The sequence below is a fragment of the Camelus bactrianus genome, chromosome 25 (genome assembly GCF_048773025.1).
Source record: "Camelus bactrianus isolate YW-2024 breed Bactrian camel chromosome 25, ASM4877302v1, whole genome shotgun sequence".
In the NCBI taxonomy this organism is placed as follows: Eukaryota; Metazoa; Chordata; class Mammalia; order Artiodactyla; family Camelidae; genus Camelus; species Camelus bactrianus.
In genome coordinates, this window is record NC_133563.1 from 5,872,178 (window position 1) to 5,994,073 (window position 121,896).

General features: G+C 42.0%; 1 protein-coding gene across 1 annotated transcript; it reads left to right on the forward strand.

Moving 5' to 3' along the window:
* The first annotated feature begins 18,504 nt into the window (after positions 1-18,504).
* SDC2 (syndecan 2) lies at positions 18,505-121,267 on the forward strand. Its single transcript, XM_010968017.3, has 5 exons — positions 18,505-19,092; positions 107,233-107,344; positions 114,934-115,070; positions 118,920-119,055; positions 119,998-121,267. The coding sequence occupies exons 1-5, from the start codon at positions 19,033-19,035 to the stop codon at positions 120,159-120,161; spliced, it is 609 nt and encodes a 202-aa protein (XP_010966319.3). The 5' UTR covers positions 18,505-19,032; the 3' UTR covers positions 120,162-121,267.
* The last annotated feature ends 629 nt before the right edge of the window (positions 121,268-121,896 follow it).

Here is a 121,896-nt window from a genome sequence, read left to right on the forward strand (position 1 = left end):
TAATCATACTGAAGCGTTTTTATTTCTAACAAAAGCCTTGTAAAATGTGTTGGTCATTTCCATCTAATAGAGTAACCAAAACAGCCAAAAAATAGAGAGATTTGTTCAAAATGCATCCCATTAGGGCAGAGGCAAAGCAAGAAACCAAGAGCTCTTTGATCTGAACCCAAAAAGGCTTGTATAGCTTCTAATTTAATGGCAGGGGGTGGCGGGGGGCTGTTGTGAGTTCATGTCTTTGAACACAAAATGAAAACAGAAATATAATTTCTAGCCCATTTACTAATCCTCAGAGAATGCAGCCTTCAGTTTTCGAGTTTTAAAGTCTGCTTCAGCGTTTGAATGGTTTAAGCACCAGCCTCAATCAAGGCTTCATATAGACTGCTATTAACAGCATGACTCTATGAGATTTTTCTAACCAAAAAGATATTAAATGTTTATATATCTTCCCCCTTTCCCCACCCTAAATGTGCATTACTGTTTCCTATTGGCCATAAAAGCAATAAAGCCATCATCAACATTTTCCGTCTAAAACTGATACGTGCCTTTATGACTCACTTCTTGGGTACCTATCTGGAGAGCACTAAAGATGTATAGGAGAACCATAACTCAAACCCTGCCCTTAAAAAAAGTATCCTCCAGCCTATGACAAAGGATCCGCAGTGGGAATGTTAAAGGCAAGCAAACTGAGAGGCACCAAGAAGAAAATTTCACCAGGGAGGAAGAGCATCAGGATATAGTAGAAAGAAATGAAATAATGTATGGCCTTTCTCAGAATGATCAGGTTAGGGTAGGTTTCCGGGCTTACTTTCATCTTAATTCTTCACAAATATGAAGCCACTCATCACTTTTATTACTAGATAAGGTATCTATCCAAGAGTGTGATCTTCTGTTTGAATTGTAAGAAGGGCTTTCTTACTGTTCTCTTTTAAGCATGTAATTGGCGGAAATGGAACCACAGCCTATTTAATTATTTCCACTCCTTGTTTCCGTTATTTAAAGAAGTTCAAAAACCTGAGAATTAGATTTAAGTTCATTTTGCAATTCATTTTCTGGTTTTTGTTGCTGTTGTTACTGTTTAAAACAATTACAGTTTCTAACTCCATTCATACATTTACTCCCTCCCCTAGGAGGGCAAAAATAGAGTTTGACTTAAATAAAATCAAATGAATGCGCACATACACATAGAAAACAAACCATGGTTACCAGGGGTGGAAGGGGGTGGGAAGGGATAAATTGGGAGTTTGAGACATGCAGATACCAACTACTATATATAAAATAGATACACAACAAGTTTATACTGTATAGCACCAAGAATTATATTCAGTATCTTGTAGTCACCTATAATGAAAAAGAATATGAAAAGGAATATATGTATGTATATGGATGACTGAAACATTATGCTGTACACCAGAAATTGACATAAGATTGTGAACTGACTATACTTCAATAAAAAAAAATCAAACGAATGCAATATTTTTCAATTAAAAGAAAGAACCACCAATATCTTCTATGCTATTAATGACCCCTGCCATCACCACATCAATGCTCTGATATGGTCCAAGAGAGAGGCAAATGTTTTATATAGGCCAGTAAAAGTTTTTATGGACAAGAATTCAAAACCTTTATCTGCAATGCTAATTTAAACTAATTTGAATTTATGATCTTTGGAGACATTTGTGATCTGTACAAATTATCATTACAATAAGTTATTTTCCGGTAGGGGTCAATATAAAGAAAATGAACATGATTCTATGATGAAGCAGAGGAGAAACTTTCTAACAAAACCAGTCAAGGGCTGGAGTGAGAAATCTTTTCCCAGAGATGTCTTAAAATGAGTCAGATACTAATTTGTCCTGAGTGATTTAGTTGAAGCGTCTCTGGAGGCTGAGTGATGAATTATATAACTCTGAAGGCTTTTCCCATTCCTGCAATCTGATGAGAAATCTGGGCACTACATTAGATTTGTGTTCTTTCAAATGGGTGACATGGCCCTCTCCCCTTTGTCTCCAGTGAGAAGGATATCCATTGAGAGATTTTCTTCTTAGGCTTTCTGTCACTTTTCCCAATGAAGACCGATAAAATGATCTTTTAAAGGGAAAAAAAAAAAACAGTGAAATTGGATCCCTACTTCATACCAAGCTTAAAAATCAATTCTATATGGATTAAAGATTTACATGTCAAATACAAGACATTGAAAACTTTCAGAGTTCTACAGGTGATTATCTTTCTGACCACAGATCTTTTAAATACATCCGAATGTGCTGGCCTGAATATAAAAGTTTGAGAAATTCAACTACCTGAAAACAAAGAACTGTTCAACAGAAGAGATCTTTCAAAAGTGAAAAGATAAGCCTCAGACAAGGAGAAGGTGTCTGGAACACATATAATAGACAATATTGTTACTCAGGTATAGACAGGACTTTTGCAAGTTAATAAGAAAAAGACAAATAATTCAATAGAAAAACAGGCAAAAGAAATGAAGAGGCATTTCACAGAAGAGGTAACATACACAGCCAGTGCAAATCAAGACTATAAGATACCATTTTATACCCATCCAATTGGCAAAACTTAAGAAATCTGACAATACCAAATATTGAAAAGGGTATGAATCAACAGGATCACTTGTACGTTGTAAACAGGCATGTAGATTGCTACATCCATTTTGGAAAACAGTTTGGCATTATCTTGTAAAGTCATGTCTCATGACTCAGCAATTCTGCTACTAGGCTTAAACTTGTATATTACCCAAACACTCATATTTTGGGGAATAGAAAAAAAAGGGGTGTTTACACTAGAGAATAGGTCAATGATTCGTGGCACATTCACTCAATAGAATGAGTGAACTCTTAACTACCCACAACAGCATGGATGAATTTTAGTGACATAATATTGAGTGAGAAAAGCAAGTCTGAGATGTAAAATAAGCAAAATTAAACATCATTATTATTTAACCGTATATTTAAAAATGATAACATTTAGGATAATAGTTGTTTTTGGAGTTGAGGAAGATAGTACATGGGTAAGTTTAATTTAGGGATAGTTGTAGATCTTAGCTTGGACGGCAGGTTCTTAGGTTTTCATTAAATAATTAAATAAATAACTGAAAAGAAAAGATTGGTATGCCCAGACCAAAGACAGCAGTGTTTGTGAATCAAGGAATATGATTAACCAGATTTTGTATATATAAGGTCTCCATAAGCTTCCAAAAGACAGAAAAATAAAACTAGTGTTTGTGCTTTTATATTTCAACTATTATGAAGACTCTTACAAAGCTCAATTCATAGATTCTGTACTATGTAACAGTATTTTTACCCATCTCTCCTGACTAGCTCTTCTTGGTGTTTCCTTTCTGAGTTACAGATGAAGAAATGGGCAAAATAGAAAATGCTTAAATATTTTTCTCAAAAATCAGCAGGGAGCTTAGAAAAATAACTTCCTAGGCTTTGATCTCTATACCCAACAACATACCAGTTCAGTTCCCCTAACTAGCAGCAATGACTTCACAGTTCTTTGAGTTTTTCAGTTTTGCCTATGGGGTTACTTTTTCTTCTTAATCAATCTTGTAAGGGGTTAATACTTTCATTAATCTTTTCAAAGAACTGATTTTTTTCCTTGTTAGTTTTCTTTATGGTTTGTCTATTTTCTATATTGTTAATCCTGACTTTGCTATTTTTCTTTTTTCTACCCATTTGAATTTATTTTTCTTTTTAATTTCTCATTTTAAGAAATTCAGGGAGTTGATTTGACATTGTTCCTTGTTTCTAATTTAAGTATTTAAAGTTACACATTTCTCTTGAAACATGGCTTTAGTTATATTTTACAGACTTTAATATAATATTTTCTTTCAGTTAAAGACATGTTTCTAATAAACCTTATGATTTCTTCCTTGATCCATTGGTTATTTAAAATTATGTGGTTTAATTTCCAAATATTTGAGCCCTTTCTGAGTATCTTATTGTTATTACTTTTTAATTTGTTATCAGCTTCTACTGTAGCCAGAGAACATATTCTGCCTGATTTAAATTACTTCTGAACTTTATGGAAGACTTATTTTGTGTTATAGGTTATGGTGCACCTTGGTGAATGTTCCATGTGTACTTGAAAAGAATGTGTATTCTGCAGTTGGATACAGTGTTCTGTAAAAGTCGATAAGGTTAAGTTGACTGGTAGTTTTGTTCATATCTTCTACATTCTTACTGATTGTTTAAAATCTATTTATTTTATCCATTACTGATTAAAGAGTGTTAAAACACAAAGCTACGTTGTCTCCCTTTACTTCTGTCAGTTTCCCTTCCCATCTTTTGAAGCCCTGGTACTACCGCATACATATTCAGGATTAGATTATTATATTTTCCTGATGAATTGACAGTTTAACATTATGAAAAGTCTCTCTTTTTTTTTTAACCTTTTCTAGTATTTTTTGTCTTGAAGTCCACTTTGTCTGATATTAATTTGGTTTCTTAGGTTTACTGTCTACCGGGTATATTTTTTTCTATTCTCTTCATTACAACCTATTCAAGTCTTTATATATAAAAGTGCATTTCTTATAAACTGCCTAGAGTTCAGTCTTACTTTTTTATCCAGGCTGATTTCAGCTTTTAATGATATGTGTAGTCCATTTGAATTTAATAAATAAGTATTGCTATAATTGGTTTAAGTCTACCATCTTGCCGATTTTATTTTATCGGCCTTATGTGAAATAAAATGACCAAACATCCTGGTAAATACCTTAGCCCCAGGTACACCATCAAAGGTGGCTACCCTCAGATCACAATGTGGACCTTCACCTTACCAATATCTAATTCTAATTAATATTCTACCACTTTATATAAAAAGTAAGAACCTTACTATAATTCTAGTTACTACTCCCCTCCACTCTTTTTTGCTGTTTCTCTCATGGATTTTCCTAACACTAACACATTATAAACTCTAAACTAAAACTGTAATTACTTTTACTCTAAACAATCGAGTATCTTTTAAATAAATTAAAAGAAAAAAGATTTTTAAAATGTGTACAATTGACCCTTGAAAAACATGGATTTGAACAGTGTGGGTCCACTTCTACATGTATTTTTTTCAGTAAATGCTGTACATGATCCATGGTTAGTTGAATCCCTGGATGCAGAACCACAGCTAAAGAGGTCTGAGTATGGACTTGAGCATCCAGATTTTGGTATATTTTCCTGGGTCCTGAAACCAATGCCCCAGGGATACTGAGGGATGACTGTCCATATCTTTACCATCCCTGGTGTTCTTTCATTCCTGCCTGTAGATTTAGTTTCTGTTTGCTATCATTCCTTTCAACATGAAGAATTTCCCTTAATATTTCTTATAGTGCATATCTGCTGGCAATAAATCCCATCAGCTTTTGCTTATCCGATAATGTCTATTTCATCTTCATTTTTCAAAGATATTTTTACTAGATAAGGAATTCTGGGTTGACAGTTATTTTTTTCCCCTTCTAGCACTTTAAAGATAATTTTTTACTGTCTTCTAGTCACCAAAGTTGCAGAGCTCAGTCAAAATTCCTATTGTTATTCCCCTGTGCCTACTGTGTCTTTTATTTTTGACTTTTCAAAGACTTTCTCTTTATCTTTGTTTTCCATCAGCTTGGCTATGATGTGTCTAGGTGTGGTTTTCTCTGTATTTATCTCACACACTATTTGTTGAGCTTCTTGAATACAATTTTGGAAAAAATCCAGCCACTGTTTCTTCCTATGTTTTTTTCTGCCCAATTCTGTCTCTGTCTCTGTCTCTCTTCCTCTCCCTCCCTCTTCTCTCCCCCACTTTTCTACCCTCCCCTCCTGTCTTCTCTCATCTCTTCTCCTTTTCTATCCTTTTCTCTTCTCAGACACTAATATATATGTTAGATCACTTGCTGAAGCTCTGTCTGTTTAATTTTCACTTTTCTGTTATCTTACTTTTCCGTTCTAGAATTTTCATTTGACTCTTTTTTATAATTTCCATTTATGTACTAATAGTCCTTATTTGTTTATTCTTTATGTCTATCTTTTCCTTCAAGTCCCTGAAATATTTATAGTAGTTATTTTGAAGTCCTTATTGGCTAAATCTAACATCTTGGCCACTTCAGGGTCAATTTTTATTGACTGCCTTTTTTTTTTTTTTTTTTTTAAGTACTGGTCACATTTTTCTATTTCTTTCCATGTCTAGTAATTATTGAAGGTGTTCTGGATATTGTGAGTGATCCACTGTTGGGAGCCTGGAATGTCCTGCCTTCCTTCAGAGAATGTTGAGTTTTGTTCTGGTGGGGAGTTACAATACTTGTAGATCATTTTAATGTCAGGATTCATTTTATGCTCTTGGAGTGGGTCTATTTTGATTTTTACCTTTAGTCCTTGGGAATGGCTAGAACTAACTCTTAAGATGGTCTTTCTCTTGTTTTAACTGAATGCAGTGATGCTTCTGTATTCTGACTGGTTCAGGACTTCACATCTACCAGCACTGTGCAATCTCTGGTATCACTATTCTGCTCTTAGCTTCACAACAGCTGTCTTCTGCTAGGCTGCTAGCCCTCTCCCAGAAGCCAAGATGAATCTCCATACAGAGCTCTGAGGTCACCCTTTGCTTAGCTACTTCCTTTCCAGAACGCTGCTCACAAATGTCAGCCTTCTGCAACCCCAATCTCTCATCTCTCTTCCTCGGCTCAGCAAGATTGCTACTTGGGCTTTCCATTCCTGAGCTATAGTCCAGAAATTTTCCCCAGGCAGAAAACTAGGGTAGCCATGGGGTGTCCTTTTGTGTATTTCCCTTTCTCAAGAATCAGAGTCCCACAGTTCCTGTTACACAATGCTTTAAAACAGCTACCTCATATATTTCATCCAATTTTACAGTTGTTTATGAAAACAAGGAGCAAACTCTGTAACAGTTACTCCATGCTGGCCAGAAGAAGAGAATTATTTGATTCTTATAAGTTTTCATTTTGTTTTTATAAAATCTTTGAATTTTTTACAGCATTGCAAAGGAAATTGAATTATGACTTATGTTCACAGTTCAGAGATCTAATTTCTCATGTTTTGCAAAGCTGTCACATCCCAACTGTTATAAATTTTTTCCTCTCAGATGTCGGAATATTTCTCTGGGACACTTGTTACCTGTCCTTCCATCTCACTCCCAGTGTTTCCCTTTTCATGTCAAACTTTTGCTCACCACCCCAAAATTTCTTATCATTGACATCTTCTGGAATATTCACCTGAAAACTGAAATTCCAAAACTCCTTAATGCCTTTAAAAATTCAACATTCAGTCATCATTTATGCTTTATAAAAATGATTCTTGAATCTGTTTATATTTTCTTTTAAGCTATATTTGGGGAAAAGATCTCCAATATGTAATTTTGCTCACATTTATGCACATTTAAAAATTTTTTTAAAACAAAATGTTATAGCAAAAACAAAAAGAAAATTCCAAGAGTTCACAGTAAGTTCTCTCTCATTTGTCCTAAAACTATTTCTTCCAAGAACTAGGTGATGCTTTTAATTTTAAATCCAGGATTTGATGAACAAGTTTAACCACTCTCCAAGATAACTCTCCTTACTGTATAAGCATCAGTCACTTTCCTGTTCTTCTTAATCTTGTCTGAACTCGACTATTTCATTTAGTCTCTCCTCATTAGCCAGCTCCTAAATCTGTAGGCATTTTTTCTCTAGGACCTTCCAGTGTCCTTTTATGTCTCTTTCTGAAGCACGGTAGCCCCAGCTGCATCTGGTACTCCGGGAGAGCATCCACAATGAATCTGGACAAGTTAAAAACAAACATCACCCAGCAAGGAGGTGCTGGGTTCACATCTTGTGTCCCCTTTTGCTTGATACACATAAGAATATCCAAATTGTGTTCTCTGATGACAATACAAGTCATTTGGCACTTGGTATTAAAAAGATACATTACAAAACCTATAAATAGGAAAACTAAAAAATACATTAAAAAACAAAACTGAAGACTCCACCAGTGAAATATTTATAAATTTTGCCTAAGCTGTTAAAAATCTAGCAGGTAACTAATGTGTCCAATTTCTGACCAAGAAGAATTTATGGAAGAAATTTCAGAAGACAAAAAAATTCCAGACATATCCTGCCTCCAGAACGCACTAGCTGGGTCAATTTGAGCAAATGATGGAAACTCCCTGAGCCACAGTTTGTAATCTGTAATATGCAGACACTCTCTGGTTTATATGAGGTTTTCCTTGAAATGTTCACCTTGCAAAGAACTCTCGCTTTTTAAACCTTCTCTGTTCTTACTAAACGGGCTTCAAAACCTAGGTCTGTGTGACTCCATAACCCATTCTAGCCACTCTGTCATAATTTCAGTGTATTTCATTTTAGAAAATGTATTAGTAGAGTATTAGTAGTGTATTTCATTTTAGAAAATATAAAATGAAAGATAGCTTAGAAGAATCCACCGAAGTGCTACTCGTGAATGCCTCCCCGCCACCATGGGTACCTTTGATTCTCCTAAGGGTAATCCTGAAGAGAAATGAATGGGTCGTGGAGTATTTATGGGGGGGAAGACATTGTCCGCTCCATGTCAGTATGTAAGTCTTTCTGATCTCCTCTACAAAGGCCACTGGGGCAAATCTTCCAGCCTCTGAGGCTGTTACAGGGAAGAGAGAGGCTTCCTCCAGGTGCCCTGGCACGGAGGTGAGGAAACTGACAGCAGCCTGCCCATCAGGGCAGGGACACCTGAGCAGGACGGCTTTGCCTTCCCCCACCTATGGGTCCCCATCAGAAGGATACTCTCAGATCAACTCGAACTGAGACCAAACCAGGCAACAGAGAAACATAACACCTGCACCTAAAGGTACGCAGCAGCCTGAGAGAGGAAAAATCATTAGATCACACACCCGAGGAAATAAAACTGCTAGAAGAGACATGAAAAGGAAGTTTCAAAATGCACTTAAAGTACCTAAATGCATCTACAAATACTAATATTAATTAATTAATACTAAAACGTATAATTTCCTAATAAAAAATTCAGAAGGTGAATTAAAGGAGAAAAATGGTCACTGCCATTAAGATCTAAATTAATGGTCTTGGAATTCATGAACAAGAGCAAGCAAAAAGTCAAGAAAATGGAAATTACGTCAGAAAAGCTAAGAGGTTTGGCGAATATATTCAGGACATTTAACAGACAAATTATGGGAGCGACAGACAAATAACAGTAGTTCCAGAAAGAGGAGAAAAATAGAAAGAAATAAAATAATGAAATAAATAATACTAAAACCAAACTAAAACAAACCAAAAAACTCCCACAAGCAAACAAACAGGAAGCTTTTAACTTGAGTAGGAAGACCTGAGTTGGAAACTAAAAGGTACACTGAAGAGACATCACAAGGAAGTAGTCATATCCTGGTAAATCTCCTCAGCTGTGAGGCTAATTGGGAAATCACACAAGCACCGAAACAGAGGGAACAAATAACCTACAGGGGAAAATTCATAGCCTCAAGTGCTTTTACTATTAAAGAAAGACATGCATAAAAGAATTTAGGATTCCATTTAAGAAATTATACACAGATCAAGTTTACAAACAAAAGAAAGGAATAAGAGAAAATTAACAAAGATAAAAGGGAAAGCAAACAAACACACAAAAAAGTAAGGCTAAATCAACGTAAAAGCTGCTTTAAAAAAAAAAAAAGATTGATCATAGAACAGATAAATGTCTGGAGCCTAAGGAGAGAGAAGAGATAAGGTAAGGAATGAGGCAAGAATGCAGGAGAAATGTTAAGAATCATAAGGGAATGGTTATCTCCCTAAAAGCAAATACATGGCAACAAATTTGAAACTCTAGAGGATAACAGTGACTTTCTGGCAAAATACTAATGTCTGAAAATGACCCTAGAATGAACAGTAAACTTGAATAGATCAGAAATAGTGGTAAGAAAGCTGCCATTTAAATAGGCACCCAGACCAAGTGGGTTCCTAGAGTGGGTACTAGTAATCTCTAAAGAACTGATCCTTTCAGTGTCACCCAGATTAGTCCAGGCCAGAGAGGAAATACAGAAAGTGCCCCAATTCATTATATGTAGTCTGTATAACTTTGATGCCACAGCTGATCTAGTAGGAAAAAATGAAAAAATGATACATCTATACCAGTTTCAAATAAGATGCCAAAAATTCTGAACAAAATACAGATGGTTCCCAACTTACGATGGTTCAACTTAATGATTTTTCGACTTCATAATGGTGCGAAAGCTGTACACATTCAGTAAAAATCGTACTTTGAATTTTGATTTTTTCCCAGGCTAGTGATATGTGACATGACTCTTCCATGGTGCTGGGCAGGGGCAGTGAGCTGCAGTTCCCAGTCCATCACTCCATCAGGAGGGTAAACAACCGACACACTTAAAACCATTCAGCACTCAGACAACCATTATGTTTTCCACTTTCAGTACAGCACTCAACAGGTGACATGAGACACTCAACACTTTATATAAAATATGCTCTGTGTTAGATGATTCTGCCTAACTGCGGGCTAATGTTAAGTGTCTGAGCACATTGAAGGTAGACTAGGCTAAACTGTGATGTCCAATAGGTTAAGTGGATGAAATACATCTGTGACATAGGATATTTTCAATTTATGCTGGTTTTATCAGCACATAACCCCATCATAAGTTAAGGAAGATCTGTATTAGCAAATATTAGTGAGTTCTCAAAAACTGCTGGGCTAAGATCAAACAAGATTTGTTAAAGGAATGTGGAAGTGGCTTCCTAATAAAAAATCACTCTCAGGGAACATCAACACAATCTAGTACATCCACCAACTAAGAGACAAAACTCAAAGAATCAAATCAATAAATCTTAGAAGGGCTTTCATAAAATTCAACAACCACTTCTAATAAAAACTCAAAATAAGTAATAAAACTTTTTGATCTACTAAAGACCACCCCAAACCAACCACAACTGTCATTCTAAATGATAAAACAAAATACACTAAATTGTTTTCATTAAAATCAGGAGTTAGATTGGGATGCCTTGTTATCACCATTATTGTTTATAACACTTCTGTTGTTAAATAACCAGCATAGACATTAGAAATTAAAACCACATTTTCGCTGACTATATAATTGTATACTTAGAAATCCAAGGGACTCTAGTAAAAAAAAAATGTACTAGGTTAGTTAAAGAATTTTATAAGATGGTAGTATATAAAATAAATATTAAAAGGTAAGGCAGTTTCCCTCTAGCAATAGCTCTCCAGATGAAAATGGGTGAAATCCTATTTATAATAGTGACAAAATAGAGGTAAGTATCGGGACTATATATAAAAAGAAGTTCACAGGAGCTATAGGAAGCTATAAAACCTTCTAAAACACATTTAAAAATCTGAACAAAGTTGAATATAACATTCTCTGGTTTGAGATTACTTAATATCATAAAAAATGTTAATTGTCCCTAAACCAATATACATAAATCTAGTTCAATTCCAAATGAAATTCTAAACTGGTTTGTTTTAATTGCCTAAAATATTCTTAGAATTTATATGGATGAAAGAAATACCCAAAGATATCCAAGGAAAGTATTTAAGAAAAACAACAACAGTGTGTGATTAGGGAAAGTTGGGAGATTGGCTTTGGAAATATGACAGGGTACTATCTCATCAAGGAAATCAAATGCATATGGTATGACATAGAAATAGACAAATAGATCAGTGGATAGACTAAAGAATTGGATATAGATTGTAGTATATATAAAACTATATGCAAGATGGATTGATACCATAGTTGTAGATGGATATATTAAGAGCAATCATACAAGAGCTCTTATAAGAAAAAAACATGTTACCATGTAGGGAAATGGGAAAAGGATATGAACAGATAATTCACAGAAGACCAACTCCAAATAACAAATACATTAAAAGATGCTCTAAAGCACTGGTACTCAGGAAAATGCACATACCACTAGCAATGAGCTGTCACTTCATACTTATCAAACCAGCCAAGCAGAAAGCTAACACCTATTCCTGGCTGCAGCATGGAGAAAGGAAAAGGGTGCTCTCAAACAGCACTGGTGGAAGTGTGAGAACTTTTCATTGTTGTAAAACTGTCAAACATCTCATAAAATTAAAAATATTTGTACTCTTCAATTCAGCAATCCCACTCTTGGGAATCTAGCCTACAGAAAGAGAAGCACGATGAATTAAGGAAATATATAAAAGGTAATGCCTGTAAGATTGTAGGCAACAACTGGAAACAGAATGAATGCCTATTACAGGGAAACAGCTGGATGGAGTATGAAATACTCACACCAAAGGGAAATATGCAGCCATTCAAAAGGAATGAAAGTTCTGTCGAGTGACTTGGAAGAATTTCTACAAGATGAAGATAGTGTTTAATTGGATCCTGTTTTGTAAAACAAATTAGAACAAAATAAACAAAAAAACCCTCACGTGTGTGTATTGTATGTGTGTGCATTGATATAAGTGTGATATGAGTAGAGACGGAAAAGGAGACATTCAGACTTGTGCTATTCACATAGATCACCTTGGGGTGTTGGGGTGTGGCTGAGGTGAGTGGGTGGTGGGCACAGCGGCTTTTACTGGTTGCAACACTGGAATGAAATCTGCAGAGAACTTCCCTTTGTTACTGATAGCTACACAACAAAGAGCAAGAAGTAGACATACTGAGTTCTGAATCTGTGATAAATTGTATTTTTTCCTTCCCAGAAGCATTTTCCTTATTTCTATCTGAATTCAAGAGAGTGATTTTGTTTGCTCAATTCAATTCTCTTTCCTTCTACTTCATACTGGATTTTTATATTCTTTCTCCAGGTCTTTATTAGGGTTTAGACTTGTTATGGTGCATATTTTTTAAAGGCAGCATGATGGGTACTCTTGTTTCCTATGCCCTTCCTGATGCTATTCAGTGTTTTGTTTGTACTTTTAACTGCAACAGAACATGTTTCCATGAGCAAATTTTACTAATACTCAAATATTCTATCCCAGGTTATAATTCATAGGTGAGAATTAATTGTCTTAATGGCTTCTTATTCAGTTGAGGAGGATCAGGAAAGGCTACCTGGAGGAGGTGTGCGACACACAGTAGGCATTCAAATATTTGCCAGTGAGGACACTTCTAAACTGACCCTGAAGGGGCAAGTAGGAAATAGCCAGAAAAATGGGAGAACAGATAAGTTATTCCAAGCAGAGGAAATTTTAATAATGACAACTGGCATTTATTGGAAATTCACTATGTATAAAGTAACCTGATAACTACTTTGATGTATTAGCTCAAAGATTCCACACTATAGCCCTAGTGTTTCCAATTTACAGACAAGGAAACTGAGGCTTAGATTCAGTGGCCTGCTAAGGTGTCAAGGCCTCTTAAAACATAGTAAGTGGTGGAACTGGGATTCAAACCCCAGTCTGTCTGTTGCCAAAGCCTGAGCGACACTGTATAGCCTCCCCTAATAGCAAGTGTAAGAGGCTGCATTCTGTCTCCTTAATGTATTGGGTTACTTAACAACTCACCCCAGCATGACCATACTACCTGCCTCACATTTCACTACCTCAAGAATTTAGTAACATTTCACACCTGGATGTTTGTGCCTTTTAGATCTTTTCGAAAAACGTTCAATGAAGCAATTTCTTAGCATTAACCTGCAGGTAGTCCCAGTCTTAATGCTATTCTATTTAGAGAAACATCTATGCATTCTATTCTGGTTTTAGAATTTTAAAGATCTCTAACTGTACTGAGAGTGGAAAATAGTTTTCCCAAGAGAATTCAATAATTTAAATATCTTTTTTCAATTATTTTTCTGAAAAACTAAATTATAGTAGTTTATCTTCATTAAAACTGTTCTTTTTGAGGGGGGGGGGAATTAGACTTTTTTATTTATTTTTAGAGGAGGTGCTGGGGATTGAACCCAGGACCTCGTAGCTTGCTAAGCATATGCCCTACCACTGAGCTTTATCTACGTCCTAAGCCTATTCTTTACTCATGTAAGCCTGTCAAGCACTGAATGGCAAGGTAGTCAAAACCCTGCCTCGTTTTCAGCTCTGTCTTTGTCTGGGATCATTTGTTTACTAGGAACAGCAAGCCTCTTGAACTAGCAAGGAAAAGATGAGGAATTTACCTTAAGAATACCAGAGTATCTCATAGATCCTAAAGGAATCAAGTTGATTTGGGTCTCCAAAGGGGCCAGGAAAGGAACCGGAAAAAAAAAAAAAAGTCTACAGAAAGTAGTAACAAGAGTAGTACCACCTTACATAAAATCAGCCAAGATTAGATATTCCTGTCCAGCTGGACATATACAAATGCAATGCAAATAATTTGAAGATGCCTTTATGGCGCCTTCCTAGAGTCACATATCCAAGTATGACTCTTAGGAATATGTTTGATGCCCAAGAATGATGTACTCTATAAATAATGTTTTCTTCTAAGTTTTCATATCTGATTTTAGGGTGGAATCTGACATGGACCTTAGTCACAGACTTGTGACTTCAGGACACCTCTTAGTTTGGAATGCATTAACTCTAACACATTTTAGGAAAATTCATGTGCCTACCCCATGAGTACCTGGTATGTGGCAGGTGATGGATGTATGTTTATCAAATGAATCAGTGTCCAGTTTTGCCAGTCCTTCAAAAACCATACCACTCTGTATGGACAACCAAAAGAGTGTTTTGCCTCCTATTTTATTCAGAGGATAATTTATGTATTATACAACTTTGACTTTCCTGCCTGTGTCCTGCTGCCCAAAATGTGATAATTTTGTTCAACATTACTACTAAGGCAAATTATGAAACTCAAATCAGCCAACTTCCCTGGCACAGGGCTGACGGAGGGGAACAGAGAGAACAGTGGAAAGACTGAGGCTAAGAACAGATTTTTTTGGATTGCCTGTAGTTTTTCACCATGGTCTCCGCTCACTCGCCATTATTAGCACGGGTATTTAATAGCTGCCTGGCAGGATCGCCTTTTATTCTCAGGTTCTATCATCTTACAAGTGAGATTAGTCAGGGCTGATCCTACTAAATGGATGTTTAGCCTAGACCCCTGGGAACATTCCAGGGGATGGTGAGTGGAAAAGCAACCAAGAACAACCAAGTGGCATCTTTCTCCCTCTGCAGGTTCCTGCTCTGACAGCTCACCCTGGAACATAGCACCTGCTTGTCCACAGTTATAATATGATATCATTAGATACCGTAGTGACAGAGTCCAATGTGTCAGCTTAGGTTAAAAAGTATGTCTCTAGTAGCTTTCATGTCTATTATTTCATTTTGTCTGGTTCTCATTATCTCCTAATTTTTACATTTCTGGATCTACAGTCTGTGCATTTGTTATATTGTCTTCCAAAATTCTCGAGGTAGGGTGTTGTTTTTTTTTTTTCCCCAGCAATTAGGGAAGCTGTTTGGAAAGCAATTGGTTCTGCTGTTTGCTATGACCCTCAAAGCACCGTCCTCAAATGAAGGACCTGAAAACATATATCGCAGAGAAGCTTTTGGCTCTACTCACAAGCTACACTTAGTGTATGAGATACATTCCACAAAATTCTACCAAATTCTGGTCCTCATCAGTTAAAAAAATGTAATTAGCAGAACACACAAATAGGCAGCTATAGATTAAGTATTTGTGTCCCCCTCAAAATGCCTATGCTGAAATCCTAGTCTCCAAGGTGACAGTGTTTGGTGACAGGGTCTTCTGGAAGGTGCTTATGTCATGAGAGCACAGCCCTCCTGGATAGGACTAACCCCCTTACAAGAGGCACCAGAGAACCTTCTCACTCCTTCTGCCACACAAGGACATGGTGAAAAGACAGCCTTCTGTGAACCAGGAAGCCTGCTCTCACCAGACCCTGAATCTGCTGGTGCCTTGATTTTGGACTTCTCAGCCTCCAGAACCGTGAGAAATAAATTTTTGTTGTTTATAAGCCACCCAGTCTATATTTTTCTTATAGCAGCCCAAACAGACTAAGACCCAGGTCTTGGTCATTTCCAAGTTTAGACACGTTTCCAGCCCTGGGGGACATCCCCTACTCGCACTTGACGTGGGTAACTTTTTTGTAGTCGGCTCTGGTGTAAGTGCTTTCACTATTTGTGATTTTCACCATCAGATTATCCTTTTGGCCACACCTGTTCATACATTCGAGCTCAAGATCTTGAATATTTATTTGTTATCATATGCCTGCTATTGTGTGACTCTCAAAATAGTACGATCGCCTTGTTACATATACTCTCAATGCTACATGACCATTTATAAAAAATAATACCAAGTCACAGAGAGTCCCATAAACGGCAAGAGTTTTAGGGTATGTCTTCAGGTGCACTGGGAGATTCCTTCAACAGATGCATCTGTTAATTCATTTTTATCACTGCCTTCCCAAGCTGAATCAAAGAGCAACCGCCATGCTTGTCAGTTGGATGTCCCAGTAAACAGCAGCAACCGTGAGAGCCATCGGAGAAGTGCATTTTCCTCTTTCATTGGAATTCTAATTTATCTGATAGGTTCTCAATTGTTGGGGAAAAAAGGGGTGTGGCCTTGTCCAAAGCCTGGAGAGCAGACTAGGTTTCTTTTCTGGGTAGAGTGACTTTTTATGGCTCGGTGCATTTCTCTTGTATTGCTCTCTGTCCTTTGGGTACTCCTTTCAGAAGTCTCCCCATCTCAAGAAATTCTCCAACCCACAAATAGATCCTTCTGAACTCACAGGTTGGGGAACCCATAGACCCAGGTTCAAGTCTCAGTCCTTAAAAGCTGGGAACTTAGAGTGTGTGGTTGGACCCTCTTCTGCACCAGGGGTCTGCTAAGGATAACTTCATCCAGGTTATAGGATGACAGTGGCCCTTGGACTGGCAGCCTTGCAGAAGTAGGAATGGCCATGTTCAGCCATATTCAACCCACAAAGAATCCATCTTTAAAATACTGTCAGTTCATTCTCCCCAAAACCAAGCCCGACCCACATTGACCCCCAGGTGCCAGCTCAGTTTCTCTGGAGTCAGAAGCATCCGCTGTTACAACTTCCAGCCTCCTGATCTTTTTCTTCTTTTCTTTCTTTTTTGCCCACTCTTTCAGCTTTCCATATTACCTTTTGGCTGCCAACACCTTAGATTTGCCTGTTGGGAGCTTGGTAGTTGGGACTGAAAACCAAAGAGCTGGATGTCTCAGGCTTTGTGTTCCCTAAAGTTCTCTCCAGTTGTCTAAATCTTTTTCTCTGAGATTTCTTGCAGTGAAAGGTTATTAAGAGACTGTAATTTTCACCTAGTGTATGGCTATATTGTAGTCTAATACTAAGTTCAAAAATTTTCATAGTTTAGTATCTATATCTACATCTATGTTTCATAAAAGCTCACAACTCTTCTGCAGCATAGGTTGAGTTTTAGATAAAAATTTATCCGAGAAATATTTATGTGTACTTTTATGTACCAGGAATGATAATATAGCAGTGAACGAGACAGAAAATGTCTCTGGTCTCCTGGAGTGGGCATTCTAGGAGCAGACTGGCTCCATAACTCATTTAGTCTGTAAGTCAGAGAGAAAAATAGTGCTAGAAACCGGAAGGGAGTATGCATTTGCCATGTCCTGTAGCATACTCTAGACACGGAATTGAAAAAAAGGATTTCACAACAAAATATTTCAGATCAATTACTTCCATTCAGGAAATACAGGCTCATTATTTTCTTCAAACTAGAAATTACTTTATCCCTCTTTTCTTTGAAGTTCTCTTAAATCTCTTGTTATTCAGGGTCTCTATCCAATTTCTCACCAAATTGCCCTATTTGTAGCTTCCAAACGTTAACACCGTGTGCTGAAATAGAGCCTATAAAATGCCTTAGGGGCTTAAACTGTGTGTGAGGCAGAAATGGTATTTAAGCCCTTAATGAAATTATGAGCTTTGAAAGTGTTGCATTTTGGGTTTATGGGAATCTTTCTCCACGTCTTTTTTTTTTTAAGGGGGAGGGGTAGGGAGGGTGGGAAATACTCAACATACGTTAATTATATTTATTGTCTTCTCTTTTAAAATATAATTTTCATGAACTAGCGATTTACGAACATTTCACACTGCCCAAAAGCATCTGGAAACTTCGCGTGTGTTTTCCAACTCTCAAAGCAGTTTCTGGCTACTGGTCTAATTCTCTCAGGCAGAAAAGCTAAATATGTCTCTCGTTATCTCACCAATCTTTTTCCAGAAAAGTTAAACTGAAGGGAAGAGAAAATACAGAAGAAAAGAGCACGGAGGAGGAGAAAGGGAAAGGGGAGAAAGAGGAGGGGAAAAGGGAGCCAGAAAACGAAGGAGCACCGGAGCGGAGCACAGACTGCGGACCAGCAGACCCAGAGCAGCCACCGCGCGGAGCCGCCGGCGGCCACTGGTCCCCGCAGCTGCCAATCGGGGCGTAATCCTGTAGGAATTTCTACTGGGTTTAGCTGGGAGTCACACTGCCGCCTCCTCTCCCCGAGACGCGCGGAGGAGCCCGAAGGAGCAGGCTCAGGAGGGAGGGGGGAGGGAGCAGGAGGAGAAGAGGGGGAGGGGGAGGAGGAGGAGGAGGACCCTGGGAGGGAGGCGGCGGCGCTGGAGGAGGAGGGGCGCAGCCGCGGAGCCACTAGCCCCGCTCCGACGCGCTCCTCTCCAGATACTCCGGGAGCTCCAGCCGCGCGGATCGCGCGCCCCCACCGCTCTGCCCCCAAACTTCAGCTGCAGCTACATTCAAGCCATCTAATTTATTCCTCAGAAATCAGAAACTGAGCCGCGACACGGGGAACGAGTCCGCGGAGGAGTAAAACAACAGCAGAGCACGAACTGCTCCAGAGAGCTGCCTCCCCGGAGCAAGAACTCGGCGTCGGGAGTGTAAGAACCAACAAGTGAGAAGGCGCCGCGTACCGGGGCGCAGCGGTGGGCGGCGGGAGCAGACGCAGGTGGAGGAAGCGAGCGCGCCCGAGCGCCGAGCCCAAGCCCCCAAGCCCGAGCCGCGGTCGCTGCGGCTGCTCTGCTCCGGATCTTTTTGCGCGGGCTGCGCGGGGTGCTGGGCAAGAGGCTTCGTTTCTCCTTCACTGCTAGCGGCGGCTGGGAACAGCCGGTCCCCGGGGAATATGCGGCGCGCTTGGATCCTGCTCACCTTGGGCTTGGTGGCCTGCGTGTCGGCGGAGTCGGTGAGTGGGTCAGGCGGGGGACGCGCGCGCCGTTTACGGTGTCGAGGCCGAGCTGAGTCTGCAGAGCCCGGGGGAAATCGGGGAGCGCCACCTTGGGGATGCCCCCCACCCCCAGACGTGGCGCTCGGCTTCCGAGGACCTGCTGGGACAAATGAGCTCGCTCCTCCACCCCTCTCCCCTTACCTTCCCTCAGAAAAGAGCCGCTCGCCAGAGTTGCCCCGCGGTCTCCCGGGATGAGAGCGGGAGTATCTCAGTTTTGTCGAACCGCAGAGGCCCCTGAAGTCATTCCCAACTTCTTCACCCTCGGAGGGTCTTGCTGCGTGGCCGGGAAGGACCAATGGCAAACGGTGGCTGGGGAGAGGAAGTCCGGATAGGGCTGCGAGGGAACTGGTCCCCTCCGCGCCCTCCCCCAGACCCAGGCACGACCTGGAAACTTTGGGGTCCTTCCTCCGCACACCATCCCCCTGCGCCAGCTTTCCTACTCTATTGAATGCATAGTCTGGGGAGATGGGGTCCACCTTTAAGAAACCCGCGAGTGTTGGGAGAGGAAAGTTAGCAGAAGTTCTTTTGTTTGATGGTCCCGGTGGCTGGGGCGAGGGAGCAGGCACTACGTGGAAACGCTACCCGCGGAGGCTCAGTCCTTGGTCCCGCGGCGGTTGCGCGGTACGCGCCCCCAAATGCCAGGGTGTGGGCCGCTGGGATCCAGGTCTTGCGGCGACCCGTCCTCCTGGGGCCGGGGGCGGCTTGCGAGCCCTTAGGGGCAGGAGGACATTTCAGCGTGGACTGCACTCGAGTGCAGCAGCAGTAGCAGGGTGAGGCGGGGTGCCTGTGACACTGTGCTCGGCCTCGGGTCGCCAGGCTGCTCGGAGACAGAGGCTTCCAGCCCGCCACGCTCGCCCTCGCGGGCCTTAGCGGGGGTGCATCGAGGCCCGGAGGAGTCTCTTCTCCGGCTCGGCCGGCTGCGGACACCCAGCCTCCCTCCGTGGCCTCGGCGGTGGGAACTTGGTTTCTCGTCCTTTGAGTCGCGCGTTTCGGGAGTTGGAGCTTGTTTCCCTATGACGCCCAATGAGCGCCCTCTAAAGGGAACTGCCTCCTGCGCTTCCACTTGTCCGTGGCGGCCCCTACCCGGGGCGCCCGGAGCTGGAAGCCCCAGCACCCCAATTCCATCTGCAGCCTCAGTGCGGTCTGGGGCCTCGGTCAGAGAGTGCAGCTGTTTCTGTTCCTTCTAGTGCCTCTTACATCCTCCCTATGCCACCTAATATAATTTGTCCATTTCTAATAAACTGAACTATCTCTTCGAAGACAAATAATGTCATCTTTGGAAGTGGCTTTGTGAGTTTTTTCCCTTTCGCCTTTGGTGTGCTATTTCTCTCTTCTCCCCCCCGCCCCCCTTTTTTGAGTTGATGCGATTTGGGATTGGGAAACCTCTTCGGCACTGAGCAGCAGATGGGCATTTTTCATCGGCATCGAAGCCCCTGTGTGGGCTAGCAGGTCCCCAAACGTTTACGCGAGATAGGAGAGCATGTAGGATTGCAGACTGAACAGAGTAGATGAAAATTTGGGTGCTCTGGCTGTAAAATAGAACTCTGAGCCTTATCGGCATTTCTCTTTGGCAAACGGTCATTCTGTCTGTTGGGACTGGTAATCTTCCAGCCAGTTATGAACTTTGGCTCTTTGGACATAAAAGGGAGAGATTCTCTGTTTGTTTCTGAAAAACATTATTGCTCATCTTGTTGCAAAACAGGGCAAAGGGAGAATTCTATCTAAAGATTTACAGGAGAAACCTGCCAAAAAATATGTACAGGGCTAAGGAGGTCCCTTTTTGCTGAGTCCCGTTCAGGGATTTGCTAGGAAGTGTTACTGTTTGCAGATTCTAGAGAAAAACTGTCTCCTTGGGTTTTTTTTCTTAAATCTGACAGTACTTAAGGAAGCTTTTTGGCTGAACTATACCTGTCGTCCCTACTGACATCTTTCTTCCCAGCTCTGTGTCTTTGGGGTTGTAATATCTCTTATTTCCAATCAGAATTGGAGTGAGCTGTTTCACTGTGGTAGATACGGTTTTCAGTAATTGGAATATCATTCAAAAGAGTGATTAGCTATTTTTAAAAAGTCAACTTGAGACTGTAGCAGAGTCTTTGTTAGGCACTGAGTCAGTTTTCCTCAATAGAAGCTGTTTCAAAGCCCGGGATGGCCAATAATAGTCCATTTAAATTACATTTCAGCCTCTGTTTCATATATAGCAGCATAAATGTTGGCAAAGTTGAAAGACTTACTTTTTCAACATTTAGCCATTATAGTCCATTATTTCCAGTACTCCACATTTTAATTTGAAAACTGCAACTGTTTCCTGGGAATTAGAAGTAGTGAGCATCTGAGCTTAAAGCCTCTCTTTTTTAAAAGGGAAAAAGGAAAAAGGAAAAATGTCCACAGTTAGTGAGTTCTTAAATTTTATACTAGGCTCAAGGGGGAAAAAGAGGTTCTCAGCAACTAAGGCTTAGAGCTGTCTGTAAAAAGGGACTGGTGGCCCTTCCTTTATGGACGCTGGAGACAGCAGGGAGAGCCTGGTCATGGCGATGCGTTCAGGCTTCCCACCAGCCCTGCGAAGGGAGAGACTGACCGAGTGTGGCAGTAGTGATATGCTGCTGTTTTTCTATCAATTTTTTACATGACTGTTTATCTTTAGAAGTAATACATTGCAGACTGCTATAAACACGTAATTTGAACTGGAAATATGTTTAAGGAAAGGAAGCTTTTTGAACTAGTGGAATTTTATACACTTGCCTAGATGCACGTAAATCAAAAGGAACTGTCAAATCATTTGGACCCACGCATTACCTCTCAGTGTATTATGAAAGGCAGGCATTGGAAAGTTTGCATTCGAGGGAAAGATAAAATGGGAACCATATAACCTCTTGCAGTTCTTCAAAATATATATGTATTTTGGCTGTTCTAGTAATGAAGTTAAATTACGTTTGCTAGGGCATCTTACAGAAACGAGGGCTCTTTCTCTGTTAGTTGCTGTTAGTTGGATATTAGAGTAGGTAGCTGTCATTTAAGAAGGAAAGATCTTATTAAGATTAAGCTTGCAGAAGATGGGTGTCCAGAAGGAATTTGAGTACACCGTCTGACTCCTACTTCTGGGATCTGGAACATATAGCTTTGAGGGTGCTTGTCGTTTGAAGGACTGTGTAATACAATTATACACATGGCACCTTGAATAATCATTAGTTTGGGAAGGATTTCAAAAGATTATCTAGTTTTTTTTTCCCCCTGGGCAGAACTAGTTCTCAAGTTTCCAGACCTGACTGCCAGGCTTCAGGGGGCCTGGAGTCTTCCAGGTTGGCAAAGCCCCAGGCTGACCCAGCCACACAGAGCCTGGCCAGCTCTGTCATTAAGGTTTATAGGGAGTCCGGTTAAGCCACTGTGCTGTAGGCATGTCAACTGGCGGTGATCTTAGATCATGTGAGGAATGTCATCTGAGTTTAGATTCTCATGAGATTGTCTCTCCTCCATTTGCCAAAAATCAAACTAAAAGATCTTGCCCATCATTTTCTTCCCAAGACAGAAGACCTGCTATTCATGCCACTGTTGATGGTACATTCCTGTATTTCAAAAATCACCTAATTCTTTCATGCACCAGAAGCCAAAGTAAAGTTGTAGAGAAAAAAGCAAGTCATGAAGAAGAGCTTTTGCTGAAAACAAGCCACTCTTTGTCAGTCACCTCTGCTGGTGCCATCATCCTAATTCTAGACTTTTGGATTTGAATCTTGAAGAAGGCCTTGGCCCATTTGTCTTTGTTGACTTCTTGGACCAGTTGGCCTCTAAGTGCACCCGCATGTTGTTCATTTCACGATCTTTATTTAGCATGGACAAAGTGCTCAGGATAAAGGCGTGAGCAAACCCGGCAGCCCCTCTGTCTTCTTGGAGCTCACATTCTGGCCATCCAGGCAGCATTCCCTTTCAGATTTTTCTATATTGGGGCCTTGCCAGCTTGTGGTCCATGTCGACAGCCTTGTTGTCTTTCCTGGCCCAGGTGCTCACCTGCTGTTTGATTTAGCCTGTACCACTTTGTGTTTCCTTGTTATCATAGTGTGGAGTCTAAATACCTTTGTCGGATTGATCTGATGCCCCATAATATTGCATAATATCCCCCACCCACGCCCCCCTGTCACTCTCCATCATGTCTCTCTGCCCTCGCCCACTGGTCTCACTGTTCTGAACGCTCCCCGGACATAGCCACCTCTTCAGTGTTTCTCCTTTTAAATATTCCCTTTAAATTCAGTGGATCTAGCCGTTGTTTCTCTCTTCCTGTGAATACTAAGGGTATCAGAATCACTGGAAGTATTTAAAAATACAGATTTCAGGGCCTCCTACACAATCAGAAGCCAGAAAGGGGCAGAGTGATCTGTGTTTTTATGAAGCATCTCAGATGATGCTAATGAATTAGCCACATTCGGGAACCACTGGTTTAATTACATACTTTATTACATGCTATTTTGTTTTAGTCCTGGGGCTCCTGACATTAAGAAGCTATGTGACCCTGGGGACCAGAGTAGAGACGAAGGGCGTGGGCCAGGGGAGTGGACAAGTCTGAGTTCAGATGCTGGTCCTCTGCCACTTACTCCATGTAAGGACTTAGACAAGATACTAAAACTTTGAGTAACTTGAAAAAACACTTAACGTGTGTATACAAATTGCACCCTTAGAATATGGTGCCTTTATAACATGACCGTTCGAGGATTAAATGAGGGAGCATAGGAATGGTACTTGAGGCAAAGAAAATACTAAGTGTTTTTTTTTTTTCCTTTTTCTTTCTTTGGCTTTGTTTTCTTGAATGTGAAGTGAGAGGGTCATATATGATGTTCCTAAGACCTCTTTGCCCTCTGACATTCTAGAGTTTGGCACTGCTGAGGACAGGGCCCTTGTTTCCACACCTTTGATCTCTGCGGTAAACACCTGTTGATGCCCCATATTCAAGGACAGGTGCATGTATTTAAGTGCAGGTGCTCATGGCCTGGGCAGTCGGGGTCAGTCTGTCCTGCTGAAGCTTGGCGTTGCTCTGGCCACTGAAGGCAGTGTGGTCTGGGGTCAAATGAATCCACCAGCCTGGGGGTGGACCTGGGGCTAGTTTGCAAGTTTTGACTCTCTAGACCTCAGTTTCTCCAACATTGTAGGGTTGGCATGAGGAATAAACAAGACACTGAAGTCCAGCACCTCACATCACTGTGCATTCCTGCTTCCTCCCATGTCCTTCGGCTGGGTTGAGATTCTAGCCCGTCGGAAGGAGAGCGTTCCCGCGGCACGGCATGCTTGAGGGCCCCTGGGCATCTAGAATGAGGGGCATGGGAGGTGAGGGATTGTTGGGGAGCTGTGGGCAGCGGTAGGAAGTATTTTTATTTTTTAAGGGTAGAAGTGCATGGGATTTCTCCTTTTAGCAATTTGAGCTGTGGGTCCCACTATTAAAAATCTCCATTGTGTTTGACATGTGTGTTTCTAGGGCAGCACTAGTTTTAGCAAGAAGGCTGGAGGGATGACTGCCTCCGAATGGAAAAGGACACTGTTGAAATAGACTGTGTGCATCTGTTTTTCTCAGATATCTCAAAGAATTGGTAGAACTGGGAGAAGGGGAGAAGCCTTAAGTTCATTGGAGGTTTCCCATTTGAATCAGCAGAGTGAGGCCAACTGGTATACCAATCAGTGGTGTGCGAGCCAGTTCATGGTTTTGGACCCCAAGCTATAGAAAAATGTTATTAAAGACATGTTTTCACATTTCTTTCCTCTGCTGTTGAATCTCTTTTGTGAAAAATGTCACAAAGATGCAGTAAATGTGCCCTTTACACAGCATTTTGATGTTTACTTTCTTAGAGTTACACAGGTATATTAAATACAAACAGTACTGATGTTTGAGGAGTATGTGCAATTACAAGACTTTGGTCTCATGGTAAGAATGACATATGGAACAAGATACTCATTTATTAAAGGGAAGTTATTTTTTTTTTCAGGTTCTTCCCCCTAAAGGAGTAAGAGTTAAGTATGTATTTTTATATGATTTATTGTTAAACATAAAGATAATAGGAATAAATATACCACATTGACGGCAAAAGTGAGGTTTTGCAGACATGTAATTAACAATCTTAATCCCCGTGGGACCTCAGATTCCCAAACTAAAATGATTAAGTGAACTGGAAGACCTGTCTTGAATATTTATTTATTTTTAATATGCTTCAGGGTATGATTGGAGCAATGTTAAGATTAACCTAATCAATAAGTGATTATTAAGTTCCTGCCAAATACTTAACTATTTTATTGCTGGAGCAAGGAATGTATTCGCATTACACAAGGGTAAGTCACTTCCACTAGCTGATGGTAATCAGTTAACATTGCTCTGAATATTCGTGATCTAATGTCTAGTGTTTTTCCATGTTTTTCTGGTACAAGCCAATTAGCATCAAGAGCAGTCGATGTGACAGAACTCACTTTCATTCTAGATAGAAGACAGCGTGACTTGTTGATGTAATATGGAGGGCTTTTCGAGGCATAAGTCACTGAGGTCTCAGGCTCCTCGTTGGGTTTCTGGCCTTGACCTCTGTTTCCAGAGAGGGGCCTTTAGCTGGTGCCTTCCCTTGGGTGCCTTTCTACAGCGCTGGAGCCCAGGGTCAGTGCTGTGGGGAACACGGCAGAATCTAAATGAGCAGGCAGTGTGGTGGAGTGGCTCAGAGCCTGGGCACTGGTGGTAGGACTTGTCTGGGTTAGAGTCCACTGACTGTGTAATCTTGGGCAAGTTTCTTAACCTCTCTGTGCTCAGTTTTCTCATCTGTTAAATGGAATATCCTAAACTGGATTCTTAGGATTATGTGAGACAGAAGAGGTAGGCGCTTTTAACACAGCAGCAAATCCACACTCTATGTCACATGTTACTGTTACTCTCATTCCTGGTTTCCTGTCTCCCTTAAAGGTGGGGGGGGGGTTGGGACGGGGGCTTGGCACACTACTTGGGCTCATCTGATAAGCTCCAGCCCAGAGGGTGGCCCAGAACATACATGTTTGAGCCTGCTTTTTCATAGCGGGGTTCTTTCTTTGACTCAAAGTCATCCCTTCAAAGGGTTGGAATCAGCTTCTTCCAAACTCCTGTGAATGTTGGTATTTTGACCTCTTCCTGTGAGTCACAAATGTTCTTAATGACATCTGGAATGGTGAATCCTTTCCGGAAAGTTTTCAATTTACTTTGCCCAAATTCATCAGAGGAATCACTATCAATGGCAGGCAGAGCCTTACAGAATGTATTTCTTAAATAGTTAAGAATTGAAATTTGAAATGCCTCCTTGATCCAGGGCTGCAGAATGGATGTTGTGTTGGCAGGCGTGAACACAGCATTACTCTCACTGTGCATCTTCACCAGAGTTTTTTGGTAGCCAGGTTCATGGTTAATGAGCAGTAATATTTTGGAAGGAGTCTTTTTTTCTGAGCAGTTGGTGTCAACAGTGGACTTAGGATACTCAGTAAACCATGTTATAAACAGATGTGCTGTAATCCAGGCCTTATTGTTCCATTTTTAGAGCACAGTGTAGACTTGGCATAAGTGGTCATTTAAACTTCATCCAACCTCAAGTCACCAACTACATTAGCCCCTAACGAGAGAGGTAGCCTATCCTTTGAAGCCTTGAAGCCAGGCACGGACTTCTTTTGTCTAGCTACGCAAGTCCTAGATGACTTCTTCTTCCAAGGAAAGGCTGTTTCATCTACACTGATGTTCAGCACAGCCACCTTCATGAATGACCTGAGCCGGATCTTCTGGATGACTTGCTGCAGCTTCTCCATCAGCGCTTGCTGCTTCACCTTGTATTTTATGTCATGGAGACGGCTTCTTTCCTTAAACCTTATGAACCAGCCTCTGCCAGCTTCAGCCTTTTCTTCTACAGCTTCCTCACCTCCCTCAGCCGTCATAGGATTGAAGGGAGTCAGTGCCTTGCTCTGGATTAACTTTTGGCTTAAGCGAATATTGTCTGGTTTGATCTTCTATCCAGACCGCTAAACTTTCCCCGTATCAGTGATGAGGCTGTTTTGCTTTCCTATCATTCTAGTGTTCATCTGAGTAGCACTTTAATTTCCTTTAAGAACTTTTCCTTTGCATTCATTCACAACTTGGGCAATTGGCACAAGAGGCCTAGTTTTTGACCTACCTCAGCTTTTGACATGCCTTCCTCACTAAGCTTAATAAGCATTTCTAGCTTATGATTTCAAGTCAGAGAAGGGCAACAGTTCCTTTCACTTGAATACTCAGAGGCTGAGGGGGGGTTATTAATTGGCCTGATTCCAATCTTGTATCTCAGGGAGAAGGAAAGAGACAGGAAATGGCTGGTCAGCGGAGCAGTAAGAATACACACGACGCTTATTAAGTTCCTTGTCTTATATGGGTGATGTTCATCCCCAGAACACTTAGAATAGTAACGTCAAAGATCACAGATCACCAAAACACATATAATAATGATGAAAAAGTTTTAAATATTTTGCAAATTACCAAAGTAGAACACAGAGACAGGAAGTGAGCAAATGTTGGTGGTAAAATGGTGCTGATAGACTTGTGTGATGCAGGGTTGCCCCAAACCTTCAATTTGTAAAATATGCTGTATCTTTGAGGCATGATAAAATGAGGTCTGCCTGTACTCAGCCATTTCTCTAAATGTGGGTGATGTGAGAGAATACATCATTGATTATTTCTGGCCCAGGAAAGTTTTCTTCAGGAGTTTTATCTTTATAAATCTTTCCAAAGGAAATAATCATAGCTGGGTAAATGCATTTATAGAAGCCAACTTACAATAGTTTTTAAAAAAGTAGAAATAAGTGTACAATTGTAGAAGAAAGGTTAAATAAAATATTTTAATTATACATTAAATATGTTACAGCCATTAAAATGTATTTGAAGAGTGTTTATAACTTGGACACTGTTTATAATAGACAAAAAAGTCAGATTTAAAACAATGTATAATAAAACCTTGGTTATGTTAAATAAGTATATATATCTACACACACACATATATATTTATACTATGTATGTATGTATCCACAAACCTCTACATGTGATGAAATTTGCAGAGAACTAAACACACACACACACACACACACACACACACAAATACAAATGAGTACAGGTAAAAGTGAGGAACTCTGAATAAGACTGGTGGTTTGTATCAATGTCAGTATCCTTGTTGTGATATTTACTGTAGTTTTATAAAGTGTTACCATTGGGGAAAACTGGGTAAAAGTTTCCAAGACATGTCTCTGTATTATTTCTTAACAACTGCATGTGAATCTACAGTTAACTCAATAAAAAAGTCAATTAAAAAAATGGTGCCAACCTAGATCGTTTTGCAAACAGGTTCTGCTGCTCCTTCAAGGAACAGAAAATGTATCCTATGTCAAAACCAGACAAGGAAGAGCACAGGAAAACAAATCGATAGTCCAGTTTCACTTGTGATCACAGATGCCGAAATTTTGAGTAGAATATTGTCAAACTGAATATGGCAGCCTATTAAAAGAAATAATGGTAAGTCCAAGTAGGGTTTATCCAAGGAATGCTTCAACATCAGAAAAGCAATGCAGTCAGTAACAGTTTAAGGGAGATAACACTATGATCATCTCAACAGATGCAGAAAAGCATCTGATAAAAGTTTATCAAAATGTTAACATAAATGTCTGATACTGGTTAACTGAAGGCTTACTGTTCGGGTTAGTCCATCTGTGCTGAAGGCTCAATTTGTTTGACATGTTTAGGAACCAAAAGGCCACTGTTTACTGGGTTGTTAGGCAACTGTCTCTGCTGGCATGGATGACAGGTGTGTGACAGCACAGTCAAGTGTGGGCCATAACATACATAGATCCTAGTTTGTGTGAAGTCGTGCTTCTAGCATCATCAGGTTTCACTTGTGTGCTCTCCCAGATCAAGATAACACAGCAAAACGACATCCTATGGAATGGGAGAAAACTTTTGCAAACAGTGAAACAGACAAAGGCTTGATCTCCAGAATATATAAGCAGCTCATAAGACATAATAAGAAAAAAACAAACAACCCAATCTAGAAATGGGCAGAAGACCTAAACAAGCAATTCTCCAAGGAAGAAATACAAATGGCCAACAGGCACATGAAAAAATGCTCAATATCACTAATTATCAGAGAAATGCAAATCAAAACTACAATGAGGTATCACCTCACACCAGCCAGAATGGCCATCATTCAAAAGTCCACAAATGACAAATGCTGGAGAGGCTGTGGAGGAAAGGGAACCCTCTTACACTGCTGGTGGGAATGTAGTTTGGTGCAGCCACTGTGGAAAAAAGTATGGAGATTCCTCAAAAGACTAGGAATAGACTTACCGTATGACCCAGGAATCCCACTCCTGGGCATATATCCAGAAGGAACCCTACTTCAAAATGACTCCTGCACCCCAACGTTATTAGCAGCACTATTTACAATAGCCAAGACATGGAAACAGCCTAAATGTCCCATCAACAGATGACTGGATAAAGATATGGTCTATTTATACAGTGGAATACTATTCAGCCATAAAACAACAACATAACGCCATTTGCAGCAACATGGATGTCCCTGGAGAATGTCATTCTAAGTAAAGTAAGCCAGAAAGAAAAAGAAAAATGCCATATGAGATCACTCATATGTGGAATCTAAAAATAAATTAATTAATTTAAAAAGAACATAAATACAAAACAGAAACAGACTCATAGACATAGAATACACACTTGTGGTTGCCAGAGGGGCGGGGGTGGGAAGGGACAGACTGGGAGTTCAAAATTTGTAGATACTGACAGGCATATGCAGAATAGATAAACAAAATTATACTGTATAGCACAGGGAAATATATACAAGATCTTGTGGTAGCTCACAGCGAAAAAAAAATGTGACAGTGAATATATGTATGTTCATGTATAACTGAAAAATTGTGGTATACACTGGAATTTGACACATGGTAAAATGACTATAACTCAATAAAAATGTTTTTAAAAAAGTAAACATAAAAAAAAGATAACACAGCAGATGATTTCGAAGGTTTTGGAATCAGATATGTTGTGCTTCAGTTTCTGCTATTACCATCTAAAATCACATCACCTTGGGGAAGTTTCCTATCATCCCTGAGCTTGTTTCTTAAGTGTAAAATTGGGAATTACAATATTTTGCTTTTGGGTTAATTTTGAAGATTAGCCTCAATAATGACTGAAAACTTCAAACAAAAACCCTGACCCGTAGTAGGTGTTAAAACACATTTGATTCTCTTTCCTTCCAGCTTTAAGTTTTATGTTTCTGGAATATATTATATATGCATAAATATATATGTTTCTTGTTTCTCGCTTGCCTTCTGACCTTTGGCACCAATGGACATTTATTTTCACACGTTTATGACCAGGTGCTTTTTCACCAGGCAGAACATGATGCTGAATTATGTTTTTTCTTTCCTGCATCATCTGTTTGCTGGATTACATTCAGGTAAAGCTCAAAATAGACTTGCATACAGGTTGGAAATTTAGTTAAGGCTTGAAAATCTAACATCGTACTTGGGATTATGATTGTAAAATGCTTAAAGGAGGTCAACGTTGGAATCTTACGTTGTAAACGCTGATTTATCTGTTAGGTTTACTGATGAATTAAAGACTTCATTTGTATCTCACTTCTGAACTCGTTTAGATGAGAGTGGTATTTTGATTATGTTCGAGTTGATTAGATTTTGTAATTGTCCTGATCAGTTAGTGAATGAAATTTTATATTTGGTCAGTCAGTCAGTTAATAGTTAAGTTACTGCACATCAACTCTTTGCTTGTCTTGCAAGTTAATAAGAAATGACATGATACCTACCTTTCAAGCAACTGTTACCTGCCTTTTGATTATTTAGGGTAATTGCAGATGGGTTGGACCCACATTCCACATATGCATTGTATGGAGAATATGCATCGGTTTGCTTTTATCTGACTCTAGCTAGACATGTCTAGCAGTCAGAACTGCCTGTGAACTACAGCTGAGAAGGACAAGAAGACCCTCTTACAGAAGTCACTGCTTTCCCAGAAAAACAAAAAACCTTCCCTGGAGAGGCACAGTGTGTTAGAGAGAAACCAGAATCAGACCCTGGGTTTTCATACTTTAATCCTTTCCCTCACCAAGGAGCGACTTCTGAATATTAAAATGTACAAAAGACAAAAAGAGCGAGAAATTATTTTGAACCCAAGTAATCTATTGATATTTCTGTCGGGGGAGAAAGAAATCCTACATTTCATCCAGTTTCATTGGATATAAGCTTTGGACTCTTAAAGGTGAGAGCTGGACCTTGTGTTTTGTGTTCAGTTAAGATCAAAGAGTATTAGCTGAAGAATGAAAGAGATATAAAAGTACTGGGATGATTTTCATTGTGCTCTTTTGGATTCTGCTTTTTCAGTATGTAACAGTGGACTTTTGAGCTGGAGTTGACTCGTCCCAGATCACATAGTTAGTTAGAGGTAGAAGTTGGGCCCAGGCCATCTGATTTGTTACTGTTTTTTCCTTACCATAAAACATTTCCTTTCTGGCTCCTTCTCCCTCATTCCCTACATTAACAATTAGCACCACTTCTGGCACATGCTTGATGAATAAATGAAGTTCCAAATGGAATATATATTATATGTTACAATACTCTGCATCAGTGTGGTTTGTGTGTTTTGGGCAAAATGAATGATTTAAAGTGATGTTTCAATCATTTCTCAATTTTCAGCAAAAAACAAGTGTTCCTGCTAACTCTTTCATTGTCTGTGAATCTTTTGGCTAATTAGGAGAGGCAGGGCTGAAAGCACTGGGATTTGGAAGACCCAGAGAGATCAGGGGCTGAAGGCAAGTTGATTTGTAAATCTTAGGGAGATTGTGGAAACTTGTAGGAAGAAGAGGAGATAAGAATCAAAACCAGAAGCAAAATCCTCACAAATTAATACCACATTTTATGTGGGGAGCAAACTGCTGTTGTAGGTTGAGGGAGGAAGAGCATTCCTTGGATTTTTATACTAAAATTATATCAGTGCCTTCAGGGAAAAGAGTCTGTGGCATTTAGGGCCCAGGGAGAAGTGCTTTTTGCCAGTGTTGGATGTAGGTTTATCTTTTCTCCTAACATTTTTCTCTTGAGTCCTAATTTTATAAATCTTTGTGTAATAACGTGTATCTGACTTACAGTTTTTCAGAAAAGTCTGGGGGATGATATTTTTGAGAAACGGATTTGATTAAAAGACCATAACGTGAGAAATTACTACACTGATCACCTCCTCTGTACTTAGAACGATGTTGGGTTCTTCCCATTCCTGACCTATAATTGTCTCACAACCCCTCGGTGGTATCACTTGCCACGGCTGTCTTAGGTGACCGAGCAGAAGTCAGATCTTGAGTTTTTCTAGCTTTCTATAGCCCTGGCTTGATACTGTAATCTTTCAAGAGAGCAGTGAGTGTTTAAATGTATAATTCACCTTTTAATGCAGTCTGCTGGATGTGGCCCCCCCAGCAGTGACAGTCAGACCCTTCATTTGCCTTGGTTGACCTAACATTCGAGGTCACCCATGGCCTGATTTCTTTATCAACATTTAGCATCTTACCTTGAAGTCTTCTCTCCGCGGGCTTCGGTCTGGTGATGGGAGGACTGAGGAGTAGAGTGAACGGGAATCTCTGCTGGTATCTGGCTGTGTGGCTTTGTGCAGTTTGCTTAGTCTCTCTGTGCCTCAGTGTCTCCTCTGAGAACCTGAGTCACCATGGCCAGCTCATCGAGTTGCCCTGAGGATGAATGAGTTACAGCACGTCAAGCATTTAGGAGAATGCGGGGCGTGGGGCCGGAGCTAGTCTCAATATTGACGCTGATTGAAATGGATGGCTAATTAGATATGCTCATCAAAGAAGAAAGGATCCTCTTTTGAGGTTTTAAACCTGAGAGAGAAGAATGATGGTGCCCCTGACCAGATAGGAAAGACTGAAAGAGAGGCTGGAGTTTTTTCTTTTCTTATTTTTTTTGTGACTCGTGTTTCGGTGAAAAGAAGAGGCGTTTTCCTTTCCTAGCTCTTAGTTCTCATCTGGATAGGGACGAGGATGTTCTAGATCAGTGGTTCTCAGCCTTTCCCGCACATTAAATTCACCCAGGGAGCTTTTACAAGCTCTCTGTGCCTGGGCCCCACCCAGGACCAATTAAATCTGAATCCATGGGAGTGGAGCTCAGCCAACTGTGAAGGCTCCCCAGGTGATTCTCACGTCCAGAAGATTTGGGAACCACTGCTCGGGTGATGCTTCTTCTGGGTCTCCTCCAGCTTGCAAGTCTGGCAGGTTAGGTTTTGTCTTCTCAAACCATGCTCTCTACTGCACGTGTGACCAAATTGCAGGGAACGCAGTGGCTTCCCGGGTCGGGTCTGTTCCCCTCACGGTCTTAGCTGCGGAGAATCAGGAAATGCTCTCTCCCTGCAGCTTTTCCTTTTTCTACTCTTCTCGTCAGCATCTTTTGCTGCTGTTTCCTACTCTTCGGATACTTACGTTGGTGGATTAGGACACATTTGAGGGCTCTTCAGATGAGAGATTATACATGACTAAATTGAGTTTATCTGAGGATGTCGTAAAAAATTTGAAATATCTCCCTTTCCTTTTGAAAACTTTCCTTAGTGGAACAAAGGATGCTTGTCCTCTGGGCCTGGTTGCAGAAAAGCATGTTTGGTCAGCTTATTAGATTTGCCTGAGTTCATGCTTTGAATGGGGAGATGGTGTGTTTTACTGATTGGAAATGTATTCTCGGACTTGTCTGAATGTGCTGGTCGTGTATAAGCCGTGCACACGTGTCTTAATGATGGCCCTAATTGTAACTGCACTTCAGTTCAGTTGCTTGGGCCTGGTTCAAGTCGCATTAATTTCACGGAACTCTACTGTTTCCGGTTGAAGTCGGGAAGAGCGAGTGCTTTAGGCTAGTCCTGTGAATAAGACATCTGAGTTGTCTTTAGTTCTTGCTCAAGTGAAAAAGCAGCAGCCCATTATCTAATCTATTCATGGTTTACTTTGTTCAGATATCTAATTTGGGAGCATGTTTGCCCTCAGTCAACTCTGAGACACAATTTTCCATCCCCTGAATAAAAGGGGATATCTTTAATTGACTCAGGAAAAAAACCTTTTTTCAGAATTCTAGAGTTCTCAAAGCTTTTAAAAATGGCTCTGCAGGATAGCATTAAAATGCTGACCCTTTAGAAACTGCCACTCAAAGTGTATCTGTCCTACAATAGAGTTGGAGAAAGTATCATTCTGAGTGAGCTGTTAAAGTGAGCTGTTGGTAGGATTCATAGGCTTTTAACTCCAGGGCGCCTGTAATAGCCAGAAGGAAATTCAACATTCAACATTATTCTTTTGGTGACAGTAGGGTTAAATGTGTCTTTACAAAGTATTAAGCATGCACTGAGACTCATCTTAGAAATTAAGGAAGTGGAAATGTGAATTTTGCTCCCCTCCCCCAGTGTATTTATGATAGATGTTCCAGAGCATTGATAGAATAAAACTGGCAAATAAAGCTGTTTGTTCTCAGTGGAAATTGAGGTCTGTGCAGGAGTCATTATGTCTAGTATTTGGTCAGTGCTTCTCAGAGCGTGGACAGATGAGCAGCATCTGTGTCACCTAGGAACTTGTTAGAGATGTGAGTCTGGGGGCTGGGTGTAGCTCCGTGGTGGATGGGTGCTAAGCATGCAGGAGGTCGGGTTCAATCCCCAGTACCTCCATTAAAAAAAAAGAAAAAAAAGAAATGCAGGTTTTGGACGTAACTCCAGACCAACAAACTGATCAGAAATCTGGGGGTGGGACCCGGCAATCAGAGTGTTTGGAAGCCTGCCAGGTGGATCCTGTGGTATGCTGGTGTTTGAGAACTACTGAGAAGTGGTCCTCACCCCTGAGGGTCCATGTACCATGGAAGGAGGGCCCCTGGCTGTGGGGCGCAGGTATCAGTGCTTTTTTTAAGCTGCCTTGGTGATTCTGCCGTGCTGCCGCCGGGCTTGCAGACCGCTGCCTGAGGGCGTTCCTGCTCCAGATGTGTGCCCTGGATCACCTGGGAGGGAGCTCATAGAAATGCAGAATCCCAAACCCCACCTGAGACTGCTGACTTCTGATTTGCATTTTAACAAGACTGCTGGTTACTCAGAAGTTGGCAAAACCCTATAGAAACAGTGAGTTTTCTTTTTTAGAAGTCAGTCCCTAGAATGCCCTTAATTTACAGTTTTGTGAGGCAGCAGTGTAGCTGTTCTGGCTTGTGCCTGGTGTTGACTCAGGGAAGCAGGCATTGATTGGGAACAAAAGGATGGCTCAGTAGCTTCTGCTTTGATCCTAGGATCAGCAGATGTAACCATAGCCCATGAGCCCTCATCATTTGATAGCCGTTAAGACAGTTCCAGGTGCAAGTAGCAGAAGTCCCCCCAACTCAGACTGGCACAAGCAATGAAAAGGAACTTTTGGGCCAAGATAATGGAGAAATCCAGGAGTAGTTCTGTCATCAGGCTGGGCTATCTCAACAGGCATAAGTATCGGCCTCAGGTTTTACATCTCTCAGTGCAACTTTCCTTTCTTAGATTTACTCCCAGGACTTACACTAATTAAGGTAACAGATCAGCTGTTGCTAAAAGGAGATTCCTCAAATATAGTGGCTTAAAATAGATGTTTTATTTCCCTTTGACATAATAGTCCAAAGACAGAACTAGTGGGATGGCTCTACCGTGCTCACATGCAGCTCTTATCTGTGGCTCAAAGGGGGCTGCTCCATCTTTACTGTCCCCCAGCCAGGGGAAGAGTCAAGGGGAGAACAAGTCCGTTCCTGTTAATGCCCCGGCCAGGAAATGCACACTTCGCTTCCACTTAACATCCCCTTGGGCAGAATGGAGTCATATGATTGCACAGGATGCAGTGCAGGCTGGGAAGTGTACTTTCTACATATGCCTAGTAAAAATCTGGGGAGGTCGTATTACTAAAGAAGGGAAGATTCTAGATAATGGTGACAACCGGGAGAGACCTCCCCTTGTGGCGGCAAGATGTGGTCTGGCAACTCCAGGCTCACAAACAGCCTGTCTTCTCAGCAGTTATGGTAGAAAGAGCTGCTTTTTCCAAATTATTCTAGTAAGAATCTGAGAATAGCTGGTCATTGACTCTTGATTGGCTTGACCTGAGTGCCTCTGGTCAGTCCCTTCACCTGTGCTCCGGCTCTTAATGCAGTAACTTCTCTCTCTTTCAAGCCTGATCTTCACCTTGCCTGATTTTGCTAGGGTAAGTTGTTACACTTACACTCTTGAGGGTGTATCTTGGAAGTGGGTGCATATCTTAGAAGTAGATTTGTATTTTGGAAGTGGGTGCGTATATTAGAAGGGAGGTCATATATTGGAAGGAGAGGTCACATGTTGGAAGAGGAGGGGGTCATATCTTGGAAATGGATTCAGGCATTGCCCTTTATCCAGGTGAAAACTTCTGTGTACACCTATTTAGTGACAAATTAATTAGCAGGCTTAGTAGAGAGTGAGCACTCTTTTAACCGGCTTTTGTTCCTAAACAAGACTGGGAAGTGGAGAACTTGAGGATGCTAAAGCCAGGGATGGGGGAGTAATTACTGTCAACTTAGTTGAATATGAAGTATTTGAATATTACTGGCATATTAGATAAAAGGCATTTAAGAACAGACTTACTTGATGAGTTTATAAACATAGGCGACTGTAGCAGTGTACCTTTTGATGTCTTATTTTAATGGTTGGTAAATGTACATAAAGGAAAAGGTGTATTTGTTTATCTGTGGCCGATCAGTAAATGCTTTGTTTTTAAACACTCTAAATGAAATGGTTTGCATCTTTAACTGCTGAAGATTGTATAGAGGCCGTTAGTACATCAAACAGTGATGAGTGTTACAAACTGCGCTTGTGTTTACCTCATTCTCAAGGTTTTGTTTCCTTACACATACATGTTTTTATACCTTACTCACTGCACAGAAGCTTTCAGGTAATTTCCAAAACCGCATACTTTTCCACAAACTTTAGAAGAAATGATATAAATGGTTGAATTATATGCAGCCGGAGCATTCTAAAAGCATGCTATGTGATGCGTAAAGAACACCTTTTAACAGAGTTAAATGATAGGAAAAAATGCATCATATTCAAAATAACATGCTATTTACAAGCCTCTCAACTGAATACTTACTGTCTTTTTTAATAAAAATGTGGATTGCAGGCACAGCTGATGTAAATGAATTAAAATTTCATTTGCCCAGAACTTTGTGTATTACGTTAATAAGATTTACCCAAAACACTGTTGTCGGTTTAATAAATATTAAGAGCGTTTGTGAGACGCCTCCTTGTGCTTGCTGTTCCTCTCCTTGGGCATTAACTACATGAGCCTTTGTTGTTTTGTGCCTTGAGGTGTAAATAGAGACAGGAAACCCAGAAGATTCAGTCAAATTCCATACCATAAACTGTTTGCAGATGTGTTTAGTATACACTCAGGAGAGCCTTTTAGTCTATTTAATATAAAACTACTTTCTTTTAGCATCTCCATGTGCAAGAGGTTGTATTTACTTTGCTGGAAATTTTAAAAAACAATAATAAAAACATTTTCCGAAAGTACCATCATCTAACAAGCATCAGGAAGATACGATGTAATGACTTTCATCTGACCCTTTGCCTCCTTGGATCTTTTGGGCAATTAGGAATGAAAGAATTGGTAGCTTCCAAGGAGACAGATTCTGATTGAACAGAATGAAGCCCTTTCTTAAAAGGCAGGCAGAGATGGACTAGACCACTTCAGAAGTAGTGAGGGCCCCAGCCTGGAGGTAAGTAAGTGTGTGTTTGGATGGCCATTGGTTTGGGATCTTTAGAGGAGATTCCACCTTTATAGCTTCCATCTAACCTTAGATTCTACTGTGCTTATAATATTTTGAAGTTAAATGCTGAGCCAAGCAACTTGAAATATATTTTATTTCCTTTCCTGATAACTTGGTCTTAGACTGGGTACCATTTGTTGCCCATATTGAAAGATTATGGAGTTCTAGAACCAACTTTGTTAAACTTGATGGAAAGACCTCTATTTGCCAAATTTGGGGACAGTGTAACTATTGAAATTTGACATTGCCTCAGACTTCAAGTGACTCTGACAGGTCCTTAAATCAGGTAGAATAGCCAGCTTGACTGTGATGTGAGCCAGAGAGGTGTGCACCCGGGAGACAAGGACAACTCAAATCACAGCAAGGGGCCTTGAAGGGGAAGGACTTGAGGGGAAAGGAAGAGGCTTCAAAGGAGGAGAGGCAGTCTCCCAGCCAGCATGGAGAGAATCAGGGAGAGGGGCCACTGTCTCCATCTGTCAAGTGTTTGGGAGCTCATCTTAGCCTCCCAAGCCTTCACTCCTCCATCCCTTGGTGACATGCACCAAGGACCTCTCAGACTGGATGAGATAGTCATGGGGTATCACCATCACTTTGACCTGTGGGTCATAGCACAAAGCTTTCGTTATGAGGCTTAAGCAACCACTATGAAAACATCACTGAAACTAATGAGGTTGGGAGCCATTTCTCTACCTCTTTACTATTGTCCAAATAACACTCCCTTTGTGTTTCCTTCTTTATTCTGCATGAAGCAAGAGAATGCTGGACAGGTAGCCAGAAGACTTGGGTTCTTACCAGCTGGCCTTCCTCTGCCGGTAACCAGCAGTGGCCACTGGCAAATCCTTCAACTTCTTTTGTCTCATTTTCTTCATTTGTAAAACCCATTGATCTCTGCTATGGTTCTATAATGGCTGTACTTTTTTTTTTTTTAAGGAAATAATTTTTTTTTCCTCCTTTCTATCTACTGCCTTGGAATAAAGTTTTAAAAATTTCAGTTTTAACACTGTGTTCTATTCTCTTCTCCTTTCTCGGCCAAGTAAGTTGGTTACAGTTGTCATTTAGAATGCCATAATCTTTCATGACTAACCATTTCCTCCTAGAGATGCCACTCCATCTAGCTGCTGTAGCTCAGATTTCTTCCTCCCAGAGAGGAGGATGGAGGTTGTGGGTATGGGAAGTAGAGGTTGGAGTAGGGGGTGAAGTTCTCACAGTAGGGAGAAGGCTGTCCACCTGTTAGAGACAGGAAACAACTGGGGTGTGCAAGCCAGCTGTCCTTGTTCTATGGATGACAATTCCCAGCAGATTTTCCCCCTCATTTTAGTCTGCGACTATTACACACTAGATATATAGTTTTCTTGTCCTGGAATCTAATACTTCTATTAAAAGCTGTGCACTCCAGAAAGATCAGATGGCTCAAGTACTGTATTCTGGGGGTCTCCAGGATTTGATGAACTTCCTCTTCCAGAGGTGAACATTTCACCCAGAGTGATCTATCTACAAACTTTCAGATTTGAATATCTCCCAAATGCTTGTGAAATTGATGGCCAGAATTATCCCAAGGCAGGTGAAAAATGCTGCCCAACTGTGATCATGACACGCCCACTGACTTACAGCTCATTAGCCTCAGGACCACCCGAAGGAGCCTTTCCAGATGGATGGGTCTCCTTGCCCAAAGTGCTGTCCTCACACTGCCTGTGTTAGAATCATCTTGGGAGACGGAAGGGGTGGTTTGTCAAAAATGCACTTTCTTGGTTCCCACCCTCGACTCTGCATGTTAATGTCTAAACACGATGAAGTTATGGAATAATTGCTTTAGGCTGAAAAACTGGAAAAGTTGGAATGACCTTCTGTGGACCCCACCTCTATGCTAATAACCTTCTTGGTGTTTTTAGTTCTGGTCTAAAATGTAAAATTTGACACAGCTCAGGATCAAAACATACCATGCGTTATCTGGAAATTATTTCTTTATTAAAAAATAGTTTATTTCGGCACGCAGTAGGAAAACTGGCAAAGTCTTTCTTTTATGCTCTTTTATGCCATTGATGTACATATATACATAAAATTTAACAGCCTAAGAAATAACTCACATACCACAAAGAGTCACCCATTTAATGTATAGAGTTTAATGGTTTTTAGTATTTTCTCAGTTGTGCATCAGTCACCACAACTGAGATTTGATTTTAGAAAATAATTTGATTCTAGAACATTTTCATGACCCCCAAAGGAAGCCCTCTGCCCATCAGCAGTCATTTCTCATTCTGTCCAAATTCTGTGTAACTGCTAATCTACCTTCTGTCTTTATAGATTGTCTCTATAGATTTATTTTTTCTAGACATTTTGTGTAAGTGAAATCATTTAATACATGGTCTTTTGTGGCCAATTTCTTTCACTTGGCATGATGTTTTCAAGGTTCATCCATACTGGTGCAGGTTTCCATTGTATGGATGTGCCAAATTTTCTTCATCCATTGGTCAATTGGCTGTATACCTAGGAGTGGAATTGCTGGATCAAATGGTAACTTTGTGTTTAACATTTTGGGGAACTGCCAAGCTGGTTTTCAAAGTGCCTGAAATAGTTTACATTCCCACCAGCAGTGCACAGGGGCTCTCTCCCTCCTTGCAGACACTTGTTATTTTCTGTTGTTTTGATCATAGTCATTCTGGTGGGCGTGAAATGGTACCTCATTATGGTTTTGCATCTACCTAATGACTAATGATGCTGAGCATCCTTTTGTGTTCCTGTTAGCCATTTGTATTTCCTCTTTGGAGTAAAGTCTATTTAAGTCCTTTGCCCATTTGAAAATTGTTATTTGTCTTATTATTATTGAGTTTTGAGAGTTCTTTAAATGTTCTTAATGCAAGTCCCTTGTCAGATATTCAGTTTGTCAGTATTTTTTTCCCATTCTGTGGACTGTCTTTTCTTTCTCTTGGTAGTGACCTTAGAAGCACAGTTTTTAATTTTTATGAAATCCTATTTATCTAATTTTTCTCTTGGTGTCATATGTAAGAAACCATTTCCTAAGTGAAGGTTGGAGGGCTTTATTCCTATGTGTTCTAATGTTCTTGTTTTTAACACCTACATTTAGGTTTGTGATTCATTTTGAGTTAAATATTAACTTTTGCATGTGTTATGGAGTAGGGGTACAACTTTTTAAATTTTTCTGTATGTGGTTTCTTGTTGTTCCAACACATTTTGTTAAAGAGACTGTTCTTTTCCCCCACTGAATTCTCTTGGCACCCATGTTGAAAATCAGGTGGCCATAAATGTAAGGATTTTATTTCTGAACTCTTGATTTTACTGCATTTATTGTATGATCTATATACAGTACTACATGTACATAAATATGTGTGTGTGTAGAAGGGAGTCTTCAAACAAACTTAGTTGTGATTGATGTCTTTCCTTTGGCATTAATTTAGATGGTTAGGAAGTGGGATGAATTAAAAAGTCAGAATTTAAGACATTAACTGTATCAGAAGACTTGGCCATGCCGGGGGTAAGGAGGGTGGGTGGGTAACAGAGAAGCAGCGTTGTTGGATTGTTGTTAGATTTTTATTCTTGTTTTTCTTCCTCCTAACATGGAATGCATTTCTGAATGTTTGGAGTGGAACACATTTTAGCTCTCTGGTCCTTGGCTTAGCCCTGCCAGTAGAAAACTTGGTTAAGTGACCTTCATGGACTCTGACTGCCCTCCACACTGCACACAGATTCTCTGGGCCTGGGTTTCTTTAGCTGTGAAATAAAGGAGTTGGCTAGATTCTAATGCTTACCCTGTCTGCCCCCCCAGTCAGCTTAAAATTCTGTGATTTGTGTACCTGGCCACCCCTAAAGAGATGGTATGATTTATCTTAGTTGTCTCTGCATATAACTGAAAGAATAAAAACATAGCCTACTAATTTTCTCACATTATGTTGGTGGTTCTGGTGAGAAGAGGCAGGGCAGCAAATAAATGGTGGGATGGAAGCAACCCAGTCTCTTAGTTTAATGGTATAAAAAGCCTAGTCCTGTGTTCTTTGTGATGTTTCTTGGTTATTTTAATTTTTAATGATAAAATGCATGACAAAAAAGATTTTGTTGTGACACTGTGTGCTTCTGCTTTGTGGATATAGAGAGACTGCCTTACCTTGAGAGCAGTTAACTTACAGATAAATAGCTGGAACTTCTTTCAGAAATGTCTTATTTTTATTCTTGGGTTAGTGGGAATTTTAGAAATATAGGCTTTTAATTGTTCACAGCTGGTGCGTGAATATAGCGGTAATAATAATTAGGAATAAAATGGTTCACCTCTGAAGTTGTTAGTTTTAATCCACTAATTGTTTTTGATCTGAAGTCTGGCAGAGTCTAAGAGTGGAGCACTTGGAAGAGGTCCATGCTAGTTTTCGGTCAGGGAGTGTGCGTGTCCGCCTTGTCTTGCTAATTTGTTACAGTGACTTCAGTGGTTTGATTTTAATGTCTTCCACCTAAAAGCACACACACAAAACCAGCCCACCCTCAACAAAAATCCATCCAGACATTCTCACTGCAGAGCCCTGAAGTAGATGGAGCCATGAGCCTGTATCAGGCGTATCTGGGGAGCTTGCTGCCCCTCTGCAGTGGGACCCCGCCCGATGGAGATGACAGCCTTGTTAGGAGAGGAGGTGAGCTGGACTTAAGCTCCTGTGAATGGAGGCTGAACGCCAGTGCGGCACTCCTTCCTTACTTCCCTGGGATAAAAAGAACTCTTCCAGTTCCCTAGGTGGTAGACCCAGATCATAAAGCTGAGTTTATACACTTTATCCCTCTCACTTTGCTTTTTGTAAAGTCTTCAGAGTCCAAAGTATTAAGACAATTTATTGGTGGAATTTACTCTCCATGGTTTCCTAATGGTCCATCATAGAGAAATTTTTCTAAATGATAAATATTTATTAGAGAATAAGTATTTTAAAACGTGTATTTTGGAATAGTGATTTGGATGGAATGAGTAGTCCAGGAAACTTTAAAGCAACAACAAAATAGATTTCATATGAGAACATGTAGTTACATCAAGTTGTCAAAAGATACTCCTTTTACCTTGGATAACTTGGGGAGAAAAAAACCTTTAAATTTACACTTCATATGGGAAAGGAATGTAAATGCTAATTTATGTTATTTTTAGAAGTGGTAATGTCACATTAATTATATGAGCAAATTGATAGCTTCTCATAATTTATGCTGGCCACTAATTTGGCTGAGGCAGTCAACAGTTGTTATCTGGAACTATCCTTTTTTTTTCTTAATTAAAAAAATTTTTTTTTAGTTGAAGTATAGTCAGTTTACAATGTGTCAATTTCTGGTGTACAGCATAATGTTTCAGTCATACATATACATACATATATTCCTTTTCATATTCTTTTTCATTACAGGTCACTACAAAATACTGAATATAGTTCCCTGTGCTGTACAGTAGGACCTGTTGCTTACTTACTTTATATAGTGTTGGAACTGACTCTCATAACACATCCTCTTCACTTTTCTCACAGGACTTCCTGGAACAAGATGACTTTTGCCAGGTAGAGTTGATAAAAGAATCTTGCCAAGAAAACTTGGTAATGACAACTTTTTTACTTTTGAATGAGTACACATTGTTAAAAAAAAAAACAAACCTCTTGAAACTACAAATAGGACTTTTTACAAACTTAAGATGTGAGTCACATTGTATTTCCAGGAAAGCAAGGTGGAATTGTTTTTACTTTTGAGGGCTGTGAAAGTGATGTAGAGAGAGGTTGTGACTTGGTGGAAACGCTAGATCAGTGTTAGGAATTAGTGTGAGATCCATCAGTGCAGCGTTTTTCTAAGTGGATGATTTTAGTTCTACTCACTTTTGCTATTTCATGAAATCTGGTCTGTCGTAGTGTATAGAGGGACAGCAGTAGTCCCTTCAGTAAGGAGGCCCACTTCCCTGCCCCTCGAAGACTCTTCCCACCCCAAGCTGTTTATATGGGATCAGCATGTGGACGCTGTGCATGCTTATGTTTTTTAAGTGTTTGCTTCTGGAGAGCCAGCTTGAAAAAGGAAAACAGGAAAATCCATTGGCATTTTGAGAGTTGAATCCACAGAAGATGTTGTTTGCAATGTGCCGAAAACATAAGGTCCAAACAGCCGGAACAGGCTTGGTGCCAGGCAATTTCACTGTGAGAGAAAGAGGAGGTCTGAAGCCGTCCTTTTAGGATTATCTCCAACCCAGCAGCTGCTGTCTGAGTTTGATTATGCACATCCTGCTCTGGGAGACCTGCATTAACCCGCCGGCCCCTGGGGAATGTCAGGGCTCCCTTTTAAACAAAAGACTCTTCCCCTGGACACCCAAGGGCAAAAGCCAAAACAATATGGAGGTTAAAAGAAGGTGGAGCTTTTTGAAGATTGGATTGGAGAGAACAATCCAGGAAGGAAACTGATGGCAGAATTTCGGAACTGCAAGAGCCTTCTAAGACCCTTTAATTTTGCAGATGAAGGAGCGGAGGCCTGGGGAAGTTATGTGACTCGCCCGAGGAGAACCAGTCAGAACTGAACTCCGGGTCTCCTGGTCCCCAGGTTACAGCTGTTTTGTACGGTACCACATTCTTAATGACATGAATCTCACGTCAGTTTGAATGATCCATTTTGTATTTTTGAAAATTGAGCTGAAAGAGAAGAAACTTTTAAAAAGCATTTGGAATGAGGAGTTAACCAGGCATATGCAGAGTTTCCTTTAAGGCAGTAGCGTTTCACCAGTGGGGAAATCTTCATAAGTGCACCAGGAAATAGATTATTCCAGCAAATTCTGTGTGTTACTCCTTTTTAAAAAAAAAAATCACCCTTTTTAATTTTTTGGGGAGGAAGTAATTAGGTTATTTATGTATTTATTGGTGGCACTGGGGATTGAACCCACAACCTTGTGCATGCTGGTGTGCACTCTACCACTGAGCTGTGCCCTGCCTCCGTATATGATTCTTAAAGGCAAAACAGGCAGATTGGAGAGGTGTTGGGAGGCACAGCTTGAGTCTAGGAAGACTGCTCTGCAAACTAGCAAGCGTGTTTATGTAATGAACTCTTTTGTTCAGCGATGGTGGTGCTGGAGCAGGGCTGCAGCCTCTGAGGATTTATGGCCTCCAGTCTGGAGAAGGTAGGTGGGCTCACATTATCTGTATTGAAGAATGTGTGTGGGGTCCTTGAGCCCAAGGCAGTCCAGGTAACAAAGGGCTTTGTCAAAGAGGATGGCTGTCTAGAGTTCTTGGAAAGTAATGTCTTGTGGTTTGTTTCACATCTGTGTTGGGAAGTGAGAATTTGCCCTGCGCTGTGGTTGTAACAAGGTCCCCAGTTTTCTTCCTTTTAAAGATTGGGAAGCTAATTTCTGGTAGAAAATAATACATTAAATCCAGGGATATCGCTAAAACGTGGATGGATGCTTTCTCTTCTTGCCCAATGAAAGGACTGAGCTGTTAAGAGTTCTGACTGGTAGAATGGAATTATGTTTGACTCAGCAAGAGAGAAAAACCAGGATGACTTTATTCACTCACGTGCCAAGTGGATTTGGAATCTTTTTATACTTTTTTTTAATAGTGGGCTTTTTCATAAACTATTCAATTTTCAAGGTTATGTTGACTGTGAGCTGAGTATCCTTTTCTGTATCCCACCATCCTTTCTACAAAACTTAGAAAATACCACAGTTAAGATACTCACTTGAGATACAGTTGGAATGTCTTTGTTTGCATTTATTCTCTTTCTAGGATTTTGGTGACGTCTGTAGCTGAAAATTAAGAGGTGACGGGAGGTCTGGAGCACGTCCTAAATAGGCAAACGTGAGAACCTTCTTTTAAAGCTAAGCCTTGGGAATATCTCTTATTTAGTGGCCTAATTAGGACATGCCTGTGTCTGTTTATTGACTGACCAGCTTTTGAAGTACAACTGTTGCATGAAAGTGAAATTTTCAAGTAGTTACCTGATTTTTTTTCCCCCTCTGCCTGGAGAAAAGTTGGGGCACAGGGTGAAGCTATGTATTATTTTCGTTGTTCTTCACCAAAGACACCGTTTTGGGTCCTTTGGAAAGAGAAGGTTATCAAAAGGTCATTAATCTTCCCTCTGTTGTTTCCCTTAATTGATAGCAGCAGCTCTTTGTCCCTTTGGGAAACACTCTCTTAATGCTATTTTTATGCTGTAATGATATCAAAGGAGGAAACTAAAGTGATTTTCTCTGTAGGCAGTTATTCCAGTGTATGATATGTTATGAAACTTTTTGGAGAGCTGTTTAGATGACTAAGATAGGGAAAGTAACTTAAGGATCTCTGATCTCTGATTTGAGATAGTTATTAAGCTAATTGGATATTTAGAGCAAAATGAGCAGTTTCAGGATGTGGAGGGTAAGATAAGTCCTGTGTATGTACGGCTTTTGAATTGTCACCTCGACCAGAAGTAACGTCCCCCTGGTGGCAGCTTTCTCTGGGAAGGGGAGATACATATGTCAGTTTCTGGATTAGTTTCACACAAATGAAGTGAATTTCCCACCTGCTGCTCTTTGCCTGGGGTTAGAATTTTTCCCTTTCACTGCTTGTCACTCGGCCTTTGAATGGAAATGTGTCCTCCCTTTCAGAGCCAGGAGAGTCTGTGTAATTCATCAGGAAAAATTTCTCCAGGGACTTATTAATTCAGTTGGACCGTAGTCAGTGGCTCACCCTACAGTGATAAACCTCTGAATTTGAAATCTCTTTAAAAATTGTATTTTTCTATTCTTCAAAAAATGTATACAATGGATTTCTCAGCAGCTAAAAATCCCACATTGTATAGCACTGTCATTCTCTGTAATCTCTTTCATAGAAGATTTGATGGTGTTTTGCTGCTGAAGCTGAACCGCATTAACATGAAGTTCAGGCTTTGGAAGTGTGGAAGTCGTTCAGGAATAATGACTGGGAGAGCCTTTAGATCTCCTTGAAGAAGGAAGATGAATGTATGGTGAATACACATGAATACCCCGTGTTTGAAAATGTTACTTATTAATTTGGGTTGGGGGTTAAGCCAGCCCCTGGTGCATTGGGCCTCTTCCAGGAGTGGCGCTTGGAGTCCTGGGTGCTATTAGAGAGGAGCCTTTCATTCTCAGCATTCTAGGGGAGATTTACATCTGTAAGCTGGATAAAAATATAGGTGGCAAGGTGATTAGTTTAATTGGCCCACTCTTATAATTATTCTGTAGGAGGTGTCGGTGGGATGGCTATTATAACCCAAAATGCCTGGTAGGAAGGGGAGGAGGCTCATTGAGAGCAGCAGCAACACTATAAAACATTGGTTTATATGTGCATTTAATAACCAGTGACGCTGGCACTGTAAGAAGGATGGAGGAATTCAGAATCCACCCTAAAAAAGAGGTGGGCTTTTTTTTCAAGGCTAACTGTGGGGAAGTCTGCTAATGATTTCTCTTCCCTTAAAATAGCCCACAGGGAAACAGGATTTGATGAATGTTGCCTTGCTCCAAGTGTTTGTAACTTTCAGCTGGTCATTTATTCTGAAGGTGTTGCAACAGACAGGGTGGCCACAAGGGTGGTGGTGGTTTAGCTTCTTTCAGAAAAAGCCCAGTCGAGGGTCATGTTGTAAAGTGGAGCGTTTTTCTTTCACATAAAAGGGCAGGGACTGTTAGACAGATAGCCAGCCAAGAAGTAGGGAGCAGGCTTTTCAGAACGTGCTGCGTTGGGAAAGTATGTGTGGAATGTCGTGGTTCAGGAACCAGGGGCCTCGATGTGAATCCAGGTACCCGCCTCGTGCTGTTTTCCCGGAGGCAGAAACTGTAGCCAGATGAACCAAAAATAAAATTGACGGCTTTATTGGGTATTCTTTTCATGAAATTCAGCTTTCTGATGTGCACATATATCACTCTGGGGATGTCATTATACACGGCTGACCTTTTGTTTGGGGGAGCTGCTGCAGCTGGCTGGCTGTGCCGCTCCGCTCTGCTCGGCTTTGATTACGGCCCACATCTGTTGAGCATGTGAGATATATATATATATATATATTTTTTTTTTCTTCTGAAGCACAACTGGCTAAAAAGATTTAATGGAAACCAGTCAGAACTTATTTCAGTTAGACATTCCAGTTTGGGATCTCAGCTCTTTCGGTTTCAGATGTAGAAGATAAAGCTTCCTCGAAGTTGCTGTTGGAGGCAGCATCAGCAAGTCTCCTTGGAGGAAACTAATTTGAAAGGACACCTACACCCCAGTGTTCACAGCAGCACTATTTACAATAGCCAAGACATGGAAACAACCTCAGTGTCCATCAACAGATGACTGGATAAAGAAGTTGCGGTATATTTATACAATGGAATACTACTCAGCCATAAAAAGAATCAAATAATGCCATCTGCAGCAACATGGGTGGACCTGGATATCATCATTCTAAGTGAAGTAAACCAGAAAGAGAAAGAAAAATGCCATGTGATATCACTCATATGTGAAATCTAAAAAAAAGACACAAATGAACTTATTTACAAACACCTCACCCCCATCAAGGGGAGAGGATTAAACAGTGAGCAAAAAATGAAAAAGGCCTTTCCCTTTTCATTTTGAGAATTAAGGGCCATCATAAATACTTGGGATCCATTGCAAAGACAAAGGGCCAATCCACGGAACCCCCGATTGGGTTTTGTACTGACCATGTATGTGGCCATGGTCAGGGCACCTGATTTCTCTTGTCTCTGTTGGACCATCCATAAAATAGAAACAGTGGTACTGCTTCAAGGAAGGCTTGAAAGGCACTCCCAGGGCTCCTGGATCTGCAGGGAGCTGGGTCTGGCCACTGGCCTGGAGGGGCAGAGGTAGGTTTCCTCTGGAAAGTGATGGTGCCATACAACAGTCTTCCTGGTGACTGGGTGACTCCAGTTCCTAATTCTTGGCTCTGTTTTGGGATGTCAGAGTCCTGTTCTTCATTCTGTACAACTCCTGCTGATTTTTAGCACTGACCTATCCAGGGTTTATTTCAACAGCTGACTTGGTGTCTGATCCATAGTAGGTGCTCAGTTAACACTGGTTGAGCAAATGCACCCCATGGGGAAGAGGGACTTCGTGCCTGTTGACAGGTGGGGAGAGATCATGCCTGGGGACAGGTTTACGAGCTTCATTGTATCTGTCCCTGGAGTGTTTGCACCCTCTGTAGCAATAGAGGCACTGCTGCCATGTCATAAATATCGCGAAGAATCATTCTTTGTTTTCCACTGCCCTTGTCCTTGTCACTGCTTGTCTAGGCACTCCAGGAGATTCCCAGCTGTTCTCCTGCCTCTGTTGGACACTTTGATGCTAATCTAGCCGTCCACTCTTACTGTTCTCTTTATCCTTCTAAAACCGAAATCTGATCACGGCAGTCTCCTTGCTACTTAAAGACCTTCAGTGGCTCCCTGTTGCCTCCAGTAGAGTGCACACTCCTTGCTCCTGGGGCACAAAGCCCTCTGGCCTGGCCCTGGTGCCTCTGCTTTGTCAGATCTCGGGCCTCCTTGGGCAGACCTAAAGCCTGCTGGGGGAGAGGGGTGGGGCTCTGATCTACTGTCTGGGGTTAGATCTGCTGGGTTTTAAAACCAGGGAGTTTTAAAACCTGTTGTGAATTGTGTCTCGAAATGAGCTGAGAATCATCATATTTGGGACACATCAATAGGCTATACGTTAAAAAAAAAAGGTATTGAATGTTTGGAACAGGAGTATAATAATTCATGTTCAGTGACTGGAGAAAATTGAGATGTTAAGGGAGCTTTGCATATAGTCTTCAGAAATCAATTCAATAAGAAGTGTTTTTCACCGATCCTTTAGTTTTCCTGGAAGAATAATGTATATGTATAGGAACATACATATACATAGGTATTTTAATTTGGAAAAGGAATGAGACAGAGACTTGTACTAATGGAGATTACAACTTATTAGAAAGCTATAATAATAAAAGAGGATAACATGGGTGCAAAAATATACAAATACTCAAAATAGCACCCCTCAAAATTTTCCAGGGTGTACAATAACAATTCTATGATAAGTCCTTGGGGGAAGGTACAGATTATCTGGTTAAAGGAGGTTGTAAAATTGGATACTTAAAAACAAACAAACAAACAAACCCCACACACAGTCTGTTTAGATTCTTGCCTCAGGTCATCACCAAAATATCATTCATGTGGACTCAGTTATATATTTTTAAAACACTAAACCGAAAAAAAAAAATTGGAGGATACTTGATCTCTGAATGAGGATGTCTTTTTAAGCCTGAAAGCAAGAAACTTAGTGATTGCCCAACTCGAGTACATAAAATAATTCCTTTTAGCAAGGAATTATAAATGACTAATAATGAATCACTAGTGTCGAAAATGTAAACCAAAACAAGTGTTCATTGTTCTATCATCATATTAGGAAAGATTTAGAAAGTACGAATATGCATAGACACCCTTTCTAGAAAGAAATGTGATTTAAAATAAATTCTAAATAAAATATTTTTAAATTGTTTGCATTTACATACACTGGGGGACTATTTCTATCTAAAAAGCTAGTGTAAGTTATTTAAAAATGAAAATCTCGAAGTTTTATAACTTTGGTTTTTCATCTTAGTTTTGTTGTTACTGTTGTTTTAAACATCCTTTAGCCTTTGGGTTGTCCAGAAGAGAGGCACCTATAATTTGCTACTTTTAATCATGTACTTCTCCATATAAAATGTGCAGAGAGATAAACCAATTCAGAAAACGTGCCTTATAAAGGAGATTTATGGTCCTTGGTATCCTAGAAGACCATGATGAGGCATCCTGTGTGAAAGACAAGTCGTCTTAGACGCCAGTTTCTGAAATGTTCAAATTGTAATTCATAGGGTGACTTTGAACAAGCTGCTTGACCTCTCTGGGTCTCAATATCCTCATCTGTAAAATGGGAGAGTTGGGTTAGCTCACCATTTCCCAACTAGGATGCTGTGGCACAGCTGTGCCAAGATTCTCATGTCCCTGAGCCCTCGGGGCAGCTGGACAGAGCCCGCAGTGAAGCCACAGATCCGTCATCTCCAGCCAAGAGCAGCCATTTCTCCCAGTAAGTTATGCAGATACCACCCTAAGTCATAGTGAGTTGTTCTACTTTTAAATTCAACAGGTGAAAGCTAGGTGGAGGGGAGCATTTCAGGTATCATAATGAACCACTCATCCTTTCCAGTCAGTATTCAATAGCATGTTAAAAAATGAATGGAGGAAAATGTTATCAGTAATTATTTGTGGTGGCAGACTTAGGGCTAATTTTTGTTCTCATTTATAATATTCTCTATCTTTCAAATCTGCTGTTAGGAATGGGTTAAGTTTAAAATAAGAATGGTAATTAAAAACAAATTCTCCCTGTAGCCGTCCTTATATTCCAAAGCTCCGTCAGTATAGGTGGCCGCCGTGGCTGTCGGTGTTTCTGATGAAAATAAAACACCGAACCTGGAACGGTTTTCTCTTTATGTAAATATCCTGGGGCACTTGTATCCCAGGATTTCTTGCTCAGTGCTTATTTGCAAGGCTGGTTTAAAGTGTTTGAAGTAACCTTTGAGCAGAAGGCTTGTCTGCTGAGGGAGTTCGAAGCCTTTTCCTTACTCAAGGGTAGCTTACCCCGAAAGTCTTCTTCCTCCCCCAGATGCTTTCTTTCCTCCCTTTTCCCTTCCCTGTGATCCTGGAATTACGGAATAATTCTTTCTTTGTTCTTCTTGATCGCCGGCTTGTATAGGTTGGATGTCCCTTGTGTCCGCTTAGCTGAGCGATGGAGATTCTGTTTTTAAATTGTCCTTTATTTGGCAGCCCTGTAGCTCCTTACTCATAATTGTCTTTCCTCTCCCACCTCCCTCCGGCTTATTTACCTTTTTCTGGTAATGCGTTGCCTGGAACTTTCCAACGTGTTAGTTTAAACTAGTTTGGGGAAGGTGGGCTTTTTTTTTCCCCCTTTGTTGGTTTTGCTTTACTTTGAGGATAAACACTGTAGACATCAAAGGTGTTTAAACCTTGTTTTCTCTTGATTTAAGTAGGTGTTTTGATTGGCTCCAAACATTTTAATTCTATGAAAAGTGTGATTGTTTTGTCTAAAGAATGGAGGTGATGGGCACATGGGTAATTCAAAGTGCCATGATAATTCTTCAGCAGAATTTTAGAATGATCAGTAGTGAGGCTACCATGGTGTATAGTAATTACTTATAAAAGTTAGAATATACTATACTATTGTTGGTATTGAAGCTATGCTGACTGTAGATTACTTTCTTTTATGTGATGCTTTGGGGTCTTACAGTGTGCCTTGACATTCTGAGCAGAGATAATCAACTAAGATATTACATAATAGAAATTTCTAATTGGTAGAATGCTAGTAAAGAACACTGTAATTACCTGTATAATTTTTACAGTACTGTTGATTTCTTACAGTGATGCCATTGCAGTGTGAGCCATTGTAACAGATTTGTTAAATACTTCCTCTTAATACAGCTCCATGCTCGGCACTGCAGGTGACAGAATCACGTGGTAGTTGGCCACGGGCAGTAGCTCAGACTTAAAATTATAGTTACAAGATGTCAGAGCTAATGGGGACCCCGAGGCCATCTAGTCCAGTGCTTCCCAGCCGTTTTCACATCATGGCACACATCGAAAAGGTTTGCACAGCTCACTGCAGGGAAACAAATGGCTGCTTTTGGCTGGAGGTGATGGTTCTGGAGCCTCCATTGTGGGCGCTGTCCAGCTGCCCTGAGGGCCAAGGGGCATCAGAATCTTGGCACTGCTGTGCCGGTGAATCTTAGTTGGGAAATTAACCCAACCCTCGCATTTTACAAATGGACATCTGTGATTACACATCGACACCCGGAGAGGTCTGGTGGCTTGTTCAAGGTCACACAATGAATTAGTGATGTCATAGTAGACAGAACTTGAGCATTTCAATCACTGGAGTCTGAGTCGACTTCTTTTATGTAGAATGCCTCTTTATGGTCTTTCCGAGGTTGTTAAAGACCATGAAGACCTTTTGTAAGCATGTTTCCCCCAAGTTTACTATCTCTTTGCTGTATTTTATATGGCAAAGTATATGATTAAGAGTAGTAAATTATACATTTGTTTCTTTTGGACAATCTAAAGAATAAAAGATTGTTTTAAAAAAAACCAACAAAATTAAGGTTATGAAACGAAAAAAAGTCCAGTATATGTAAAAACCACCAAACCATCGTATGTATGTATGTGTGTATTTGTTTATTGGCAGCACTTGGGACTGAACCCAGGACTTCGTGCATGCTAAGCAAGCATGCGCTCTACCACTGAGCTATACCCTCCCCCGGCCAAATCATTTTAAAATATTTAATTTGTACAAATCAAAAATGTACTCGATGTATAAAACTTGTAAGTTTGGGAGTTACCTTGCTTTTGAAATTCAAGAGATAAAAGTAAGATGGAAAAGAAAATTTAAAATGTAAGTTTCATCATGAACCACCATCCCTTACATTTACCAGCTGCTGACCATTTAAGCTCCATACTAGGTAACTGTGGTTGTCTGTTGTAGTTTTATGATTCACTTCTGGTGACTTCTGAGTTCTCCTTCCACCGCATGGTATGACTCAGTGATTCTAGGGTAACTGGCTCAGTTCAGCCTCACATACATTCATGTGTGTGCCAGTCAGGTGAGTCCTGGAACGTGGCGTCTCATGTTCAGTTCCTTGACTGAACTGCAAACTCTGTGCCAATTTAGGACAGTTTATGGTGTGCTAGGGTTGTGCCATCAGATTGAGTTGTTCCATCAGTATCTCAACATGTATAGTCTAGACTCGCATCACCTACCATTAACAGCTGTATGACCTTGAAGTTCCTTCCTTAATCTCTCTCTGTGTCTCCTTTTTCTCATCTGTACAGCAGGGGGATCATAGTCCCTGCCTGCTGGGCTTGTTGCACAGATTAAATACGTTTATAAATGCAAAGACTTAAGAAAAACACCTGGCACGTAGTAAACCCACAATAAATGTTAGCTGTTTTTATTACTATTATTTGCCACCATGTATTGTCATTGAGTAGAGGGCAGGCAGGACCTTCAGATGGAGCTAAGAGTGCCCCTACTTCTGTCAGTCTCAGACTTACACCTTTTATAAAAATAGTAGTCACCTAACTGAGTGCTTGGGGCACCAGCAGTGAGACTCTCGCCAGGTACCTCCAGCTGCCTGCTCTTTGAGGGGTCTTTTTGTTGGGCTTTCTTCTTTGTGGAAAAATAAAAAGGAAGCCTACCTCCCGAGATGTGAGTGAAGTATATTTTTCCCTGTAGTTAACATTAAATTCTGGTCATTCTTTTGCAGAATGTTGTGTAATAAGAAGGAGGGATAAAGACTCCAAGTTTTGGTTTTCCTAAGGCTGCAAGTAACTGATATCTGGATGGAATCGGGGCTTTTTCGGTCATGCGCTCCTCCAGAGAGTGTAAGGGAAGGAGCTGGAGCTTTGAATTCCGACAGGCTGGTGTTGGCTTTTGGCCCACGTATGGCAGTGAATCCTGGGCTGGGGTTTTCTGTCTTGAACAGTCCTCCAGTGGGGAGCCACCTCCTACAGGTGTTGCCAGCCACTGGGATGTGGTATAAGAGACTTAGCGAGGCGCCTGGAACATAGACTGTTTGCATGAACGTGACCTCTCTTTTCTGATTTTATTGTTGCCCAAGTGTGGTGCTTTTTTTTAAACTGCATCTTTGGGCAGGCTTGTGTGGTAGCCCATATGAGGCTGTTCATGCCAGTGGCCTTTTCATGGTGAGTTTCAATGAATGGTTCTCAAGCTCCTTGTCCTCTCCCATCTTCCCCCACGGACTTTTTTAGCATCATTCTTAGTTATTCCAACTCCTTAGTTTTGTCACCCGGGTTTTCAGTTCTCTCATCACAACCTCTAGCCTCACGATGCTCCTTGCTGTCTCAGTGTAAGTGTTCAGTATCCCCTCACTCATAGGATTCCCAGATAAAATACAGGGTTTTCAGTTAAAATGTCATTTTAGATAAACAGCCAAGTTTCTTTTTTTTTTTTTTTTTTTTTTAGCATAAGTATGTCCCATGCACTACTTGGGGTATAATTATACTGAAAAGTATTCATTATTTGAAATTCACATTTAACTGAGCATCCCTTATTTTTAAGTCTGGCAACTCTGAGTATCTGTACCAGTCATGCTGTTGTAACTCACTCCCAGAGTGGTGTATTTTGGCCTTAAGGATACCAAGAGGAATAAGAGAGGCTTCCCAGGGAATTCCTGAGGCCTTGTATTGACTGCCTTGAGAAGAAAATGCCTGCAAGTTAATAGGAGAGGCTGATAGTCAGTAGGGAATTCCGTGATGTCAGGACATGAGATTTATATCTACTTTGATTTGGGAGATTGACACGATATAAAAAGATGGTCATTCAGCAGTTAAGTGTTACATTCGGCAGTTTTATGAAACGTAGAAGTGGCTTTTTCATGCTGCTTAAAGGCGTGATATTGACCGGGAAAACCCAAGCAGGAATAATTCGTGTTTGTCAACTAGGAACATTTACGGAAATGTCCAGGGGGAATACCGAAGTAATTGGATGACATGGGCTTGCCCAGCAAGGAATCTAATTTATGGGTGAGAAATGTGAAGATAGAATGGCTTATCCCAACTTCTCTTTCTCTTCTTTTTCTTTTAATTTCCCTCCTTAGAGACAGTACTAAGACTGCCACTGTGGACAGGAATCATCACATGAGGGTTGGTTGTGGCCCGAATGCTCCCAAGGACAGGTTCCACAGATGCTCCCAGATATTTCTTTTCTGGCTGGGGGTGGTCATCCTCTTTACTGAGTGTCTTGTGTGTGCCTGGCAGGGCTGTAGGTGCTGGGGCACCAGCAGTGAGTGACAGGAGCACAGTCCCAGTTCCGTTGAGCTTGTGTTCCATCATTGTGGGCGCTTTGAGAAATACAAAGATGTCCCAGGTCTGGAGGAAATCCCGGACTCCAGGCGCCTAGTTAGGATTGGTTCCTGTGCACTTTCCCTCTGTTCAATTAGAGAAGGAGTCTGCTGTTGGCCAGAACACTGGAAACCTGTCTGCCTTGTCGTCTGGAAAGTTCATCAAACCTCAAGTCCCTCACTGAGGGCTTTTACACCAGAATCTCCAGTAGCCCACCCAAGCTGACAGTGGCAGGCTGTAATACAATGGCTGGTCAACAGTCGATCAATTTATCTTCATAAAATGATGAAGGAACCCTTCGCCTTATGTCCAATAGCAGGCCTCCTAATACTGGTGTGTTATCAGTGCCTCTGTAGGAGTCTACTGCTATGAAAAATGGTGGAGCTTGGTTAATTCTAAGACATTTTGATACATTTTAGGGGAGTTAAAAAGACTGCACTGTGATAACAAGATTTTTCTTCCTCACCAGAAGAATTTACAAATGGTACAGAGTAAGAAAGAAGGCTCATGGTTCTGGAAGTTCAAAAAAAATTTTTTTTTTTTGGATAAGAGAGGAAATAAGCCTGATTTTAAACCTCTTGGAATTTAACTCTTGTTTGTATTCTTGGGCTTTCTTGGGCTGCTTGGGGTTCCCCAGCCTGAAGTTTATGGGCCTTCATAGTGTCCAATGTCACAAAATTCTCAGAAAATTCTGAAAACAATATACTTAAGGAATAAATGCCTACAGTGGAGTACTCTGCAGGGCTAGCTGGGTTCTCTGTTGGGGAAATAACAAATCAAGTGGTAAGGGGGTGGTTATCATGTCAAAAAAACTGCACAGAAATCAGTAGTTTTAGATGTTCAGGGAAGTTACATTAATAACATTTTTTCTGAAAGATTTTTGCTTTGGGATATTTTGTTTATTTTGTACTAGTTTCAAATGCTGTTTTAATGAGCCCCGTATTTTGTAGTGGGCCTATAACCTAGCCGTGAATTTTAAGGATAACGTGGGGAGGAAAAGTTCATCCTCCCACTCTTAAGGGGTTAATGAACTTAAAAATATCTGTCAGTTTTGTCTTAAAAATCTTTTTATTTACAAGTGACCCCTGACTTCAGGCCTAGTTGGTTCCCAAGAGTTCAGTCTTGAGGCAAGACCATAATACTAGCTCTCAGTTCCAGGAGGCTGTGTTAAATGTAAAGCTTATCTTGTATATTGGGCTTCCATCCCTGGAAGTCTGTTTTATAAGATTAAAAATAGCAAAATGGATATGAACATACATCAGAAATACAAATCCATTACAAAAAATCATATATTAAAAATTTCAAGTGAAAGATACTAAAGATAATAAAAAGGTTTTCTGTAAATAGATGTTACTCTGGGGGAATTTTTCTGCTTAGGTTGAATTGATTGAAACTTGTTAGTTGAATTTCCCTTAAGCAGATATAGATATTTTTTCCGTTGCTTCAAGGACCTGAAAATTGTGTTCTATAATAGGCTTCTGTTGGGCATGAAAATTGTAGAAATGCCGCTAAGTTTCTTAATTGATGAGAGTTGAAGGGGGGGCGGTTGCCATGGCAACTTCTGCAGCCACTCATGCTGAGATAGAACGAAATATTAAGAATTCATTCATGTCTTTAGAATGTGAGAGCAATTGCTAAAGGAATTCATTCGCCCTGGGTACAGCTAGAACCGACAGCTAGCTGGATGTGTGCTGACCTGAGCCATACTGGTTCACTGACCAAGGCATTGACTTTGAACATCGTCCTTTGTGGGTCTGACTGCCATCAGATTTGTGATCCCTATGAGCATCTTATAAGGGGAGAGGCAGTTTCAAGTTGGACTCTCTTTGAGGTTTGCTCCCCAAACATCATTAAGGTGTTCTCCTTTAATCTGTGTGTGTTTGTGTCTCAAGAAAGTAAGCAAAATATAAATTTTGGCTACGAGAACAAATTTCTGCTGGAGTCATTTTCTGGTTTTCCTTTTAAATAAGAAAACAAAGCAGGGCCTGGCATGACTTGTAATAACCAGCACTGACCATAGAATTTCATGTTGGAGTACCTGCAGAAACAACGTTAAAGGAAGATCTTTTATCTCCCATGTTTTCAAAGATGAAACACATCTGCATGTGAATGAGATGATACAAAAGTGTTTTCCTCGGATGTCTTGGGGTGCTTCTTTTTTCTGACTGATCATCTCATCTAGGTTTTGTGCTTTGTAGGGTTGCATATGTGGTAAATAACTTAAGGATCCATGTGAGTTCAACGCTCACTTTCTGGTTGAATTTGTATTTTTAAAAAATTACTGAATTATGTTAAGAAAGGAAGAGAAACAACAATCTTGCATTGGTACTCATAGTCAGGTAAACACCAGTCTATAAATGAACAAGTGTTAAGTGTGGTAGATAATGGCCTCGCGCTCTACCACAGGGGTCAAAGGGACACATGAGGAATGGTCTCTACTCCCTTTAAGTTGCCTGACCATTTGTTAATGATTAAGAAGCATATCTTCACAATTATAAATAATGTTGCTGTTAATTGCAGGATGTATGTATCTTTTTGAATTAATTCTTATGTGGTTGGCTTTATTTTTTGGGTAACTATGAAAATTTAAAAAGCTAAAGCTCTAAACGTTCTTAGAAACAATGAACAGTACGTATATGTAAATTAAAAAATACGTGTGCATTAAAAAAAAAAGAAATGAGCTATCAAGCCTGAAAGACATGGAAGAAACTTAAAAGACATATTATTAAATGAAAGAAGCCAGTCTGAAAAGGCTACAAACTGCACGATTCCAACCAAATGACATTCTGCAAAAGGCACAGCTACAGAAACAATAAAAAGATTGTGGTTTCCAGGGGTTTGGGGAGAGGGAGGGAGGGAGGAATGAATAGATGAGGCACAGGGGATTTTTAGGGCAGTGAAATTATTCTGTATGATACTATAGTGGTGGCTGCATGCCATTATGCATTTGTCAAAACCCATAGAATGTACAACGACAGGAGTGAACCCTAATGTGAACTGTGGACTTTGGTTGATGATCATGTGTCCATGTTGGTTCATCGATTGTACCAAACATGCCACACTGATGAGGGATGTTGAGGGTAGGGGAGTATCTTTGTGTGGGGAGGGCTCTGTGCAAACTCTCCGTATTTTCTGCTCAATTCTGCTGTGAACCTGCTTTTAAAAAATAAAGTCTATTAATAAAAAAAGAAACAACAACAAAACAAAAAAAGAAAGCTCAAAGATAAGACTTTTGCCACAATTAATTTTTCTTTGACTATGTGTTGAGAAGGGCAGAACAGTTACAAGAAATACAAACATCTATGGCTCTTTGAAATCAAGTGGTTAAAAATTGTTTAATGTAATTTGCACAGCATATGGAATATGGTAAATACATGGGATTTTTGTTTGCTTTTCATTTTTATAATGAATAAAATGTAAGTTCAGAAGATAAAATTAAATTAAATTAAAAAAAAAATGACATGAGTTTAATTAGATTTTCACCACCAGTGCATTCTACTCCCATTTCTTCATTCATCCAGTTTGCTTGTGTTAGATAATCATTTCTGGATCGAGAGACAGTTTAACCGTTTCCTACCCTTTAGGACATCATATGAGAGGGGTGAGCCAGAAGCAGTTCTTACCAGTTAATGTGGTTGGGAGAATGGGGCCATACTGACAGGAAGAATTGGCAGAAGAGATGCTTTTAAAACAAGTCATTACAGTTAGCTTCACTGAGATAATTAGATCAACTTTCCAAGAAGTTCCAAGGAGTAGGAAGAAAAAGTGTCACATTCATCATGAGGAGCATCTGTGATGATGCATTTCTGCTGTCTGTTCAGAATCTCAGGGTGGCGGAAGGAGGGAGAAGGGAGGCCCCTACAGGAGCAGCAGTAAAGGCCTTGAAGACTCAGCACCATGTGCACAGTAGCTTTCAACCGGTCTCTGATGCTCACCTGCCCTCTGTGGGAGGTCACCCTTATGGAGACAGTGGCTTCCCCGAGGCCCCTCCCTGCACACTGATTTTTTGAAACTTATGTGGTTTGTGGAAGTCAGGATTTGAAAAGATTTAGCAATTATTTATTCATGCTATAGTGGCTTTTTCTTCCCAGATGAAGAGGTTACTCTCTTGGCCTTCAGGAAAATAGGTTTTACTCTTGCCTTGAAACAGAGGCGTTAGAATACAAGCTGATAAAAGCAAGGCAGTTTACCAGAAGAACCTCAGTTCACACAGGCCAAGTGAGTTCTCGGGTCCCTCGTGCTCCTGGAGTGGGAGGAAACAGAAGGGTGCTTTGGGGAAGCATTTTCTTATCTGTTTTTTTTTTAAATTGCCAGATTATCTCTATTTCTCTAAGAAATTTTGAATAGTCCAGTCTAAGAGAGACTTGAAACTTCACATTTGAGGAGGCTGAGTTCCAGTCTCTCAGGTATAGCTCCTTCAACTCAAAAGGTTAATTTAGTATAGAAAAACAGTATGTGTTATATACATACATTGAGTTATTATTCAGCCCTAAAAAGAGAGGCAATTCTAACACTTGCTACGTGGATGAACCTTGAGGATATTATACTGAGTGAAATAAACCATTCACAAAAGACAAGTATGGTATGATTCCACTTTTTTGAGGGAGGTAGTTTTTAATTAATTAATTAATTTTAATGGTGGTCCTGGGGATTGAACCCAGGACCTCATGCATGTTAAGCAAGCGCTCCACCACTGAGCCATACCCTCCCGCCTTGATTCCACTTTTATATGAGGCTTTGAGAGCAGTCAAATTCATAGAGACAGAGAGTTGAAGGGTGGTTGCTAGGGACTGAGGGAAGGAGGACTGGGGAGTTCAATGGATTCAGGGTTTCAGTTTTGCAAGATGAAGAGAGTTCTGGAGGGGATAGTGGTGATGATCGTAGAACATGTTGAACTATACACTTGAAAATGGTGAAGATGATGAATTTTATGTTCTGAATATTTTACTATGATTAAAAAAAAGGCATTATTGAATATGTTTTTGGATGCCAGATATACCCCAGTGACTGATACAAAGCCCCCCATGTTTGGGGGAGCTCACAGGTCAGTGAGAGGTGAGGGTGTGATGCTGCTGGGCTGGGAAGCGCAAGATCACGTCTCGATTAGGGATGCTCTGGTCCTCAACTCAGGATACCTGAACCAAGCCATGAAAAGAGGCCAGACGTGGTTCTCTGTAATTCCCACTTCTGCGCGGCTTCCCCTCAACACATGTCCTGCTGCCTCGTTGCTACATCCCCAAAGCCAGTGCCTTGGGGATCCCTTTAACCAGGTTTTCCTCTCACTGATTTGCTTTCTGCCCTGCTCCCAAGTCCAGCTCTGTTCTTCCTCCTCCGCCTGCATTTTCAGGTCCCCTATTTGATGTGTGAGTGTCTCCTATTTTATAGCCCTTGTCATTGTCCTTCTTGGACTATAGATTCAGGGAGGATGTGGGCTATGCACTTTGACCTTTGCAGCACCCAGCACAGTAAACTACACTTAATGAATGTTTTGGATGAGGATGAGCCTCTGAAGTTGGAAGCTGACATTGCTAGTGCCAATTTAATTGAAGGTTATTAATGCCTCTGTAGCAGTGAAGGATAGTCTTCTGTTTATACCGGCGAACAAACAAGCCCTCCAGCTTTTTCCAGTGGTTCCCAAAGAATTTGCAGTCAGGTGCACAGTGACCTGGACTTTGCATCGCGGAGGGAGAGAGAGAAGGGTCAGCAGGGCAGCTTCTCTTTCTTGTGCATGGTTCAAAGATGGAACTCAGCACTGGGATAGCTCCTAATATTTACATACTAGTTCAGCCTATTAAACATGAGATTTTCCTTCTCTTCCCCTTCCTGAGGGGACTTTTCCTTCTATCTAGAATAATAGCTGTAGATGGGGTTACCCTATGTCCACCCAGGGTGTTTCATACCTGTTTCTCTGGCTTAATTATTAATAGTTCCCCCTTTCACTCTCCAGAATGCTCTGGTTGGCTGATAAATTTTATTGCTTCTGTGGCTAAAAGGAGGAACATGTAGAATCAGTTATTAGGGAAAGGTGGGGAGAAAAAGGAAGGGAAATTGAGGCTGCAAGAGATTCAGGAGGAGAGGGATTTGAGAGATAACTGTGTAGTTTGAGGTGTGACATATTCTTTGGATGGAAAAAATTATTTGGCTCTTAAATTAGCTAGTGTAATATGTTAGAATATGAAAGTCTTGCGGGCTGCATGGGATCAAAGGGAGATTTATTTTAATTAGTCGCACTATAGAATCCTTTAGTGCAGGTTAATAGGTTAATTTGTTTACTTCGAGCTTCAAACATTTTTTTTCTGGCTGATGACAAAAGAATTCACTGTAATGTACAAATGTGTGTATGTATCTTGCATTTGTGTCTTTAACTATGAAAATTAATTCCAGTCTGTTAAAATTCTGTTTTACATGTGTATATATTTAAACTTTATAATTGTGTAGTGGATATTCATTATTGATTGACCTTAGCTATTTTAAAAAGCCATGATTTTTTTTAATAGCCAATCTTTTTTTAATAGCTAATGGAGGAATTTAGGTAGGACCGTATTAATGTCTTTATATTTATTAAGAGAATGTCATCTAATCTGAACAAAATAATTTTTTTTTTTAAACTCAAGTATCGTTTAGGAATTTTTTTAGGTTGCAAGTTTCAATTTAAATAAGTTTGAGCTGGTTTTCTGTTTAAGGAAATGTCTCTGTTTAAGTAAACAGGCAGTCTAGTCCTAGGGTGCTTCCAGGGTTGGTTTTCCAGCAGCCCAGCAATTTTAACACCATCCTGTTTATTTCCATTTCTCTGCTCTGGCATCCCTGGCATCTGCTTCAGCCTGAGCTGAGCACTCCCCTTGCTGTGGGCAGTTGGCATGTTGTGAGAGGTATTTTTTTTTTAAAAATCATGTCAATGTATACTTAAAAATAAAGTTTAAACATTTTCAAAACTTATCCAGTAGTATTGCCTTATACTTTGAAAGAGCTTTATAATTTGACAGAGGATCTTCACATCCATCTTGTTGGACCAGCAGCCTTAAACAGGGTGGAGAAATTATCATTTGTATTTTGCATGTGAAGAAACTGAATGTGAGTGACACACTCAAGGTGTCGTAGCTGACAGAATGAACTTGGACTCAAACCTTAGTCTTCTGACCTCACGTCCGTTGCTCCAGCCATGATGCGCCCTCTTCCTTCTTGCCCACTTCATGGCAGAACATCGCTTTTCCTCCAATTTCTTTTCCATTTAGGCTTCATTTGAGGTTGTGCCACACTATTGTGCCACACTATTGTTAGGAAAGAAATAACCTGGAAGCCTTTGGGCTAATTGAACAAGGTGTACCCATCAGCAGAGTGACTTTACTAAATGCTATTTGCAGCAACATGAACGGACCTGGAGATGATCATGCTAAGTGAAGTAAGCTGGAAAGAGAAAGAAAAATACCATATGATATCACTCATACGTGGAATAATGAAGTGATCTACAAAACAGAAACAGACTCACAGACATAGTAAACAAACTTATGGCTACCAGGGAGAAAGGATAAACTGGGAGTTTGAGATTTATAAATATTAACTACTATATGTAAAATAGATAAAAACAAATTTCTTCTTTTATAGCACAGGGAACTATATTCAACATCATGTCGTAACCTATAATGAAAAAGAATATGAAAAGGAATATATGTATGTATGTGTATGACTAAAACATTATGCTGTACGCCAGAAATTGACACGTTGCAACTGACTATACTTTAATAAAAAATAAATAAAATAAAATAAAGTAATCTTCAACCTACAGGTGTGTCCAGGAGAGGCCAAGGAGCCTCCGTTCAGTTTTCCTCTTGACAGCTCGGCCTCAGTTGCCATCGCATCCCATCCCATCCTGAGCGTAAGGCATTTCCCATCTTTGTCCTTTCCCTCTTGCTCTTCCTGCTTTCAGTCCTCTCAATTCTGTCCTCAGCAGCCAAGTGATGCGCTGCCTTCTCAGTGCTGTTTGCTCTCCTTGTTCCAGTAATCGCTCCTTCTCTCCAGAGCCCCTGAGCACTCATCACACCCTGCTTCGCACTGCAGCTATTTGTCTTTATTATATTCCTTCCTGCAAGACTGTGTGGAGCTCCTCAAGGACAGTAACCATTTCTCATTCAGCTGGGCGTCCCCGCAGCACAGAACACAGCGCCACATCCCTCGGAAGCTTTGCAGTTAATTTTTTTGAATAAGTGAATGAGTTTAGAGATGGTCATGCCCGCTCCTAAGCTTTCAGGATTGAAGGTTTTTTAAAACGTGTGCGTATTCTAGGGAACCTTATTATCGGTGTAATTATCACCTGGTCTGTGCATAATTTCACAAAGCGATTGTCTGTTTGTATGCAGCAGGTTGTCATGGACAGTTTTAAGGCTGCACGATTCTTTATGGGCCTATCATTTAATTAAATTGCATAGGGGTTTTTGAGAATGCTCCTTGAGGAAGGGGCAGAGGAGGCGGGGCGGAGCTGAGGTCTTTTTCAGAAGCTGGGTGAGCCGGCTCTTCGCGCCATCGGTAGATCCTGTTAGGCTAAGCCCTGGCACAGCTGTCGCCACTCTCCCGCAGCTTTTCCCTGGTAGCTGGCACTCCCTACATTAGCTGAGAGAACAGGTTTAAAGACTTTAACTCTTCTCTGCCTGGTCGTCAGGTCCAGAAGTATTTTAGAGGCGTTTTGAAAAAGAGAAATTCAATAAAAAGGATTTGGGTGGTTTTGAGAGTTCTCCCTGTTTTATGTCAATTTTTTTTTTTTAATGTTCACACATTTCCATTTCACTCCATGTTTTTCCAATTCTTCAGCCCTGGGACTGGCCTAGTAACTGGCAGTTTTAAGAACTAGGTAATTCTGATGTGTGATGTCAGAGAAAAACCCACCTTGCGAGAGAGAACAGAATAGATGAGTGTGGGGGAAGGAGGGGCTTTGAGACAGACCTTTTAAGACGCGTAAGATTTAGGTAGGTGGAGAATATTTCCATGTAGAGGTAAAAAATAGAACAACGTCTAAGGTGAGAATGAGCACGTAGTATTAGGAGGGTCTTAACCAGGCTTCAAATAGATTATTTCTGAGCGGAATTTCACAGACTAGGGGTGTTGAGTGAGCTTTGTAAATACGCACGTTCCTGCATCCTGCTCTGAAATTCTGTCAGTTTGGGGGTGTCCTGAGGTTCAGGGAGTGGCCTGGGCCTCTGCATTTCTGACAAGCATTCACCTGACCTTGGACTCCCTGGAGTGATGGGACCCCTGCTTTTTGAAGGATAAGCTGACAGGGTAGCCGGGACTATGTTTTGGCAGCCCTTCCGTTTTTGAATGAAGTTTTGGGATGTAAGGTGGGGAGACTAGAGCTCTGGCTGGGGGACCGGTTGCAGGGTTGCTGAGTAATCCTGGTGAGGTGACATGAGCAGTGAGGGGACCGGGAATTACAGGGCAGAACTTTTCCTCGGAAGAAGGTTATTCGCTGAAAAAGGAGTTTGCTCCTCTGTAGACTGCTCAGAAATTGGAAAGAAATTTTCCATTTGCATTATCTGTTGACATTTTTTTAGAAAGGTAAGCCTTTTAATCCATCTGTTGACGGGCCTGGTGTTGGTCCCTCACAGATGTCCAGAATAGCCTGAGATCCGAGATTGGTCCAGTCTTGGGGTTTGACTTGGAATCCATGAATCCTGCACGGGCCTCAGGACTTCGTGAATCAACTTCCAGAAACTGTAGAGTTTTGTGGGGACACATGGTTTTGGGTGGGAGGGTCCACAGTCTCCCGCAGGGCCTCCCAGGACCCCTTCCTGGGATTCCAGGTGAGATAATTTAGTCCTTGGCTGATTGGCTGGCTTGCTCTCTCTCTCTTCTCTCCTCTAAAATCAGAAACAAATTCCTGTCCCTGACACAAATGAGCCAGAAGAACGCAGGCAGCTCCAGTCCACAGGATGGAGGAGGCACGGGCTTTCCCACGGAAGGCCCCCCTGCGCTGCTGTGTGGTGGGGACGCGGTGGTAATAAGCCGAAGCAGGGAGTGGGGAGCTGTTTGAAGAATGTGAGAGATGAATTTTCCCGTTCCTCGCGGAGCAATTTCACTGGTCTCAGACGAGGTACCAAGAAAGGGCTATTTTAACGGCAAGGAGGTGAATCACTAGTTACTGCTGTCAGGTTTGGCGTCGAGGAAGAAAGCTGATGTGTGAAGGAGGCCCACGTGTGAATGGCTTTCTCAAGTGTTTCATTAAAAGATTCGTCAGCGTGGTTAGGCCTCTAAGGGTCTAGACTCTGTCGCCTCTGATTCCTTTGTGGAATTAAAAAAATGCTTTTGGGAAGAGGGTTTCAACAAGCCTTTTGTTTGCATTTCCATATATTGATTAATGGGCCCGGGAGAACATCCCGCTGTGCGGTCCCTCCGCTGATGGTAACCCGCACAATGAGCAAAGCTTTTCCCAACTGGCACTTGCCACGCAGCCTGCAGGCTGCTATATTGGGTGTGACCATTTTTTTAAAAGCCACAGCGCTAGAATGAAAACGGAGCCATTTCTAGACGGCCTATTGATTTGCAAAACCTTTTTGTGTCAGATTGAATGGCCTCATATCTGGGTTGAGGGGAAAATGCAAGCTATTTTCAGTTTATTATTGTGTCTCAAAAGTTTGAGTTGACGTTCAGGCAGGGCAGCTCCCCTCCTCTTGAAAGGTCCACTCACATCCATGCCTTGGATGTACATGTAAAAATGTGGTTCATCAGCTTATCCTGTAAAGGACTTCTACAGCTCCACTTACAGAGTGAGTCACAGTCAGTAAATATGGATCAAGAAGGCCTAATCATGGCTCAGGCTCACCCATAAACTTGGGGACCACCTCCCCACCAATGCTCTCCACCCGCTATTTATAGAAGAAGCCACCAGCAGTTGTTAGGGTTGGTGTTCATTTGCCTCATCACAGTCTTCAATCTTGAGGTGAGTCTGGGCTCTTCCTAAGAGTTGCACATGGTCATAAATGGCGTCACAGGTGAACCTGGGTTTTTCTTTCTTTCTTTTTTTTTTTTTTTTTTTGCCTGCTGATACAGGATATCAAAGTGGCTCTTATGCAAAAGTGTGGGGTCGGGATTTAAAGGATGCTTTCTTTGTCTTGATATCTGGCCTGACTTGGGTGGGTCCTGGTTTTTATGCAAACTTTTAATGCAGCTTTTGTAGTTGTTTATTACTAACAACAAAACAACAATAATAATCAGACAGGGAGTTGAGACGTCTACTATTTGTCTTTCTCTGAACATGGAGGGTCAAGGAGGAAGAAAGTTCTAAGGGTCACAGAGGCTTTCTGCTGCAGACAGACCTGTGATGTGATCTGCCTTGTTAGAGGGATTCTTCTCGCCTCCAGGCAGCTTTCCTGCAGGGAGCGAGCTGCCCTCCCTCCTTTCACTGGTTTTTAACCTGTATTTCCCCCCATCATTTCAGTGCTTCCTTTTTTCCCCTTCTAGAAGTGACAGGAAAATTCATGAAAGGTGAGGAGCTCTTGCACGTAGCTGTGACCAGAAACGGACTGATGAAATTCCTGGGTGAGGCTTCTGTTTAAACTGCTGATTTTAACGTGTAGGATCTGCTTTGTAATGACCATGAAACAAGGAATTTGCAACTTTGAGCGCACTCACTTCACTGCCTTGATGTCTATATTGGTGGCAGGTAGGACCAAAAGCTCTAACCCCCAACACTGGAGCATCCTAGACAACAGTGTGTACATGGGGTAGGTTTTTGTGGAATATTTTGTGTTGTGTAAAATTCCTTATCACTGTTCTAGCAAATTGAACTCAGATGTGCCTGTGCACCTTTTATCTCTTGGATCACAAATTTTATCTGTCAGAAACATCTTGGGTAGTCTGAGGATAGGAATCCAAAAATTGAGTGTTTACCAGAACATTCTTGTACTGAAATTGAGATCCTTAGTTCTTCTGAAAAACTTAGGAAAGTGTGTTATTTAAAAACAATTTGGTGTATTTGTAAACTTGCCTTCTGTTTTCCTCCTTTGCATTAATTTGCCTCCCAACCAGAGAGGGGCTTTGACAGGGGGGAAAAAACAATCTTTTTTCCCTCCAGTGTTTACCTGTTTTTCCTGCTCTGGAATCACCACCTCCCTGAACAGCTTGGTGGCTTGAGGTGCTCCTGCAGGGTGCGGGGCAAGTCCTTGTGAATGGCAAACATCTGTATAAAACCCTGAAAATGGGACTGAAGTCTTTATCTCTGAGAGCTGTCCAGCAGCTGCTATGCACTGAGCAGCCTTCTTAGAAATGCGTGGCTTATGAGCTACTGGGAATGAGGAAGTTCATTCTTAAGAACAGTAAGGCTGGGAAGCGGTAATACAGCTGGTAGGTGGGACCAGTGGCCCACTGAGTCGGCCCATGGGAGCCAGTAACTTGGAGGATGTTTATTAATCGGCCGGTTATTTCTCCTCTTTTGGAGTGTCTCCATCAGGCTGTTATCTTGATGCCTCCCATCGGGGAGGATATGATTTTAAAAGCTCTCCTATCAATAGGAGAATTTTTTCTCTTCTGAGGGCTGTAGTAATAGCTCCCGTGTGCGCACCCTGAAATGCCTTTGTGTAGGGATTCAGTAAGTACTTATTATTGTGTTTGATTTTTTAAAATTTAATGAGGATTGCTTAAAACCAATAAAACCTATTTCCTTAGGTTGAATGAACCAAGAGCCTAGAAATGGCTGTGGTGTAGTGAATGTGAGTATTAGGCCTTGAGCTAGAAGAATAGAGTTAGAAGAACCTTTCTGATTCATCGGTCTTGATATCCAGCTCACTCTTGAGACTTAGCTCTCTTTTAGGTTTGAAATTTTGCACTTGGGCTTTTGGAGTTTCCCTGGGAGAGGGTAGTACTTCCAAATACAGGCAGCAGAGATAGGCTGGGACCTCTCTGCTCACATGAAAATTTGAACCCCCAAAGCTTGTCAAAGCGCTCATTTACAAGTGTGCATAATATGAAATATAAAAATTAAAATAAAAGTGGAAGGTCGGATGGTTGCCCCCGCCTCACTCTAGGATTTTGGATAGAATATAGTGGTAATTTAAGCACTTGATGGAGAATGCCAACGGTCATTCCCAGAGATAGACAAATTCTACTGGGAAAGAAAGCTTAATGGCCAACAGTACTATCGTTATTAACACAGTGCTTGTGTCTACAGTGCTTGTGAGGAAGGCGTTTTTGATACTCCCCATTAAGTATGTATGACACCTCTACTGACTTGGGCTGGTACCCACCCAACACGCAGACCCCCAGAACGCTGACCCCCTCTTCTCTAGGCACGTTTTATTAAAAAAATTTTTAAATGTTCTGTTTGAGTATATTACAGCGATTCTTAATTAAACTGGCCAAACGTAACAGACCAGTGTCCTGTGATTATTCCTCGTCAGTGTCTGCAGCCCCCAGGAGCCTCCTGTGTAGGTCTCACCCCTGGGGTGACTGGAATCAAATCCCTTCCATTGATGGGTGCCCTGATCATGTTTCTAGTCCTAATACTGTCAGCTCTTAGTTCCTACCCACGGTGTCTGTGATCATCTGTCTGGTGAGGTCCCCAGGGGCGCACAGACCATAAGGTACCACTGAGGAGGACTTGGAACTTGCCTCCGGTTCAGCCAGTGATCAGCATGCTCGCCCAAGTCCCCACCGGTGAGCAGGGCTGCTGGAATAGTAGGTGACTGTCCCTGGGGAGCTCCTGCTTAGTGCTAACCTGTCCCCCAGGTGAGGGTTTCTTTGGCCCACGCCTAGCGCAGGCAGGTTGTGTGGATGCAGGGAAGACACCTGTCGTCCTTGCTGTGGGCTGCATCACACATCCTCCTACAAGCCCCAGGAAATGCACGTCTCACACACTCAATGGCATTAAGAGAAAAACCTGCCTGTGGTTATAATTTTCCTAATCAAACCCATCTCTTCTTCATGGGACAGCAGAAAACCAACCACTTCGTCAATAAATAACTTCTAGTAACTAATGCTGTGCATTGCTTACTTATTCGCCAAGCAGCTGTCGTAAGTGGTCTGTGTGTGTCGGGTCATGGAATCTTCACTGCCATCTTGTGAGACAGGTATGCTGTTATCCGTTCCAGTTTACAGGTGAGTTAACCAGAGAGACTCGGGCAGTTAAGTCCCTTGCCCAATGTCACTGGGCTGGTGGAACCAGGAATTAATCCCACCTATCTAGCTCCAAGGCTCTGCCCTTAACCTTTTGTACCGCTCATCGCCAAGTGCAAGCTAGTTTCAGGGTGGTTGATTGGGATTCTGATGGACTTTTTAGGTGATTGAGTTTGACTGTTCATGAGAGCAGGCAGGTTGTTTTTGGACTCTATGGAGGACAGATACCAAGAAAGAGACCAGGAACAGAAAGAGTTCTTGATGAGCTCAGGGCTCTGGGACGCCTCTCCTTCCTCTCTGATTCCACCTCCCACACACTTGGATGCCAGTTCCTCTTGTATCGTTTCCTTTTTCTTGGAATAGGTTCTCCAAGAATCTCCATCTTCCTTCCAATCTTTTCTTCTCTTCCTCCTTCCTTTTTCTTGAACAAGCTCAGCCTGTGCTCACTCTTGGGGGGCAGGGCGCGAGCCCCATGAGTTACAGACCTGACTGGCAGTGCGAGGTGCCAGTTCTCACTGCCTCCCAGGAGGGCTTGCTGTCTCCTGACTGGGGGAAAGCAGCAAACGACAGCATCCTTCAACAGAAGCTGCGGCCCATTGGTGTGTATCTGGCTTGCTGCTGATCTGACGGTGGTCTCCTGCCAGACCTGGCCAGAACCCCTGCTTCACCCAGACCTTGTTCAAGTTAGTGTCTCAGCCTCCAGGTGAAATGAGGAATGAAATACAGATTCTAGTATCTAATATAAAACTCGAACTTGTTTTCACTCTGAGTTCCACCTTGGGACTCTGTTCTATCCAGAGGCCTCAAGGAACTTTCCCTCTTTTGTTTTGATATATTAAAGTTCTTGAATTGTATTTCATGTTATTGATCTTGGCAAATGTGGGTTTCAGAAGTGAGAGAGAAGTAAATGCTACCCAGTCGTTACCGTGCATTTGTTTGAATTCTGTCCAACATCTAAAAGAAGAGAATTCTATCCAGCCTCAGATTTTGGACATACAAGCAGTTTGCACTTTGCCTTTTAAAAAACGGGTTGATTCATTCAGTACATTTGGTGTTTGCTGTACCTAAGAGTATACCCTGGTTCAGTGTCATTGTAAAGTCCCACATTTTACGAGGACAAAATTGTCTCATAGCCCCACTTACAGGCCATCTTCCTTTGCTTTCAAGACTGAAAAGGACAAAGGAGTTTTTAGGTTTTTGTCACTAACTGTTAACGTATAATTAAAAGTATTTTTATACTGTTTTGAAGCCTCTCTGTTTTGTTTTGTGGTTCTTTTGTTCTTCAGAAGGGATACTTTACAATCGTTGAGTGTATTCAGTCGACTTTTCCTGGCTTGTGGTCTCCCCTCCCCCACCCCACGTGGGCAGACTCTGAATGATGAGATTCCCATGGAGTCCTGAAGCTTCTTGCCTTTGTGAGGGGGCAGTGCTGCTCCAGTCCATGAAGCCTGGAAGAGCGTTCTGGCGCTGAGTGAACAGGACCTGTAGGTATTTCAGGAATTCCGGAGTAGCTGCTTTATAATCAGGCCGATGAAAAGAAAGCAGTTTTAGGCTTGGGGTTAATATGTAATACAAGTTTCAAATGTTAAAAATGACGCAAAAATCTGACAGTCTTAAAAAATGCTCTTTTTTCATTGAAGGAGAGATTGCTGCTAAAAGACATAAAATAAATTTCATTTGATAAATATTTGTAAGAAAAACGTATCTTGTGAGGCATACTTTTAAATAGACTCAACCCTTGTGACCAATATTAATTTCAGAAAACACTGATTACAGGCAATTCAGTCCTGATACCGAGTCTGTAAGTTTTCTGTCCACATAGGTTATATGAGAATGGGTTTTTATTGTTTTATTCTTTTTACTTTTAAAAATAATTTTTTGACGATCCCTACAGCAGTTGTAACTGTAAATGACCTCGAAGTTACGCTATTTAATGTGTAAATAGTCTAAAGAGTTTGTGTGTGTGTGTGTGTGTGTCTGCTGAGTCATTACTCTTGCTGAAGTGTGAAAGCTTTAATACCTTCCTTTTAGGAAGAGTTAAGGATAATGGAAAGTTGTAGCGATAACCTTATACCAACATCGGTTTTAGAGCATCTTACTTTTTTTTTTCTTGCTTGCTTGCTTTTTGGCAGCAAGAACTTCATGCACTAAAAATGGAGTAGATGACAGAGCCATTTATCCATCGTAAAGAACCACATGTGTGTTCTTTTCTTTATACTTTAATTACTCTACTGTAGAATCTTGCCTTCAGACCATGAGAGACACTTGCATTTCAACTTCTTTTTGTTTAATTGTATATAAAGATTGGTTAGCTCTCTGTCTAGTTTGGCTTCAAGCTCTCTATGTAATAAGATAATTGATTGATGACATACAATTTTGGATTTATACCAAAGATTTTTTTTCTAAGGAGTGGTGATTATTTAAGATATAAGTTTCTGGGATGTGGAAATGTAATAGATGAATATCCAGACATCCAGCTTTCCATCCCTGAAGGGTCATAGTGCAGGTTAACGTCTGAATTTTCATAGGATCTTGTGTTTTGTGAATATCATTCCCTTTAGAGAAGCCCGAATCTGAGAGTATTACTCTTAAAGTAATTATATCTTTGTGCACACGTTTCCTAATTTGTGATTTTTCAAAGGAGAAGGTAGGTTTTATGAAAATCATGGTTCATATTCCAGCATTTAATTAAAATAATCTATAATCTTATAATGCTGTCAATTTGCCACACACTTCACAAAGCAGTTTCACATCCTCCACCTAATTCATTCCTTACATGGTCTCTGAGATGGGTCTTAGTATCTCGGGCTGACACACTGGGTGGGACAGAGGTCAGTGCCGACCTGTTTTTTGGTTGTTTGGTTTTTTTTCCCCCAGTTTTTTAATTGAAGTATAGTTGATTTACAGTGTTGTGTTAGTTTCTGGTGTACAGCAAAACATGGTCCTACTGTATAGCGCAGGGCGCCCAGCTGTTTCTTCTGATCTGGAACTTGCGACTGGGAGCCACTTGTCTGATTTGGGATCCAGTCCACTTTCTACTCTGCCAAATGCAGCTTTTTTTGTGTGTTTTCGCTTGCCTCTTATTTTATGTTAAAATAAAGACACGTCCTTAACTGGATGCTGCAGGTCTGGCCTCTGCCTACCTCTCTGCCCCGTCTTGCCTGTGCCGCCATCACTCAGCAGTGTGGGCAGCTTTCTGCGTCTCCTGTGGGCCCACCTCCTCCCTCCGGGGGCTTTTGCATAAGCTGCTACTTCTGCGTGGAATGGTCCCCCTTCCTTTCCTTCCTGATTCCCTTAGTGAAGGCCGAACCTCCTTCAGGCTTCCGGGCAAGTCTTTTTAGACATCCCTCTCCCCCAGAAGAAACCCCACGCTCTCACAGCTCTCCTCACCTCTCCTTGGAAGCACTTACTTCTACAGTTTATCTTCGTGGCTCTTGATTGTCTCTAAATGGACCAAGCTCCTGGGGGTGGGGACTTGGCCCCTTGTCCACCCTGTGTTATAAATGAGGGAGGAAGCCCTCCACTAGGTGGTGGCGTTTTTAAGGATCATCACAAACGGCTGCAGAAGTGTCCCCTGGAGAGGCATGTAACATTAAAGGAGTTACTGCACTCACAGGTCCTAGAAGAGGGGGGCACGGCGTGCGGTGCAGGGGCCGCGTCTCACGGGGACCTGCGGGCAGGCAGCACACTCAGCCGGGCAGGTGGGGCTGGGGAGAGGACCCTCGGGCTAGTGCCTTTACTGGGCTCAGGGTGGAGTCCACAAGCACGGGATGTGAGTTCACTGGTGTGACTGAATGACACTAGCTCACGGTTGGTGGAGGGCAAGAGGGGAACTTGCAGGACCAGCTTTATTGCACTGGTGCCACTGGTCGCCTGGACGAAGTGTTGATTTCCTGTTGGTGGGAATGTTGAGGCATAAGGAAAATGAGAATTTTGAAAAATTTACTACACACACATATTCTCAGTTCTTAGCATGGGGCTCAGCGTGTAAGAGGTTTCACATACCTGGATGGGTGGACGGGTGGATGATACAGGCTTTGTTTTGTCTTCTTTCTTAGAATCATGGGGAGCTCACGGGATTCAGTCAGCATCCATTCAGAGTAGCTGGTATGGCCCTTGGCCAGATTTGAACAAATTAGGAATCCTTTGTTTTGTTTAGTTCCAACTCCAATCAGTTACCTAATATTTACTGAGTATGAGACAGGGTGTGAAGTACTGTGGCCCTGTTGTCTTCTTTATGTCTCCATCTTAGCATTTTTTCATGTTTACAGAGCAGTGAGAATGATTCAAGCAGCTGATGGAAGCCTCCAGGTAAAAGTACGCAGATGATAAATACTAGTATTTATTGGAGGAAGCTGCGTAAGCATTTAAACACAAATGTATATCACATTTAATAAATATAACTTATTAAATTTTTATTTAATAAGGTAGGCTAGATTAAAATTGTTCCCCTTTAGTATGACATACTTCACCGTCTTGGAAGTTTTCAGAAAATGAGGCCACTTCTCAGTTACTCCTGACAAAACTTAACTCTTCAAATTTAATAGCATTTTCTACACTAACATCCTTCCTTTGTCCATCTCTCAGACTCACTTTATGGACCCTACAAGTTGAGGCAAACATGCAGATCCACATGCTTAGCTTCTTTGCCTGCTGCAGAGGTTTTGAGAGAGTGTAAATTTTCTCTTGGTTTAAGAATAGTATATTTCCAGCTTGAGCTATAATAAATTGTGAAACTTCATGAAAACTCGACCTCTCCACTTCCTCTTGAGCTTGATTGTTAAAATGTAGTCCATTTGGAGTGAATTCTCAGAATATCACATGTACACATTTATTCAAATGTGATTAAGTGACATACTTGGAAGTCAAACTTGAATTAGAAAATTTATGGCTTGGCTGATTTTTGTCATGTAAGTTCAGATTTCCCACCCTTATGTTCCCCTCTTTGGGGCTGATCATTTGGGAAGTGAACTACATATAAACCAGCTTTAAGAAATGTTACTACTTTTAAAAGAAAAAGAAACTAAACATGGAAATTACTCCTCCTCTTTGGCTACACTGCTGCTCCCACCCTGTGCACACACACTTCTAACCAATTTTAGGATTGTATCCATTGAATGTTTTGTCATGTGCCGGTCACTTGCTGTCTTTATATAAAGATGGTGCCGTTTCTTGCTAAACAGTATTTCTGTCTCTTTGATACTTGCCCCAGACCCAAGCACACAATAGCGGTGTTGTGTAGTAAGAAGGTTCTAGAATGCCAGGCTGGGATTTCTGTTTTAAGGAGACACGTAAGTACAAGAGAAACGTACGTACGTTAAACTTATCCTGAAGATAGATGTCAGGGCGTGTCTAAACCATGTCTACACTCAGTGTACTTTGTAAATAAAGCCCATAATTGGAGCACATGAGCAGTTAGAGCAGTTCTAATTGCATGAAACCCGTCTGAGAGAAGGATCCATTCTGTTCTTGGCGGTTGAGGAGATTTTAAGTGTAGGGTAGAGCTGTGTGTCATTTAGAAACGGTTTGCGAGGGTTCAGACAGGCCGCTTTTCTGGTGGGTGAGGTGGGGTGAGAGGGAAATAGCTGGAGTCCCCCTTGTTCTTGGGAAGGAGGAGGATTTGTGATTCAGGCTCACGGTTTGGGTAACTGGGAATGATGCTCAAGCAGAAGAGATGGCTGGTGGTGGCTTTGTGGCAGGAAACTGACGGACCTTCCTTGGTAAGGGTGTTGCCTGTGTTGGTTGTTGTCTTCAGTTACATCCTTGACATGTAACGGAGAAAACCTTTTCAAAGCAAGTATAAAAATAACAATGTCGAATTTCTGAATTTTACCACTCGAGATGGGCTTAGGGTTCTAATGCTGACTCGGGTTCTGACACCGAGTGGGTGCTCTGAAATATTTATTGAATGAGGGAATGAATGTGATTTTTTTTTTAAATGGGAAAAGTCCATATAAATCAAATATCCACTTTTGAAGCCCTCCCATAAATGACGTGAAATTCAATTCTTACTGTGTAATAAACTAAGGGATGCATATTAGTAAAGCACCTCAACAGGAAACTCTTGAGTCATACATTATCTTAAAAGTCACGTGTAAAAGTAATTTCCAGATGATTTCACGGACTGCTAGTGGAGGAACTGGTTTGTTTGTAGACTGTTTTTGCATGACTTCACTGGAATTGGGGAGTAAATGTACTCACAGTAAATTAATGACTAGGTCATCTGCCTCATGCTCGGTTCTGGCCCAGGTGCTTGTGGTGCGAGGTCTCCCCAGAGAATAACGGTGGAGACAAGGTTGCCGTGTTTGGCACAAGGGCCAGCGGGGACTAGGTGGGATGCAGTGCCCTGAGAGAGGAGAGTCAAGGCTGAATGGCCGAGAAGGACGTGAAGTTTCAGGTGGGGCTTGGAAGATTTAGGAGTCTGAAGGCTAGAGGGGAGAAAGGAAGGGACTGCTGGAGAAGCTCCACTCACCTGGAGATGCAGTTCAGTGTGAGACAGTGAGGGGGATGACCAACCTTGAGGCTGTTGTAAAAGGCGGGAAATGAGGTGTGGTGTGGGCCAAGCAGAGGATTTGGGATTTAATAAGACAGGTGACATTAAGAGACCATTGAAAATTTCTGGAAAGAGGAGTGGAAGAGTGAAACTGTGGTTTAAAGATAGATTTGCTGTATTCATGAGCACTTCTTTTGACATTAGTATAATTTGCTGTTTCTGTACCCCTTATGGCCAATAATGATTTAGTGATTAAAGCTTTCTGCGTATTAGCTTTTTGTCCCAATTTTCATACCTCTCTCAGTCAGAATGCACATAAGTAGTTCAGTCCTCACTCTACAGGAGGGGAGATGGATGAAACTTGAGTTCTTCAGCCAAATACTAACCAAGTTGGAATTAATCCAGGAACAACAGTAAGCCAACTTTCCTTTTCCAGTTACCACTGAACTTCCTAATGTGAAATGAATTGTAAATTCTTGGGGAAACAAAACCCTTTGTGAGTTTTTGAGTTGTATCAATTTTGATCTTAAAGACGACAAAATATTGAAAATTGATTCCCTGTGTTAGTTTTCAATTGATTTTTTTAACAGCTTTGTTGAGATATGTTTCCCATACTGTATAGTTCATCCATCTAAAAAGGGCACAACTCAGTGGCTTTTAGTATATTCGGAGTTGTGCAACCATCCCAACATGCTAATTTTAGAACTTTTTCATCAGGCCCCTGAAAAAAAACCCTGTATCAATCAGCAGTCACTTCCCTGCCCCCCTGCAGTTCTCACCTCTTCTCCCCCGGCTCACATCTAGACAACCACTAATCAAGTTTCTGTCTCTATAGTTCAGTTTATTTTTTAAAATGAGTATTCTGTAGAATGTTACCGTGAATTTTGACATCAGACTACCTAGGTTCAAACCCCAGCTTAGTAGTACTGTGACCTTGAGAAAATTTTTTAACCTTGTCTGTTTCCATACTTTGAAAACATGAATAATATCCCCATCACAGCTTTTCGTGAAGATTAAAGGATGTTTATATATAAGTGTTACAACAGTGATGTATGAGTCCATTGTCCCACAGCAGGTGTGTAACTGAATTACTAAAGAGTCTCAAATATCGATCCTTTAAAATAGTTTGTGGAACATAATAGGAGGCGTAATAAATGTTTGGGTATGAAAGGACAGAGTTTATGTTTTTAAGGCTATGGGTTTGTTGTGTATGTGACTTTAGGGTTTGACTTTTAAAATGGAAGAAGTTTTTCTGGATTTTCCTTGCAGAACCTAGTAGAGTGGTACTTACCCTATTTTTGGATCACAAACTCCTTTGAGAATTTGATGAAAGCTATACACATATACTTGATTTTATTTTTTGAAAAATCAGGAGGTTGATGGATCCCTTTAAACAACCCATTTACTCCCTACAGACTAGATTAAGAACCTGCAGTCTTTTAAAAGAGAGAGAAAATAGCTCTTCAAAGCTGGTGTGAACAGCCTCGCACACGGGCAGGAAAACACAGCCATCAGCTTACAGTGTGTTTAGCCTCCAGTTTTAATACCTGTGTAAAAGTGCGCCCAGTGTATGTTGAACCAAGCAAGGAGGATTTTCTTCTGGGTACAGAAACGCACATACATCTCACATAGAGAAGAAATGAAGAGTAGTGTCCCTGAAAGACAGAGCTGGTGAGGGGAGATAAAAAAACAATGAGAGCTTCTGTCAGATTGTAAACAGTACCCCCGCATGCCCCGTCCCCTTCCCCGGCCTGCACATTTTAGAACCCTTGTATAAACAAGCAAGCATTGGATTCCCGAAGGACCACAGGGAGGTGGGAGTTTACAGCAGCCCTACGGTGCAGGTGAGCAGGATGGCCTTGACTGACTTTATTCTCCAGATAGTTGCTATTCACGCGCAGCTTGATACCTCGCCTCTGTTGTTTATTTCATTGTGGTTCACTGGCCCCATGGTGCGACATCCTTCAATCGATTTAACAAAGGTCTTACTGTATGGAAAAAGTAAATTTCTTCCTTATCATATCTATGTTCCCAGTTCCTCCCCTTGATTTGGCATGTTTATTATTGTGGGAAAATATCTGGGTACCAGTGGTAAAAGGGTCCAACTAAGAACAAAGTCCAGAGGGGTGGGACAGGGTAAAAAGATCAATTTAACTCCTAAGGCGGCCGTCAGTGGCTCATCTGTGCATTGGAGTTCACGTACAACAGTTCTAGAATTGAGTTTTGAACTTTTAAAAAAAGTGCACTTTAAGCTCTTACTCTGTGCCAGCTGACAGGCCCTTTGCCTTTAAAAACACTGTTGAATTGACGGTTAGACTTCTGTTTCCTCTCTACATATTGGATGAGGACACTTGTCATCTTTACTCATGGGCCGCCGATGGCCACACTCTGTCATTACAGACCAGCAGGCTTTGCAACCAGTCAACTGCCAATTACCAAACTACAGGCCTGTGCTCGGAAAGCTCACCCCACATCTTGGTTGTTCCTTCTGTTGCCGGGCGTAGACATGGGTCTTGTAGCTTGGTGGCTTGGTAATTACACCCTTTTGAAGACTCAGGTGTCCCCATCTGTCCTGGTGAGGTTTTACATCTTAGTCTTATTTTTAAATGTAGAAATCTATCCTTGTCCCGTTCAGCATGGGAGTGCAAGCCACCCGTACTGCCAGAGGGCAGGAAAAAGACGGATTGGAAGGCATCGGGGCCTACAGACTATTAGAGGCACTTCTGTGCCTTTTTAAAATTACTTGTTTCATTTATTCACTTTTTAAAATTGATGTATAGTCAGGTTACAATATGTCAGTTTCTGGTGTACAGCATAATGTTTCAGTCATACATATGCATATAGATTCCTTTTCAGATTCTTTTTCATTATAGGTTACTACAAGATATTGAATACAGTTCCCTGTGCTGTACAGAAGAAACTTGTTGTTTATCTATTTTATATATATTAGTTAGTATCTGCAAATCTTGAACTCCTACTTTATCCCTTCCCACCTGCTTTTTCCCCTGGTAACTATAAGTGTGTTTTCTGTCTGTGAGTCTGTTTCTGTTTTGTAAATAAGCTTATTTGTCTTTTTTTTTTTTTTTTTTTTTTTTTTTAGATACCACATGTAAGTGATATCATACGGTATTTTCTTTCTCTTTCTTGTTTACTTCACTTAGAATGACAATCTCCAGTTCCATCCATGTTGCAGCAAATGGCATTTTATTCTTTTTTATGGCTGAGTAGTATTCCATTGCATACATACATACATTCTTTATCCAGTCATCTGTTGATGGGCATTTAGGTTGCTTCCATGTCTTGGCTATTGTAAATAATGCTGCTATGAACATTGGGGTGTGGTGTCTTTTTGAATTAGAATCCCTCTGGATATATGTCCAGGAGTGGGATTGCTGGATCATAGGAATCTCCATACTATTTTTTCATCATGGTTGTACCAAACTCACTTTGATGCTTTTAATTTCACAAGGGCAGGTCCAAGGGTGAATGCAGTTTGCAGGGGTCATTTGGAGCTCCTGAGAAGCTCGTCAGTACCTAATAGACTTTTCACTGCTCTTCTCAGTATAGTTGCATCTGCTGCTCTAGCCTATAGTCCTGTGAATGTAGCTGTTGACGTCGGTTGCCTGTGGCCTGGCCTCACACTGAGAGGTAAAGGACCTCTCATTTAATGGGGCTTCTTGTGTGAAGGGTTCTAAAGGGAAAGCTGAAAGAGTGCTCTCTGATGTGTGAATGTACCTAAGATGTTTCCCTTGCATACCTCTGGACTTCTGATAACCCAACCTGAAATAAAACTTCCCAAAGAAATGCCTAGAGGTTCTAGATTTTTTTTTGGCAGTTCAGCTTACAAGTTTTATTATTTCTCCGTAGGTAAGTGATGAGGTCAGCCCTGCTGGTGCTCTGGGAAAGCTCCTTGCCCATCGTTTTGGGAGCTGAACTTGGTGATCCTTTAGAAAACTGACTTGTCTTCTGTTGCATCTTGGTCATTCTCTGTACATTTTCCACTCTCCTTCATAAACTTTGATAAGTTAGCAAGCAATAGGGTATTTTTTTCTGCTCGAGTGCATTTGTTTATCCTTTTAAAATTGTATACTGAGGGAAGGAAAGTAGTTTTTAGGAAAACTATGGTGCATTAAACATGTACGTTAAAGGCATAAAATATATCAAGTATTTTAGTTACAGTTTATTATGAATGAATGTTATATGAATGAATTATTATATGAATGAATTATTATATGAATGAATAGTACACATTAATATGCTAAGCTCTTATTTGTGAAGTTTGTTTTAGAAATGAGATTTCTGTTTTGTATTAGTGTGATTAAGTGAGTATGTTTGCTGTTCGTAAATGATCAATTTTCTAAAAATTCTCAGAATTTTTTTCCTAGAGGTGAAAGTTTTATTAGAGATGTTCTTTTTTATTTTACAGGTGAGTGCAGTAAGGTCCTAATAAATCACACTGACCACTGAAACCACCCTGGTCTGATTTAATCTTTTATTCAGAAGATACCTCAGGGTCCTATGGGATCATCGTACTGAAAAGAATCTTTCTTGTTCTCTGTGCTGAAGAAGTGAATTTAGCTTGAGTCTTAGTTTAATAGGGTTTTGCATTAACAGAGTTTAACATACATAAATCCTAATACTGCATTTACGTTGTCTATTAGGGCAGGGACAAGGTGGGCCCTGGGGGCGGTGGGGGGACAGAACCGAGCATCTGTGACACCTGCAGCAGCTGCTAATACATGTGCAGGGTTGAGTGTCGCCGTGTGGCTGTGTCTCCATTTTCCCTGATGCAGTCATCTCCACATCACAAAAAGACTGGGGAAAACTGCATCCCCTTCCACAAGCCCTAGGCCTCATAGCTAACTGCTGGGGAGAAATTGGAGACATTTGGAATGTGATGGTGTTTCCCCTGCTGGTGGGAGGTGACGGGCGTGGGGTGGATAATTGAGGACTCAGTGGCCCAGAAGTTGTGGAGTTGAAGTTCTGCAACCAGTTGAAGCACCTGAATTGTTACCCCATGGACAACTCGTACAGTGAGTGAAGAATGCCGTGGCCCTGCCACCCCGAAGACCTGGGCTTAAGTCTTCCTTCTTCCCTGTCCCCTTTGTCACTTAGTAGCTGTGTAATCTTGGGTAGGACCCTACACTTGCATCCTTTTTTCCCCCCAAATTAAAGGTCTCACATATTTATTACCAAGCCAGTCCACTAGTGCAGAAACATTGAAACAAAGAGAAAAATCATTCTTCCAATAAAACACAGCCAGCTGTCCAGATAGTAGCCATGTTTTCATAGTGATACAGTAAGATGAAAATGACCTCAACAGAGCATAAATATCTGCTTACTCCTGTATGACTCCTCAGAGACCCAGCATAGTTCTTCTCCAGTGTCTCCTCTTGGAGCTGGACCTGATTTTATCAGGACTTTTCATCCAAATCCACTGGGGAATTGGGACAATTCTGCTTTTGTTTCTTGGTCAGGAATGGCTTGATCCTGAAAGTCTGTGAGAAAACATGGTGAGGAACGAGCCTACCGTACACGCAAGGATGGCAGAGAAGAAGAGAGAGCATCCTTTGATGACGGTGATGCCCGCTGCCTGGCCCACCTCATCTGGACGTAGGGGGCATCTCACTGTAGGATGTGAGAACGTGGCATAGATAGAAAGCAGCGAAATGAAATGTCTGGTGTGTTAACATGGTCATTATCATGGTTATACTGTTTATTATATTGGCCAACTTTGTCATGGGTTTTTTATTTAGATGATTCCCTTAAATACGGAATTTTAGTTTAAAAAGTACATCTCACATAAGAACGTTAGAGTTGACTTGGGTAAATTAATGAACTTAAACACTTACACTCTCTCACGGCCTTTCATTATTTCTTGATTATTTAAGCGTGTCTAACTCGTCCTAGTGCTGTGGAGTCATAAAACCGTTAATGCTATTACAGGTTTGGAAGCAAAGGCTACAGCTAAGTTATATTAGAATGATAAGGAATGTTGTGAAAGGGTTTTCAGTCATTCTACTCACAGCATTTCTGGGCAAGTAATGAAATGTAAGCCAGAGGAGATTTTAATTGGGCATATTTTTCTTGTCTAAAGAAGCTTTTATAATAACTATTGTCCTTACTAGTTTATGTGAAGGATAACTAATAAGTATATATACTATATTAGAAAATATTTTTCCTGACCTTGCTTTCTCTGAGATGTTAGTGTCTTTTTTTTTTTTTTTTAAAGTCACTCTGACCTCGCAGTTTGCCAAGCATGGGCATTATTTCTGTACTTTAATCCCACTGTAAGCATTTCTGTTGGGGGGGGGGGCACGTGTGTATGTCCAAGTCTATCTTTTTATTTCCTAAAGTTTACACAGTGAAAAATTTTCAGTGAGATCTCATGGCTATGACAGTTTCTATCAAATGTCATCAAAGTCTGCCTCAAGAATCCGGGTAGCAAAAAGATAGGGAAGAATTTCTCATTTCTCAATTGCAGTTTGAAGAGAAAATGGTGTCTTCTTCTGAAAGCCTGACGTTCTGGCATGTTCTGCCATCTTTAATCTGATTGAGTGTTCCCAAGGATAATTTAGTTGTCATAGATCTTTTTTTCCTAAACTTATTTTTGCCATAAAAGCCTCATTACCCAACTATATTCTGAGAAGTAGAGTGGGACTAACATCTCTTGAGTACCTACTGCGTGCCAGGCACTGTTAGATACTTTCTGTCATTCTCCTGTAGTAGCAGTATAATCTTCACTTTCTAGAAGCAAAAACTCCTATAAATGGTTGCTGTCACTCATTCCTAGGTCCACTACACACTGAATGTCCATATTTTTCCCACTGTTTCCTTTTAAAGGCATAATTGCCAACTCTTTAAGATGCCAGTAAAGCTTATTCTGAACTTAAAGGGGACTTGTCTCAGTTTCCTTTGCTTTGTCTTAAAGTTATACGAGGTAGGGGCCAGGTGAACCCTCTGTCTGCAGCAAAGCCTGTGGATTTTAACTCTCCTCTTAAGTTCTTAATTACTTTTGGCGTATGTTTTGGTGAAGGAATACGTCTTGTGGGGGTGGAAAATGAAATGGTAACTATAATGAATAAAATTGTTGGCTAGTGCAATGAGTTGGTTTAAACAGAAGGGGAAAGTAACTAGAATGAATTTGATTTTCATAATATACCCTTAAAACATAATCAAAACTTGTCGAAGATACTAAACAATTGTCCAGTTGCTAAAATGGTTGGATTAGTACTTGGTGATAAGAGTCCTGAAGCTCTGTCTGTATCAGCTAGACAGGCAAGGTGGCTGGAGGGGCAATGTCTGAGGGTCAGAGAGGTTCAATGACTTGCCTGAGGGAAAACCTGGAGGTGGAACCCTTACTTGGTGTTCTTGATTCGTAGGTGGGAAATAAATAACACAGAGATTGAGTTAGAGCCATCTTTTCTTGTAGCTGCAAGTTTGTGGAATGTTAACTGGTTTGATACTGTAAATTGAGCATGGGTCTGCTGAAGCCAAGAGCTGGTTGGTGTAGCCCTGGTCGAGGACCAGATCTCAGGTCGCCATTTTGGAACATTGGGTCTTGACTCGTAAGGGAAAGTAGGGGAAAAGTGCATTCATTCAATAAGCATTTACTAAACGTTTTCTGTGTTTAGAAGGGAAGCAGGTGACAAGGGAAACTCTTCATTTGTTGGGGTAGGCAGACATAAGTCAGAGTGTAATAAAAGTAAGAGTCATGAGGAATAATGAAAAGTCGTTATATGACCAGGGAAGGGTGAGACGTTACGTGTAGCTGATGCTTGGGTAGGAATGATAGAATGTTCTTTCATCCTCACTTCCCTTTCTTCCTTCTAATTATCTCAGCCTTGATATCCTTTCTTCCATGAAGCCCTTTGCCTGACCCCCATCCCAGGACTGGGTTAGATTCCCTTGCTGTGGGGTCCTAGAGTACAGTGTACTGCCCATAGCAGTATCCCTAGCTCATAACTGACTCTTACCCATCTCTCTTCCTTGACTGCAAGCTCCCATGAGAGAAAGGGCCATGTAGGTACAGTGCCCTGCACTTAGTAGGCACTTTAATATTTGCTAAATGAAACTATAAAGATTGGAATCCAATTGTGGATGGCTCTGTGATAATAATAATTATAGATATTAATCAAATGCTTATTATGGGCCAGGCACTGTTAAAAGGGCTTGAGATGTATTAACTCATTTAATTGTTCGACATCCCACAAAGTAGGTACTGTTATGATTCCATTTTATAGATGAGACACAGAAAGTTGAATCTGTTTTCAAAGATTGCTCGGCTTATAAGTACAGAGCCTGGCTTAACCCTAGTCATTTGGATCTGGAGCCTCGGTCTCACCTACTCGGCTCCCTGCCTGCCTGCCCTGCTGGGGAGTTTAGACCAGCTCTTGGAGGCAGAGGGGGCTGTCAGTGCTGTAAGCAGGGGAGTGTGTGAGCATGTGTGCCCTGTGTAAAGTAGTCCTGGCACTGCTGTGGAAATGGGCTGTACAATGAAGAGGGATGCCTGGAGCAGGGTGGTCACCCCTGACACGGCACTGGCAAGACATAGCAGTGTGATGTACTGACTTAACAAATACACAGAGCACTTACTATATGCCAGGCACTATTCAAAGGGCTTTACAAATATTAACTGCTTTAATGTTCATGGCAACCCTGTGAGGTAGGCACTACTATTATCCCCACTTTATAGATGAGAAACCTGAGGTTCAGAGAGGCCCCACAGCTGGTAAGTGGCAGTCAGGCAAGACTGGGTCCAGGCTCTTAACCACTATCCATGCTGCCTCTGAGTCTTCCTGTAAACGGGAACATTCAGTTACTGGTAGTCTCCACTGACACCTCCATTCCAGATAGAAGATCTTGGTAATTTTGGAGACAGGTGCTTCCATTTGTAAAAGCATCTGCTCTAAAGACGTTTGTCTAGAAATATTTATATGATTATATTCTGTTTAATATACGCTTGGCTTAGAGCAGAAAACAAAACAAAAAAACAGAAGGCACAGGCAATGCCTCGAGGAACTTATATTCTGCTGAAGGGAGACAAGTTATCCACTAAGGTAGCCACTCACCACGTATCCACTGAGCACTTGAAACTTGTCCTCTCCGCACTGAAGTGCTGTAAGTGTGAAATACACACAGCAGTTCAGCAACTCAGTATGAAAAGAAAGTGACAGAGATATCTTAGTTTTTACATTGATTATATCTTAAAAATAAATGGTTTATATATTGGATTAAATAAAATAGATTTAACAAATGACAAGTGAAATAAGCTAGGCAGAAAAGGACAAATATTTTGTGTTCCATTTATATGAGGGATAATCCAATTCCTAGAAACAGAAAGTAAAATGGTGGTTACCAGGGGCTGGAAGGGGCAGGAAATGGGGAATTACTGTTCGGTGGGTACAGAGTTTCAGTTTGGGGTGATGAAACAGGCCTGGAGATGGATGGTAGTGATAGTTACTCAACAGTATGAATGTACTTAATGCCACCGAACTTTACACCCTAAAATGGTTACAGTGGTGAAATTTATGTCATATCTGTTTTAACCACAGTTTTAAAAAATGCAAACAAAGGAGTTTACCTTGGAAAATTTGACTACTAAAAATTTAAAATTACATGTGTGCTTCATATTGTATTCTTATTGGACTGTGCTGGGATAAAGAGTGATGGGTAAGGCAGTCAGGAAAGGCATTTTTTGGGGAGATCTTCAAAAAGAGAAATGAGTTCTGCAATGGGAAGGAAGTGACCACACAGAAGCACAAGGGAAGACAAGGAGCTGGTGCAAAGGTCCTGGGGTGGGAATAAACCTGAATTACTGGGGAGGTAGGGTGAGGTGAGGACGGAAGTGGGGGTTCCAGATCATACAGCATCTTATAGGCCACGGTAAAGAGTTCAGACACTACTTCTGTTCAACCCGAGAACAGAAACAAAGCAGTAAGAAATGCAAATTCTGTCGAGACAAAACCGTACAAAACTGACAAAACTGCTGATGCTTCTGACGTACAAAATGGCAGTTTCGTCTCATTGGACCTAACATGGGGATTTGTTTCACCAGTGATACGCCCTTTCTGCTGTAAAGAACACACTTCTTTGTTTCTGATTCCTTGCTCTTTGGTGGGCGCCTCAGGACAGCACCCGTCCTCTTGGCTTGCGGAGCATGACGCCTGACAGAAGATCTGTGTTGAAATGAAGAAAACCTAGCCGGTCGCACACTGACACTGTCACCAATAACGAAATCCTGAAGGCACTGTCTCGAACGTTTCCTGTTTTATAAACCTTTGTCTTTGTCAGCTGGGTGGCTTTTGGAAGCTGGAGGGAGAAATAATAGTGTCATTAGCGCCTTTGGATCTCTTGTCTGTATCGAGTGACCAGGGGCTTTTATTATTATCGCACAGGTAGACTTTTCCTTCTGGAGAGGTCTTGGCTCAGGACAAGTAAATTGAAGGGTTGGCTTTCCCCGTCAGGGAGGGTGGTTAGGAAGACAAGCTGGGATGGTTTATCCTTATATTAAAGCCCATCGGTGCTGGCTCAGGTCGGCTCGTGGCCGTGCTCTGCTTCCCGAGTCACCTTGGTGGCCTTGTGTGCTATTACCCCTCTCCCGGGGCCGGGGGCCTGGGACAGTGAGAGGCCACCCCACAGGAGGTGCTGCGGAGCAAACCTTTTTCTTAATAGTCTTTGATTCCAGAGCCCCTGGTGGAAAATGTTTGTTCTTATTAAAGGGGAAGATGGTTAATACCTAAAATCTTCCATTTCATGAAAACATTTTCTGGGCTTTGAAACATCTCTGGCCACCTGCTGGGGCCCAGGGAGTCCAGCCAGCAATAATGATTACCGCCTTGTGGTCCCGTCTTTTGTGGAGGCGGGCTGCGTCCTATTTGAAGTCCCCGACGAAACGGTTGTAGTGGCCCCTCAGGTGTGAGGGGAAGAGGTGAGTGCGGTGTCCTGAGGCTGTGCTGGGCTCCCCAGGGATGACTAGACATCACTTCTGGTGGCCTAGGTGCTGTGCAAGCTAATTTTCTAAAAACCATAGAGGCGTGTTATGTCATTGATACCTGAGCCACAAAGCAGAAACCAGTCTCACAGTTTCTAGCAGATCTCTGGGTTCTGCACACACTGTGATCTCCGTGGGGTCACCACTGTGTCATCCTTGTTTACTGTCAAATGGTCAGTAGAAGTCATTAACCACATTCATTCACCACTTTCTCACCACATAAGGAACTATATTTTGATGTGAAGTGGAGTTGGGTTTAGGTTAGTTATAGGGACTTGAATTTATTTTTCAGTCCTGATCAGCTGCATTTGATTTGTTTTATATCAAGGTTAACCAGACCACTGTGAGCCCCTGGCTTCAATATGACACAGAGTAGGAAAGCTGTGTGACTTCTCCAGAGGTGGTGTGAGTTTGAGGATCAGTCACGTGACCTGCCTAAAAGCACAAATGCATCCACACCATCTACACCAATATAACTGATCGTGCGCTGGGTTTTTATTTTACAGTTTACATTAGCTGTTTGACACGTTGCCTCTCTTTTTAATCTCCCTGTGGAGCCCGGGAGCCTGGCATTATTATTTTCTCATCTTACAGATAAGGAACCTCAGTCTCCGGGTTTCCGTCCAGGTGCACAGACTTCAGGTCGGATTCTCTTCTGTACCTTCTAACTCCCACGTGGCCTGACTTTCTGGCAAGTGGCCAGACTGTAAGAATCCAGTCATTCAACATAAGGGGAGGAAACGACCATGTATCAAGCATCATTTCTGATTCTGTCTCTAGTAACTCCCACGGGCATGTCCTGCTTGCTCCTTCTCCAGACTCATCGTATCTCAAACACAGCTTACTGTCTGAGCTGCATGCCTGCTTCTTCCTGTATTTCCGAGTCGGTGAAGGACTCTACCCCTCATTCAAGGGCCCAAATCAGGACCCTGGGTGTTAGGATTGATATGTGGGTGATGGTGGACACATCATGTGATCGCTAAGGCTCAAGGCTCTGCTGTAAAATGGCGATCATACCTGCCTTACTGAGTGTTGGGAGTATTTTGGAGTCTCATGCATTTAAATTTGGCACACAAATGCTCTGTAAGGACAGCGGCTACAGCTGTCATTAAAAAAAAAATCATTATATCCTCTTACCCCTCAGTCAGTTGGCAGGTTCTGCCCACACCAGTGCCATTGACTGGGGAGGAGGGTGTAGCTCAAGTGGTAGAGCGCATGCTTGGCATGCACAAGGTCCCGCGTTCAATCCCCAGTACCTACTCTAAAAATAAGTAAATAAACCTAATTACCTCCCTCCCCCTGCCAAAAACCAAAACAAAACAAAACAGAAAAACCCTAAAAACACCATTGACTTGTCCTCTCTAGTCTCTCCACCTTAGACTTCTTACATAATTACTGCCATAACCTGACTCATCCCCGGGACTCCAGTCCAGCCCCTCTTATCTACCATCTACACTACATCCAGCCTGATAGTTCCAAAAATACAAATTTAAACTTTGGAAGTGCCTCATTTGCTTACAGAACAGCTATTAATTCCTTAGTTTTTCCCCAAAGGCCCTTCATGATCACAGCCTCATCTCACACTATCATCCCAGTTCCTGGATACTGATGGTTCCCTCCATCGTGCAGAACTGGGGCTCCTCTGAATAATTCCCCATCCTGTCTTGGTCCCATAAATGCTAACATTCTGTGTCCTCAGTTTCCCCTGCTGTCTCCCTGCCCCTCACACCTTCTTCCCTCCCTCCCTCTGCCTGGCTGGTGTCAATTCACTTTTTGCTTCGTGGTCTAAGCACCCTGCATGTAGTAGGTGCTCAAGAAGTGAATGGATGAACTCTTGGCTTCAGTGGATGCGGTGGGCCATTTTGGCCCAGGGTCCTCTCAAGTCTCTGGCATCTCGCTGGGGGTTTGGCAAGGCCGGACATAGACTGGGTCTTCGGAGGGAAGACCCTGGGTTGGTAGCTGAGCCGCCAGGAGACCTGGAGTCTGCACACGGGAACTTGGGGTGAAGAGAAATGAGGTCATTGGGTCACTGTCGCCAGAATTCGTCCACTTCATCACAGCAAGAAGCCTGCCTGCGGTTCGCCTACATACAGCAGTAGCTGTCCCATCAGGTATTTAGATATAAACTCTGGATGGAGTTGCCATTTGACTCTTCAGAATTTAAACCGTAATTGTTCCTAAATATTCCCTGCAGAAGCAGCCGTCTGCCCCCAGCCCTCCCCAGCCACAACCAGCTGAGAGTGATTATCCGTGGTTACCAGGTGCACAGTCTCCATTAGCCGAGAAGTCACAGCCAGGCCTGCTATCCCTGCAGGCGGTGGGGTCCTAGCTTTTGTGGTCGGAATCACACCTGTCCAGTGTCATCTAACAGCTTTCTGTGGAGGGTTGGGTGCACTCATCTCGTTTTACTGTTTTGTGAGAAAGACATTTAACACTTCCCTTCATATGTTATGCTCTGGAAAACTCAGGAAGCATGGAAAAACTTACTACATTACATGCATGTTCGAAACAACTAGAAATCTAAGCCTCTGTCCTTCATGAGAACTGAGGGGTGTGCTTTGCCCCCAAAGATGCAAAGCCTGCTAAGTATGTTCCCTGAGCGAGAGTGGATGTCTCTTTGAGTTTTGTGCCTGAAAAAGAACCACACGATCCATGTGCTGTGGACCTTGGACATGCAGCCCTGTCTGAGAGAGAAGGCTGTGACCAGGGAGGAGGCTTTGTTCTCTGGGATGCAGGTCGCTCTCTTTGTGTTGGTTTGGTTTAGCCAACTTTTTACTGACGTGTAACACTATCAGAAAAGGACACAGATCAGAAGCATACAGCTTGAATTTTCAAGTTGCCCTTTTAATGTATTACACATAACATGAATAGCTTAGGATTTGGTGCCCACCACTTTCTTGTTTAATTAAATGAAGGGGTCTGTGAGGATGGAGGTGGGAGTCAAGTTCTGAGTGCTGGTCTCTTGGCACAGCTGTTGAATAACCGTCCCGTTAGTCATGGGCTCAGGGAGGCAAAGTTCTGTTTTCCCGCTGGCGATATCTGAACCACTCACAGCCTGTAATTCTTGCCTCCGATCCTGTTTCTTTAAGCACTTTGAATACACGAATGAACTCCGCTAAAGCCCCCAGATATAAAAATGGCCCCTTCCTGTCTCCACGTGTCTGATACTTGTTTGTCCAAGAAAAGGACACCAAAGAGTGTATCTGCACGTGTTGTTCGGATAAGGAGTTCCTCACCTAGATTGAATTTCTCCCCCTTACGAAGGTGCTTCTCTTACCCCTATGTCTCCCCTTTTTCTGCCTTTAGAAGTGACAATTCTTTAGGGCTCTAGTCATCTCTCAAGTTCATGGCCTTCTCTTCTTCTAGAAGATTGTCTAATCACCTCCTTTCGTCCCATGCAGTCTCTTGTGGGTCCATTTAGTTGAAGCCAACTTGACACGGGCTCGTACCATTTTCGGTGAAGTTCAGTTTTCTCTTCCACCTGCTGATGAAAACACTTTCTTGTCCCATTAGTGATGAACTGTTCCCTATGATCAGCCTTGGTGTCACTTGAAATGTTTTCAACTGGAATTATTTACCCCCTCACCCTGAAACTTTTTAATTATGAAAATTCTCATATACAGAAAAGGTGAATCTCCTCTACCTAAATTCAATAATTGGTAGTATTTTACCATATTTCCTTTATTCTCTTTATGTGCAGATTTTAGGGGGTTGTACTACTGATAGTAAAATTTGGCCATCAGGCTACTTCACCCCTGAATTCTTCAGCATTCACCACTTATGAGGAAGGGCAGTATTTTATATAAACGCAGTCTTACCCAAGAGAATTAATTATAACTCATAATATTTTCTCGTATCCACATTCAGATTTCCCCAGTTGTCCTGAGACATTGTCCTAAGAATGTCTTTTATAGTTGTTGTTTTTGTTTTTGAAAACCAGGGTATTACAAGAGTTTTTATCACTTGTAGTTTATTAACGCATCAGAGAACATCCAGATGATTGTGACAGTTAAGTGGATGGAACAATGTTGCAACTCATCAGTTAATCATGTAGGAAGTTCCCCAGGAGAAGACTGCGTGTGCTTGTTGGCTGTTGGCAGCTTCCTCACTTATTTGGTTCAGCGGTGTAGACAAAAAGGAATGAATAAACATGGGTGCAGGATACCCAGCACCACGGGAAAAGGCCCCTTGCCACTTCTAGCAGTCCAGGACGTCTCATTTATTTCAGGAAGCTAATTGAGTCTGCCACTGTGTGAGGCAGCCACATACAGACGTTGTTAACACCCAGAACGCATCTCCCTTGTGCTGGTTTGCCAAAAACATGTGTTGTTGCTCTAGAAGGGAGCGTAGCTCAGGACAGAAGGCCTCAGGAATTCTCCAGAGATTTGGACTTCATGATAATGAAGAGACTTTGTTTCAGGGAGGTACACTTTAAGATTTACGGAATAACTGAACAGATAGTATATAGTTTTATATATCCCCGAGGCCCCTGTTTTCCTTATTATTGCATACTGACTACAATGAATGAACCAATATTGGCACATTATAAGTAGCTCTAGCCCACAGTTTACCATAGGTTCACAATTTGTGTTGTACATTCTGTGAGTTTTGACAAACGCATAATGTCGTGTATCCACCATTACTGTTTTGCACAGAATAGTTTGATTGCTCTGAAAATCCCCTGTGTTCCACCTGTTCATCCCGCCTTACCCCTCAACACGTGATCTTTTAACTGTCTCCACGGTTTGGCTCTTCCAGAATGTCATATAGTTGACATCATACAGTGTGTAGCCTTTTCAGACTGGCTTCTTTCACGTAGTGGAGTAGGCATTTAAGTTTCCTCCATGTCTTTTCATGGCTTGATAGCTCATTTTATCTTATCGCTGAATAATATTTGGCTGTACTATACTTTGTTTATCCATTCACAAAGCTCACTGTTTTATTTTTAAACAGATCGTAGAACATTCCGGCACATAGTAGGTTTTTGGTAAATAAGTAGTTATGAAGTGACCTAGGTTGAGGGAACCCTTACTCTTTGTGACAGGTGTGTAGTGCCGTGGGAGTGTTGTGATGGAAAAGGCAATAATGTTGTTAGGCACTGATTTCTGCTAATAGGCAGTTATTGTTTAAGGAAAGGGCATTTAACACCAGAGCGGCTTTGACCAGAAGCTACAGCTAGCTTTGATATTCCCAGCCTTCCCAGCTTAAAAATGCCCCTTAGCGCTGCGCTGTCCAGTACAGTAGCCACTGGCCACATGTGGCTATTTTTGTTTAAATTGATTAAAAGTAAATAAAATAAAAACTTCTCTGTTGCACTAGCCACGATTCAACTGCTCACTAGCTGTCTGTGGCTAGTGGCTACCAATTTGGACAAGGCACAGATGGAGCATTTTCCTCATCTCAGAGAATTTTCTCAGACAGCCCTGACCTAGAGCATCCAAATAGAAGGATGGGTGGAACTGAGCCGACCAAGCTGATTCTCGTCTCTCTTCAACGCTTTGCTGTTTTGTGCTGCAGTGATTTACAATGGGAGAGAGGAAGGCCAGAGATTTGTTTGCTGGAGAAAAGTTGCTTAAAATAACTTACTGGGGATAAAGAGGCTGCCCGGGCCGGTGAAGCTGTGAAATCTTCCTTGTGTGACCGCCCCAGGAGGCCGAGCTCCACAAAGGTTTCGGCCCTTGATCAACTAGTGTTAAGGAGTTTTACAGAACTCCGAGTGCTTGCTTATTTAGTTTGCTGAAAAAGCAGGGGGCCTCCTCTAATTTGAGGGGTTGGGGTGGGTGTGGAGAGGGAGTTAAACTTCTCAACTAATAAATTTGCAAATTGTACACCAGTCCCTTAGGAAACTCCTATGGTCGTTGGGTGCCAGGAATGTGAAACCTGAACGAATATCAGATATTTTGAGACAGAAATTGGAGCTCGCCCCCCTTGAAGTTGAAATTACTCTTATTTGGGAGCAAAGCACGTTAAGTTTTCTTAGTTTTTTGCTTTTTTTTTTTTTGCCAGCTTTTTGGATTTGATCAGATCTAATTTCACTCACACGGTAAGTGCCATGCTGACACAAAGGATTATGGGCTGTCAGCCTACCTGGATCTCAGTTCTGTGTTCCTTTTATGTGGGGGGCATTTTAATCAAGTCTTCATGTTTTTCCCTTCAAAATAGAAGTACAGATAACAGACATTACATAAAATTATGCTTTTCCTTAATGTCTCATCTGGAAATTGGCTGTTGGTGTGCTGGTGAGGGTTTTTAGTGTAATTTTTAACTGAAAACACCAAATTGTTCCGTTTGCACATTGTAACTTTAAATACTGACTTTTCATCTTTTGACGTGCTCGAACTTCTGAGAGGCCTAATGTGGAAAGGCAAATTTGACAGAGTAATGTGTCTACCATGTTGCCTGTGAAAAGACTTAAAATATTCTGGCATTTGGAAGTCCAGTCGGGATGTGACCACTTGGAATCATGACCATCTATAAACACAGGCTTAGTATTGAGATAGTTTTCTCTAAGAATAGGCACAGAGAAAATAGTATATTATCTTGCAAATGAAGAATGGGGAAATGCCAGACCTCAAATGAGGACAGATTTCCCTTTCATCTTTCAGCTAGTGTCACCTGCTAAACCGCTCTTAGGAGAGTTGCTGAGATTCAGTCAGTATTTAATAATTACTGCATTTGTTCAACTGACGTTTCTTTAAAAGCAGACGTGTTGGCCCTTGAATAAAAGGCGGGGTCATGGATGGATTTCTTATATTTACTATGGTTTTCATTTAACTTTAAAACGTATATTTTAATTTAGACACTGTTCCATGTTAGCGGAGTCTCAAGAAATTGATTATGGTTTCTTTGCATGGGATTGTGTTCTGAAAAGCCATGCAAGGGAAAAGAATCAATATTGGGGCTTTCTGAGTGGCAGCATTTTCCGGAGGCCCCCCAAGCACAATTGATTACAGCTGTTTTTGTAAAGGATTTGAAAAGGACAGTCTGTATGAAAAACCTCTTTTGGTATGAGCTTGAACAGTTCCAGGCGGGTTTCCATGGGGGCTGCGCCGCAGTGTGACCACTTGAAGGCCTTGTGGCCTCATCGGCGGGCCAGGGCAGCCTGGCAGGGAAAGGCTATTAGGTGAGGGGTGTTGGCGTGCATGCCAAAGAGGTTACCCTGGTAGCTGCAGTCATTCAGCTGAAATTCCTCAGCCTTCAAAGAAGGAGGGGCCGGGGGGGAGAGGCAAGTGATTTTTCTGCCAGCGGTACGTAAGGATAAGCATCCGAAAGAGAGGTGAAAGTACCTCTGTGTTCCAGAGCATCAGCCAAAGGCAGGTATGTCCCATCCAAGTTAGGAATGATAGAAACTGACAGCCCCCCCACCTTCCGCATCCTCAGCTGTTGCCTCGAAGCCCGTAAGGCGCGGACGTGTCTTCCTCCAGCCTCTTAACCCATGAGCACCGGAGCAAGTTCTTCTCTGGCTGCTCGCTGATCTGGTACCAATTAAATAAACTCCACGCCGTGGGCAGAGGCACCGGAGGGCGGCGTGGGTGCCTAGGTAGCTGAATCTATTCGAAACCGGTCCCATCTCAAAAGGTGTGTGACAGGACCGAAGTGAGAAACCACGAATGTGGGCTGGGCTCCCAGAGCTTGAATTCTCAGTAGGACCCTGCACTCCCTAGGAAATAAACATGCAATAGGTAGGTAGCCCAGATGGCTGTCATCTGAAAAGGCGAGGCTTTTTACATAGATCTTGCCTTTGGTTGCTTTACAGAAGGTATTTGCAGGCATGGAGTGGTCCATTAATTTAGAAAGAAGTAAAGATCCTGGGGAATGTGGAAATTTTACGGAAAAAGTGTTAGATTTAGTATCATCAATTTTTACTTAGCATCCTTGGGTGCCAAATCACCACAGAGACCTTTGGTATGACTTGCTTCGAAACTGATGGAATCAGCTGGTAAGCTGCTTTTATTACTAGATTTGCTTGGAGGAAAAAAAAAATGCTTTGAGATGATTTCTGATATGTTTTTGACTCCTAACTATTTGCTTTTCATTATCTCCCATATTTTTAGAAAACTAAATGCTATGTCTCTTATGAAATGATGCTTATGAATATGTGTTCCAACTGAGACTTTTAATTATCACCCATGAATTACCACGAATTAGCCTCGTCTGAGAGCAAAAAAAACACAAATAATGATAGGCTCTTTTAAAATATATTCTCAAAAGTGCTTAAATATTATTTTTAATTGAGCATGTAATTTTACCATTTTGCAGGCTTCTTTCCCCCTTCATCTTCCACACCCTCGTGTCACAAGACCAAGAGCATACGATTCCATCAGCAGTGTCAGAATGTCTTTGTATACAGATTGTGGTGTAGGTAGATCAGAAAGACAGAAGGCGGCGTTGGGGTGGAATAGGTTACCTTTCGCGTTTTTGAAGGCTTTGCCCTCTTGTTAGTTTGAACAGCCAATAGTGTTTTATCGTTGTTGGAAAAAAAATATGACTATCCACACATCTCCTTTCCTCTTCCTTTGGCAAGACTTGTAAATGTTACCTTCAGATATATAACTCGTAAACAACACCTGAGCGCACCAGTGGGAGTGCTTTGTAAAAGGTGTTCGCTTTAGAGGTGGCCGGGTCCCGTGACTATAAACACACTCCTCGTGAAGCAGGTGCTTCTGTCTAGGAGCTCGTGCCCCCACCTTCAGTGCTGTGGTGCAGCCTGGGGGAGGCTCTGTTTCCTGGGGAACTGTATACAGGGTCCACGGTGGATTTCATGATGGACTCTTATGCCTTTACATCTTTTCCTGGTTCCCCTATCAAAGAAATAATTTCTTTTTCTAAAGTATTTCTTATTTATTTTATTTTATTTTTTAACAGAGGTACTGAGGATGGAACCCAGGACTCGTGCATGCTAAATAAGCATGTGCTCTACCACTAAGCTATTCCCTCCTACACCAAGGAAATAATTTTTTTAAAAGCTGCTTGGCCCTCTTTGTTTACTTGGTTGAAAAGTTTGTTCAGGAACAGTTCCTTTATATAATAGAAATAAATACGGGGCCAGGGGCGATGAGCCTTAGGCAGAATCAGGGTGTTTTTCTGGTAGATAGCAAGAATGTGAATAATCCTTTGACACACAGTGCAGCCGCCACTGTGACTTGGCACTTGGTATTAAAAGCCCACCATTCAGAACAGCTTGACTCCAGTTTTGAAATCCATGGTCTTATCACCTTTGGGTGTATTCCTTTCTACTGTCTAGCTTTATTACTTTTATTTAGATAAGTGCTGACACGTTTTCAATCTTCCAGTGTTAGGAACTAGCTGCAAATGTCATTTTCTTCATTGAAAAAGTCTCCTAGATCAGGTAGTCACTGTGTCAACCCGAAGGCTTTCTGGAATCAGCAAAAAGAGAGGCAGAACACAAGATTACAGACAGACGAAATACGTGTAACAGAATGGATCCTGCAAACCAGGAGAGGCTCGCTGGCACATCAGTCCTGGGGAGTGTCCAGGGCCCAGCGCTCCCGGGTCAGGTACTGGCCACAGGTAAGGACTAAGCTGGAACGGAGCTTGCTGACTGGGGAACCAGCAAGCTCACCATGACATGGAGTGTCTTCCCTGTTTTAAATAACCCAGGTGTAGAGTAGCTAATGAGATGGGTAATTAGACCCAGGAAATTTTAGAACCTAGAATCTTGTTATTAAATATCCATTTTACTACGCCTTTTGCCTTTGTGCCCTTAGATAAGATGGATCAGGAGTGGCCCAAGCACTGTAGTGTGATTCAGTGGCACTTTTCTGAAGTGTGAAGATTTTTTAGTGTTTGTTGCATACATACCCATGTACTTCCCTAATGCTTTCTTTAGATTCTTTACACACACACAGACACACATACACATGTATGTAACTGTCTGTTTGAATGCATTAATTGTTAAATAATTAATGTTTGTTTGCAGGAGTTCATTTGTACTTTTGATGTTTGAAAGCTGGTCCCTGGTCATTTCCATTGGTCTCGTGCTTTCTGGGCCTTTAGCAGCATATATATGTTGGAAAAATAGAACAGTAATATCAATTACGAACGAAAATTGTTTATGCACCACCACCCTCACCGATTAACTCTCTTCGTTTATCCATTGCCCTTTCAATGATTGGCCAAAGGATTTGAAATGTTAAGTTATAGTTATAATATTAGAAAATGTTAAAACAATATATGCTTTTTAAATACAGTATATTGTCTAAACATTTTTCCTTGTTCTGTGGTATATGACTTTTAATGGCTATGTTGAGAAAATTAATGTATCATGTGTCATTGGCATCTCGCTGCTCCTCTATAGCTGGCATTTAGGTTGATTGTCTCAGTGATTTTGCCTTAATACAGTAGTAAGCACCCCACCTTCTCCTTTTTAGGATATTTCCTGAAGATACTTCCTGAGAGTAGAAATACTTGATCAAGTGGTATGGAAGCTTTCATACCTTCTTAAAGCACATTACTCATGTGCTTCCCAGAGGGTTTGTGCCCATTTCTGTTAGTTGGCATCTTTTAAATATTCAGAGCGTCTCTTTACAGGCCAGTAGTAAAGGGTCCCCTGTTCCTAGGAACATTCAGGCTCAGCTACAGGCTTGGTGGGGAAATCCACCCACCAAGTGCTGCTCACTGCAGAGAGCAGGTTCACTCTGGGGCACCAGCGAGCTGGAAGGGCGTGGCCTGCCCCTTGGACCCAAGGTCTTTCCCATCTTCCCGCCCCGCAGACTTCCTGTGGCACTCCGTCAGCCCCCGAACAGGGTGGAGAATGTATGTGGTTGTGCCTTGGGGCCTAAAATTGTAGCAGTTGAAAAACCCTTAGAGTGAATTATTAAATCTAAACCAGAGCTTGTTGGCTTCCTGTGCTTGAGTTGGAGTCTGTTCCATTATGGTAGTTTTCACAAAACACTTCTGAATGAGAAGTAAATTCCAAATCTCCTTCTTCTCCCCCTCTCCTGCCAAACTCCACCAGGAAACAGAAACTCGTTATTTCAGTTAGAGTGTATTAATACTGACCCTCTCCAGCACTTGGGACTTTTCAGGTTAGGCCCACCCGGCTTCTATTTTTACTCTAGTCTAAACTGTGGTCATATGGATGGCAAAATAAATACTGGAATATTCTGGTTTGGGAGGGGGAGAGGCAGCAGAGCTTGTAATAACACGGCTGCAAACCTCTTGCTTCCTTCTGTTTGATATTCCAAAAAAGGAAGAAAGCACATCTTGGAGCACATCTGTAAGTCATGAACGCTTTCCTTGTGCGTCTCACACATCCTCGACGTAATCCCGCTCCCCGTCCCAGGCGTTGCTTTGATAAGCGCAGTGCTTCATGGAGCCCTGTTTTTGGGGTCAACAAATTTACTTCAAAACAAAGGTGGCTTCCCTTGTCTTCCCGGATCAAAACTCCAAACCCTTTACCACACGCAGGAGTAAGAATTTTTGGTGTGTTCTGCATTGATCCCCCACAATTTCTGCCCCTCACCCCCTACCTCCCGGTTGACTTCCTTGTTGCTAAGGAGGAAGACTGGTTTTTGTTTAGTATTAGCAGTAAACCAGTCTCAGGAAGAGTGTTTCTTTCTTTTTTTTTTTTTAAATATTGATTGAATTTTATAATACAAAGGTTTTGAAATTCAAAAGTGACAAAAGGGCCTAAAGGGGAAATTCTCTCCAGGTGAGACATTTTGCATTTAATTAATTATCCGTAATTTCTCTAGGTTACAAAGCACCAAGTATGTCAAGAATTTAGGTGCAAGATTTAGATTTCTTTCTGCTTGGTTTATTTAGTTAAGGGTTCTTCTTCATGAAATGATGGATTATAGAAACTGAGGGCTTTGGAACAGGGAGAGTTTGTAGAGTGGTATGTCAGTGATGTGATCATTGGTGGGTGGGCATATTCTCAGTGAATCTGTGTGATGAGGGCTATTCCCTGTACCAAGTTCTCGATTAAAGAGAAATGTGACCGGGGACCTGTATCCTATCTGTTCTGTGTGTCATAATGTTTGGGGGCAGAGGAGGGGCCCATCATTCTGCTAAATAAGCTTCTCGGTCATCATATCTGAGATGCTGGTTTAAATTTACCCAGCAAACCCCTTACTGAGCCAGGTACCGGTCTTGTAGACTCATGGTAGGAAGAAAAATAATTTTGAAACACTGGCTACACCTACAGTGAAGCACCTTCTCTGAAAATGCTGTTGAATCTGTTGAATCATAAATGTAAATTCAGATGAGCCAAGTAATCCTTTGGCAAGATTTTTTTGCTGTTTTTCTTAACAGGCTGATTATTGTGCTGAGCATTTTATTAGCAAAAGATTTTATTTGAGCTTTGTTGGCTAGGAAATCTAACTGCTTTGAACCACATTCAGTTCTTTTTTTAAACAAAGGGGAGAATTTCTACTGTTAAGTACACTAACTCAGTGTTACTTTTTAAAACGCTTTCCAGCCATTTAAATGTTCCCCAGAGACTTAGTGTCGTGCCCGGCTCATGGGAGACCTTCTCAATGAGCTGGCAGCTTCTTCTAAGGTCATCCTTATCTTTCTGGTAGTCCTCCTCACGGCGTACGGCTGAATTCCAGACTGCCTTTTTTAAAAAGAGACCTAGTGAGAGTACCTTCATTTAATTTTCCCTGATGTGAAGTAACCAGGTAATTTATTTAAAATACATGGTTATTTGCTTTCACCAAATGGCTTAAAGCTTGGGTTCAGCCTTTCAGAAAAAACGGGTCCTCTCCTGCTCTTTGTTGAACCTTTACCACATGAGCAGTAAGGGAGGCAGAAAATACCAGGCCTGGTCCCGGTTCTGGGACCTTTTCAAGGAATCCACATCCTCAGTGGTGAGGTAAGAGTCCCGCCCTGTGTGTAGCGTCCAGCGGGCAAACCCACCGTGACCGGCAGGTTCCAAATGAGGGGTTCAGACGTGAAGGATTGTAAACTGATACTGTAGGAACTCTGTCATCCACTGTGCCTTGGTTTGTTTCGTAGAACTAGTTGAATTTTTCCAGTTGCCCATGATTTGACTTTTTAAAAATTTGTTTTTTAATACGTCATATTTATGGGCAGCCTAGTCATCTTTTTGCCTCACTTCGCACCAAAATGTGATTCTACCTTCCTAGAACCTGATTTTTTTTCTTTTCAGGATTGGATTTTTTTTCCAAATACGCACCAGTAAATAATTTAAACTAATTCCCCACTTTATGGAAGGTATGCTGAAGTGTTTCTTAAAGTTAGAGACTTAAGATTTTTATGTAATTAAGGACTAGTCTAGGTGTTTGAAGCAGGGCTGAGCTAAAGATCTTAAGGATTTCTTAAGTAGGGATTTAAGAATTTGCTTGACCTCGCCTTTGACCTCAGCTTTGTAGGTATTATCTACAGGATAGTAGAGTAGGCCTAGGACATAGGGCATTGTTTAGGGACCAGGTAATTTTCTGTAAACAAACCCTTAAAATAAGTGCTTGGTAAATACAGTTCTGTTTGCTTGTAAACATATAGTGCAGCCACGTCTCATATGTTCAAGGACAACAGTATCTTTTCCCAGCAATAAACATAAGTTTCTTTCCTTTTATTGTATCTTTGGCTTGGATGGGACGCCTGATAGAGATGAAGGTATTACTAAAAATGAATGATTGACACTTGATGTACATGGCCCCGGACAGCCTTCCTATGGACAATTTACAGGACGTTAGACAGAGAAGAAGTTGCTAAGCTAGACCTCTAATTCTTGACACAGATTTTTCCCCCCATCTATGATGCCAAGAAGGCTAGTTCTGAAAGATGTTAAAGTGATTTTCTAGGGGGAGAATTTCCATGGCCAAAGTTTGAAAGTGCTGGATGAAGCAGAGTTCAACATAACTGTTTATTACAGTTCTTCTAGGGGCCTTTATTATGATGACATGTGAATCACAAGGAGGGGAGGGAGAGGGGGGCACAGCACGGCCAACACTCTCAATGCGCACAGACTTCGCAGCCTGGACTTGGACGTGAATCCCTGCTCCCCACTTCTGAGCTGTAGGTCTTTGGACAAGCCTCAGTTCCTTGGTCTGCACTGGAGATTGTTGAGGTGATTAAATGGGCCAGTGCTTATAAAACCCTTAGCACAAAATGCCTAGCACATAATAAACACTTAACAGTTAGCGGCAGCTAATCCTTCTGAACCCCAGGCTGACCGGCTCCGATCGCATCATGTCGTGGGGCATTGCAGTGCAATAGAGCGAGCCCAGAACCAGGTGCCAGATGTTCTGGGCTCCAGTTTGGCCACCAGTTAGACTGAATGGTTTTAAGTGACTTGGCCACTATGGTGTTGTGTGTCTCCCGTTTGAAACAAATAGGTGGTCTTGATGCTTATAACATCCAGTCAAGCTCTAAGACACGTTCCTTTGGGCTCTACCTAAGTCAGAATTGGCAAGTTCATCTTAAGGGCAAGTAAGTCATCCTCTGTGAGACCTTGTGGGAGAAAATTTTAACTATTATTTCATTTACCATGGTGTGTTAGCTAGTCATAAAATACTTTATAGTTATTATTAAGTCACCTCTGGAAAGATAAGCTGAAGTTACAACCAGCTTGGTGTTTCATAGTCACCATAGAAGTTAATATGCGTCTGAATCGAAATCAGGATGAGACTTTATCCTAAAACTAAGAGGCATCTTGTAGGTGTTGGTTTTCTATGATGTGATACAGAATGTCATATCAGGCCACATGCATCTTTAATTTTTATGTCCAAAGGCTAATTTTCTGACAGCTGGGACCGAGGGTGTGTGGTGTCCATAAATAGCTTGTTATCAACCTAAGCTTAAACTGTAACTTTAACACCTACTGCTTTGCGCTTTAATTATCTGGACCACTGTCTATCGGTCTCACTGGTTTAAGGCATTTAGAGGACATTCATCTAGTAGATAAGGCAGTGTACCTTTCAAAGAAGACCTTGAGTTTCTAAATAACAGATTTCCAGCCTGGCAGTTTGAAACATGGTATTTGTCGGATGTTGGGGTTACCTCCACAAGAAAAATCCGACAAGTAGGTTTGTTCAGTGCCTCTCCCACAAATCTTCTCTGTGGAGAAAATAGGCAGGTTTGTGATATTTCTTACTAAAACCGAGGTTAGTGCACTTACGGTCCTCCAGGCACTGAATCAGCATTTTCTCTGTTCATGCTTATTAAAAACACCATTAAAGTTTGGGCTGAATCATTTTGTCAGAATACTAGTTTTCATCATCCTCAATATGCGAGGCCTCGATCACCACTGCTTTTCTCAGTTTTCTCTCCTTAGAGGAGTTTATTTCCCCCTTAAGGGTTCTGCATAAAGGAAATTGGTGTCACCAGGTCTCTTGGTGGAGTTTTTCTGTCACGGAGCCTGTGATTTGTAGAGGAAGTGGCAGCAGCTGACACTGGAAATGCAGGTGAGGCCATGTGGGTAAAAAGGTGTCTTTCAAGACACAGGAGTTTTTCTTCCATCCTATAGGTGATAGGGAGCCAATAAAGGGTTTTTAGGAGGGGAGTGATGTGGTCATATTTAAGAATGGTCCCTCTGGGATGGGGAGGGTATCACGCAGTGGTGGAGCGCGTGCTTCGCATGCATGAGGTCCTGGGCTCAATCCCCTGTACCTCTATTAAAATAAATAAGTAAATAAATAAACCAAATTACCTCCCCCCAAGAGAAAAACAAAACAAACAAAAAATAAACAGTAAAGAAAAAAAAAAAAAGAATAGTCCCTCTGCAAACAGTGGATTCAAAGACAGAGGCTTGCAGGGTGGCCAAGGGAAGGGGCCTCTGTACTGGCCCAGGCCCCAGACGACCAGGTGGCTGCTGTTTGGGGGATACGGAGGAAGGGGTGGAGTTGAGGAGGTGAGCACGTGTCCTGCCTGCCCTCTCGGCATTGTGGGAGTGCAAGCCTCGGTCAGGGTGCCTTCTCCCCCGGGAAGAGCTGCCCCCTCTCTGGAGGCAGTTCCGTGCTCCGCTTCTGTGGCCGAGCGTGGCATAAAGCAGGAAGCTCCATTTGGGTCTGCAGTACGTTCTCCCCGACGTGGTACCGAGTTGCTCTCCTCAGCTTCCCTTTGCTCTCCTGTACGCACATCTTGCATTAGCCAAGGGGGAAGAGGTCTGAAAGATCAGCTTTGTTTTTCTTCCAGCTTGTACTCTGAGCCCTGTTAGCCAACAGCATTGGCACTGCCTCACAGAAATGGCCAGTCCCAAATTAAACAGCCTCGTTAGGAAACCCTGCCATCGGGCTGCAGCTCTGCCCTCCTGGGCTGTGCCTCTGCCCACCGCCCACCCTCGTCCACCCCCGGGTGACTTTAGTCCAGTGTCTCTGTCCGTCCCATCGAGCGTGAGAGTGCTCAGTGTGTCTGGGGGGCTTCTGCGTAGTGAGGCCAGTCACAGTTAGCTAGGTGAGAGGCAGTGCTCTTGAGTCACCCCTTTTCTTGGCTTTGGAGAGATGCACGTCTCGCCTCGAGGGAGGTTAGTGCATAATTCATTTCCCTCTCCAGGCAATCTTTTCAGCACAGAGTGCGGAGTCTTCACAAAAGGAACTGTCATGTTTGCAAGGGTGTTTTTTTGTTTAAAAGGAGAGACAAATGGAGGTGTTCTTTGCACATTATCTGCTGCAGAGTGACAAGGAGCCTGCATGTATTAAATTGGACTCTATGGAAGGATATTGGTCATTCCTCTTAGGTGCCTGGTGCCCCTGACGTCAGCACAGGAGATAACTTCTAGTGTGATGTCAAAATTATTTGCACCACACTGGAGGGTGAAGGGACAAACACTTTTAGCTGCCCTTGAGCGCATTAAACATCCCATCAGCCTCAGGACCACCCTGAGGCCCTGCAGAGCCCAAGTGGTCCAGACCAAGCCAGCTTTTCTAGACGCATCCTAACCCTCCACCCCAAGTCTTGTAGTAATTCAGGCCTGACAGCTTCTTTCCTCCTCAGGAGCTGGTTGTCCTGGAGAAGTCAGTTGCTTATCGAGCTACCTGATGCGGTTGAACTACGAGGTGGGCAGAATTCTTTGGGAGACAATTTTGGCCCATCTGCCTTTTAGTGTGACAGATGTGTCAGTCACCTAATGAACAGAAATTCAGTTTACAAATAGGGATTAAGTATGTTCGTGTGGCCCATGCCACCAAATACTTCTTTGACAGAGCCAAGAGGACAATGACAGTCATTCATTGTTGAGAAAAGGCAAACAGGTTTCAGCTTTGAAGACTCGAGGTTGCTTAAGAAGGTGCAATGCAAGTGTATGGAGGTTTGGGGCCAGTGATCTCCTGGGCTTTGTCTCAAGGTATTTTTAAATCTCCTCTTTGATTTCATCGTCAACCCATTGGTTTTTTAGTAGCGTGTTGTTTAGTCTCCATGCAGTCATTTTTTCCCCTAGTTTTTCTTTCTGTGGTTGATTTCTAGTTTCATGCCACTGTGGTTCGGAAAGATGTTTGAAATAATTTCTATCTTCTTAACTTTGTTGAGGCTTGTTTTGTGTCTGAGTATGTTGTCTATCCTAGAGAATGTTCCATGAGCACTTGAAAAGAATGTATGTTCTGGTTTTTTGGGTATGTAATGTCCTAAAAATACCAACCTAGTCTAACTGTTCAATTGAGTCATTTAGTATCTCCGGTGCCTTACTGATTTTCTGTCTGGAAGAGCTGTCCAGTGACGTTAGTGGGGTGTGACAAGTCTCCTACTATTATTGCGGTCCCATCAATTTCTCCCTTTATGTCTGTTAGCATTTGTTTTATGTATTGAGGTGCTCCTCTATTGGGTGCATGTATGTTAGTGAGTGTACCATCCTCTGCTTATATTGCTCCTTTCCTCGGCTTTGGATTGAAAGATTGTAACTGTAGGAATCCTGGAGATCTTGTGCAATGTGTTAACTCTGAAACCTGAGTCAAAGGCCAGTTTGTTTTCTGTAATCTCAATCGGCAAATATTTATTGAGTACCCATGTACTCAGAGGGGCAGGGAGCACACACAGGTCACTGAAGACCTGCCTTCTCCAAGTATACTCTGCTGAGGGGCAAGCGAAAATACACAAAGCCATGAAAAATCACAGTGAGAGTTCGTCCTAAACTGTTCATAGGCTGCAAAATCCAAAATAGTAGTTTGTAACAAAGGGACAGGACTAGAAAAATCAGATCATGTTTTGTAGACAGGATTTGAGAGGGTCCCCCAGGTGAAGTTCACAGGACAAAGTTTAAATTACTAACAGAACAGCAAACAAACAACCCAAGCAGTGTTTACTGAGCACCTGCTATATGCCAGATGCGGTGACTGCGGGGAGTTGGGGTGCATGAAAGATGGATGAGGCACAGTCCTTGCCCTCAGAGGAGCTGAGAGTCTACTAGGGGTCAGTTGAGTTGATGGGTGGACCGTGGAACGCAGGGCTCCTGAAACAGTCAGTACACAAGCTTTGGGAATTACAGCCTGGAACGGTGAGAGCCTTGGAAACCCGGATCATGCAGGATGGCCTCAGATTGAAGAAGAGTTAAGCCCTGAGTGTTCTAGCGGAAACATTCCAGCACGCTCTTGGCTCAGGGTAGTCCCTCAGTGCCTGCAGGCCAGACCACCGGGAAACCAGTCCCTAAGGTTTCAGTTCTCAGAATGGGCTGATGTGGTCGCTCAGACAAAGTGGGCTCCCCTACTTTTCCGTTGTTTGGCCCTGAAGCCTGGAGAATAAAGGCTGAGGTTCGGGCTGGCCCCATTGTCCTTTAAGGAAGGTAACAGCCCCCATGACAGCTGGAACAGAAGGCTTTAAGAGGAAATCTAATAAGAGCCATTGTAGTAAGGGAAACTTTTTTTTTTTTATGATTCCTATTAGGAACAAAAATTTAATTTGATTTTAAAAAAAGTAGGGCAATGATGAGTGTTGCCTGTTTCCAAACACAAATGTTTTCAAGCTGCTGTATTTGTTTCTGGGCTTTCGTGAGATGCTGATGGTAAAATATCAATTTACTAAAACCATTTAAGAAGAACTGTACATGTTCTCTGCCTCCAGTTCATGCGTGCTGCTCTCTTGGCAGGATTAGGTTGAATTTTAACACCGAAACTCTTACTGAAGCGCTAAGAAGCTGTAGAGCTGGTAATTTAGTAGACGATCCCTCTCCATATTCAGCGTGTGAGTTGCTGTCGTTACCAAGTGCCAGGAGTGTAAAAAGAATGTGCCCCTGTGGGTTTATCTGCATTTGTCATTAAAGCTCTGCTGAGCCAGTGAGACCTAGACGCACGGCTTGTGGTGGGCTGTCACCCTGGTCCCTGAGCCTCGTAGGCACTGCTCCCGACGGGTGTCATCTGGGCTGTGGTGGGGAGCCCTGGATAGCCTGCCTGTCCTCCCCGGGAGCTGCCAGTGGGGGCCAGGTAGTGGCGATGCTCTGAGCGTGGCCAGGCCTGCAGCCATCCAGGGGGCCTTGGAGGATCCCTGGTGGTGCTTTTGCCTAAGCACACTAACACATCTCCAAGAATGTCTTAAATACTTAGAGCGTTTTGTAGCTTTTCTAGTAAGGGAGCCTCTCAGCGACTGTGACAACAAGAATGCGTGAGATGGTCACTGGGGCCCCTGGAACTCAGACAGGTTTAGTGGAGCGCAGTGAAAGGAGTCTGGGAGAGACACTGCGGTCCCTGAGCCATCTTCACACCACTGAGTTAGGCTACACAGGCCTCCCTTGGAGGCCTTCGTCTGTGGTCAGCCCTTGACATGATGCAGTTTGTCAGGGGGTCCTGAGGAAGGGAAGGGCCAGAAATGTGGGTTGAGGGGGAAGGTAGTCACCGAGGTGTAAACCTGAAGAGTAAGTTCAATAAGCTCATTTCCTAATCGCTCACCATCCTGAACCCCTTCTCTTTCCTTTCTCAGCGGGCAGAGCTGACATCCGATAAAGACATGTACCTTGACAACAGCTCCATTGAAGAAGCTTCCGGAGTGTATCCTATTGATGACGACGACTATGCGTCTGCGTCAGGCTCGGGTAAGGCTGGCTACATCCACGCTCACCTCTGTTTTCATGCTTGTACATGCTCGTGCGCGCGCGCACACACACACACACACACACACACACACACACACACACACACACACTACTGGAACTTACTTCTTAGAAACAGCAGGTAGGATGCGCAGTGGTTAAGAGCATGCTCTGTGGAGTCCAGGAGCCTGGCTGTGAAATCTAGCTCTCCACCACTTAAGCTGTGAGATCTTGGGAGCGTGTTTAACTTGGCTGAACCTCAGTTTCCTCATTTATAAGATGGACAGTAATGACAGTGCCTACCACACGGGCTTGTCAGGAGGATAAAAGGGGTTGATGCATATGTAGCTCTCAGAGTTTGCTGCTTGGCATGTAGTCAGTTGTCCCATCAACATTAGCTTTTATTTTATTATTAAGGCTTTCAGAGTGATGTCATGGAAACCACCCTTAGTGAAATCCCTCAAACACTAGTTTCATAAAACCGCCAACCCTGCATTAAAGATGATAAATGAGACTAAGGAGAGTGATACTTTCTTGTTCCTAGTGTATTGCTCTAAAGTAGGAGGGAGAAAGTAGCAGCCAAGTAAAATGATTGCTCAGTGATATACTCAGCTCCCATGGTGTATCAGTTATCTATTGCCTCAGTGGTGCCTCGTAACAAATCACCCCACACGATAGTGGCTAAAAGCAACGATTGTTTATTTAGCTCATTATTCTGCATGGTGGCAGTTAGGCTGGGCTAACTGGGCTCCATCACGTGTCAGTGGTCAGCTGCAGGTTGGATTTGCCACTTTGTTGTTCTTGTTGACTCTCTCATAACCTTGGGGCAACTGGGCAGACCTGGCTCTGGTCCCTTCAGTCTCTCATCCTCCAAAAGTTCAGCTGTTTATCTTCAGGGAAGAAGCAGAGATCCCAAGAGAGCAAGCAGGAGTGTGCAAAGCCTCTTAATGCCTAGGCAATTTCACTCCCACATTTGATTGGTCAAAGCCAGTCAGAAGGCCAGCCCAGACTCCACCTCTTAGGAGCTGCAGGGTCACATGGCAGAGGAAGTGGAGACTGGGGGGAATAAAGGACTTGTCCATTTTTGTGGTCTACCATGCCTGGTAAATGTCTCACCTGTGCCAGGATTGGCCCCCAAGGAGCTGAAAGAGGGAGAGTTTGTGCATGTGCTAATGGTCAGGGCAGGAACTCGAGGCCAACAGCATGCTGGGAAAGTCTCATCCAGGGTTCTTCCTTGACTTGAGTTTTCATTGTCCGTTGAATAGACATTAGAAGTGATGCTGAATGGAGATGTCTCACCATCAGATTGGCCTGGGCTTCAGAATGACCCAGAACCAAGTAAAATTAGTTGTGTCCCTGGTGGAGATAAAGCTATCTGAGTGAGTGTTTTAGGTTGGAAAACAGCAAGTCTGAGAAAGAAAGAGAGGTGGTGGCTGACCTAGTAACAGTGAGCTTACAGTGCAGTCCTAGTGTAAAAATAGCCCTGGTTATTCTGGGGAGGGCGATAGATATCACACACACAGGATGAGTGTGAAAAGTTGTTCTCTGTAGCCCACAACTCTATTAATATCGTTCACTCCTGGCACCTCAATTTTTTTTCTTCAGCACCTCCAAAGTGCTTTGTAACTGTCTTCTTCAGCATGTCCCAGGAAATAATACATGTGGACACTTTTGGGTCCCCATCTCACAGATCTTAGGATCTACGAGGTGTTAGAGATTTATAGAGTTTGTCATTTTGCCGGTGTCTGCCAAGATTGTCCTTAAGCTTAATATAAAGAATGTAGGTTCAGTCTCGCTCCTCTGGCAGCCCCCACACCCCACACCCAGGTGAAAGGGGTTTGAAGTGGCTCATCTGAAATCCTGAACCACTCGTCAGACAGATCGAGCTGAGACCACATTGCTTTTGCCTTGGCTTCAGCCTTGGGCAGGTCATTGCGGCAAAGAAGTGGATCATCCTAAATTTTGGAAACCTCCTGGCACTGCACTGGGGATGTGGATTTTCAGCTTAAAGGTAGTAGAAGTTGTAACTAAAAATGGAAAGAGAGGTGGGGGATGGATAAATTAGGAGTTTGGGATTAGCAGATACAAACTACTATATATAAAATGGATAAGCAACAAGGGTCCTACTGTACAGCACAGAGAACTATATTCAATATCCTGTAATAAACCATAATTGAAAAGACTATGAAAGAATACATATATATTTATAAGTGAATCACTTTACCGTGTACCAGAAGCTAACGCAAAGTTGTACATCAACTATACTTCAATAAAAATTTTTAAAAGAAGAAACTCAGGATTATAACAACAAAAAAATTGTAAAGCCCTGGCTGTGTGTCAGGCACTGTTCCCAGCCTTTTAACGTCTCTGTGAGGATAGATTCTATTGTCTCCATGTTCCACGTGGGAAAACCTGAGGCTCAGGGAGATCCAGTAACTTGCCTTAGATCTCACGGTTGGAAAGTAATGGAGCTGGGCCAGGGGCCGGGGAGCTGGGCTTGAGAGTGTGTTCTTTTTCAGTTCTCTGCTCTACTGCCTCCTCGTGTCAAAAAAAGCTCCAGCCTTGAATGAGGAGACCTGACTAGTTGATGCCCAGCCCCAGCTGGTACCAGGGATCCTCCCGGGCTTTGGCCAGTGTTCCCCCTGTACCGTGCTATATTCATGGACTCAGGGTGGGCACTGGTGGATGTGAAAACTTCAGCCATTCACTTAAGCACTTCATGGGCATTCACTATGTACCAGACCCTATGGCATATTCTTGGAACATAGAGATGAAAGATTAGGTCCCTGTCCTCAAGCCACCAATAGTCTGATGGGAAAAATGTAGAAATGAGAAAAAAAAAATCATTGTTACACCATGTCGTGGCCAATATAACAGAGGAAGATGTGTACAACAGAAACTTAAGAGTTAAGTGTAGAGTTCTGGTTAAAGATGGCAGATTGAACACACATGCCTTCCAATGCTCAGCTAAACCGACAGGAGAGAAATTGGGCCTACACTCACAAGGACACACAAGACAGTACAGGAGGCAAAGGGCACAATGTTTTGAAAGCTGGGAAGCAGATGGGCTGGTAGTAACAGACTTGGCAGATGTGAGAAAGCTGAGTTAGCCAGTGGGGGGGGTGGGGAGAGCCAGGAAGCATCCCTGTGGGGCCCCAGAATTGATGGCATTAGATGGAGGCTGAGAGTGATACTAAACTCAGGATGATTGGTTGAAAGTCTGCTTAAGAAACAAGGAGATTCTCTTAATTCCTTCCCACCATAATGCAGCAAAGGGACAGATGCTCCGACCTCAGAAGGAAACTGGAGGCTTATTACCTGGGAAGGTAGAACAGAGGGTCTTTGGACTAGGCATGTACCAGCACAGATGGGGCTGGGGGTACCACCTGGAAAACAGGGAGAAAAAGTTCTTAGATGAAAAGCTGCTTAATGCAGAGATATTCCCACCTGTCTCCTCCCAGCCAGTTCCCGGAACACCGACAGTCTGGCCTTCACCCTCTCTAGGGAATTGGATCAACTCGGAGGAAACAGCTCCGAGGCACTGGCACTGGCAGCTCTCCAACAAAACGCACAACTCTGACTGGTGGTGCCCATGTTTGACAAGCCTCTCCCATGTGCCCAGAGCTTCTAGTAGCTTCTCAGCCTTTGCTTCTTAAGTGTGAGAAGACAACCAAGGCTCTCCAGACATTTATGGGTAGTAACTCCTGAAAGACAGAGACCTCCCCACACCCCGAAATTGGAAGAGAACAGAAACTCACAGGGGGAGAACTTAGAGAAAAACTTAATACATTTGGAGAGATAAGAAGATGCTTTAGTAGTGAAACAACAAGAGGATCCTATAAAAAAGGAACATTCTGAGAGTTTCAAGAGTCCCTGGAGAGTTGGACCTGCCATGTTAGAAATGAAAAACTCGTTAGGACTTGAGATAATTCAGGAATAGTTATTCATTCATTCAACAGGTGTTTAATACTGACCCCCTGCATGGGGCACAGACACCGTTCTAGGTGCTAGGAACACTTCAGGAAATAAAATCTAATGATGATTTCTCTGATGGTGGAATAATCTTATTTATTCCTCACTGTATTTCTGTTTCCCAGTTTCACTTGTGAAAGTGTATTTTTTTTAACATGTTCTTTTTATAAGTAAGAGAAAAAAAATTTTTTTTAAAGGAGAAACTCAGTGAACTGTGGAAACAGAGAAAGAAACAGTTGGGCAATGGACAGAGAGGGGATGACGTTGATTCTGGCAGGAGAGAGTGTAAGCGGGAGTTTCCCAGGTGGAAACGGGCTCTGGGCTGAGGCATCTCAGGCAGAGAGGATGGTGAGAGGTAGAAGTCAGGGATGAGGGAGATGTGATCAGGAGGGCTCCCAGGTTTCTGGCTGGGACAAGAGCATCAATCTTTTTCATAAAGAGAATATATAGAGTACATGAGCCACCTGAGGTGGGTCACTCATCTGTCTCCAGTGTAAGAAGTGCCAGCTTGACATCAAGCAACCTAAGTGTCCATCGATAGATAATTGAATAAAGAAGATGTGGTGTATATATGTGTGTGTGTGTGTATATATACACACACACACACAATGGTATATTACTCAGCCATAAGAAAGGATAAAATAATGCCACTTGCAGCAACATAGATGGACTTGGAGATTATCATTCTAAGTAAAGTAAGTCAGACAGAGAAAGACAAATAACGTATGATATCACTTACATGTGGAACCTAAAAAATGGTACAAATGAACTTATTTGCAAAACAGAAATAGACTCACAGACATAGAAAACAAATTTACCAAAGGGGAAAGGATAAATTGGGAATTTGGGATTTGCAGATCCAAATAGATAAACAACAAGGTCCTACTGTGTATAGCACAGGGGACTATATTCAACAGCTTATAATAAACTATAATGGAAAAGAATATGAAAAAGAAAATATGTTTGTATCTGTAACTGAATCACTATGCTGAACACCAGAAACTAACACAACATTGTAAATCAACTATACTTCAATAAAAAAAAAAATTTTAAAGCGTCAGCTTGAGGGAATTTTCTACTTTACAAAATCTCTTCTCTCACAACAAATTCTCTACACCTAGTTTGATGATTCGTATTTGGAACTATTGTGAACCAAGAGAGCCTTGAAAGCCCTTAATTGAAAATTTTTCATTTATCTTTGAATTTTTTTTGTAAGAAGCAAAACAAGCATATTAAGTATAAAAACATTGACGGAAAATCAGGCAGGCTGATAGAAAAGAACAGTGCATTTCTGGAGCCATCATTATTAATGACTTATATTCATGTAACATTTTATGTGCACAGAATGCTTTCAAATATGTTATCTTGTTTGCACCCCTGAAAGTTAGTTGTTATCCCCATTTTAACAGGTGAAGAAACTAAGACTCAAGTATTATTTGCCCCACGTCACAGAGATAATAAATGCCAGAATCAGTGCTAAGTTTGTTTAGTGCCAGACCCAACATTGATTTCAAACGTCCCTTACCATTTTTTCGCTATATAATGAGAGTACAAACCAGAGACAGTCAGTATACTAAAATATTTTAAAATGAGCCACGGTTAGTCTCTGCACTGTTCCCAGTGTGTGACCTCTGACTCTTTGAACTGCTTGTTACAGCGACACGATTCTGGGCGGATTTTGAGGGTATTCATCATTTGTTCCTGTCTGAGGAAGCAGGTTAGCTGGAGTTACAGACTTTGAGGGCTTTTTCTTTTTTTTTTTTAAGTTGTTACAAATTTGACAGATGATCAACTTAAAAAGAATGCTATATTTGAATATAATTGTAAGAAATTTTCAAATATTATTCTTTGCCCAAAGACAAAAAAAGAAAAAGTATAGTGCCCCAGCTGGCAGTCAGTGGTCAGTCCTGTGGGCGTTGGGACTCTGTGAGACACTCAGGGTGCAAACCAGATGCAGACCCTTGGCCACATGGAGCTTCAGTCCCATAGGGGAAACTTCAGTCAACAGTTTCACAAATGAGTTGTTACAACTGATGATAAATGCAATTAGGGTAAGAAAGGTGGCGCTTAAAAAAAAAAAACATTTAACCGAGACTAATAGGAAGGGAGACCTTCTCTAAGGAATGACATTTGTGCTGAAGTCTGGAGACGAGTTAGGAATTCACTAGGTAAGGGCTTCTGGCCGAAGAACAGGGGACCACGGCTGGAGGTCAGGGGACAGCAGGGAGAATGATGCTGGAGGAAGCTGGCAGGGTCGGCCAGGGCTGGACCACATGGGGCTAGGCTGAGGCATTTTATGTTCATCTTGAGAGCAGCGGTGTGTCATTGTAATGGTTTTAAACAGGAGGGTGATGGGGTCACAGCCAGTTTGTGGACAGTGGACTGAAAGGGAGCTACTACAAAGAAGGTGGATACAGAGCTTCGTGGGAAGATGACAGTGGCTTGGATGAGGGTGGTCGCCCTGGAACTATAGAAAGGTGTTAGAGTGAGGACATAATAAGAAGGTGAAATCCACAGACCTGGGTGATGGGTTTGCTGTAGTCGTTGGAAGAGGGAGTGAGGGTGTGATTTAGAGGAATGGAGGGTTCCATCCACTGCAAGACAACCTGGGGAGAAGAAAGGTTTGTAGCGGGATGGGGAGGGAGAGGATGAGTTCTGTTTGAACAGGATAGAGATGTACCTTTGAATCATTCAAGTGAAAATGTCAAGTAGGCCAGCGGATATGTGGGTCTGATTTCAGAGGAGTGGCATAAGCTAGTGATGTCAACTTGGGTTTCGTTTGTATTTCGTTGGTGGGTGAAGCTGTGGGTAAGGGAGAAGCTGTAGAGTAAGAAGCAGCCTAGGGCTCAGCCTTAAGGAACTCTTCATGTTTCGTGTCCAGGTAGAAAAGAATGAGCCTGCAGAGGAGACTTACGAATAGCCGGAGAGGTGAGAGGAAAGCCAGAAAGTCAAAGTTATAGAAACCCAAAGAGAGTGTATTAAGAAGGAGGTGAGAGTTGACAGGTGTCCAGTGGTGCGAGGAGGTTCGATTCAGATGAGGACCACTCTGGAAAATGCCACTGGATATGGAATTGGAGAACAGGGATATTAACAAGACAGTACCAGTAGTGTGATGACAGGGGACATCTTACCAGAGCGGGCAGAGCAGGGAGTGGAGTAGATGGTGGGGAAAGGAGCTGGGGAGTACGTTCACTGCCAGCCATCAGAAAAGTCTGGCTCTAAAAGGGGGAGAGAGGGCAGTAGCTTGCTCAGATCAAGGGTCAGCGTGTGAGAGTCTTCCTTTTTTGTTATGTTCTAAAATGTAAAATGTAGCATATTTCAGCATAAAAAGGAAGACACCTCAAGAGTATGAGAGATTGAACATGCCAGTAAAAGGCTACTTGAGAATGTTCGAGATAATAATAGTATAGAAAAAAGGCCAGGCTACCCACAGATCCACTTTGAAATCACTTGTTCGTTTCCGTGAGGACGGCAGGAAGATTTGTGCTGAGTTAATGAGGAGCAGGTGTTTGGAAAGAGCGTGGCTGTCTGTCATTGTCAACCTCAGACAACATTGTCTAACCATGTAGAAGTCTGTGTCGTCATTCACATGCTCAGCTCACCTTTGCTCATTTTCCCAGGAGCTGATGAGGATGGAGAGAGTCCAGAGCTGACCACATTGCGACCACTTCCAAAGATACCGTTCACTAGTGCTGCTCCGAGAGTGGAAACCACGACGCTGAACAAGCTCCAGAACAAGATCCCTGCTCAGACGAAGGTGTGTTTTGTTTTGCCTTGTGTTGTCAGGTTATTGTAAAGTGCCTTTTTTAAAATTGTACAGCATGTTCCTTTTAAGAGGCACCATTCTAAATTGTGTAAGGACAAATGGTCTTTTCATCATTGGCCCAGTCACCCATGTGGCAGCTGGTTTACCATATGGTTCTTTTGTTTGTTTGTTTGCGGAGAAGGTAATTTGATTGATTGATTGACTGTTTATTTATTTATTTTTTAATGGAGGTACTGGGGATTGAACCCAGGACCTCGTGCATTCTAAGCATGCACTCTGCAACTGAGCTCTACCCGCCAACCCTTACCACATGTTTATTTGACCACTTGTCATGACTGAGTCTCTTGATGTTAGCAACCATTAGGACTCCGTAGCTTGAGACAAAAAACTCAGTTTTGGCATTTCGTGGTAGAGTTTCTCCTAGGCAAAACCTAATTTGACATAGAGCTCTCTTGTCAGTTGATAACAGTGGATTGGAAATTGATTTAAGATTTTAAAAGTTGGCTTTAAGGAAGTAATTATGTCAGATTGAAATAAAGAAGGTAGACTTTTGGCAGATAAGCTCAGAAATTGAAGACCCCAAAACATTTTGATGTACTCTTGGTATCATTTGTGTTCGATGTAGTAATAATAAAAATGCATCCATTTGTGGGAGATCTGTTGCGTGCTACTCATTGTGTCAAGCACTATTCTAGGTACTTCTGATAATATTAATAATGAATAATATTAATGGTGATTAAATTGTCTACTTTTAGTTACATGCCTAAATTAAACATTGCCTCTAGGATACCGTTAATGTAGACTCTGCTTTTGAATAGGTCTCACAGTGGCATTAATGTCACTGTTACAGATATTCTGTCTAGTTTGTTAATTTATGTGACAAAAATAAAAGCACAGTTGTTTGTTCAAGCAGAGCATCACTTATAATCTTTCACGTCCTTTCCATTTCCATGACATCCAAACAGCCAGCCATGGATGTGACAGGTCTTGAATGGGCTTCACTGCATCCCTGTGCAGCCTTTCCTTGTGCCTTTCACTTGGCAGGTGTGTACAGGAGTTAAGGTATCAGATTAGTTCTTTGCTGTAGCAGTGGTTCTTATTAGTGAAACCCCTGCTTTCGTACAATAATAGAACTTTTCTGTTTAAAGAGTGAGTGTTCCATCCAGAGCGCCCAGAAGCTCGTGCACTGACGGGCCATTCCTGTGAGTACGTGGTGGCCCTAGTTCTGGGGCGACCTCCTGTCCCCACAGCTACAGACCCCTGAAGTAGAAGCTCCTTCCTGGCTGCTGGGCATCAGAAGCTGATCAGAGGCCGTGGAAATGTCACCTCTCGGGTGATTTTAGGGACTTGGAACACCTGAGGGGGAATCATGGGATTTGTCATAATAATGGGACACAGGTGCTGGAGGTGAGCTCAGCTCAGTCTCTGATATGACAGTGGCTACTTCCATTCGCCTCATTCACCACCAGAACTCGCTTATCTTTTCCCTCTGGTCACAAACCTGGGTCTCAACCTACCTGAGTTTCCTCTTCCTTTTCTTAACCCCTCCCTAACTGCTAACAAGCAGGGAAAAAGTTCCTAGGTTTGAACCCGGATAGTTCATTCTCTGACCTGTTGAGTTGTCTGTCCGGAATGCCGCCAGGCACCCAGTTAGTGAAGGGCTTTCCATGAGGAGAGTGGCAGGAACTTGGGCAGAATGCTGCCAGTGGGCTCTTCTCTGCTTTGCCGTGGTACCTGAAAGCCAGGGAGACCTTTCCTGTTTTCTCCTCCCGCAGCCATGGGGAGAAGAGTGAAACCTGGGCTGCACATTGTACAGCAGTGGAATGATCATTTCCCTGCAGCCTCTGCTTTTTGTAAGTCATGGTGGGTTGAGGTTTAAGGCACTGCAGGGTTTCCTGCCACCTGGGAAAGTAAGACAGACATTCTTCATCACGCTTTCCTATGTGCCGTCTTCAGTGGGAGCCTCCCGTTCTGTCCACTGACCTCACATACTCTGGAGTTTGGATGGAGCCCAGCTAGTGATCCTTCTTTAGAAATACTGATGACCTTAAGGCATCCCAAGAAGGTGAGGTCTTTTGTGTTATTTAACCTTCTGAACTTAAGTGGCAGGTGGTCATTTTGGATGAATCCTGGCCTTCAGAAGCAGTCCGTCACTTCACTGGGCCACAGCTTACTGTCCTCATGAAGATGTTTGCCTCTTCTCAGGGAGAGAGGTAGCGCTAAGGAGGGTTTTGTCTGCAGTGATAGGCCAGTGGAGTTGGCAGTGTTTCTCATCAGTAGTATTGGCCAGCAAGAACTTCCTCCTGATAGAGAATAGCCAACTCATTTGAACTGAGCATCTCTAATTCAGTGGTTCTCAAACCATAGAATTGTCTGGAAAGCTTTAAATAAGTAGCAATAAAAATCAATGCCAGTTTCTCCACCCCAGAACAACTGAAATAGAATATCTAGTGGTGGACCTGTACACACACACACACACACACACACACACACACACACACACACACACACACACACATCTTAACTTTTCAAGTGATTTCAGATTTCACTGTAATCTTAGGTCATTCATACAAGATGCCCGGCGTTGGTGCTGAAGGTTAGAAAGCCAACAGATGATACATGTGTTACACTATGACTCAGAGATGATTTATGGTAGACGATAAAGTGTTCGGGGGTTTTAGAGAGGTGAAAGATAGAGAGGGCTTCATTAGGACAAATGAACAATGAAAGAAGTGAAAATTCTGGACTGGAGTTGGGAGAACGGCAGGAACCAAGGCATAGATTTTCAGAACCAGTTCTGGTAAATAAGTAGCGGTAGAGATGGCTTTGCAGGGCTTCCTGCTGAAGATTAAGCAGTGACCTGGGGGATCACCCAGGAAGCCACCTGGCACTTGCAGTTATGGGGTTGCTGCAAGAACTTGGGCATGATGTGATAAGGACCTTGACAAGGCTGTGGAGATGAGAATCTACGAAGACACTGAATTTGAGAGAATGGTGAAAGGAAGATTGTCGGTACCATTAATGGAAATGGAAAAAAGGGTCGATCTGATTTGATGGTACAGCTAAGGGTGAGGGTCCTGCAGGCTGCTGGGTAGGTGGGGATGATGCTGCCTGGAGGTGAGGTGGTGTGAATTACCATCTTAGATTTGTGCTTTATTTACAATTGCAGAATACTCAAGAATCTGAGCGTGCCCTTCATTGGATAGATACAGAAAGTGAGGTCCAGGAAAGTGATATGGCTTGATCAGGATCACACAGGAGCTACTTGCAAAACCCAGGCCCCCCGAAGCTCTAATCCAGGGTTTACTGGAGGTGTAAGAGTGAATAAATAGAGGGGAACATCACAGATGGAGCCTGGGGACTGCTCCCCACAGCGTGGCAGCAGGAGGAGCCCTGGGAGAACACATGGAGAGAACGCCTACAGAGAGGGTGTCATCCCAGTGCCCTGTGTAGCAGAGACGTGATGAAGGAGGGAGAACTGTGGCCATGCTGTTGGGTTGGAGTAGCCAGAGTGGGTTGTCAGAAGGGTGATGATAAAGTTAGAGATGTTTTGAAATGTCAGCTGAACCAACCTAACCATGTCATTAGGATTATTATGAACTCACTAACTATCCGTCTTGCCTATACACGTGACGGGTGTTATCTAAAACCATGAACAACGTGGGTCCGTCGTAGGACTCACCCATTGGTATACACGTCACCCAAAGAGATGATTCCAGTTATTTCCTGAACTTGGTGTTTGAAAAAAGCAAACTTTCGAGTGTGCTTATCTATTATTTCTTCTTTCCAGTACATTAAAAAAATTTTTTTGGTTATCTTTCTTTTTTTTCCCCATACCAGTCACCTGAAGAGATTGATAAGGAAAAAGTTCACCTCTCTGACTCAGAAAGGAAAATGGAGCCCGCTGAAGAGGATACAAACGTGTACACTGAGAAGCACTCAGACAATCTGTTTAAACGAACAGAAGTCCTGGCAGGTGAGGAGGCCAGTGGGGGTCAGATGGGAGGGTCCTTAACTAGGCCTGTGTTTGTCCAAGTGATATTCAGAGGTGTAGGTGAAGCTTGCTGAATGCTGCCTACCTACTGACAGCGGTCTTGAGGGCCTGTCTCCTTCCAGAACAAGAGATAAGAGTTAGGCAATGTTGTCTTTATTTTCCACCAGCTCCCTCAGCCTCCCCATTGGCCAGACACGTGGGTGGGGTTGGGGGAGGCAGGAAGAAGTTAAGGTCTGATCTGAATTGGTCCAGAACAGCTGGGCCTGGGGGCAGAGGGTGGCAGAATGTGAAGATCAGTCAGTCTTGAGCCAAGTCATCCTGTTTTCAAAATAACCATCAGAGAAGGAAAAGTTCTTTACTGGGCGGATAGTAGATACAGTGCCCAAGGCATTAAGAATGTTGTCTCTAATTTTAATTTATCTGGTGAAAGTATGAACATTTGATTTTAAAGGGGAAGATTTGCAAGATTTAAGAATACTTAATCCCGAAAACCATAGTCCCAAATCCTAAACTAGAAAGGAAATTTGCATGCTTTCATATTTACCTTTACAGAATTTAAGTCAGTTGTATCATGTCTTGAGCTTTCATTGGAAAAGCAATTAGAAGATGAGCCTACAACATGTGAATACTGAATTTCAGACTCAAGAATTTCAAAGTATGGAATTAGTTAGGTCACAGCCAGGTTTTTCGTACTGAGGCTTTTGAGTGATATTATTAATACTAATCAAAGAAAATATTGGGTCTCCTGAGGAATGTCAGATTTGCATAATCACCTGGTTGCTTCACTGAGTCCAGTTTTTCAGAGCTTGGGGGTTTTCAAATTAAGCTTTTTGTGAAAGCTTAAATTGGTTGGACTGGACAAAAGCTAGTTTCTGCCACCCTTGAATCTCTTCAGAAAGTGACCTTCCTTTCGGTGTGTTTCAGCTGTCATTGCTGGTGGAGTTATTGGCTTTCTCTTTGCCATCTTCCTCATCCTGCTGCTGGTGTATCGCATGAGAAAGAAGGATGAAGGAAGTTATGACCTCGGAGAACGCAAGCCATCCAGTGCTGCTTATCAGAAGGCGCCTACTAAGGAGTTTTATGCGTGAAAACTCGTCTTAGTGTCTCTATTTATGAGATCACTGAACTTTCAAAAATAAAGCTTTTGCATAGAATAATGAAGATCTCTGTTTTTTGGTTCTTTTTTTTTTTTTCATTAAAGGGCCATTCTGGCCCTTTAATGATAAAAGCCCATTGTATTTAAAACTTTTCATGTATTTCTTTAGAACAACATAAAATTAAAACTTAACATCTGCAGTGTTCTGTGAATAGCAGTGGCAAAATATAAATGTTACAAAAACCCTTAATGTTCATGGAATCGGTTTAAACTTTCATGCGCAAATATGAAGATTGTTTTTATCCTATGGTTCGAAGATGAAAGCTGTTTAATTTGTGTTAGCATGTCTCCGATTGACCTTACCAAGTTGGTCTTACTTTGTTAATTTATCTGTTTCCCTCTCCTCTGCTCTTCCCTCTTGTCCTCTTGAAAACAAAACAAAACTCTATGCCTTTTGTAGCTGTTACGGTGCAATTTGTCTTTGGATAATTCAGATTATGGTAATTTAGTGTATATGTGATTTTCAAATATGTAAACTTTAACCTCCACTTTGTATAAATTTTTAAGTGTCAGACTATCCATTTTACACTTGCTTTGTTTTTCGTCACCTGTAGCTTCAGGCAGATTTGCAATAGCAAATTAACGTGTAAAATTGGATTATCACCACAAAACTGTTTAGTCCTATCTATCTAATCGGGTCTTCTTTTGGGAGGATTTGATGTGAGTTACTGACAAGCCTCAGCAAACCCAAAGATGCTAACAGTATTTTGAGAAGTTGCTGCAGATTCCTTTGGCCACTGTATTTGTTAATTTCTTGCAATTTGAAGGTACGAGTAGGGGTTTAAGGAAAAAAATCAGTTTTTGTTCTTAAAAATGCATTTAAGTTGTAAACGTCTTTTTAAGCCTTTGAAGTGCCTATGATTCTATGTAACTCGTCGCAGACTGGTGTTAATGAGTATATATAACAGTTAAAAAAGGTTGGTATTTTATAAGCACAGACAATTCTAATGGTAACTTTTGTAGTCTTACGAATAGACGTAAATTGTAATTTGGGAACATAAAAACTACTGAATAAATCATGTGGCCTAATGTTGAAAATGTCACTGTTATAAATTTTGTACATTTTCGATCAAATGTATCTCTCCCCTCTGCTAACGACTGTCTGTGCTCAAGGATGATGTGGGTTTGATTTCTGAGTGTTCCACGGTGTCTGTAAATCGAAACCAAAGAGCTCGTTGACGAGGCTGTTTATTACCAGATCGGCTTCTGAACTGGCCAGAGGAAATCTGAATGTATCATCCTGTGTGTGTTTGGATGTAGATGTTGGAAGGCTGCCAGGGAGGGGATTGTGGATTTTGCAACCTTTATAGGATAGCTGATGGCAATATTGAGATGGAGGCCTGCTTTTGCAAATAACTTTTAGGAATATAAATTCCAAAGAACGAAAGGGGGCTTTCCTGACATCAGTACCTATGGCTTAGTCCTCCAGATTGTTTTACTTTTCAGACTGTGCTCTCAGTCTCTCCTGAAACTCAGCCGAAAAGCTGATAGATGGAATACCATCTTCCACACTGCAGAGGATGAGGAGGACAGGGAGGGTCTGTGCATTGAAGGGAGAGCGTCACTGCTTACGAACGAAATTGCCAGGGAGCAGTGATGCCTGAGGGTGAGGTGGAAATAATGAGGGTACCCTGTCTGGGGACATCCTTCTAACCGAACATTTCCTT

Coding starts and splice junctions, on each gene's coding strand:
- SDC2 (XM_010968017.3), top strand. CDS start 19,033: ATGCGGCGCGCTTGGATCCTGCTCACCTTGGGCTTGGTGGCCTGCGTG. Junction 19,093..107,232: donor CCTGCGTGTCGGCGGAGTCG/GTGAGTGGGTCA, acceptor TTCCTTTCTCAG/CGGGCAGAGCTGACATCCGA. Junction 119,056..119,997: donor ACGAACAGAAGTCCTGGCAG/GTGAGGAGGCCA, acceptor GGTGTGTTTCAG/CTGTCATTGCTGGTGGAGTT.